Source organism: Aaosphaeria arxii, assembly GCF_010015735.1.
Source record: "Aaosphaeria arxii CBS 175.79 unplaced genomic scaffold BU24scaffold_2, whole genome shotgun sequence".
Classification (NCBI taxonomy): Eukaryota; Fungi; Ascomycota; class Dothideomycetes; order Pleosporales; genus Aaosphaeria; species Aaosphaeria arxii.
Window position 1 is genome coordinate 622,116 of NW_022983475.1, and position 121,896 is coordinate 744,011.

The following is a 121,896-nucleotide window of genomic DNA, read 5'->3' on the forward strand; positions in this document are numbered from 1 at the left end:
CTATCTTGTTCTCTGATATCGGCAAGGTGAGTTTATACTAAATTTGTTTGATTTTACAACCAAGTGACTTTGTAAGAAATTCTATGCCGACTACGGTTGGGAGCCTTTCAGTTCTTCGCACATTTCTATTCCTGGGGTTCCATCGCCATCGGTGGATCCTACAGGATTGCCAAAGGCGAAGCCGCTACATGAGGGCGATTTGGAGGAGCTTTGCAAGTTGGATGAGGCTCTGCTCCGCAAGAGCTTCCAAGCGCGGCCAAAGGGCAGTCCTACGGCTGTTGCGTTGCTGCCGGATATCGACACCATCAGGTGGCATCACGCTCGAGAGAACTTCGTAGGCACTGAACTGCATGGAAAAGCACCACAGATTAAAGGTGCGATGGTGGGATCTGAGGTAGGCAAGCGCGTGTGGTGCTATTGGACGCGAATGTGGTACAACTCAAATGCGAGCGAGGCCAAGGGGAATACTCTGCACATCCTGCGGGTGGTGATTGAGGATCAAGAGAGTCAGGCGCCCACCGAGGAGACTGTTGCGGCGTTGGCGTCACTCCTTTCGATGGCACAGCATCAGGCAGAGGAATGGAAGGCAGAGGAGGTTGAGGCATGGAATCCTAGCCCTGCGCTGGTGCAAGCTGCTCAACGACTGGACTCAAGTGCGAAACTTATCCACAGGGACAGGGAGAGCATAGCCAGCTTGATGTGGTACCCAGAGCATGAGGGGCCAATTAGTGAGAAGATTGATTGGGTTGGGAACGAGAAGTATGGTTGGTGCTGATGAATGACCGAACCGCCGGTCGAAAAAGAAATTGGTAGAACAAGAACTTCTTCATGCTTTCCAGCCAAGTGATATCAACACCCAGTATTTCCCAATCGAGAACCATGATTACTATCTGAATGACAGCCGTTCAAACAGCTTCGCTGTTGACAAACGGAATGGGAGCAGTCCTTCCTCAAACATCCAGCACAGCCAGACATATTTGATGAAAAACAGTAAAAAGACAAGTCCGTCAGCCTCCACTCAAGCGCCCTGTCAACCAAGAGCCGGACGAATCCAAAGCTCTAGCTAACGAGAGATCATCGCCACAGGAGCCGAAGCCACCTGCATAAAAGGCCTCACTCTGGGGCGCCGAGGGTATAGCTCATCAGCCGGATTGGGATCATGCAGCTGAGTTGAGGTACTCAGTGATGAGAAGTCGACTGTAGAAATGATTCTATGAAGTAAAGTCGGACTACAGAAAAAAGCTAGGAGTGTGAGGGGACGGCGCGCTCTTATACTTGATGGGGAGGGCCCGTGCTGTGTCTGTCACGTGTCTACCTTGGCGTGCAAATTTGCGAGGGCACGGCTGAGGGACTGGATGGGGTTTAGCGTGGTGGAAGAATTCTTTCGCCGATGATGCTCCGATGGCTTGTGCTACGCTTGCAGGTGGATTCCCTCAACGCAGGGCTCACTTTGTACTCTTTGTATCAAGAAGTGACTCCATCAGACTCCATCACCACCAATAACCACCTCTCACGCTCATTTCATTGCCCGTATCGTTACTCACTAGAAAGGCACAGGGCAATTGGTTACCCATACACTGCATAACAGACACAATTGTGCAAAGCATAGCTACAAGACGTCAGAACCATTCATTGTGCCATTCCGTACCATACATTTACCGTTGGTCCCAAAGGTTGACCTAATTCATCAATTGTTACTGGCCACTGGTGGGGCATGATTTTCTGACCGCGGGGTCTGCATCCATCTCCAGCATCATCATCATTGCGCCGAGTCACTACCTCCACAATAATATATCCATATTGAGCATTCGACTCATCTTTTGATCCTTCTGCAATTGAGTCACAGAATTCATCGTAACGTGATTGAGCGCGCAGAGTCCATCAATTGTCAGCACTTGCGGCAGTGTACCTAGAACCAAGGTATGCGCAACCCTTAGCCGCATTTCGGAGCTTGCAGACTCATTAAATGTTTCCCCCACTCATCTAACATCCAAAACAGTCAACACCACCATCCCAACTATTCACTACACAGTATCATACCATCCTTTTGGACTCATTCGCTTGACGATCCAATGCCTTCCCACACCCCATCTCAGCGCTACCTCAGCACCCGAGGAGGATCCTACGACGTGAGTAGTATCGACTATTGCTTCAATTAACACAACCTGACATCAACCAGCTCTCCTTCGAAGACGTCGTTCTCAAGGGTCTTGCCTCCGATGGCGGTCTCTTCATCCCCGAGGAGATTCCCACATTGCCCACCGATTGGGCATCGAAATGGCAGCATCTCTCGTTCGCTGACCTCGCATACGAAATCTTCTCTCTCTACATCTCCCCATCAGAGATCCCCTCTGCGGACTTGAAGCAAATAATAGAAAAGAGCTATTCCACCTTCCGAACCAAGGACGTCACCCCCACCGTCACCCTCGATGCGAAGAAGAACATCCACCTGCTCGAGCTCTTCCACGGACCTACATTCGCTTTCAAGGACGTTGCGCTGCAATTCTTGGGTAACTTGTTCGAGTACTTCCTCGTTCGAAGGAATCAGGGCAAGTCTGGACGTGGAAGGGAACATTTGACCGTCGTTGGCGCGACAAGTGGTGATACTGGATCCGCAGCCATCTACGGTCTGCGCGGAAAGAAGGATGTCTCCGTCTTCATCATGCACCCACACGGCAAGGTCAGCGCTATCCAGGAGGCCCAAATGACCACGGTTTTGGACGCAAACGTGCACAACTTGGCTGTGGATGGCACATTCGACGATTGCCAGGTATGATTCGACTTTCTTCGTCGATCTGTTCTCAAGACTAACGATTTCGCAGGACTTTGTCAAGGCTCTCTTTGCCGACCCGGAGATCAACAAGACTCACCGTTTGGCCGCCGTGAACTCCATCAACTGGGCCCGTATCCTCGCGCAGATCACCTACTACTTCTACTCATATTTCCAACTCATCCGCCAATCTTCCTTCCTCCCCGCCTCCACCGTGCGATTCGTCGTCCCAACTGGAAACTTCGGCGACATCCTTGCTGGTTACTTCGCAAAGCGCATGGGTCTTCCCTCGCAGAAGCTCGTCATTGCCACAAATGAGAACGATATTCTCCACCGTTTCTGGCAGACTGGAAAGTACGAGAAGAAGCCTGTGTATGGACAGGAGGCTCTGGGCGGCGAACCGGCCGATGGCGTCAAGGCACACGAAGACGGTGTCAAGGAGACGCTCAGCCCTGCAATGGACATCCTCGTTTCCTCCAACTTCGAGCGCTTGCTCTGGTTCCTCGCCTACGAGGTCTACAGCACCAACGGCGACGCCGTCTCGCAACGACGCGCCCAGGCCGGCGACCACGTAAAATCCTGGTTGAATGCGCTCAAGAGCGAGGGCGGTTTCAGCGTCGACAACAAGATCCTCGAGGCCGCCAAGGTCAGCTTCACCTCGTACCGCGTGAGCGACAAGGAGACGCTCGACACCATCGCCAACGTCTTCACCACCATCTCGCCCAACTACGTCCTCGACCCCCATTCCGCCATCGGTGTCGCCGCAGCGCTTCGATCCGCAGAGGAGCCTGACGCTCAACCGCCAAGCACACACCACATCTCCCTCTCGACCGCACATCCCGCGAAATTCAGCAACGCCGTCCAGGACGCTCTTCAGGGCGAGAAGGGATATTCGTGGGAGAAGATCGAGCCGCAGGAGTTCAAGGGCCTCGAAGACAAGCCTAGGAGAGTCAGTCACGTTAAGAAGTCCGACGGCTGGGAGGGAGTCAGGCGCGTCGTCGTCGCCGAGGTGGAGGCCGAGCTTCAGGCTGCAGAGAGTGCACAGAAGTAAAATCTTGATTCCTGTTTGATGGAGGGGACAGACATGAACGAGGTAGACACAGACGAGGTGGACACAGATGAGATGCACATGGGCTAGATGCACATGGACGAAGTTGACGGGCTATGATCCTATACGCAATGGTTTCAATGACATTGTTACGTACAGGGGGTGGTCATTGGATTTAGAATAGATAGACTCGAATGAGCTTTCCTGGCTGGGAAATGAAAAAACGTCGCTTTTCTCTTTGACACATTACTGCTTTGAGTACTATTGTGGCATCATGGGCTTCCTTCTTGTGATTGATTTTTTTTTTTTGGAATTACTTTATAGCCTCCCTGTTATTTTTTTAACAGGGGATTTAATATAAAGTATTTCTATTTATCAATCCTGAGTGTATTTTCCAACCCCAGAACAATAAAAGACAAACATAAAAAAATCGACCAAAAACTCAAAAACCCTAAAAATCTTAGCACACTTCTCCCGAATATTCCTATCGTATACAAATTACTATCACAATATCTTTCCTTTTGAAAATCTAAATGTGAGAGTGGGAGACGCATTTCTTCGATTTCTTGATATGTCGGTTCTAAGCACGGGAAAACGGTCACACGAAAAGCCACTCGATGAATTGTAGGGATCTAGTCGAGGATACAAGAATGAGCGATTGCTTGATGTTGGGATGTACGGGTTTCAGTACGTATGCATTTGCAGTGGGTCATATAGTGTAAGTTGCGAGTTGATGGAGACTCCCTACCGACGAGATAGGATAGCAGATCGACCCCTACAACCCGTGAAAGTGTGATGGAAGAGATCGGTGGTATGTCATAACACACTTCATCCATCCCGTGTAGCGCGATACCGGGCAGACAAGAGCAAGGTATGTTGAGGGCAGAGCAAGTGCAAGTGTAAACACGGATAGGGGAATCAGGATGGAAAGTTCCTAACACGTACTTTTGTATGTATATGGCGGAAACATTGGCAATGTTGGTTTATGAAGCGCTCACATCGGGTGTACATTCTTTTCGATAGAGAGCACCCGGACGCTTAGGAGTGAAGAGACGAAGGGGTAAAGGTTGGATGAAGAGGGTGTGGGAATTATATGTGAATGGATATATCATCGCTCAGTATACCATCTTTCGATGGATACCCTTGCTTCTATGTGGTATATACGAAGTGTAAAGTCTATGAGATATCGTGCACTGATGGAATAATATAGCAACGGCAGCAGGAAGCGCTTTCTATCAACAACTTTGTCTTGTTGAACAAAGCGCTCCGAAACACAACACTGTAAGGCATCTCGGGGTCGAGAGGTGTCACGAAGAGAACATGGAACGATGCGTGAACAGTCATACCGTCGAATGTAATGTTACCTTATGATTGAGATCCTCGCCTTTATATCATAGCATGAATGTGAGTCTACGAGACGAAATATGGTTGATGGGTTGACACGGTTACGGAAATCGTGATCATGTGTGAAGATACGATATTTGGAGTACGGAACGTATAGCAGGAAGAAATGTGGAGGACGAATTGATTATGATTGAAGTCCTACATTAAGAGCCAGGGTATAATTCGAGAGATCATACCCTGGCGTTAGACCCCAGAGCCCCTCTTCAAGCCATTCTTCCCCATTACCGGTTCCCCTTTCACTCTTTTTCGAGAATGCGACTTCTGCCCTATCGAAGTCGGAAAAGACACTGTAACATTCACCACCAAGACCCGTGTCTTTTTTCCTTCCCTTTCCTCCTTTCCCTTCTCTTTTTCTCCATCACATGCCAATCCAAACCCCCCCATCCTCACCAATATAAGGCCTACCCCCAATCACACCCACGCCCACGCAGAAACCCATGGAGTAAGGGATAAGAACAGGCAACCGTATTTTAGACCGCCCATCACGTCGCGGAAGCCTAGAGGAACCGATTCATGCGGACAGTCTAATTCGATCCTATCGGTTACATGCCTATCTTGGGGGAAAGCTGAGGGGGTTAGCCTGTTAGACATGCTAGGCAGCAGCAGCAGTTGTGAGGTCTGGGAATAGGGGGGTTGGGGGGTTAGTGGTTACTGTGGCGTTCGTTGATCGCTGTGATGGATCGATCGGAGGACAGTCATCGTGACGGTGCCGATCGGGTTGAATGGGGTACATGATATATCCCATGGGAATAGGGGAGGGAGGGTGAGGATGTGGGATATGTGAGGCGATTGGGGGGGTTTGTGGTGCTTGAGATGGGGGAAGATGAGTCTGTGTGAGGGCGACGGACGGTGGCGAGGTGGATTGGAGGTTGTTATTGGATGGTGTTGGGAAGAGAAGGTCGGACGTGGATTGGAGAATGTGTGACTGTGATGAGTGATGAGTGATGAGGTTTGTTGGTTGGAGGATAGGGATTAAGGGGTTTTGATCATTTGATTGATTCGTTTAACTATTGCTTCGGATGAGCAAGAGATATGGAGTATATGATACGAAATATAATTATTTGATACACGGGCATCGCAATCGAAGGTAGGTTACGATTCTTGATATTCCGTCTCGGTGACTGCGATGATCGTTAGTTGATAGAAACGAATCTAGATTACTCGAATTCTCATTGGGCCGTGATGGCGGCGTTTGAGAGGCATCAACAGAGCCTCAATGCAGCTATCAGGAATGATCCCTGGAGGCTGCCACGCAAACGACGAGAGTGCCACAATACGTGTACGTCAAGATCGGAATACAGCGCAATGACGCAAATGATGAACCTGCGCCTGCGAACGCAATCATGGTTGCCCAATCAACTTACCCGATCAGGCGTGTTCAGACGTTACTGCGACAAGTATGATATCGCATACTGCGTTGGCCCCTGAGTTGATGACTCACAGCTTCAGATAGTTATATGTGATGGCATCGTGCAGCGACGGCGACGAACAACAAACAATATTGCCTCCAGATGGCCATGGATATTGGCAGTAGTTATCTAAAGCGCGTACAATCTTTCAGGTGACGGGATCACCTGGTTAAAGTTAGAAATGTTTGAACAGATTAATGAGTGACTATTGGGAGTCAGAGCTGGAGGGGCAATTTCAGAGCGGTCAAGTCCTTGCACTCGCTTCGCTCTCGCTTGTGCTCGCATCTGTTTCGTCCGCATCGGTCGAATTGTGAGTGACAATAGTGTTCGCATGATATGTTTCGTTTACAGGTAATGGCAATGCGAGAGGCGAAGATGTTGTATCGTGGCCTTTAGGTACGGTGTGGCCGAGAAATCGAAGGCGATTCGACCACAGGACATGACCCTACTCTTTCGAGCTGGCCACTCGCGCCTGTTTCATCGTGTATTCAGCTTGGATTTGTTCGAGAAATTGAGGCGGTGCATCGCCACAGGGTGAAATATTTACTAAAAGGAGTCAATTGTGAGGTGCCATGCCGCGAGTGTGGCTGAAGACCCTGCCGAGAGCTGTGGACGGCATCCGAGTAAACGCGCTAGATGGAGGCCAAAGTCCACTGGACGACAACAACCGAATGCTTGTCGTTGTATCGGTGTATCGGTGTAGGTGTTTAGCTGTATCATTGGGATCGTGAGACTCGCAGAAGCTTGCATGACGCAGCTAGATGGCAATCGCATGCGCTGTACCATACTCAGCCACGGCTGCATCCCATCAATCCATGGCCATTGTTCGAACGTGGGCGTGTCTTCCCGGTGATGCCGCAACGCTGCAATCGATGCCATCGCATCGCTTCCCTGCGACCGGGGTCTTGTTTTCCCATGTGCGCTTAGAAAACTGTAAAACTGAATTGGGCCGCGTCACTCCTATAGGGCTGGGGCTGCCCATTGCCTGTTAGAGGCGAGACCTACGTCTACGTCTCTGTCTGTCTAGTCCCTCCGATCGCATAGCGGGTCGATGCAATCCTGTGGAAGCAAACCCGTCATTGAGAGTGAAGAGTAAGAGTCATAGCAGGCGCAGAAAATATTTCTGGCACTCGAGATAAAAAAAAGTTGATGCAAGATGAGTTGTCGCTGGTAGCGCAGGGCATATTTTTGACACTCTTTGTGTATTGTGTGCCAGTGTGCGTCGGTAGGAAGCCAAACCGTGGAGCGCCACAGGGATGAGAACAGGATACAGACAGGATACAATGCGAGTCAGGCCAATAGGGGAAGCGGAAGACGGATCCAAATATTCCAAAAAATAAAAACCGATTGTGTGCCAAGATTTCGTACAAGATTACAAGGAGCAGAGTGACGGCAGAAACAAGAACACTCTGCGTGCACTCTACGCTATGGCGACGCTATATCGACGCACTGATGTTGCCTTCATGCAGAGGGCGGCTGGTGGCGTTCCGTTTTAGCCAGTGAACGTATGCGCTCCCTGGGAATTGCTGGGACTCGCTGGGCCTTACGGTTCAGTATTCCTGCTTCCGGGCAAGGTGAGCTGTGAGCGGGAAGATCGCTTTATACCACGGTGAGGACTTGTGTGTTGTTCGCAGTCCTCCCCAGCGAATCAGCGCCGTGTTGCTGCATGATGGATGGCTGTGGACCTCTCGCCGTCCATACATACGGCCGCGGTGCTCGTCAATTACAAGTGACAAGCCCACTCGAGCAGCGAGGATAGTTTCCTCTTCCTTCGAGTGCAGAGTTGCGGTAAGTGAAATTAGACCAGCATTGATCTAATAATCCAAGCAGCATGCCTCGAGATATTGTGAGACATTATGGTGAAAAATTTTCCTCGACGCGGAGATTGCTGGGCGGCCAAACCGTCGTCCCAAGCAAGCCATGCACAGCCAAAAGGAGACAGAATGAGCCGAACGGGAGGCACTCTCTCTCGTTCGTTCGCTGAGGGCGCACATGGAGCACCGAGCGGGCAACAAAACAGAGTGCGGCTCAGCGTAACGGTGGGCAGGGCATCCCAGCAGTCAACTCAGCCAGGCGAGACGGTTGGGCGGCCGTTGACTGGACAGCGGTGCTTGCTTCTTGTATTGTGTACTCTCCAAGTACTCCGTACAAGTACGCGTTTCGGTGGAGGAATTTCTCCACTCTAATTACTCCAGGAAATTTACTTTGGTACGGTACCGTAGACTGCCCGCTTGCCCGCTTGCCGCGACGACGGTCTCTGAGGCTAGAAGGGACGCGAGGAAGGTTGCGCCGAGCTGGGAAATTCATCAGCGCCCAAAATCCTGTATCGTATCGATGCATGGATGCTGGTAACCTTACCACCAGACGGTGCTTGCGCGGGTGCGGGACGCCGAGCAGTTGATTTATTTTGATCCCTCGGTTGCCGAGAAGGGTTGGTCGCCGTGAGCTTCCACCGAAGTTACCGGCGCCGCCCACACAGACGGAATTGGGCGAAGGGAAGAGTAACCTGCCTACACCGTACAGTGACACACGGTAGAGTTCATACGAGTTTTGTTATTGGTATTGTGCCATCGAACCTACATCCTGGGTAGGACGAGTGACCGATACGCTGGAGCCACAGCCTGTTCAGCGCGCACAGCAGGAAAGGTGTGGGCCGAGTGCTGCATGTACTGTGCAAGTACACAGGACGTACAGACGGAGCACTCTGTTCGTATGGGATGTTGTCGATGAGAACCTGCAGGTTGAGGTCGTTTGATATGGTGATGTTGCTCGTCCTCCGATCGTCATTGGATCAAAAAGACTGAAAAGTGCCCGCCATGACATATCTATTGAAGAGGGGCAACAGAGCAGTTGGGAAAAGTGGACCTACGCTGCCAGCAGGGAGAATCGCTGGACACGACACGCTGTCTGCATTGTTGACAGACCCGCCCAGGACAATCATGATCATGATCATGAGCATTATCAGAAGGAAGCAAACGAGCACCGAACGCCTGCAGCTGAGACGACCTGCGTCCGTTGCAATCATTGGCAGTCCTGCATGTATGAATGTTTTATGGTGTGGTTGGCGTGCTATTGTAGGTATACTTGTATGGCTGGTAATATAGGGCCGCGATGATATTGTGACATTGTAACCAGCAGATTTGCCCGAATGTGTGTGTGGCACGGTTTCCGTCGTATTACACAGATCCACATAATATTCCTACGGCGGAAAAGGAGAAGTTTGAGAGAATCGAGGGCGGAGGTGAGAGGACGGGCGGAATCAATAGTGGAATCGAGCGTCCGTTAATTGTGATACGCTGAGATGTTGTTTTGCCCTGCCACTGCCATGGCTCCCACTGACTTTCTTCTGTGACGCTCGAACCCTCCAGACGGGACGATTGGCACTTGCTTTGTTTTGCTTTGTGAGCGAGCGGATCAGGGCCCGGGATTAAGGGTAGAATGAAGAAAAGAACATGGTAATCAACATGTGTATTTTTTGTGTTCGATTCACCTTACCCACAATCAAGATAGATAGTGAGGGCCCACTTCTTAACATCTGCGTCTATCTCTGCGTATGCGTATGCGGTATGCGTACATTGACCTAGGCAGGCAGGGAGAGAAGCCGCAATTTTGACCGTTAGGCATCAATGGTTGGCTGTGCTCTGTGTCGAAGGGAAATACGGTGACAGAGTGAGATGATCAGTAATGACTCGATTGGGATAGACAACGAAGTCACCTTCGGGAATGTACTCTGTACACAGGATGTCTGGATGGGAGTATGAGTAACCCTGATAGGTGACGTATGTACTACTCCGTGGGACAGGATGATGAGGCTGAAGTCCGACGAGGCGAAGAGGCGAAAAGGCAATGGAGATGTTGTATGGAGTCATTGTTTGTAGGGATAGAGTCAGATGTATAATATTACTCTCTTGTGTTTGTGTGTGTTGAGCAGAGCATTCGTCGGTTACGCATGAGTATCCATCTTGAGGATGATAATTAGCATACCAGGGGTGTTTGATAGGGCCGATATAGTGGATGGGTTGATGGATTGATGGATTATTGATGGATGGATCATGGGTGAATGGATGTATGGAAGGAAGAGAAGGGAGTCAGCAAATTACAGTGACCAACTACACAGCAATAGCCTAACCGAGTACGGACTAATAAGAAGGACGCTAAGATGACTAGCTGACCCGTGGAGCAGGAATGCAATCGATGGACAGGGGTAGTAGGGGTGGGAGGGGCGCTGATGGGGCCGGCCGGGGGGGCGTAATACACACATAAAGTCATGGTAATAAGGTTGGGAGGCGTGAAGAGGGAAGAAAGGGAGGTTTAGAATGATCTTCCGTTACAGTACGATGAAGTAGGGAGCTATTGAAGAGGATAAATTAAATAGCTTTTACGCAGTTTGGTGTGATCGTGGATGAGATGAAATGTGATTTGGGTTTAGGGGTGGCTCATACTGTGTGTCAAGGTGTAAGAGTCAACAGCGTGAAGAGGTGAAGAGTCAAGGATTAATGTGTGTCTACCAAGGATTACGGTCATATGATATAATACGGATTACAATACAATTGTAAGGGAGTTATAGTTGGATCGTAATAGAGTAATTTGAGAGGAGAGGCACGGTTCAGAGGGCCAAACTTCGCTTTCTGCCGTGCGCGGACGGTGGGACTCACACACTTTAGGAGCCCACCTAGTAGTAACTGGCTTTTGCCCTGGGCCATCCTGGGCTATTACGGTTACTGGGGGGGGGTGGGTGTAGGGTGTACTGACTGTGTAGGGGTAACTCCTTAGGACTGGGAAGGGGGGTTAGGGAGGGGGGACCGCCCACTGAACCTGCTTGAGGCCCTGCCTGCAGCATTCAAAACCACGCCCGCCCGCTGTCCTCTCTTTCTCGCCTCTTGAGAGCGAGCGCACACCTCGACACACACACATATCAAACCCCATTACAAACCATATTCCACCCATCACCACCACACTCTTTCGCCTCATCCAAAGGAGTTACATACTCCAGCAGTTCACGATTACCATTTCTTGCCTATTCCCATCTAGGCATTTAGGATCCTCAATTCTGGATCCTTCTAGCATCACGTCGAACCCTATTCACAAGATACCCAATGTGTAGTAGACAGAACAGCGTTTCCCTTCCCCTCTTCGCTGCTGCTCCACCACCATCTCCTTTCCTCTCCACATCTCTCCATTACCAACGACCACAATCCCACGGTTTGAAGTCGCCACGGTGAACAGGCATCGGCCTGACTTCTTTTCGTCTCCCATCTCGTCCGACTATCTCGTTGTCGTCGCTCCCACGACAACCACCCATCAATCAATCAATCAACCATTATAGCAAAACAGAAACAACCTCATAAAAACGACCATCGACCGAGTATCGACGTCGAACACACGAACGCCATGAACTACGCAAGTCAATACCAGACTCCTCCGCCGAGGTGGACCCCAGGGGATTTCCATGGCCACTCCTCCAGCAACTACCCTCCGCCACCAAACTACTACTCTCCACGATATGGCACGGCTACTCCTTCGCCCCGTGAGTCGCCCAAGGTCAGCGCCCACCACCGACGAGCTTCGCACGCCGTTCCCAATGCTGTGCCACCGCAATACTCTTCGTATGCATCGCCTCGAGGGGCCCAGTACGATGGCTTCTCGCCGCGAAACTATGCATCGCAGCAGCGTGCGCCCGACTATGTAAGTGGTGGTTTCGATTACGTTCGGCCCAGCCGGCCCCGGCGCGATACGGATGTTCCCCCTCTCAAGCGCTTCAATCGTGAGAGGAGGCACCGTCCCTCGCAGTCGCAATCGCAAAGGCGATATGTGAACAAGGTCTATTACGATGACGAATACGTCTACGAAAGTCCGCCGCCGCCATACGAACAGTACGCTCGCTACGAGGCGTACGTGGATGCTAATGGGTATTATCATCGCCAGATGCCAATCTACACGGACACAAAGAAGACCACCACCAGCAGCAGCAACAGGCGTCGCGCATCCCACTCTGGTGGATCCAAGCCCTCCCCCGAGAAGCGACAGTCCGCCGCGCGACCAAAGCCCCAGGCCACCGAAGAAGATGCGCGCCGCGCCGGTATTCCCGCTGGTTACTCGTATAAGAATTGGGACCCTACAGAAGAACCCATCGTCCTCCTAGGAAGCGTGTTCGACGCCAACTCACTTGGAAAGTGGATTTACGACTGGGCCGTCCACCACTCCGAACCCGCCTCCCCCATCTCCGAAATGGCAGGAGAGCTTTGGCTCCTGCTCATCCAGCTCGCCGGCAAGGTCAAGAGGGCTGAAGAGACGATGAAGAAGATTCGCAAGCAGGAGAGTCGCGAACTAGTAGAAGACTTCCTCGAGAGCGGTGACCGTCTGTGGGACCGCTTCTGCAAGATGCTCAAGGCATGCGAGGAGTACATGTGGAAGCTCGCCCAAAAGGAGACGGGCGAGAAGAAGCCAGCATCGCTGGGCAAGAACAGTGGCCTCGACTTCGTCGACTCCCTGTTCGGACGCGACCAGCAACTCGAGAAGCTCGAGAAGTGGATGACCGGTGCCCGCCTCTGGGGCATGCGGTTCGACGCCAACTGCGAAGACATCCTTCGCTACCCCTCTGCTTAGGGAGTTGGCCGTCACGATCATCATTATTCCCTCCTACCATCACCAACCCAACCTCATCAAACGCCATTGTTACCACTATCAGGATTTATGCCTTGGAGAACTCATCTGGGAATCGGTTTGCGCTTCCTTATTTTTGCACTTGTTCCTTGCTCTTACTGCGAGATACCCGTGCGCTTCCTGTTTGATTTTTAATTGTAATCGCTGCATTCGCTCATGGACGGTCCCAAAAAATGTACTTATAGTTCCACGACACGGGACGGATACTGCATCGTTCGGGCGGGCTAAACAGGTTTTTCCATTTGCAAATACCCCAATACCTTTCCTTTCTCTCAGTCGGATTTTCTATTTCTTTTACGGTTCAAACGGGATTCATTTCTGGTTCTGGGACAGGCTTCTCAGCGATTTTTCTTTACAACAATGGTTTTGTCTATCGGCTTGTTTCTAGATATGGGCGTATACCCTTTACATCCCATGGGGACCTCGCGGTCAAAACTAGCTTTATACCAGTTCGCTTTCATTTTATTATTATTATCATCGCTATCGCTATCGTTACCTATCTACTCAGTCTATCTAGTCGCCTATCATCGCTCAATCAATCTATATATCTAAAGTATCGCGCTCTTTGCTACCTCCAAGTGATCCACCACATACCTACTAACCAACCCACGAACAACCACCCAGACCCCCCCCAACCGGCACACCTACCAAAATCCCAAACACTAAACTCACCATTCGCCACCAATTCTTCCCCCGTCCCTCGTTCGTCGATCAAAAGAAAAAGCATTCGACGCTCTCGCTCGCCCCCCCCCCCTGCATGCAACTCCCACATGGCGAAACGTGAAACACAACGCAACTCCTCGCCGATCCCCGTCCCGTACCTCACATAACCACCTGCACATTACCTTAGGTCAGGTAGGGACATATGGGGGATGCGTATACGTCCGGACCCGGACTGGGCTGGACTTGTCTCAAACACCTAACCTCCTGCTGCACAACGATAACCATTCCTTTTTCCACTCACCTAACTATTTATTTTTTCCCTGCCGGGGGGAGGGGGCGCGGCGTGACGGTGGCGTTTTTTTTCCGCACACCAGACGGGGTAACACAGGGTGGGAATTACAATATTTGGTGCGACCACACCTACTTTCGAGGGATAGAGAGAGAGGGGAGAGGGATTTTGTCCGGCCGTCGGATTTTGGGGGTTTTCTGATAAGAGAGAGAGGGATGTGTGTGTGTGTCCAACTCCGTGGGCATACATACATAGTAACACGCGTTAAGTGACTGGTCTACGGAAAACTACCGTATAATGGGAAATCCGGAATAAGAAAGGAAAGGCAGGGATTGTGGTATCTTCTCACACACAAGAAGAAGTAAAAAAAGAAAAAGGAACCTTATCAAAGTGGAAGAAGAAATTAATTCAAAGGCAAGTGTGTAAAAAAAGAAAAAGGGAAGATTGAACAGACGTGATAGAGCGCAAAATGCTCCTCGCTGCCCGACCATTCGTGCAAGTTGAGCGAGTGAGCGGCCGGTCAGCCATACCATGGGTGGTAGGTCGTTACACCGGCGCTTAACCGCACATCACTCGCTGCGAACCACCGCTCACTCATACCCTTCGTTCGCACGCTCGGGATGATTGGGCACGCGCAGGGCTTATGTGATGGTGATATGCTCATAATCGTCATCATTCGACGAGCGAGCGAACGAACGAGGATGCCCGAATGGACTACTGTGCATGATGTATGTGTGCGTGAACCACATGCACACCCATACACATGCGAGCTATCTGATGAAATCGACGGACATAACCAACCAAATCATCTAGGCCGCGAGAGGAGGGTGGGAGGGAGGACGTGAGATGCAGCGCAATGCAGCTCCGTATGTAGAGAGCATTTAGACTCAGCCTTACGGGGCGCGCTGGAATCGCGAGCGAACAAACGAACGAACGAACGTCCGTATAGAGGTAGGTATCGGAAGTCAGCACCACGCACACCACAAACCCATCTACGTAGTTGGTGGTGGTTCAGGTGGTCATCTTTCAAGGCGGGAAGCATTATCAGATTCTACGGGAAGACGGAGAGATTTCAGAGGTTGATGACCATTTGCGCGACGCAATGCGATGCGAGGCTGACGAGGCGAGGGCGAGAGGGCAAACGGGACGTTTACCATACATTTCGTCGCGGCTGTATTGAGATGATTTGTTTCCAGCGCATATCATGTCTTGCCTTGCCTACTCTGGTACCCTCGATATCTCACAGGAGTCACGGCGCGCACGCATCTTCGCCGCAAGTAGATACTAATCGTAGGCAACCAACCGTGTGAAACATCGTCTTTTCCCATTGATCAATCAATCGCGCCGAATTCAACGATCGCATGACTCTTTTCTATCTCTGCTATCCCTCCATGGCCAGTAGTCAATCACCGTCACAACATTCGGGTAACTAACTACCTAGAAAGTTACGCGCCGGCGAGGCTGGACATGGTCCTTCGTCCGAGGCCCGCGGGCACGCCCCCTTACATGGATATCAGATATTGTGGAAATAATAAATATCATATCGGGACGGTAGGGTACCTCCAGGCAGCAGCGTTTGCCTTCCCGTCCCGTCATCTCGTCTCTTCCCAACCACCTACCCGAAGAAAAGAAAGGGGTGTGGACCGTGTGGTCACTGGTAAGTAAGAAGTAATTGAACGGAGGAATATTGGCCCATGATGGGACGGAAGGGTTTCGCATGTGAAAGAGAGAAAGAAGAATTCATTTGGACTGTGCTTTGAATGTCGCACGACTTGGTCCTGGAGGATCAAGATACTGCGTTTTTCGCATTCCTGGGAGATGGGTGTGGAATGCTGGGGTGCATTGCAGTAGCAGCAGGTACAAGAGAAGACAGGTCTACGAGAGTGGTACGAGATGGATGTGATACTAGATTTCTGGCCAGGTCGGTTCGACTTGGGTAATTGTTGCTGGTTAATGATTATGTTTTTCCAGGGAGGGATATGCAATGCTTTTGGACAGAGGAGGCTGAAAGATCATGTCTTTCACACTTGATGAGGCAAGCAAGACTGTCCCATTCTTCTCCGTTCTACTGTCCCAAACATCTCTATAGAGTAAAGGGTCCTTGATATCGCATTCCAGAGGTCGTTCCGAGGATGCGCGATGTTGGGTCAATGTCAACACGCTGTGTTACTACGGTGCCATTCTGCGAGTGTCCTTTCCCATTGTCGCGGATTCCTTCGTTCTAGGGAGTTCCTTCTTCTTTCTTTTTTTACCCTGCATATTTGCTTCGGAACATGGCGCCGATCAGAATGGACACTTGTCCCCCGATCTTCGACGGTAGGGTAATTACAATGGAAGGTAATTAAATGATTCCATGGGGATAACTATCTCGTACGCGTAGTTAGTTGAAGAGTGTCCTCATTCAATGATGGCTAAGATAGGGTACTAACCTGTTTTGTACAACCTTAACAAGTAGCTCCCGCCCGTTCCATTCGGGCTTCCACGACGGAGTATGTATAACCGAAAGAGACTAGTGCCAAATGAGGTGTAGGCTGATCCTTGCCCTGACGCCGGTTCGCACTTCGCGTTGGAACCGTTCACGCAAGTCTCCTCGCTCCCTCCACCTCCCCCCTCGCCTGCGTTACGATACGATTTGTCCTCCACCTCCACCCTTCCATCCTTCGCTCGCTTGACCTGCAACTCGGTTTTGCCGTTCATTTACGACCAATCCACATCGTCTCCAGTCGCCGGTTGTTTCGAAACGCTCAGCCATTCCCTTCCTGATTCGTCGTATCCCGCTCTGCTCTGATCTCTTCTATTCCCAGCCACCACCGCCCGCTACCACTGGTGCAGTTGGAGGATGCCATGCCATGCGAAGCCATGCCCTGCAGTGCTATGTCATGCCCATCACTTGGAGCAGTGCAGCATCATTGCTTTACCAATCACACCCGATCCATCCGCTCCGGTTCTCGCGGCTCTACCAACGACTTCCTACCCCGCCCATGACATGACACAGTTTACCCCTCCACCAACCAACTTCTGATATCATAGCCTAGCATTAGAACCTCTGGCTCGCTATCACGGGCTGTAAAGGCAGGAGGCTGGGAACAATTGGTCCTAGCCAGAGGGTCATGGGAACGTCACTCGAACGGTGACATTGGGCTGGCGTGCACCTCGCGTTCCCATCTATACGGTGGATTGCACAACATAATCGTCGTTCACATTCTTCGGTGCCGGCCGAGGGACGAATTGCAATCGATACCACTGACACGACACGGCACGACGCAGCACAAACACGGCAAACACCAATCCAGAGCGGAATGCATCACAGCGACTGTGTAAGCCAGTGGCCAATCCGGGCCGTGGCCCTACGGGTCGCAGAAACGGCCATCTCGCCTTTGGGTCATCTGAGAGAGCCCAATACAGGTCAGCTGGCCAGCCACGCAGTCAATTCGACACGCATCTTGCATCAAATCTGTTTGCCGGTTCTCTTGTCCTCCGCTTCTCTTTGCTCAGTTACTTGCTTTTTCCCGAGTCCCAGTTTTGCAAACGCAAAGAAGGTGGGCTGGCTAAGCGCTCATGGGCACCCGTCCGTCGGGATCAATATCATTTATTGGATTGAGGGCCATGATCGATAGTGCCTATGCGTGATGGGCTTGGTATGAGCCTGTAGGATGTACAGTGCTGTATGGATGTATGGGTGGAGGGGTGCATGGAGGGGCAGCTTTGCGTAGGAGTGGCTGCATGTGGGGATCAAGTTCATGCATCTATGCTAACATACTCACCACACTCGCACACCCTCGCACTCGTTCGCAAAGCCAGTGTAGTACTCGTAGTATTTCTCTGTCTCTACTCGTAGCATTGCTGTTGCTTTTGACAGAGAAATGTCTCATCACAGGTTTGTCCGTTGGCATCAACTATGGTACTGGTACTACGTCCATGGTCTGACAATCTACAACTCACAGATTCTGCTACATTTGCTGCGCTGAATACAGCCAAACATCCATGTTGATCGCCTTCTGTACCCCTCTCCCCAATGCAGCAAGGCACGTATCTTATCCCGTCAGCCGTCTTTCCTTACCCCATCTAGCAGTGTTCTGTTGTATCCGTTCTACTCCAATCAGTTAGTTCCCTTCCCTCGCTCCCTCTCGTCCCTTTCCTTCGCTGCCGTCATCCACGTGCCGCCTAAGAAACGCAATTCGTAGATCCCCGCTGTCAGTCCCCTCTTCTGCCGTAAGATAGGCGCGCTGCTCCTCCTCATTCACTCCCTCTGTAGTCCAGGAATGTGATAGCCTCGTCCAGTAGCCCGCTTTACGCTTCCCGAATTCGAAGACAATCCCGAGACTTTTCGCTGCAACACTCATCCATGGTTCATAGATTACACATACACCCATCTCTACTCACTCATGCTGAATCAGGCGTCTTGGTTCTTCCTCCGCGTTGGTACGGGAATCTAATCCATGCGGCTGGTTGCCTCTTTCCTTGCATTTTATCTCAGGCCATGGGCGCCGGACCAAACGTGTTTTTTATGTCAACTATGTGATTATTCACCATGGTCCGGACAAACCACAATACATTGTACCCTCACATCACTCGGGCACAACCTAAATCCTAAAAGGGACAAGAGTTCTAAGTTTAAAAAACATTACAATCAATCCCGAAAGTCCCAAAGGCCCCTCTACTAATATTAGGCGCACGCAGTGTAACTCAGAAGAACTGCACCTACAATAGTCACTTACAAGTCAGCCTAACATTAGCAGTCCATCAATCTACTAACAGCAAGTGAGCCTAATTTGGCTCACCTAACCTCCTATAAATGCATCATAATCTTGCTCCGTACTGCAGTAATAGACACTAAAAACCCACCAAACAAAGTAAATGTAGAAACATGCAGCTTACGTACGCGCGCGCACGCCGCCGGAGAACGAACGAACAAACATATGCACGTAAGAAAACACCACCGACAACCTAAACCTACTCGTTACCTTACGAGGTAGACACATACCTACATACATTGCTCACCCACCGTTTCCCATCCCCTGTGCCCCCCCAACAGCCTCGGCGAGGTGCTAAATAAAGAAAGAAAAGAAAGAAAGAGAAGTGAGAATAACGGGCGTTACACGACCGTTTATCGTTATCGTTATCGTTGATCCTGCCTTGCCCCTGCGAGACTAACTACGGGACGTTACAACGGCCTTGAGAGCTTCGATTTCGTGGTTTCGATTTCGGTTTCGCGGAAATCTCACGTAAAACTGCTCACCCTTCTTTTTCCACCCCCAAACCTGAGTCTGTGGCGCAGGGCGGACGAAGAGCGGGCGGAGCGGAGAGGAGAGGAAGATGGTGAAGAGAGATCGAATAGATGGTGACTATGCGAAGAAAGAAGAGAAGGCTTTGTTTCGGGGCGTGTGTATGCCTCGTTCCGTTCACGACTTCCCATTCCGGGGGGCTGTGGTGACGGCGGTGGTTACGCCGGTAATTTATCCCAACCCTCCGCTCCGCTCGCGATGTATTTTTTTCCCCTTCCGTTTCTCCAAGTAATAATGGGAGGGGGAGGTATACATTCTCCCAAGCGAGCGAATCGATACTTCCAGCGCGGTTTATTGGGCGTGGGAGTGGACATGGACGTGCATGCATGCAAGACCGTTTTTCATTTACGTTTCAATCTCTCTTCTTGGTCGGCGATTGGAGACGTTTCGCGATGGGTTAATATAGCGACGTCGACGACGGACAGGCCCAGGATATTAATTGGGTGGGTAGGTGGGTGTGTGAGAGCAATCAAACCACCCATGGTGAATGGGAACTGTTTCCCAAGACGGTGGTAAGGTTGATATACTCTCTGCGCTCAACGGCATGGATGGATGGGCAGACGTCGCGTGGACGGTAAGGGATTTTCTTCCTTCCTTTCTCTATTTGGGAAACGTAGGGTTGGGATGAGTCTTTGTGCATGGGTATCTAGTTCATGGGGGGGAAATATAATACAGGGCAATACAGTGAGGTATAGTACATTCGATGGATGTACATTTCATGTCATATCCAGAGACGGCAGTGTCCCGTCGGGACAAGGCTGGTCAAGATCATCGACGTTCCAAGCCGGCGTTGAGGGCTGTTGATCTTTGTTTGCTACTATGTAGGAATCATGTGATGGGGGGTGCGGATTTATGCATAACCGGCGTAAAGCGTAAGAAGATTACAAGATTAACGTAGGTAGATCTTGTTAAGAGCGTTAGGTTATGGTGAGGGTACAAGTCTTGAGATACTCCGACTGCAATGCATTGCACGTACTTGTATAGTAGGCCGAGGCAAGTGTTTCCAAAGATGCATATCTTTTCTTCTTCGTGGTGAACGTGCAAATTCAGGTCCAAGTTGCTCGTAAGTATATTTGACATAGTCCCAGCCGATCTATTACTCAGTGGGATATTTAGGAAAGTTGGATCGATGTGTTCTGCAGCATAGGTAATTGCGAGAGCCCCGGTACTTGGAATGAATGTGATCGGCTCGGTCTTCAAAATGAAGGTATCAATGTGAGAACTAATACATGTCTGGCACAGAATTATGTAGTCGAGTATATAGTGTATCTAGGGCATTGCTTGAAGTGACGTTGAAAGTCCGGTACGCTATGCGTAGTGTAGCCGCGCCTTGGTGGCGATCCGAGCCTTTCGCGGTATCCTCGACACCACCTTCCCCGGGCCGATCCTCTAGGCTAGTGCTGGTATGGAGCTATACTGGCATTGTGACCTTTTTGTCTCATATTGTGGGTTTGGTGCGGTCGATAGTCTACAAGGTAATCATGGGTGTGGTGTGTTTGTCGACGGCTCACGGCATGGGGCATTTTCACACTGTGAAGACTTAGATCGCCCACGGTTCGCGATTGAAAGTTTGTACGATGAAGAGTCTTATTGCATTGCTTTCTCTGAATTGAACGGGATATAGCAAAGACGATGTATCTTGGAATTTTTTATTCTAATCCGTTACTGTACTTCCCCTTCCATGATCCAATCTTTGTGGTCAATGTTTTCCAATACCGCCCTAATGTTTTTCCAGGACGCCTATGTAAGACCGAATTGGTATTTATTTGTGGGCTATGCGTCTGTCAGTATGTTCCGATAGTCTAGAGTAGAAACATGACCTACGAATGCCCTCAACGGGGACAGGCTGAATGTCGACGACTTCAGCGGCGGTCTTCTTCTTGTCCTCAACTACGTCCTTCATGAAGGGGAAGGTGAGAACTTCCTTGATACTGTAGTGGTCGGTCAAGAACATGACCAATCGGTCAATTCCGAGACCCCATCCTCCTGTCGGGGGAAGACCGTACTCCTATAGAAATGTTAGTGTATGGACTTCGATAAGAAGAGGGCAATCTTACCAATGACTGGCAGAAAGTCTCGTCAATGAGCTGGACTTCCTCGTCACCCTGGTCCTTCTGTCTGGCTTGCTCTTCGAAACGCATGCGCTGGTCGAATGGATCCTACAAACAATGCGTTAGACATCATTCCACAGTACGTAAAATCGTTCAACTTACGTTCAACTCGGTGTATGCATTGCAAATCTCCTTCTTGCAGACGAAAGCCTCGAAACGCTCGCAGAGGCCTGGCCTGTCGCGAGAGTACTTGGCAAGCGGTGACATCATTTCGGGGTGACCAAAGATGAATGTTGGGTTAATGGAAGTCTCCTCGATATATTCACCAACCTTTCCAAAATCAGTAACAAAAATCGTCTTTTGATCTTCCATCACTTACCAAGGTGTCAATCATTCTAGCGTTGGTGAGCGGTGGTGGGCAATCCACATTCATCTTCTTCAAGACACGCTTGAGGAACTCGTTTGTCTCCTGAGTGTGAAGCTGGTCATGAGGAGGGAACTTCTCGCCAGTGGCCTTCTCCAGCTCTGGCATCATATCCTTTCTGGCCCAGGGTCTTTCCCAGTTCACCTATACAAGATGAATTAGTATCGCGCTAATGAGATCGAGTCATTCGATAATTGACGTACTTCATACTCTGTTCCGTTTTGCGTCTATAAGAAGTTAGCTTAGATCCAATACACCACCCATCTGTTGAATACGTACGTGGTACTTGGTCTTGTATGTGCCAAAGATCTCATATACGAGGCCTGAGACCATCTCCTCTGTCATGTCCATCAAGTCGTACACATCAGCAAATGCCTATATACAAGTCAATTATCGTTCCATACTCAACAGTACGTAAGCCTACCATATAGAATTCGCAAGTTGTGAACTCGGGGTTATGTGTTAGATCAATACCCTCGTTACGGAACTGACGACCAATCTCGTAAACACCTACAGGGAGTCAGCAAGGTTGTGTTACAGAAGTGGCATGTTAACAGGTTGAAGTGATAGACTTACGTTCGATACCACCAACAACAAGTTCCTTGAGGAAGAGCTCAGGAGCAATTCGGAGATAAAGCTCCATGTCAAGTTCGTTGTGATGAGTCTTGAAGGGCTTGGCTGTGGCACCACCAGCAATCTTGTTCATCATCGGTGTTTGCACCTCCAAGAAGTCGCGCTCATCCAAGTACTTGCGAATATACTTGACGATCCTCGTACGGGTGAAGAAAGTGCTTCGGACAGGGTCATTCATGATAAGATCGAGGAACCTCTGCCTGTGACGCTGCTCCTGGTCCTTGAAACCGAAGTACTCGGTTGGCAACTGGTGCAGGCAGGGTGTGAGCAAGATCACCTCCTGGGCAAAGATACTGAGCTCTCCCTCTCCGCCCTTCTTGGGGTTTGTCCTTCCGGGGTATCCAACAACACCAATCCAGTCTCCTCGTCGAAGGTGGTCATGCTGGCTAGCGAAAGGGACGTCACCCTTGGCCTCTTGCGATTGGCACATGATTTGGAGCGTAATGCCCTCGGCCTTGCAGTCGTAGAAACGGAGCGCACTGTGATGTTTAGTATATGACTGACCAAGAAGGGTGCCTATACTCACTTTCCAGACGCGCGCTTGGTGATGATCCGGACACCCACGCGGATCTCCTTCTCGGGAAGAGTTTCGCCCTTCTTGAGGTGAGCGTACTCCTCGACAAAGCTTCCCAATCTTGTGTTCACATGGAACTTGTGCCTAAAATCCGTCAGACGACCCATAGATAGCCAGCTCCCATCGCGGGAAGCATCCGGAAGTGTTCACATACGGGTATGGGTTGGGCTCCTTAGAACTACACAAGTCAGCATTTGGGCTTCTATCAAGGAAGTTGGCAAACCTACGTTCGGAGCTTATTGATGGCCCTCGACCTGATCTCGAAGTATTGCTGTGAAAGTTAACATAAATTATCGTAACGTCAATTTCACAAATCGGCCATACATTGGGGTTCAAGTCCTTCTCAGACTCTTCTGCGGACTTCTCCTTGGGTCGGCTGGGAACGGCAGCACCAGACTTCTCTGCCTTCTCTGCCTTCTTGCGCTCGGCCTCCCTCTTCTTCTCGCGCCTCTTCACTGTTGCGGCGATTAGAAAAAATGGTCGCGCGACACAATTGGGAGAAATAACTAACACTCGCTCTTGGAGATACGCTCTCCAGTAACGGGGTCATCGTAGAGCTTCTCGGGAGCCGCGGCGGGCTGTTGTTCGGAATCGGCCATGTTGACAATTGGGTTTTGATTGTTCACGTTTGACTCGTCAATGAGGGGCAGGCGAAAGTGGTTCCTAAATTTCGGCGGGGGCAATGGGGGGTGACTCAATTCGGCGATTTAGTTCTTCCGCTCCGTAACAAGTAGTAGAGTCACAATTCATCGTAATATGCGGAGGAATGCTTGTCAATCTCTTTTTCTGATTCATACAATTTCTTAGGATCCTACTACTCAGATCTGAATGGTCATGTTCCTCTGCTTCGCTAACACAGTCGGGTCTGGTTGACTCACCAAACACGTCACTGAAGATGCGCTTCATACACTCACGGCTGTGTACAGTACAACTTGCCCCAAAATACTTTAGTTTCTCCTGTATGGAAATAAATAGGGTAAAAAAACCATACATTTCCGAACACTGGTACCTTTTTCTGCATGGGGTGTCTTGGAAACATAACTTCATAAGAGACCAAGACCAGCTCTGAAGAACAAAACTTTTACCACTCAGGTACCCGACAAGAATGCCAGCTCAACCAACGCCGTGGTGCTTTTATTGGCCCGTACAAGCCAAGACCTTTTGACGAGCCGAAAAGATAGATAGTCATATAGGAGTATGAGAAGATATTGCTGACCAAGAGGCCTACAGCAGGTAAAGTCAGCAGGCTGGTGGAGATCATGTGTATTGGTAATGAGTCAAGCGACCGGTTTACTGGAACCGACCCGTCCTTTCTATCTCCTTCATGCATATATGTATCGTGAAATGGTTCGATTCCGCGCTTGTAATGCCTTCTTGAGGCAATTCTGGGATGATCTTCTCTTGTCCTCCTATAATTGTAGCCCCCATCACAACAAACCCAAGAAATCACAATGCATTGCGATAAACCTTATTCCCAGCCGTGTATGATCTGTCAAGAAGACTAAATAGAACTTCACGTTGATCTGTACAGAAGTGGGTTAAACAGTAACCGACCACTTTCGCCAAGTACAGTGTAGTATCAATGTATCAGAAATCTCCACCCGCGTGTCATTAGCAGATGTTCCTTTGAGCAGCGTCGTGTACTTTGCTGCAGTTTGCACTCATTCGAGATACTTGAAAATGGTTGCTGGAATGACCAAGGCAATGCATCATGAATAAAAAATCAAACAAACTTTTTATGACTGGAGAGGCCGTACTCCAAAGATACCACGTCCTGCGTGGCATTTCGATTTGGAAGGTTCTTCACTTGCTCATAATATACATGGCCCTCATCTACGAAACTGATCTTCCTCCTGCAAATAATGGAGACTGATAGCATCAGGATCCGGGTATCGAACTTTAGAATCAGTCGGATCCCGACTAGATGCCCCGCTCTGGCCGATGAGATCTTCCTCAGTATTTCGACGAAACGCCCCAGAAGATGGATCGTGGCGCACTGCTTTGATGCTTCCGGCCCGGATCGCCCTGAAGAATATCGGATGCACAGGCAGGCAGGATGATATGAACCCGCCAACGACTTCAAGAAGGCACCAGAGAAAAAGACGACCGGCCATGTATGATTGATCCGCCTTCTTGACCATTTGCCTGGCTTCGTATAGATGCAATATACTTCCTAGGCACGCTCTGAAGGCAGTAAAGACTTAGCAGGTTATTCGAGAAGTGTTTGCATGCAGTAGAACTTACACAATTCCACCAACGAAAAGTAAGCTTATTTGAATCCTCTTAGTGACAGCTATCTTCAGTTTCCATATCCAATAGGCCGGAAGGAGTAAGATCGCAAAATCCGTGGCCATGTTTACACTGGCCGTGTATGAGTGAACAACTGGCGAGGTGATGCATTTCCCTGGGATATCGAATTCCCATGCTTTCCGGATGGGGTGGCATTGAAAGACGTCTGTGAGTAGCGAGGATATAGCAAGCGCCGTACTGATAATGAGTAGCCAGGTAAGAACTTTATACGAGGCTAGATAAGAGTGAGGAGCGAAAAATCGGCGGAGCTGGAGGATGATTGTGATCTTGATCGGTAACAAAACAAAAAGATAAAGCACTTTCGCAACATATACGTACTAGATAATAGTCAGTGTTGTAATAGGTAGGAGACAGCGAATACGGTACTCACAATAAGCAAGTCTTTGAATTGTTCAATACTCATGTTCCACTGGTGAAGTCCAGCACCGTTGATCACGGTGAATTGACATAATACTGTTAGAGCAACAAGAAATACCCAAGAGAAGATGCAGGTATCTTAGCAGGATTAGCTTAACAACGATATGATTGGAAGCAGCTTTCATACAGTCATCTATCTCGAGTTTGCGCAGAATGATTATGCGTGTAAACAACCTTATGCTGATCAAAACTGAGCACAGGGCAGCAGAAAATGCAGCATAGGCTCGTATACCGTAGCCCAGTGATCGTGGAGGGTGAGAAAAATTGGGTACTAAGCCAGGTGGGGGCGGCAGAGCAGCTTCCATAATCGCGACCGTCGGCGGTACAGCAAAGAGACACGAGAAGCAGCAATTGTCTTTGGTGTGGGGGAAACCGGGAGCATGTCCCAGGGCTGGGAGGAATTGATACTTATAAGGGCACTCGACACTCACAGGAACGCGCTTCCGGCCGATGGAACGGGCTGTAGGTTTGTAAACACCTGCAGAGGTTTCAACAGGAATTATGGGAAGCTATCTAACTTCCCGTCTGTATGCATTTGTGCTAAGCTTTTAGTTTGACGATAGTATAATTATGGCTTTTAAGCATTGCCATATTCCTCGAAGTTCTCGGTAAAAGTGAATGTGTAAGCGCAGCTACCTCGTATTAGTACGCAACCTACAGTAGCTTATCTTAGAAGCGAGGCAAGCCGTCTGCCCTGTGTCGGCAATACTCAAGCCACGAGCTCTGTACAAGTTATTACCCTCGTTCTATACGACTCGTGCTTGTTGTATTCACCGCCAATACGTTCACCAGTCTACCATCCCGCGGGGTTCCATCGTGCACAGACAGAGTGCTGGCCGACGATCTTTCAGCCCATTCGTGTTCAGGGTCTTTTAGTTGATTGAGGGTGCTTAACTTATTCTCCGTATGCACACATCCCAGATACTCCTTTTAAGGTTCTCGTTCTGAGATTATCATATTTTCGAACCTACATGCAGGCCGACTGATAAAAGAATGACGTGCAGACAGTAGTTTCTCTCTTCAGGTATGGTGCTTTTGATATGTTTCTCGCCACTCTTTGTCTGGGAACAGTATTAGCAGAATATACGTTGAGATTGACTCCAGAAGCAGATTAGTAGCTTACACATGTCCCGTGTCTGAGCAACGTACCGAAGTGCTGTCATAAAATCGAGACGGGGCCAAGGAAGTAACTTTTGTATTATTGATGCACGCCAGTTGATCTTGCCAGTGTCACTTGACTGCTATATAAAAATCATACCTACGCCTTCTTGCGCCTCCAATATGAGAGATATATTTAGGAAATATCATCCAGGCTGACTTGCTTCATCAGCGCGAGGTTATGGGAGTAATCAATACTCACGTCCACAACACAAACACCTTCGTACTCCAACGCCTCTTTCATAACGCTCTCGAGTTCCGAGGCATCACTAACGCGGAAACCTTTTGCTCCGGATGCCTCCGCAAACTTCACAAAATCCATTCCACCCAACTCAATTCCGGCGCTCCGCCCATATTTGTTGACTTCCTGAAATTCGACCATGTTGTATTTGCCATCATTCCATATGAAGTGGGTCATATTACAGCCTTGCTGTACTGCCGTGACAAGCTCCTGAGAGCTGTACATGAAGCCACCGTCGCCACTGATGCTAATCACCTTGCTGGAGCACGGTGGTGACTGGCAAAGAGAAGCTGCAATTGCCCAGGGCATAGCGACACCTAATGTCTGTTGGACATTGGAAACCAAGAAGGTCTTTGGCTTGTAAGAGTAGAAGTATCGGCACATCCAAATGTACACACTGCCAATATCGCATGCTACTGTTGTAGACTCGATCATCATCTGCTGGAGCAGCCGGATAAAGTAGAGAGGGTGGACCAAACCAGGCTTAAGGCTGGCATGCGGACTCGACTTCCAGGTATGAAGTTCGGCTAGGATAGCTTTGGCTTCGTCTTTTTCTTGTAACTTTGCCACGCTAGAAAGTTTGCTCTGGAGACTATCCAGATTCTGCGCTGGTGAGCCGATGAGTTCCAGTTTCGGTGCGTAGTAGTGGCCCCAGTCTGCAGCAGTAAAGTCGAGATGGATGATGTCAAAGTGGTTGGTAGTATTCCAAACATCCGCGTCGTACTCTGCCTGATCGTAGCCGATGGTGATAATGAGGTCCGAATGACATAAAAGCTTATCTCCAGGTTGATTGCGGAATAGACCAACCCTGCCGTAGAAAAGGTGTACAAGCTCCTTGGAAATAGCTCCAGCAGCTTGGAATGTTTCGACAACTGGCATTGGATGCACCTCAAGGAAACGGCGAACCGCTTCAACTACATCTGGCTCAACTGAGCGCATTCCTAGGAATAGAAGCGGCGCCTTAGCTGCCTGGATTCTAGAAACTGCGTCCTGAAGAGTGCTCTCTGGTGATAGACCGTATGCCGGTGGCAGAAAGGCGTTCGATGGGAATGCAGGGATTGTAGTTTTGCTCACTCCAGTGAGCATGATATCGATAGGCAGAATTACTGCTGCTGCACCTTGGGGATATGCAGTAGCAACACGGAACGCATCGAGCATGATCTCAGCGACTTGGTTCTCCACGGTGACTCCCGCTGCCTTCTTGGTGACCGGAGTGAGGAGCTCAACGGCTCGTAAGCTTTGATGTGTTTTCTTTAACATGTGTGACCGTTTGACGCTACCCACAATGGCAACCATTGGGGCGCCTTCGTCAGTCGCAGTAACCAGGCCAGTAACCAAATTGCTAGTCCCTGGGCCGGATGTCGCAATACACACTCCTGGACGGCCGGTGATTTTTCCAACTGCTCCCGCAATGAAGGCCGCATTTTGCTCATGTCGACATACGACGAGGTGTATTTCCTTGTGATCGACAAGTGCGTTGAATACGGAGTCTATCTTTGCACCAGGAACGCCAAAGACATACTTCACTCCTGCCGCAAGGAGCGAATTTATCGCAACGTCTACGGTATCGGTCGCCATTGTATCTGGAAATTCGAGTTTTCAATGGGAATGAACAAAGCTGATATGCACCAAGATAAAGGATATCATGTTGGCGACGTTAGGCGGGGTGAAATAAGATACCTTGGCTAAATGCAGACTACAAGCTTACCTACGACCCAGTCACCTTTATGGACGTACATAATGTGCCTGATTCAGCGGCCACTTTCCCAAAATTACTATTAGGTTGTCTTAGTCACTGGGGCTCGTTACGTAGGGGAGCGACTGCAAGGCCAATACCACCGTCGGAATGCCCGGAAGACCCCACTATTGGCTTAAACACGCTTCGTCGTGAGTGCTTACTGTCCCAAAAGTATGGAATCTCCAATCAGCTATCCTTCATGAGATCCTTTAGGCTCCGTTAGTAAAGGCTGTCGATGAAGGACTTCTCTATTGTTGACAACTACGTCACCGATTGTTATTTGCTGTTCTTCAAGCAGCGGTGCCATCGTTCGGGAGCTCTACCTCATACAAACCCTCTCTTCTACCCATTTTTCGATACAGCTCAATTCTTATCGGCGATTGCAAGCAGCACAAGCATGGCGCCAAATCAACTCTTTCAATATTCCATTGTCTCGGCCCTGATTGATGGCGTGGCTAATAAAGGTCTTCCGCTGTCCGATCTCATTGTCAATGGAAATTTCGGGTTGGGGACTTTCCGGCACATGGTTGGTGAAATGATCATCCTCGATGGCCTCGTTTACCAAATGAAATCCGATGGTTCGGTGCACGATATACAAAGCACAGCATACGACCAAACGATCATACCCTTTGCGATGATTACGGACTTCCAACCTACCATTACGGCCAGCGTCCACATTCAAAGCAAACAAGAGCTCGCGTCACATCTTTCGCAAATCATGGCGGATACAAGGAATCATTACCTTTCCTTCAAAATACATGGTGTCTTCAAGGCCATTACCGTGCGAACCGTCGGCGGACAGCAGACACCGCACCAGGGTCTCGCTGAGATAGGAAAGCATCAAACATCGCATTCCTTCAACGATATAGAAGGCACACTCGTGGGATTCCGGTCTCCGTCTTTCATGCAAGGTATCAGTGTCGCTGGTGATCATCTACACTTCATATCAGCCGACAAGAAGCATGGGGGGCATGTATTAGAATGTGAGGCCATCGGCGAGATCGATATTGCTGTAGCTCAGTTGTCTGATGTGCATTTACGGCTACCAACCATGGATGAAGAATATAACCAGGCTCAATTAAAGCTCGACGCCCAGGGTATCTCAACTGTAGAAGGATAGGACATAGTATCTCTTACCGTGTCAGCAAATCCAATTCAATCTGTCGCATGCGATCGCCGTAGATTCCATTAGCCGTGTCTACAAGTCGCATTCATAAATAAAAAGAAAAACGAATGTCTCTTCTTGTTACTACTGGGGTGATGAAATCCCAATGCGTTATGCGTCATTGACTGCTTCCATTGGATTAAAACATTGCTTGGGATACATAAGAGGCGATTCAAGGGCAACAGATTTGAACGTTCAATTCCTCACCTCAACGTCCAACACATAGATCTGTCCAGGTCCTTTTCGAACAATTATGTCTCGTGATACTTTTGGGTCGGATTCCTGTATACGAACAAAAATTGTCGTAATTCGGAATCTCGAGGGGATCGAAAGCTTGTTTTGTAATGGCTTGGAGTTTGAATATCAAAAACGGTCATGTCAGTCGACCTCAATTCTGGTTGAGGTGAGTCTCCACAATGCTTAATGGCTTGCAAGTTCTTTGCGTTCGTACACAGTATTCGGAGTTCTCGGCCAGCGACTTATCCTCCTGCGATTGGTGACTGAACGCCACTTTGGGTGCTGTTAAGCTTGAAGAAGAGATGGCGCCAAAGTCAGCAACCAACCGCGTGCAATCTTTATTTTCTACCGTAATGATAGCGACTGGCACACGGGTACCCAACACCACCCCAAAGCGTAGTCGGTGGCATCGCGACGCGGCTCTCTAAGCAAAATCGTGCATGGAAACGAATTCGCTCAATGGGAGGGCATTTAGCTTGAAGGACACCCTCGAACACTCAGACTCGAGTGAGCCTTGACTACTGATGAAGAGATGGGGATCTGTGTAAATCAGCTTGACTCCTGCGCGGAGATGATCGAATTTTTGACAGCCGTACCGTTTCGTGTTCAGGTCAGTTTACTAGAAGAGTAGCGGCACGTTGGACTAGATTACCGCTACAGTACTAGTCTCCGATACTTTGGACTAGTACTTTATGCTTCCATTGTGCACGTGGAAATGGCAATAATAACAATTTTTAATATAACCTGACTGTATTCTCTTTTGGCACATAGGTTTAGCCCTACAGGGCTGGTTCCATCGAGAGCACAGTACTGGGTACCCAATAGGGTCTAATACCCTGCATGGGCTCGCGTATCTCTTAGCTGATTAATGTCTCTAGGCAAGTTGGCCAGCTCTATGGAAAACTCCAGTTGATCATTGTGTAGCGCAAGTCTCATGAGGAATACGAGCTCTTTTGTCTAAAAGGTGAGACTGCAGGGTCTCTAGCCGCATCACAACCGCCGGCATAGCTGTATTGTTATCACCATCGTATGATCTTTGTTATGGACTTCTCAGTTCAGTGGTTTGACCGTGGACCGCAGCGAACGCCTGAAGGATGTAGTAGAAGGAGTCGCCTGTGCGTGAATATGTATATAAGACTCGATGGCTCATTGTAGAGCTGCTTATTCACTGTGAATTCAATCTCAGATTCGATCTCCTACATTGTCTGGTCAATATGCTGTCGACTCAAATACACAATACTCGTATGAACGCCTCCAGAAATGCTGCCCGGATGGGTAAAGCTCCAGCATTTGGCTTCATTATTTCATCAACTCCCTCATCCTCACTTGCCCGGAACCAGGCTCGTCGCAGTCTGACCCGCGCGGGATACCAACAATACCAGACAAGAACCTTCTCTTCAACACCTGCAACGCAACTTCGTGATCTTTTCCCAGTCAAGGAGACTGAGCACATTCGCACCACGAAGCCAGCATGGCCACATCACGGCTATACCTACGAAGAGATGCTTTCTGTGGTCCCTGCCCACCGAGAGCCTCGAGATGCGGGTGACTGGGCGGCCTGGAAGATTGTGCGCTTTGCTAGGTACTGCATGGACAAGGTCACAGGCATGGACCAGGAACAACAAGTCGACAAGAAGAACCCGACTACTGCTGTGGTAGCCTCAAAGCCTTTGACAGAGGCACAATGGGTAGGGCCCTTTCCTTCCTTCATTTTCCATTGAAACAATATGCGCGTCGGCCGAAGTCCATAGTGCTGACATGTGTTACCCCAGTTGATTCGCTTCATCTTCCTTGAAAGCGTCGCCGGTGTCCCTGGAATGGTTGGCGGCATGCTACGCCATCTCAACAGCCTCCGCGGGATGAAGCGGGACAACGGTTGGATCGAGACCCTTCTCGAGGAGAGCTACAATGAGCGAATGCATCTCCTAACCTTTTTGAAGATGTCCGAGCCTGGCTGGTTCATGAAGCTTGCAATCATTGGCGCACAGGGTTTCTTCTTCAATTCGCTCTTCGTTGCCTACCTCATCTCCCCGAAGATCGTGCACAGATTCGTTGGATACCTCGAGGAAGAGGCTGTGCACACTTACACTCGATGCATCAAGGAGATCGAGGACGGCGAGCTCCCCCACTGGACCGACTCCAGGTTCAAGATTCCCGAGATCGCTATCCAGGTAGGCACTTCGCATCCCCCGACTGACTTTTGAGGTGTATATATGCTTACGAAGTTGTAGTACTTCCGACTGCCAGAGGAGCACCAGAACATGAGGGATCTCATCCTCTACATCCGTGCCGATGAGGCTGTCCACCGCGGTGTCAACCACACATTGGGCAACCTCGACCAGAAGGAAGACCCCAACCCATTCGTCTCCCAATATAAGGATCGCGAGCCGCCCAAGCCCGCCCTCGTCCCAGCAGGATACGAGCGTACTGATGTCATCTAATGGACAATTGTCAACTTTCATAGCTGTGTTGGATTACTAGACTATACAGTGTGCATACAATGCCTTGGAAATGGACCATGGCCGGCCCCTTGAGCGATACCCTAAAATCTTCTTACGTACATATTGAATCTATTTTCATTCATCCTCTAAGACAATGGCTGAATTGCACAATTGGACCCTGAAATCCTTCTGCTCGTTCACCCGCATCTGCAAAGACCCTGCCTCATCACTTAGGACGCTATTGCGTAACCCCATACTCTAGTACCCGCAGCAGCAACTGCCGTCACTTCAAGAGAGGTGTAGAAGAAAGGGTCTAGACTACCAGCCTTCCCGCTCGACGGCTTCACATGTGCGCCAATTCCCCTCCTTCCTATTCTCACGATCTGTTGCACAAAAAACGTACCATATTGTACAGACGCCGTTATCCATTTGCACAATTTGGCCCATAGATTGTACCCCCCAGCGGCAGGCCACCTAAAGTCATCCATAGATAGGTACTGTGCAAACGTTCCGCGGATAGAGATTGGTGAGTAGATACCGAAGGAGTTACTTCGTGCAAGGACAAAGGATGTAGTGATGCTCAGTCAGCCTCGCCAATGTGCAGGGCTGTCGTTGGATGGGCCAGTCGCCTGGTCACATCATATGAAATCTGTTACCTAGCGAGGGTCCAGCCAGCCAGGCGGGACGACCCCATGTCCACGTGCCGTGGTGCCTTATGCCAGATTTCGGTTGAACGAAAAGGGAATAGCGTCGTTGTGGTTGTTGTTGTCGCCCAATTGGAAGCAAGGGTCCCGTTAGTAGGACTCCGGTGGGTTGGTTGTCTATGTTGTGACGGGGACCCTTCGATATTGTCCGATGCCTGGAGTATGTACGGAGTACGTACGTACAAAGTTTGTTTGCAATCCTTCTCATGACGAGATGACATTGTAAAAAACAGTTCTTCCATTTTCAGCTGTCTGATCAATACAATACTTACTCCTTACATAGGAAGTAATGTAATGAAGCCAAGACGCTTACTTATGCTACTGTTCCTGGCTCCAACAACCATGGAGCTGAAGGCAATTTCACATGTAATAGCTGCGGTAGACGCAGCACTTGTAAAGCCCAATACCTCACTCCGACTTCCTCTCACAGTGACAAATATCATTCATTTTATCGAATTGTGGCGAAACGAAGCAGATTCAGTGTCTGGATTTGAGGCTCAACACGAACTATGCTGTGATTGGCTCCTGCCTGATGCTTTTTTTAGGCCAACCAACCAATTTTTACGAAAAGGGGGTAGGTATGCTCGTATAACGTTCGACTCATACTTTTCAACGGCGATTGAGGTCTTTTATAACGAACAAGATCTTCATCTTCATCACTATCATTCGTTTGAAACCTGCGAGTGTATGATACGGAGTGCTGATAGTCTGATTCACACTTCACAACGCGCCAAACCCTGAGCTAGAGAAGATACAGACCAGCAATTCGATAGCAATGGCATCCACCGAGATGGTCGTCGACAAGGAAAAGCTCGAGTTCCAGAAACCGAAAAAGGAGGACGAGGTCGAAGAGGCCGAAGACCCCGCGGAAGAGAAGAGGAATCTGAGACAGGCGGCCTTCCTCCTCTCAGTGTACTGGATCGCCTGGGCTGTCGGCGCGACCGCAGACGTCTTGCTCATGATTATTGAACAAACGAATTCGTTCCAAGCGTTAACTCCACTGTCAGCTTGGATTTACAAGAACCGTATCGATCTCGCCATCTATAAGCAAGTGAGTGATTTGTTTTCTACTTTCTCGCGGAGGGGATCTTTCCTCGATATTTGCAGCTATTGAGACTAATAACGATTACAGATCGACCCGTACGTGTACGTGAGCCCTAAGATTCTCGTAAGCACAGGCGGCACCGGTCTCGCAACCTGCGCGCTGATGCAATTCGCACTCATGGGCAAGGTGCGCGCCTCCGACCTCAGCCTCGCGCTCACGTACGTCTGGATGGGGCTGTTCATGCTTGGTGCCGACTGGCTGGGGGCGACTGGCCGGGAAGCCGTCGTCCTGGCCTTGCCGCTGAGCTGGCTCTCTATGACGACGATCTTGCTGGCCCTGCAGAGCGTCAAGTACGATCTGAGTTACTCGAGCATCGGATTGGATTTCGCTCCGTGGACAGTAGCTGTGATTAGGTACCTGTCTACAGCATTTTTTCTCCTGGCTAATTGGTATACTTTTGAGACTGGAGGCGGTTTCATTGTTTCGCTTGTGTTGTGGGAGAGTATTAGATTTGTGTATGCTAAGCTTTGAAAAAAGCTTCTGTTTGGACCGTTCGGCGCTGGCTGTGTTAGCACTGGCTGATTGCGCATAGAGGTTGATCTTTATTTAATTGCATCGATTACAGGAAGGGTATATAGATTACAAGACAAAGCAAATACACTGCACCCCGTTTAGCTCTACGAACAAAGAGCCAAAAGGTCCAGTCGGCCCCAATCATTGTACTTGGGTAACCAACCATTGCCACCTCGTGCCTTGCCTTCGACTGGCTCTTCATCGCCGCCAGGTTTGACACAACCCATAGCAGACACAGCAATGCTGCCAGTAGGATGCACCAACGTCCCTGCCACCGGCGCGTTGCCCACCGAAAGCACCTCATCTGGTTGTAATGCTCCATGGCCCAGATGCGGGTTCTTCCAGACCGCAACCGTGCCATTCATACTGCCAGCCCAGACTTCATGAGAACCGTCGCCGCTCGACCAGACATCCAGCCCAAGCTTCTGGTTCGTCATAGCGCCCCTGCCAACGCAATACCGCAGCCCAACTGCAAAGTTCCGGACGTCGTATACGAAGATCGAATCGCTCATCCGCTCGGCGATGTACAAGTACTTCCCGCAGGGACTCCACTTGAGTTCCGTGACGCCGGTGCCCATCCTCTTCCACGGCTCGGCGGTAGTGTCCAGGTTCCGCGGCAATGCAAAGTTGGTGATGCATTCTCCTAGCCCCTCCGCACCGTACAAGGCGACGTGTCTCGTTCGAGTGCCAGCGGCCAGCATGCCCGTGGCGGACGATATCGAAAGCGCGGTGACTTCGCCTTTGTAGCCGTGCCCTCCGGCTTTGAGTTTCCGGGTCGGGATGGTCTTTATCTCCGAGATCGGTTTATCTTGGTAGTTGACGTCGAAGATGGAGATCGCGTTCTTGTGGCCGGCGAGGAAGTGTGTCGCATCCCGCGTGAAAGTCAGACTGAGTGGTGCGATGACTGCTTCTGTAGAGTGGTAGATCAATTTGTAATTCGCGAGCTTGGTGGATGCGTCAATTGGCTTTGATGACGATGCATCATGTTTCGATTCTCCATTGTTCGAATAGTCCCATAGGACGTTGTGCAGGGTGATGTACTGGTCGCGGCGGCTCAGGAGCACTGTTGCCGACTGCATGTCGCTGAGACTGAAATACGGATTGACAGCAAATGCGCGAATCGGGTCTGCGGATGTGAACCTCGAATATGGCTTCAGCTGGCGGGTTCCCGGCTCCTCGAGGATGTCTTCGTCGATCACATATGTGCTAAATGCGCGGCTGTAATCTGTGGTGAAAATGCAGGTCCCGTCTGGTGAAAGTTGGGTTTCTTGGATACAGCTCACGTACGGAGATGAGCTTTCTATCGAGCTTGCATCTGATTCGCTTTCACTATCGTCTCCGTCGTCTCTATTGTCGCTATCGCTATCTGAAGTATTGCTGTCTTCCTCATCGCAGCTTTCAACGTAAGCATACCTTCGAGTAGTTGGAATGTCACGTTTCGAAGAATCGCCATCAGAAGCATTGCTGTCTTCCTCGTCGCAACTTTCAACGTAAGCATACCTTTGAGTCGCTGGAATTTCACGTTTCGAAGAATCGCCATCTTCCCCAGATCCTTTTTGGCTCCCGATCTCCTTCTCTTCCTCTTGATCCATCTCTTGATCTTCATCATTGGAGGACCCAAGCTCATTCGTGTTGCCTGGCACCACACACGTGCTCGCCAGCACTCGGAATTTCAATCCTGGAAAAGCCATAGTTAGCCAAAATTCAAGTATCCAACATTTCCAACCATAAACCAGCAAGACCTAAAACCACGCGGTGTCGTTACGGAGGGGAAGAAGTGATCGACAAACAGCAACGTTTCGCGCGTCTCTGAAAGCTTCGACCAGAACAAGCGCTGCGCCGTTTCTTTTCGTCGTCATAGGGCTGAAAACCCGCACAGACCCACTCATATCCGATAGCTTTCCCACCCACCCAAAAAGTTCCCCGACATCGCGGGCGTGAGTGCACATGCGACCTTCTCTCTCTACACCTGCTCTGTCTTCAACCTCGCCCCGCCAATTGCACGTCAAACGCCATGCAGCATGTCCTGGAGCCGCAGAGAGGACGCGCGTGGGTCGAGTCGCCGTACCTGCGGTCCTTAATCGTACGTCGAATTCCATCTTGCCTCAATTGAGCTCGCGGACTCATAGCTCTCCATCCAAACCACCAAGCTCCAAATCCCCCCAACAACCCTCTCTCCCTCATTCCAAAGCCCCAAGCTAACCTCCCCCCCTCAGGCCGGAGGCCTCGCCGGCACGACCGTCGACCTCTCCCTCTTCCCCCTCGACACTCTGAAAACGCGCCTCCAGTCCTCCGCAGGCTTCGCATCATCGGGCGGCTTCTCCGGCATATACCGCGGCGTCGGGTCCGCCGTGATCGGGTCCGCCCCCGGCGCCGCCCTCTTCTTCATCACGTACGACTCGATCAAGCGGCACTTCATCACGCCGGCGCCGCGGACGCTGCGCAACGCGGAGGGGCGGCCGTACGTGGGCGGCGCGGGGGTGGACAAGGGCCGCGAGGCGGGCGTGCACATGCTGGCGGCGAGTATGGGGGAGGTGGCGGCGTGTGCGGTGCGTGTGCCGACGGAGGTGGTGAAGCAGCGTGCGCAGGCGAGACAGCATAATTCGTCGGCCGAGGCGCTGTGGCATATTTTGGATCAGAGGCGGGGGAAGGGGTATGTGCATGTTTGGAGGGAGCTGTATAGAGGGTGGAGTATTACGATTATGAGGGAGGTGCCGTTTACGGTTATTCAGTTTCCGCTGTGGGAGGCGTTGAAGAGGTGGAGGGTTGATGGGACGGGGAGGGAGAATGTGTCGGGGTTGGAGGGGGGGTTGTTGGGGAGCGTTGCTGGGGCGGTCGCGGCGGGGATTACGACGCCGTTGGATGTGTTGAAGACGCGGATGATGCTTGCGAAGGAGCGCCAGCCGATGTTCACGATGTTGAGTGCGATTTTGAAGGAGAGCGGGCCGAGGGCGTTCTTCGCTGGTATAGGTCCGCGAGTTGGGTGGATCAGTGTGGGCGGTGCAATCTTTTTGGGGAGCTATCAATGGGCGAGTAATGCATTGGGAGGACTACGAGAGGTATGATGATCTGCCGGAAGGACGGCCGTACGTGAAAGAAGAAGAGGACGATGATATTGTGTGGCCATTTTACACTATCATCGATGTACTATAACGCAACACCTTTCCACCACCCAACTGATTGTATAATAGCAGTGGGAATAGAAGAGACGACATGGGTATGTGCAAGGCATCTATGTACAGGACATAAACAAATGCAGCGATTCAACAATAAGGAACTAAATGCTGCCTTCTGCAAAGAGACTCGCGAATCCTTTGAACTTCCGCTGCCTGCCTAGACCGCGGGCTTTCCTTCCGCTGCGCCTCTGGAGCTCTGCTGGCTACTTCGTCCAGCTTCGGATGACGTCTTGCTTTCGGATCCTGCTGTACTGCCAGGGGCAGGAGGGGCGATGACAGAGGCTGGCCGTTGTTTGATTTCCTTGCGGCCATTCGCCTTGTAATAAAGCAGGACATCATTGCCTCCTCGCCAGATATGAGCTCGAATACTAGCCAAGGTCATGGTAGGGGTGAGTAGCTATATTGGTGTCAGCGAAAATGTCTCTCGGGCGACATCATACCAGGATACTCACTTGATTGTTACAGTAGAGCTCCAAGTACTCCTCAGGTTTAAGCACTTCTTCATCTTGGGCAGGCGGGGGTTCGATACGTTCTGCAACGTAGGAAAGAATCTTGCGAGCACGCAACATGCGATTCGCATTGAGGCGATTATTGCTGTGAGCCGTAGCGTTAGCGCGCACGACTTTGTCGTTGGGGATTATTAGGGGGATGTACCCGTCGGATGCTATACTCGGGAGCTCGTTCTGCCATGGCTCGAGAACAAAACTGACTTTGACGATGTCCTTGAGAGGTATTTGATTCTGCAAGCAATGGTTAGCACCAATTCTCAAGGGGTGTAGTGGGCCTGCGTACTCGGAGCAAAACGTCTGCCAGCCAGACTGGAGCGGCTTTCTCAATTAGGTCAGCTTGCTGACCCAAGGAACCAACTTTGCCCTCGAAGAGATCTGCAACACCACCAGAATCGGGTCGATCCTCCTGGATGAGAATGGTTGTCGACGCCGGCGGTTTGATAACTGGGGTTTCGTTTGGCAGACTAGGCGCGATAGCAGTGCCGACCGTTGTAGCTCCCAGGCTGAGCTGTTCCTCGTAACCTTGGCGAATCTTTTGAAGAGCACCCCAAAAGTTGTCCTCGAAGGCTTTCTCGTCTGTCTTGCTGGATCTCGAATCACTGTCTTCGGCTTTCTCGTCGACAGCAGCCGGTTTAGCAACCTCAGGGGCGGCAGTGGTGGCACCAAACTTCTTCATGTTGAGAGACATGTTGAATTTCTTCGAAAACAACCCTTTGCTCTTCTTGGTCGTGGGCGTTTCCTCTGAAGGAGATGGCGCTGCTGCCTCTGCCGCGGATTCTGATGACGTTTCCGTGGAAGCGGCTGTCTTACCATTGCCATTGACGTTGGGTGCTGCGGAAAAGTAATCTCCACTAGTTCTGGCATTTTGACTCTGTTGTGTCTTGGACTTCTCTAGGTTCGAGCCTTCCTCACTCGTTGGTGTAAGAAGGGCATTCAGAGGTTGAGTGCCATGGCCAGCACTTGTAGGTAGTCCGGGGGTTGCGAGTCCGATAGCCATTCCCGGAGTAGTAGGCATTTGGAAGCCGTTGTTCGCACGAATTGTGGAGCCAGAAGTTGGGCCAGAAGTAACGTCACCCCAGCCATTGATTCGGGTCTCCGGGATTTGAATACTAGATGGGGGTTCTGCACGTGTATTATTTGCTTTCTCTTCTATTATCTTGTTGCGGAAGTCTTCGTCTCTCTTGATCTCTTCGTCTATGAGATTCGAAAACAAGTACCGCAAGATCCATTTTCCGAGATTTACTAGTCAATGTCAGCATCTTTCGAGATCTAGGAACCTCGATACACAATACGATGTGATCACGAGGATTTCGAGGCCACGTACTTCGTTGATCTTCCCGGAACTCAATTTGCTCCTCGAGCTCGAGCTCGTCGGCGTACATTTCGGCATCGAAGCAGTAGTTCTCCTCCAGTACGCATGTCAAACTTCCCGTTCTTGTGTCCACGCCGCACCAATGTGAAACAGTCTCGCGAGTGTTTACTTCGGGGACAACATCTTCAAGGTGTCGCTTGCCAAATGATTTAACGGGAACGCACTGGAATTTATTAGTCATGATTGCACGCGACATGCAAGAAACAACTTACCTGGACAAGGTCCCAGAGCATGACCTCACCAGCGGTATCTAGAGTTAAAACTCTTCTCCGGTCATTGAGAAGAACGTGTTTGATCAATCCATTCTGGCCCTCGATCGAGAAATCAGGAAGGTCCCGGCAGGGAACTACGACGCCTGCATCTGCTTCTGTGAGCACCTCAGACGGCTTCCGTGCGCTTGCGACAGAGTACACAGTCGAGGCCTCTGGATCCTTGGCGAAAAGTTGGGGGAATGGTGCCGTGTTTGACATTCGCAATAACGCTTTGAATGGAATTTTCGGCGTTGTTCCAGTGGTAGGAGGGCTTGCTGCTGGAGGGGAAGGATAGCGAGACCTGTTGGCGGACACACTGGACCTGTGCCATCTGTAGGACTCTGGTAGATCGACTTCTGCGGCAGTTTCGACGTCGCTCCATCGATTGATACTGGAACTCGAAGTTGCCGTCCATACATAATCGCCAGCCTGGATTACATTGTTCACGCCCTCGTGCTCTTGACATACTGCAACGGACACTCCCTCGTCCATCTCAACACAATTGCGCACGTCGCTTTTTGCGACGATACCGGAGCGGTCCGAGGAGTAGAAAACGGATAGTTGGGGGTGGTCCGAATGTAGAGACCAGACACTGTCGTTGTGCATCGTCAGGGTGTGCATGCATCTTCCCGCTGTCATGGACCACACCTTGACGGTCTGGTCGGAAGAAGCGGTCATGATGGTATCTCCATCCTGGGTGATCAGTACGTCCCGCACGTTGTCTGTATGTCCGACGAATTTGGTGATGCGCTTGCCTGTTCGCGAGTCCCACACACGCACGATGCTCTCCGGTCCACCACTTGCAATGATGGAAGGTGTAGCTGCAAGAGCGTAAACGGATCCCTTGGCGGTGGTCTCGTCCTCTCCTACAGCTATTTGGAGCTTCTGCCCAGCTCCATTAAGATCCCATAGGCAAATCTTATGATCCAATCCTCCAGAAGCCACCCAGTTCTCGTGTAGACCAGGAGATGCTACGCGCTTGACATAGTCTGTGTGCAGGCCTATAGTCTGGGGGGGCAGGACGTCTTCGGCTGCGGGTCGCCATATTTTTACGGTGATATCTGAGGATGCCGAGACAAGAGCTTGATTGCTCTGCGCAAGGACGATGTCATTGATCCAATGAGTATGGGCTTGAACTTGCTGGCGAAATTGCGTCGGAGGTGGCTTGTAGTCGGGTGCGCTGCTGTCGGCGAATGGGTCTCGTTCGTCGGTTTTGGAGCTTAGGTCTAGATGCAAGTCCCATGTACACACCACGCCATCTCGACCTCCCGAATAGCTATCACCCAGTCAGCGATCGTGTTAGTCAACACCATTGACGACCCTTCCTTACAGTATGGAGTTGATAGGGTCTACGGCCAACCCATTGACGCCCAGTCGATGTCCGCCGGCAGAATTCGCGAGTGGGAGGACTATACGGCGAGCACCATGGTCAGTCTTTCGGAGCCGGAAGAATAGTAGCAACAAGAACACATCAATGCGAAAGCAATGAAGGAATAAGGATAGAGAGGTACGAACCGTATGAGATACGCTTTCGCGCGTTGCGCCCCATGGCACTTCAATCAGCAGCAGCTGTACATGCGGCGCGCGGAGATATTGGGGGCGGGGAATGGAGCAGGACGCGGGGGAGGGATCGAGGTCGATGCGCAAGGGAGGAAGGGAGGTGAGCGGGTGTCGGGGAAGGTGGACGGAAAATTGAGAGATGAATAGCTTCTTGATTTGAGGTTGAGTCGAGTACACGGAGCAGTGGTTGGTATGTCAATGGAAGTTGAAGGGAAAGGGAAGAGGAGAGGAAGGGGAGGGAAGTTGTCGGTTCTGAGCCGAAGTCCCCTGCACTGCGTAACTAGACGGTACGGAGTAATTAGTAGAAGTACAAGTACAAATAGAAGTACCAGTAGGAATAGGCGTAGGCCATCCACAGTTCACACAGTCCACATACGAAGAGTCCACGCCATACTATCTACGACTACCAAAGGTACAGGTACGAGTAGTCGTCCTCCAGTCGTCCACCATTCGTCCCCCAACCGAGTGAATCAGTCCAGAATCACCCGCAGTCGATAGTCTATTGAACGGCCCACGGCCCACAGACGCGGACTCGGTCGCTTAAACAGCTAACAACTACACGGGACTCCCTTGTATTCGTACTCGACATGACGCACTCCTCGCCGGCCAGCCAGGCTGCCAGAATGATCACCAATTCGTGGTCGCTACTCCGTGCTCTATCCATATGTCAATATTGTATTTACCTGAAGGGAAGCAGAAATACCGCCATTCTGGACGATAACCTTTTCTCCTCCTTGGAGCAATATCATCCTTGACGACACACCAACATAAGCAAACTACGTCACAACCAACCACCGCTGCATCCTGGCCTCAGGCATCCACCCGTCCATCTTTACTCCTCGTAACTATTGTACTTGTAAACCTGTCTTGCAGAAATAAGCAAGCATGACCCCATCGTGCCCATCTCTCCTCTCCACCCTATTGCATCCCGTGAACGTCCTATCCGCTGTGTGCACGCCATAAGACAAGCTAAACGCCCAAACGCCAAAAAACTGCTGTGCAGCAGTTCTCCCGACTTCTTGGAATAACGTGGGCCCCACGTTTTCTTCGCTGCTCGCCCTGCTTGCCCTGCCTGCTCCCTCGTGGGGATGGGGGGGAGGGGGCCAGAGATGGGGCCAGCCTCGAGAGTGGTGGTCTCCTGGTATGGGGCCTGCCCTACCCTACCCTACCCTACATACTCCGTACATACTCTGTACAAAAACCCAAGATACCCCTCTCCGAAAGAAGCAGGGTTTCGGTAGTTACCTACTTTCTACGGTTGACAGCTGGCAAGGGGACGGAGCAAACCTTCGTTGTGCTCTCTGTGCAACCCAATCCGTGTCGTGATCCTTGCCTTGTCCCCCCGCTTTCTCAGGCAGCTTGTCTCGTCCCATCATAGTGGACGGAGGGACGTGTGACCAACATTCTTCCAGTACGTACGGAGTAACTACGGAGCATGTATGTACAGTACACTGCCTAAGCGCCTGTATTTCCAATAAGGGCAGCTCGAAAGTCAAGATCACGCGTGTAGGTGCGGGTTCAGCTCCGACAGAGGGAATCTCGTACATAGGTAGTTAGCACACATAAATCTCTCATTTGGTTAAAGAGTATTATCCTAGAATGGTTTCGATACACATTGTCCCTCTGCCTCCAGCCGGGCTCCAACTCAAGGAGACGCAATTTTTAATATCATCATACAGAGTACACCTAGTTGCGCCGTGTCCCATGCAAAAATGGTGCAGTTGCAGATGTTGAGGGAAAAAAAGGAAAATAGAGCCTGCTAATCCTGCGGCTCATGCAATGTGGTCTTTATACAATATCTGAAAAAACAAAGGAACCTAAACGTAGATAGTCGACGGATTTTGACTATGAAACCCCGTTGATGGGATCCTGAAGGTTGTCCAGCTCTTCCTTTCGCGCCCGATACAGTTCCTGGGCTTCTCGCTCCCTTCGGCTCACGAAGGCGACCTCGTCGCGTAGACCTTCCAGGCGCCTGCTGATTGCCGTCTGCTGTGCGTACTGCATCGTCCTGCCCGAGTCCACCTCTATTCGTGCCTTTTCGAGCGCAGCAGATGCGTCGAGGATTTTCTGCTTGAGGAGGGTGGATCGTTTTTGGTATCCGCCGAAGTGCAAAGTAAGCCTTTTAGCGATCTTGTTGGCTTGCTCGGCAGTCTCGGTCATCCTGTCTTCGGCGTTGTCGAATGCCTCCAACATAAGTTGATGTTCGTCGATTTCATCTTCCTCGTATCCGCCCAGGCCAGGAAGTATCGAGTTCCCATGTAGATTCGTCCAGGCACGGTCCACCTCAGATTCCCAAGTAGTCTTCTGTTGTTTGCTAATGACCGAGACCTCGAGGGCAAGTTCCATCCGAGCGTTTCTTAACGCCTCGTCGCTATATTTTACGATCGGTTGCACCTGCCCGTGGACCTTTCCGCCTCCGAATTTATGAAGATCGTTGGTGATGAGGAGTGCCATCTCGGTTTCAACCGCTCGTTCAACCGGGTCTTCAATGGCCAGTGCCCTCTTCATCAAGGCATCAATGTCCACCATGGATGGTCTGGGGAGGAATCGTTGTATGACCTGTGTTTGCCTGCCGAATTCCGCCCGCTCTGCTGCTTGTTGCAGCTCTCGATTTCGTCGGTCTCGCTCTCCAGCATCTTCCTCAATCACCTCAACAGCCTTTCCTTCCTCTTGCTCCTCGGGAAGCTCGAATTCCCAGTCGGTCTCCTTGGGTTTAGGTAGCGATGCGAGCTTGCCACGGAGATTCTGACGCGAAGCATTCTCCCTCAATTTGATGTCGCGTGGAGTCTGTCCGACAAGCTGCATTTCACCAGCATCGTTTAGACGTAGATTGTCCCGAGGAGTTCGCATGGGGGTGGCGCCAGGCCCTTGATGCTGGGGAGTTGCGCCCACACCATTAGCTTGTCGGTACGGGGTGGCCATAGGGTTCGGTGTCACGATTTGATGCCTCAAGCCAGAACCAGGCAACGCAGGGGGCCCGTCGTCCTCTTGGAGATCTGGGTTATCACCCCCAAGTAATGCTGATTGGGTCTCCGTCCTCAATCGTGCGTTCCGCACCTCATTCGCGATTGTGTCCTCCTCCTTTGGTGCCATCGGTGTGCGGATCGGGGTATTCTGGACAATGCCTGAGTAGCTACCCACTAGTCCTTGCGTAGCCATGTTGTCACTGCCAATGCCACCAATGGCACGTTCGCCTGCCATGCCCATCTTAACAATGTCCTCTAACTCCGCCTCTCCAACTTGTGGGCTGGGCAAAACTAGAGCCCGCCGTTTGCTGCTCTGTTCAGCTTCACGTATCCGTTGAGCTTGCGCAGCCTTCGCATATGATGCTGCCAGACCCCCAGATTTGTCGTTGTCCTTCTTTCGCTTCGAGTCCCCTCCTTCTTCTTGCTGGTCGGCCTTCCTTTTGTTGGCAAGCTGCTGCTTTCGTGGGTCGAAAGCTGCCCGTTGGCGTTCGTTTTGTTCAAGTTCATCCAATGTATCAAAGAAACCTGCAGGAACTTCTTTCTCGAGCGGTACGTCGGCGTTGTAATCAATGTGGTTGCCTTTCTTCGGTGCGATTTTGGTGTTGATGCCTGCTGCTTTCAGCTCACGACGCTTCTGGAGTTGCGCAAGTCGTCGAGATTCTTCCAATTGCCTTTCACGAGCCTTTCTTTTTGCCTGCGTTCGTGTTAGTTAAATTTCGCGCTTAAAGATTTAGAATTTAATGCCAACATACCTTCTTGCCGCTGACGTTCGCCAATCTTGCTCGGGCTTCTGAAAGCATCTCCTTATCTTCCTCATCCATATCGATTGCATCGGGTCTGGCTGGCCTGCTTTCCGCGTATGCATCAACTTCTCCTGAGCGCAGGCGACGAACATCTTCCGCTGTAGGCGCTGCAGCTTCTCCACCATCAGGTCCTGCCAGTCCAAGATCCCCGCTCTCCCGCGCCTCCTGCTCGTCCAACAGCTTTTGGTATCGTTCGAGACATTGTGTTGCGGTTCGTCCAACGATCGGCGCAATCGTTCTCCATTGCGTGGGTAAGAGTTTTGCCATCGTCAGGAGCTTCTCATCGTCCTCCCTCGACCACTCCGTCTTCTTGATCGATGGATCTAACCATTCGCTCCATCGCGCTTTGCATTGTTTCGCAGTTTTCTTCGCGATGAGCGATGCGCAACGCGCCCATTGATTTAACCCATACTTCGAGATGGCGGCCTTGAGAACCTCGTCCTCGACGTTCGACCACTGTCCAGCCTTGGTTACGACCATGGTGATTCGGATCGCGGGAAGGCTATTGGGTTGAGCGGAATACTAGAGAATCGAGCTCTCTAGAAAGTTGGAGGGCGAACCGAATGAAGGGCGCGTTGTTGTCGACGTTGGAACAAGGAGATGGCGAAGTTCGACAATTCTCGTGAAAGTCTTAGCGCGTGATTAGATAAGCTGCACCACGACGCGTGCAGGTCACCTTGACGTAGCTACCATTGACAAGCTCTACTTAAACCGCACAACTTGATCCACAATTGCAGGATGGTAATGATATTTGAAGAATACAGTCATCTGCACTATGTTTAAACCAAGGTGCTATCTGCGTCAAATTCACTTCCAGGAAAGAAGTCGTAATCCTGGTAAGAGATGTCTACACCCTATCAACCACCTGCGATACTCGTCAAACACGACTGAAGGCGTTATGAAATCTTCTTCGAGACATGTAAAAGTATGCATGGTTTCTTTCCACGAGTTATCACTCGGTAGCTGTAGTTTACTCACGTTTGTAGCCTACGGATACCAAAATAAATGCCACAGAGAAAACACCAACCAAAAAGAAGACACAATCGGAATTAGATAAAGAGCTAGAGCTGAAGATGAAGGGTCTCGCAGGTGATGGTGGCGAGGCTGGCGTCGAACTGGAGGATGGCCAGCCAGTCTCCATGAAACGTAGCGTGCGCAACAATATGTTCAGATACATTTGAACTATGTAAGCCATCCGGAAAGCCGACACGTCTGTCCGCCACGTGTTATTCACGACGCTCCTGTTCAAAAGGAAGAGCCTAGCCTCAATTGTAATTATTCAATGACGGACGCTCATCGAGTCGACCAAGCGCAAGTATCAGTGTATATGAGCGTAGAAGAGTTTGATCAAAGAACTGAGAGCTAGTATTGGGGTATCAATAAGAGAAGATATTTAAAACGGGCCGCAAATCACGATCAATATCACAACTCCAACACCTCCTCCTCGGAGAGACCTTGCTGCTCTCGCGTTGATGGACCATCAAAGTCAGCCGCTCTTGCAATTTCTGCGTTCTCCATCCGGAACGCCAGTTCCGCTGCGCCATTCGCAGCCAAAAGAGCACTGTCAATTCCGTCATTTGCCTCCAAAAGCGACGACGCATCGAAGTGGAGTGAGCGCCACAATGCTCTCTTTATCAATCCGTGGTATTCACATCTATGGGCGTGGTCACCCAATAAGATAATCTTGCTTGGTATGATTCTGAGTGGAGTGACCACATCGTTGATAACAGACTCGATTTGGGCCAATTGCTCGGTTCTCACGCTCTGGTCGATGGCGAGGCTCCACCATCCGAGATTTGGTTCCGTGATATACACATTGGGTCGCATGCGGTTCAAGGCCTGCATTGGATGTAGCACGGCGCTGAATGAAGAGTTGTCGAAGTTGAGGAATAACACATGCTCCAACTGCATTGTCGATTCTTCTTTCTTACATTCCGAAATGTTATGGAATGACGCGCAGAGCCCATGGCCCATGCCGGCATATGCTCCGGTTGTCTCGTAGTATGGTGAGATTCCATTTGGTGATGACCAGACGAGTCCCGCGTATCTGAGCGCATCGCGCAGGTCGTCTTCCTCCATGACTGCCAATACCGGCATAACAGGATAAACGTATTTAACCTCTTGCCTGAGCTTGGCTTCAACCACATTCTTGACGTCGCTGAGGAGTGTAGCAAATCGCTTCACGGCTACTGTCGCTGCTCGCCCTTGGGCTTTATTCGCAAATCTTTGCGCGTCCTCCATCGTGCAAAGGATCGCCTGAGACTCAGACTCACTTCTCCTAGTTAGCGCACTGAATGGGTGTTCGGGGTGGAGATGCCTACCAATTCCGCCTAAGGGAAAAGTCTGACCAGAAGGCCATTTGATCGACATATTGTGCGTTTCCTTTGACCTAAGCAAATGTCAGTGTTGTTGGATCTGCGAAGAGGAAGGACGATCGTACCCTTGCCAAGGTCTCAATCGTGCCATTTTTGTGCCGAAGAGTGGCGATGGCATATGATGAAGTCAAGTGAAGTCCTATCGCGGGAGCGATTCCAGTCTTTCCTGGTTTCAAGACATCTTGATGATCGGATAGCACAGGAACGAAAGCACTGGTGAAAGGTAATACTGCAGTTGCTGCGAAAAGTCTCATGATTGGTGTTGTTGTAGAAAAAGAGTGAAAGAGCAATGCAGATTACGACAAGACGAGTAGTTATAAAGGAAAGAAAGAAAACGTTGTCTCGTAACTCCAGGATCAATCCCTTCTTCCTTATAACTACGATGAGGCACGAAAGTCCGACGTGCTGTGCCCCTCCAGTACCGCCCTCGAGTTTATATACGACAGGGGCTCTGCGTTTCCAGGCGCCTAATGCCAGTATGTTGGCGGCGCAAGGGGTGAAACCGACCAATGCCATCTCTGCCAAGACAAGACACGGATGTTTCGGTGTACATATATTGTCCGCAATACCTACATCCATGGGAACCTCTTTGATCGATTTCAACTGGTACCTTTGCAATTGGCTCTTTTCGCAAATCAGACGCATCTCTTTGAACTATTCAGTTTGGAACATATGAACGTCAAAGACTACGCCGCATGCAACAATGCAAAATGAGATAGGTCTACAGCTGATGCTGCCCCAGCGTGTCTGAGTCTTACGCTACTAGATACGAGTAAAAATAAACACTTGGCAGGATGAGAACTCAGTGCGGACACCGATCAGATCCTGATATGGGAATTTGTCGCTAAAGAGTGGTCTTACGAGTAGGCGGCGTTCGTTGCGCGACCTCTGACACTACCTCCAAATTCAACCTGCCTGCCTGCCCCTTGAGGCTCATCGATGGCCAATCTGCACGTCTACAGTCATGATCAATAATGGTCGCGTCTTTGTCCAGAAAAGAAAGACAGCAAGTAATACTGCGTGGCTAGCAGATCATTTCCCACAGCGATTTGAGTGTAGCGGAATTAAATACTTTTAACAGATGCTGACATTTCTTACTCATGGCCCTGAAATTATGCCGATTACTTATGCTACATTGGTGAACAGCATTTCTATCTCTTCTCCACATCTCTACGTTTCACCGTGTCGTTCTCGAATTCAAGCCCAGCATTCAGCCTTACAGCGCCATAAACACTGCTGCTGTCAAGCTTTCGGCCTCGTTCCACGCCATACTCCCGGGCTTTCTCCATCGCTCGCATACTCAATTCGCCAACCTCCAAAGTCATGTCGTTATCCCGAGCAATACCCAAGCCGTGCCCGACATCTTTTATCCCGAGATCTAGATCTGAATAAGGGCCTTCGCCCTGCGCGGGAAAGTATACGCCTTGGGTCATTCGTTTACTCACTCCACCAGCATACGCACCAAAGTTCTGCTCGATCAACGACTCCAGCACCGAAGTAGAAAGCCCCGATTTCTCTGCTAATGTGTGCGCCTCTGAAACTAGATACATCATCCCAGCTGTCAAAAAGTTCGATGTGGTTTTCAAGAGAAGTGCCTTTGATGGATCGGTCCCAACACGGATGACTGAGCGTGCCAGCACACCTTGGAGATAGGGAGTGATGGCCTCAACGGCTGAGTCTTGTCCAGCAACAGCCACAAGGAGTTGACCAGCCTCGGCCACAGGTTTCGCGCCGAATACAGGTGCTGCGACGTAGGAATGATCTGCTGAAAGAACCTGTTCTGATAGTGAGGCCGATGTATCGGGATGTACTGTGGTGGTGTCGACAATGATTTTGGGCGATGTTAAGTCGCTAGCAAGAATGTCATTGATAACGCTCTTCGCGACTTCGTCATTGCTGACCTACAGAGCATTGTTAGACTCGAACGGTAACGGGATTGATGACCAGGTAATACCGAAATGAAGATAATATCGCATTCATTTGTCAATTTCGCAATTGAATCCCCTGGTACACCGCCGATTTCCTTCAGTGCCTCACCTCGTGATATAGTTCGATTGAAGTATCTTAGAGGAGCGGCTTCATTCTCATTCAAGTGTTTTTGAATGTTCGTGGCCATTGCGAGGCCCATCGATCCGAGACCTATCCATCCGAGACGTGAAGCATTCTGTGCCGACATATTTACGATATTGAATGAAATACAATTGGCGTAATTTGATCTTTAAAATGTATATGAACAGTTGACAACGAAATGAATCATCTCTTCACTACATGCAGGCTCACCCATCAGCGCTAAATCAAGCGGGACTAGGCTGAGTGAGGAAATAGCGGATAGTAACGGAATCAATCAATAAATAAATTCGCTTCCTACGCCAAGTATTGTTGTATAAGTTTAGAATGCGTCTCTTCTTTTATATGAATTGAAAGACTACGTCTGAGATATGCTACTTGAGAACGAAGGTGCGAAGATTACCATCAATGCGTATTGTCCCACAAACTCCGAACTGTTACTCCAGATATCCACTCTCCTTGCGTCGAATCACTCTTTATAGTGTATCCAACCTTCTTAACTTCCCCAGCCAGAAGCCAGAAAGCATTTGCTTCGAAGTTCAATGTAACACCTGCCGGATGGTCAAGCCAAACCCACGCAGCAACACCTTTTGAAGCCTGGATAATAAATTGGGAGGTGCCGGAGTCGTGGCTTAACTCAAGACCTGGATCGACCATGTATGCACTGCGAAGTCGCGCTGGATGGAACCAATTCGTGTGCTTGAAGGTCTGAGGCTCGTTGTGGTTTGGTAAAGTACCTTGTGCGGTGACATCCATTCTGAGAATGGCCTTCGACGGCGAATGCCCTCCTAGCATGCGAGAGACATTTCCATTGAAGACCATGGTACCATTGATTGCATTTACCTCGACAGTGCTGGGATAGGATAGTTGGATATACAGTGGTGTGCCGGACCAGTCGTACCAATTCAGTGCAACCGATGCGGAGATGGTAGACCATAAGTCAGAAATCACCCAGACCTCCAGTTCTTTATCGTCCGGCCAATAGAAAGGAGCAATTATCACAGGCTGATAGGCTTCTTTTGCAACGTAGTGTAAGGCTTTCCATCTACCATCGTATTCGATGCCTGCCCATGTCGGTGCTTGCCATTGATCCTCGAGTTGCCAGTATAGGGAGCCCAGATTCCTTTCTTCGAGGGCACTCCCTCGTCTGTAGTATTGTATTTGCGATCTATAGTAATCGGCCTGGAAGATCTGAGAGGTATGGCACCATGCAGAAAAGTTTGCAAGTTGATCTTGCTTATCAGGAATTGGATACCAGTTCTTTATGGCTTGAGCCATCTCTTGGATGCCTTTTCGTCCATTAGTAGGGTCCTTTTTGGGCCCGCCCACAGGATAGTGATGGTTTCTTAGGGCTATCGTTTCGGATTCGAAGAAGATATCAGTCGAATCAACCGCTTGTTGCCAGGTCTGTACCGAAGGCATCGAGTGATACCCAAATTCGTTGGCGAATCGTCCTACCGGATATGTATCATAATTAAAAGCATCGGCCGAGTTGTAATGGTAGTGGTCTATTGTGTTAGCGCGGGTAATAGCTCATCTTTTGCATATGCTCACCAGTATCGCCATAAATTTCATCCTTTGTCATGTTGTAGTATCTCTCAGTGATCGGCTGTGGACGAGAGAAGTCAAGTTTAAGCCATCCGTTCGTCGTGCTTGAAGGGGAGTATGATATACTTCGTGAGTTGCCGAAAAGAACTGGTACTATAGTGTCCAGGAAGAGCGTTTCATACTCGGCGAGGTACCGTTCATACTTTTCTGGAGCCGCCATCTTGACAGCTCGTAGCTCAAGGTTCTCGAGTTCATTCCCTCCAGCCCAAAACGCTAAGGATGGGTGATGGTTGACTCGTCGTACCTGATATCTAACCTCTTCTCGCACGTTGTCTAGAAATTCCTTGTCCACTGGGTACAGGGCATCTCCAAACTCGAACTCAGACCAAAGTAGGATGCCCATCTCGTCAGCCAGGTCGAACATGAAATCTGGTGAGTAGGCGCCGGACGACCACACACGAAGCATGTTTTGGTTCCCATCTACGACGCTTTCGAACAGCTGGCGAATTCGCTTTTCGGTTACAGTTGGCCAGAATGGATCTGGAGGGATGAAATCTGGGAACGGTCAGTCCTTACAATTATCTAGCAGTATATGCTCTTCGCGATGTACAATATAAATGAGGTATTAAGCTCCCGTGGTCCCGACTTACTAGAGCCCTTAGCATAGAATTCGTGGCCGTTCACCTCAAAGTGCCAATTGTTTCCAGGTGCGATACCTAGACTAAGTTGCTCTCTACTGATCGGCAGCTCGTTGAGGACGATTGTTCGAAATCCTACTCTTTTGATGACTGTTGCTAACTGCGACTCTTGCGAATCTATAATGTTGATCGTCATGTTATAGAGCTTTTGAGGACCAAGGCCGACTGGCCACCATAATTCTACAGCATCTTTAGAAACCGAAGCACTGCCGTTGATTGTTGTACTATCCACAGTGACATTGAACAAAGGCCCGCTCACCACCTTTATCCCATTTGCATCCGTAATGTCGAATCTTAGAGCTGTGTCGCTAGATAGCCCTACATCGGTCCCTAGGTAGTCTATACTAACCTTGACGACCCAATCGTTTGATTGATTCGGCGGGATCAGGTTCCATTGATCCACACGATGAACGTCAATGAGAGTGTTTCGAACATAAAGGTCCTTGTCATTTAGTTGAACAATGTACGCTGGTTGCCACGGTCCAGCTGGGGCGAAGGCCGGACCCCAATCCCATCCAAAATCGTTCTGCTCTTTACGAATGAAATGGCGATTTGGCAGTTCAAACAACCCTTGAACGCCCCCGGGCCATGCTACGGACGTTATGAGTGAAGCCCAAGACGAATTTGATTAACTTACTTTCTTGACCCGGTAGGCTGGCAATGGCATTAGCGATATTGGGGGCACTTCCAAAATTCAAACTCAATACTGGTTCTTTACAGGTGGCTAGTATCGTGCTGACATCAAAGTTGTACTGCCGGAATTGATTGTTCGTTGACGCGACGTGCTTTCCACAGAACTCAACGCTCGTAAATGTATCAAGGCCGTTGAATACAAGCCATGTCGCATCGGCGCTTGGATCTCTATGGCTCATCAGCAGAAGCTTTGGAGTCTAAGGTATCAGCTTACAAATTCGGGATACCGGTTGAAGTGTAAGTCCAGTTGGCTTCTGCAACCCAACGCAGGTTGAAGTCATTCAAACCGTAGAGAGGATCCTCAATTATCTGTTCACTGATTAGCAGACTTTGTTATCACAATCATTTCAGCATACCCACCCCTGCTGCACGTAAATCGAGATGAGCCTGGGATGGAAAGCCTGCTGGCACAGAGATATTGCTATAGTTAGGACTGGTCAATGTCCAGGAGATCGAGCCCAGGTCAAGGACTCCGAGGGACATTGCGCTAGGCACTGCTGATGCTGCCAACACAGCTTGCCAGCTCCTTCGAGCCATGAGAACGATTGGAGCTGGGGCCTCAAGACCAACGAAAAACTGGCTGCAAGTCCATATTATGGACACCGCAATGGTTGTTCCAAAGCACAGCTTTTGAGACATTTGCGCACAAGGTCTGTACTACGTACTTCCCTCGAGAATTCCGATGCAGGAATAGAGCATTCCTTGCGCGGTAAAAGGGGGCTTGAGCGGCGCTATCCCTAGGAGCCCTTCCTCATGAAGGAAGTAATGTCTATAAGTTGAGTGATTATTGCATACATATCATTCCGTAGAAGGCTGCGTTTGATGATAGAAGTGTGGAGTAGTGGGGTAATGCGGGCGAGTGATCTACATCATGATCCGGCTAGTCTGTCTGGGACGTCGATATATTCTGCCACATTACACAAGCAAACGTCTTGAACGCAATGGTGTATAAGTCATTAAGCAAGAATAAGGAGTCCTTCATAGTTTTGTGGGCTAAAACTATGTCTTAGCAGTCTGTTCACTTTGACCATCCCATTGACCATCAGTAACACAATTCGGTTCGTCGTATGCTTCCAGTGACCAGCGCATGGGCATTGTTCAGTTTGGTATGCCTCTCTCAGGTAGGATCAGTCCCTCCAGGTTTTGATCCTTCTTCATTAGAATTCGGCCACCTCTTAGTAACCACTTTTGCCTTTCACAATACCGAAACATGGGCCACCCTTTTCAAACATTTTCCGAAGGTCTGTTGCTATCGCATCGGGGCGCTCCCATGCAGCGAAATGGCCGCCTCTCTCATTGACACTTTCATAAACGACCGGACCTTCAGAGTTATTAGCCCAACTTCGAATCATAATCAGAAAACCTATAACCATCACACTCACCCAAAGTGTGTCCCCAAAGTCGAGGCACAACGCTTAACTCCTTGGGAAAATGCGCCAACCCCAATTTCACTCTGCCCACCCACTCCGTAGCTCTATTGCGATCTGGTATCTTTTCTGTCGGATTGTGCATTGCCTCGTAGTAGATTCGAACGTGTGCATTGGGACCCGCGGTACTAAACCAGTAGATACTTATCCAAGTCAAGATCTCCTCGTCAGTCCAGGGATAATCATCTGTCCAATCGTGTAATTTCTCATATATCCACGCGAGTAAAGCTACAGGAGAGTCCGCGAAGGCATATGCCAGTGTCTGTGGTTTTGTAGTCTGGAGCTGGCGGTACGCCTGCCCTTCTTCCAGAAACCACTGGCTACGCTCGATCCCCTGCTTTTCGCGTTCGGTGTACGGCGTCACAGAGTGTTGAAGCGCGAGGGCGGGGTGTGAAGTAAACGATGGCGGACTCGCGCGGATCATGTTGATATGCGATGCTAAACATGACTCTGGATACAAGATTCCTATAGCTCGAGTGATCCAGAAGCCCCAGTCGCCGCCCTGTGTGACGTAGTTGTCATAGCCCAAGGAGTGCATCAAGTTGTTGCATGTTTCCGCATACTGACTTAAGGCAAATCCAGGTTTCGTAACACGTTCACTGAATCCAAAGTTTGGAAGTGATGGAGCTACAACGTGAAAAGCTGGTCCTCCATCCTTGCCCTCTAGAAGAGGTAGTATCTTTGTGACCTCGATGAAAGAGCCAGGCCCTGTAACCGTCAGTCTTTTTGTATCTCATATTCCATGTCTAGGCAACATATGCAAGAGTACAACAAACTACTTACACCCATGAACAAACAGCAACGGCACCGCGCCATCAACCTCACTCCTCCGATGCACAAAATGCAGATCGATCTCCCCAAACCCACTCACATCCACCTTCGTCCTAAAGTTCGGCAATTCGTTCAACTTGGTCTCTGCTTTCCGCCAGTCAAAGCTGTCCTTCCAGTACGTTGCCAGGCGTTTGATATCTGATAAAGGCGCCCCGTAAGCCCATTGGTCGGCAGCATCTAGTTCGTCGGGGAAGTCTGCGGCTGCGAGTTTCTGGTGGAGGTGCTTTATTTGGGATTTTGGAACGTTGATTTTGTATGGTGTTGGATCAGACATTTTTTGATGCTAGGAGAAAGGTCCAGGTATGTTGGACAGGTGAAATTTGTAATTGTAACTTTTATTTATTGCATGTCATGAAGAGATGTTCGTGGAAATTGATCTAATGTTGCTTTTTAGGGTAGGATTATGAATCTTTGGAGTGGTAGTTTACCCCTCACGTAGACTAATCATAAGCACATGGACACGCCCTTCGACGACATGAAGATATAAGTTGACGTCATTCCCATCACGCAATGTTCGATGCGCGGCAATACGCGGAATACTGTCGCCAAATTATCTCAGCGTTGAAGAAGTTGATATCAAATGTCAAGGAAAGACTATCTTGTTAGGGCGTAATGATGTTCTGTTGCCTTTCGCGACTTTGATGTGGTTTGGCATGGCGGTTGACTGCACAAATGTATGTCTTTCACACTTCTAAGGTCTAATCATCAAATAATAGTCTGATACTTCCAGACTTTTCAGGATGGTCATTGAATACAGATTATCCACTATTTCCCGCAATCAATACAAGGGGAAAAGATTCCAGTTACACCAAATCTAAAGCACGGCAGCTATGCCCTCCAAGCTTGCCAACCAGCAGATATCGCGGATCCAGAAACATTCCCGCAACGCCAATTAGTTTCCATGATAGCACCCAATACTTATATAAATACAAAATTGTCGAATCCAAGTATGTCCCAACCTGTGGATACAAAATCAACTGTTTTCTGCTCATTTTATTGATCGTCAATGGTCCAGAAACGGTCCTCTACTGTGTACCATTCCCACTGACAGGCGTGAACCGAAATCTGTCTGGCGTAGGCGATTGCTTTTTAGTTGGAGGGCTCAAATTCTGTGGCTTCGCGCTTGGAGAAAGTGCCTTTATTGGAGGTAGGACTGGCGTTACGGACATGTTGTGGCTGGAGATTGGACGAGCACCGTCATGCTTTTCCGGAGCAGGAATAGGGGCAGGGAGCATTTGTGCAGGCTGCTGTGATGGCGATGGTGCAATATGTAGGGGCGCAGGAGCCGGCGAAGACATGTGAGCGGGCGGTGGCGGTGAACTATTCTTTGTGGGCGAGAAGGAAGGACGTTGGGCGGAGCTCGGTGGGAAAGAGGAATGGGGACTGTTCATGAAGTTGTAAGTGTTCGGGATGCCGTTTGTTGGCCGTGGCGAAGGTGCGGGAGAATTTTTGATAGGCGATTGATATGTGGTTGCCGGCCCTGCTGAAGAAGCTGGCCGGTTGAAACTGTTTCCAAGAGGAGTGTGGTGCAATGACTGTGCCGTACTCCATGGATTACCGTTTGGCAAGGGGAAAGACCTATTCGCAAACGGACTCGAAGGTTTGTGCGGTGGTGGAGACGACGCGATCGCACCATTGCTTACAGCGTATCCGTTGCTAGGTTGATGGGCGGAGACAGGTCGAAATGCTGCTGGGGATGGACTGTCTAATGGACGTTTAGAAGGCGACCCATATGCGGCCTCTGATCTCTCGATGCCAGGAGGGCCGAGTGCTTGACCACGAGGGGAAAGGCTAGGGCCACTGAATAAGGGCTGCGCGATCTGTGTCGGAATCGGCGAGGTCTGTGTCGGTGGAATTCTAACAGGCTCTGAGTTTTGACCAAGATTTTTCGAAGGGGTGCCATTGAACACGGCCGTACGATTGGCGCTGGGTGAGTTAGAGTTTAAGCGTAACTTCAGCGGTGGTAATTTGGGCTGTTTGGCCTCTTCTTCCTTTCGTTTGCAGTTTTTACAAACGAAGTGGAAGTCATCGCTGGCTGCCCTCTTCTCAGATATCCCATGGCACTTGCTGTGTTGCCAGACATTGCACCTCTCGCACTCGATACTATGAGTACCATCATCCTACCATATGTCAGTAGCTGAACAGGGCCCTGCATTCGTCGTACGTACATATTTATCTCCACCTGCACCGCAGACTTCGCAGTCGAAGAACCACTCCTCGTCCTTAAGTCTCTGAAGCTCCTCAAGCTCTTTCTGACGGCGCCTCATCTCTTTCACAAGATGTCTCTCGGACATGCGTCCTTCACTAGCTTCATCGCCTAGTTTCTCGCTATCTTCTTTCATTTTGCGTAGCTCTTCTTCATGCAGTATGCGCTTCGCTTCGCGTTCACGTATGCGCTGTTCCCTTGTGAGCCTTCGGGAAATACTCTCCTATAAGATGTTAGCTAGTCCCTCATGGCATGGAGGTGTCAACGCGTACTTCTTCTCGCAATCTCTCTTTCTCCTGTTCTGCCTTTGCCATTGCCAAGTCGGCCAACCGCTTTCGCTCCGCTTCTTCCTCTTCCTCTTGTTGCTTCATTTTCTCCTGCTTGCCTGCCAGTCTACTTGAGCGCTTCGCGGTTGCTAATTTGAGTTCCACTTCACGCTCTTTAGCCCTCCGAGCCTCCTGTCGTGCGCGTTCTTCTTCCAATTCTTCTAGCACAGGTATGACATCATTTTGTAAGCTCTGGTACAGGTCTTTCTCGTCTGGATCTTTGCTCTTGCGTATCCCGTTCATGTAGTTGCGATAGTCCTCCAGCGTGATGCACAGACATTCCCATTTAGCACCTCCGAGACCATCGTCTTCTGCCGGTGTTTCCTCCTTTTTCTCTTCTTCTTCCTCCACCTCTTCCTCTTCCTCCTCATCTGTGATCAACCCATCCGACTCATTGTTTGCTGCCTTCAGCCGTTTGCTGACTCGCGTAGATCTTGTGGGTCGCGGTCTGGGTTTCGCTTTCTTAGGCTTCGCTTTTGTTTTAGTCGGAGGTGGTGGTGGTGGTGGTGGTGGGGCATCAGTGCATCTATAGAGGCGATTGTCGTCAAGCACATACAACGTGCGACCTTGCGCATCCCATCCTTGGGGCTCAATGCGCTAGTGAATGTGTTAGCTGTAAATCACGGTGCTGAGTTTGGCGACTCGTACCCATCCTGTTTGCTCTCTTTCATCAATGAAAAGCCTCTCTCGTATCGTATTCGGGTTGTTGAGTGTCCAGACTGATAGTTGTTGAAGCACGCGGATCCTTGTGAAAACATCCAAGTCGTTGAATTTCTTGGGCTCTTCCTCATCACCGAAGGGATTTAGGTGAGGCGCTTTGGCAAGATATTGGCGTCGCGTATAATCATTGAATATCTCTGGTCTGTGCTAAATGTCAGTGTCCACTTCTGCTAACCAAGGATATATGCCATACGTGAGCCCTTTGAATGACGACACATGTTTCAGTAGCGCAAGTCCGATCGCGGGCAGCCTTTCCGATGGTTCGGGCCTGAGGCATTCGTGTTCGAGGACCTAAAGGATGTTCAGTACTTCTTCTATTGTGCGTACGGGTAGCGCATGACCAGGTCGCATTGGCGCAAAACGGAGCCTTACTTCGATGTCAAAGTCTTTGTCGATTTTGAGCACATCGCCGAATAGGTGTATGTATTGTGCTAGGTTCGCGAACTGCCACATGTTCCGAAGCCTCTCCAGTAATGTAGATGTAGGTTCTGCGGATGGCTCCTCCGCTTCCATCTCCGCCCGTCCTCGCTTTCTTGAGACCATAGCGCGCGAGCGTGCCGGCGACGGCAACAGTGACGGCGACGCGTTTGGAACTTAGAGGAGTGATTGGTATATAGTGAATAAGGTTGAGAAGAATAATGGAAGTGTACGGGATCAAAGAGGCCCGTAACCTCCGAGTGGATTCTGGCTGTGAGGTACGTTTGGTGATGGGGAGACTTATGGACGTATGCGATGACCGCAGTGAAGTCAAGTCGCGTAGAGGAATGAATTTGGTCTGGGTCGCGCTAGAAGCGGCTATACCGTTTACGGATGTAATCTTGTAAGTATTCCTAACCCGATTTAAGACATACCACTCCTATCTCTCCCGCGGCTACGACATGTTGACGATGATACCTGAATGATAATACATTCTGGAATTGGCTGCAAGGAAAACTTGCATTTGCAATTGCCTGGCATATCCCTATCTTTGCTCAAACGACCACTTGTGTCCTTTGTCAACTTGTTTAGACGCAAACGTTCTTCTTCTCAAGGAGAACAGTTATTTCTTGCAAACATCGTAGCAATCGCCATTCTTTCATCGATCTACTGTGGGGTTCATGGCCCTGAGATAATTACTAGCGTCCATAGATTCTGCTCCACGTGAGTAATGTGGTGATGAAGTGATCGGTTCGCAGTCGGACATCTCAATAGGCCGTCTCGCTGAAGCAAAAGGGAAGTTACTTTGATGAGACAGGTATTAGCATGATATACATGCCCAACCTGTCCAATAGAAATGGCGCGTATCAACGTTGTAAAGGGAACAGCGGCAGTGGAAGTTTCAGCGACTCCTGATGTAAGTCATTTGCGCAAGCGCGTATAAAGGGACCAAGTTCCAGTATGACTCGTCACATGTGTCGAGTTACTATAGATAATAGGAGCCTTCTGAGTTTCATACTCCGAGCCGAAACCATGATGCTAACGGCTTCTGGCTTACCTACAAATGTACATAGATTGCACAGGCTTCGACAGATCAGACTCATCAAAATACCGGAATGCGGCAGTGGACAGATAATGATCTGCTATGGGAAAAGATGTTTCCTAACTATCTATCGACGCATTCCTCCTAGCTGCAGATGTCGGGAAGAACGGTATGGGCGAACGAATGAGATCATCGTAGATTTCTCGTTCTTGTCTGAAGAGGTCAACGTACTTCCGCACACTAAACAAGGATAGATTCTTGATGTAGATTAGCAGTGTACGAAAAGGGTCTGTTCCACGACAGACGGGTAAATAGCGGAGGCGCAGTTGAATGGCAGTTGAGTGTGGCTGAATGAGTATTGAGCGATTAGCAGCTAAAAATAATAAGCCTCTATTACTGTCTACGGGCTCGAGCTGTCGTCCCTGGCAGCTTGGCAGCTTGCCCGGGGACGCGCATTACGGAGACCTCAATCGCTCATAATCATACCTACACTTTCTCTCTGACCGTTGCCGATATTCCTACTCTTGAATCTTGAGTCCACCGACCAAAGACATCGCTACTCGCCTTCGTACCATACAAGTCACCACATTCCATCGCATCTCCCATATCCTTACTCTTCCAGCATTTGCGACCCCGGATGCCGTTGCGCTGATACACCAAGAGCTGAAGACGCCGGCTCCAGATGAAGAGCCTACACCAGGGTGCCCTCGATACTAATGTCCTCATCCGATCCTAACCATGGCCGAGGAAGCAACTTCCAATCCATACCCCTTCGGAATCTCAACCGACCGCCAGATGGCCACGTTGACGGACATGATATACCTGGGGAGGCGCAGCGCTCGCACAGGCGGACACTCAGCGACAGAGGGAGGAACTTGCTGAGACAAACCGAGTCGATCGCGACAGGAAATCACTGGAATCCCGAATATGCGCCCATCGCAGAGGTATCACCAAGCCCGACGAGGGGGAGGGGGGAACATCGTCCAAATATCGACACCTCATACTCGACGTCGCGCGGAGGCGCAGCGCCCCACGAAGATGGAGGATATAGTCCACTGGAGGATGCTGGGGCATTTCAAGCCGCAATAGGTTTCTCTGGAATGGGTTTTCAAGGCGAAACATCCCCGCCAATGCCAAGCTCATACCCTCGTGAACCATCATACGGACAGTACAGCGATCCCTACACCTCGCGCGATACCGATGACCATGGATACTACGCTGGAGGCCCCTCGTATGACGACACGGCGAGATTGACAGATGTGCGGAATTTGCAACCGATGGGTGGAGCTGGGGGGGCGACCCCTCATCAAGACCGTTCGAGCTTCCAGAGCGTGCATTTTCTCAGCCCAAACGCAGTCGGTTCTGGAGATGCTGGTCATCTAGAAGCTGCTGCTGGCAGTCGTGGAAGTTCGGCGAGTCGTAAACGGTCGCTCTCGCCTGGGGATGTGTCTCCGCTACATCGGGCAGGAACCATTGTTCGGAACATGTCGCAGAGAGTCGTCAATATCAGCCATGACCCCGAGGTCGCTGAAACCACCATGCGCCGAAAATCTTCATTACATCATGCTCGTCTTCAGGGACCGCCCTCGTTTCCCGTCCTACCAGAAACCGTCGACGATGGTCCATCTGCTCCGCTGTCTCCTTTAGAGAAGCCTCCATCACCAACGTTCCCGAAACAGCAACCCCCCGCGCCTCGACGGTATTCGCCGCAAAATCCCCTCCGAGGCAATACGCTGGGCATCTTCCCTCCTGACAGCAAAATCCGACTCAAGCTCTGTGATCTGCTCGTCCATCCCGCCACCGAGCCCATACTCCTAATATTAATTATCATCCAGACCGTTCTGTTAGCTGTCGATGGCAGCCACAGCGTCTTCGATGAGAAACATAAGCGCTCAGCAAAATGGGGCGATTCCAAGATTGACTGGGCTCTCCTCGGACTTTTCGTAATTTATTCAATCGAAATTGTAATTCGCGTCATAGTATCTGGATTCATTGTGAATCCAGTCGAATACAGTACCATCAATCGACAAGTCGGCTTGAGAGAAGCCGTCTTGAGCAAAGGTCGTAAATTCTTCACGCCCCACCGACAACCATCACAAAAACATGCAAACACAACCTTCAATCCACAGCAACCGTCCATAATTCGATCGTTTACTACGGCCCAAATCAACCCCGACGTCGGTCCTGGAGATTCTCAACAGCAGCAAAGGTTTCGACTTGCACACAGGGCCTATCTGCGTCACTCATTCAACAGAACAGATTTCCTTGCTGTCATAGCCTTCTGGATTTCATTTTTAATGGGAATTTTTGGTGAGGCAGGCAATAAGCATGTTTACATTTTCCGAATGTTGAGCTGTTTGCGCATCATACGTCTACTAAACCTTACGAGCGGTACATCGGTAAGCTAATGCGTATGCCCTTCACACGCACATGAGAAGCTGACTAGGTTCAGGTGATATTGCGTAGTTTGAAAAAGGCTGCTCCGCTGCTAGTCAATGTCGCCTTCCTAATATCCTTTTTCTGGCTATTGTTCGCCATCGTTGGTATTCAAAGCTTCAAGTCAAGTCTAAGACGCACTTGCGTGTGGCAAGCCCCCCCAAACAGTGGAGATGAGGATTTTGATACTGGCCAATTCTGCGGCGGACATCTCGATCCCGTGACTGGTGCTCCTCAACCCTACATTGCAACACTGGGACCGAAACAGAGTGTCCGCAAGGGGTTTCTATGTCCCAGAGGTTCGCTTTGTATTGAGAGCGAAAACCCTTTCAATGACACACAAAGCTTCGATAACATTTTCAACTCCTTGGAGCTCGTGTTTGTTATCATGTCTTCGAATACTTGGTCAGACCTGCTTTACTACATTGCGGACAGCGACTATCTAATAGGTGCACTCTATTTCGCGGTTGGCATACTTATTTTAAGTTTATGGCTGATATCGCTCCTGATCGCCGTTATCACCTCCTCTTTTCAAATCATCCGTGAGGAGAGCAAAAAGAGTGCATTCACGGGCGAAGAGATCGTTGAAGAAGAGACCGAAGGACTCCCAGAGCACCGTGTGAGCAAACTCAAACGGTTCTACGATAAGACTTCCTGGCTGTGGGTATTAGTCATTGCCTATGGACTAATATGTCAATGCCTTCGCAGTGCCACGATGAGCGATTGGCGACGCGACTTCATCAATGTATCCGAGACTGGTGTCACCTTGATACTCTTCGGGGAGATCATCATCCGCTTTATAGTCGACTGGAGACATTTCTTCCAAAGCAAGCGAAATATTACAGATCTCATAATCGCAATTGTTACAGCGGTCATCCAGCTTCCTGCTGTTAAGAACGCGCGTGGTGGAGAACCATACGCTTGGTTGACCGTTTTCCAAATCATTCGAATTTATCGAGTTGTCTTGGCTGTGCCGATGACACGCGACCTTATTGTAAGTCAAAGCCCCCTTCCGTCATCGCTACTGGACTAATTGTCTACAGATGATAGTTTTGGGTAACGTTAGCGGTCTCCTGAACCTCATTCTTTTCGTGTTTTTGATGACCTTCCTTGCATCCATATTCGCCTCTCAACTTTTCCGAGGGATTCTCCCACAAGAGTCTGACGGCGAGACCTTGCCAACCTCGTTCTTCACGATCTACAACTCATTCCTCGGCATGTACCAGATTCTGTCCAGTGAGGGGTGGACTAGTATCATGTACGAAATCACTAGTCACCAGAGAGAGTTGAACACCGCTTGGATTGGAGCAATGTTCTGCATACTTTGGTTTATTCTCGCCAACTTCATTGTCCTCAACATGTTTATCGCCGTCATCCAAGAAAATTTTGACGTTTCGGAGGACGAAAAGCGGCTACAGCAGGTCAAGGCCTTCCTACAGAAGAAAGAGCAAGCCATGAGCTCATCCTATGGCAACCTCTCCCTCTCCTCAATCTTTAAGCTTGGGCAGGCTAATCGAAAAGACCCTTTGGACTATGGCTCGGCTGCAGCGGAGATGTTACTCAAGGATGCAGTAGTTCGGGATTTCCTGGACGAAAATGATGGAAGCGCAAGTCCACACGAAGACGAACCGCAGCCGGGTATTCGACCAGCTCCTACGATTGTTGGTTCAGGAGCCCTTTCAACCTTTTGGCAGCGCCTAGTGCGAAGAATCAGCAATCGTGAACCGAATCCCTTCTATGCGCCTCTGGACTTCGGCCGCGCGTACGAAGATCTTGACCCAAGACGGATGGCGAAAGAGGTGGTCAATGCAACGGAGAAGCGAAAGAAGGCTCAAAGAGAATACTTACGGAAACACCCCAAGTACAACGTGTCACTGTTTATATTTGGCCCCCATAATCCCATTCGAAGGGTTTGCCAGAGAATCGTTGGTCCTGGACGAGGAAATGATCGAATTGAAGGCGTTGCGCCTTCAGTACCGGTTTGGTACGCCTTCTCAGCATTCATATACGCTTCGATCATAGCCATGGTTCTACTGGCCTGTGTGACAACTCCACTTTACCAGAGGACCTACTTCATGGAGCATGAGTTCAGTGTCAAGAACTGGTTCGTGTTCACAGACATGGGCTTCGCCGTCTTGTTCACCATCGAGGCACTCATCAAAGTCGTTGCCGATGGGTTCTTCTGGACTCCCAACGCTTACTTCCGCGGGTCTTGGGGGTTTATCGACGGTGTCGTGCTCATTACACTTTGGGTCAATGTCGCTACGTCTCTGGTTAATGAAGGGCAGATCACGCGTACAGTCGGCGCGTTCAAGGCACTCAGAGCTCTCCGACTTCTCAATGTTAGCGACAGTGCCCGCGATCACTTCCATTCCGTTGTCGTTCGTGGAGGCTGGAAAGTCATATCGGCTGCCTTCGTCTCCATTAGTTTGTTGATTCCATTCGCCATATACGGGTTGAATCTATTCGTCGGGCGATTTCAAACCTGCAACGACGGCGATTCTAGTATCGTCAATTTGCACGACTGCGTGAACGAGTATGAGAGCTCGCCATTCAATTGGGATGTCCTGGCTCCCCGTCAGGCTGCCAATCCGAACTACGACTTCGACAACTTCGGCGACTCGCTTTTCATTCTCTTCCAAATTGTATCCCAAGAGGGATGGACAGGTGTCATGTGGGACTCCCAGCGCATAACTGGTGTCTTTACCCAGCCAGAAGACTTTGCTTCCCAGGGAAATGCCGTGTTCTTCATCATATTCAACTTGCTTGGTGCTGTGTTCGTCTTGACACTTTTTGTCTCGGTTTTTATGCGCAATTACACTGAGCTTACTGGTGTTGCCTTCCTTACTACTGATCAACGCTCATGGCTCGAGCTCCGAAAGTTACTTAGGCAAGTATCACCGTCGAAGCGGCCTTCATCAACAAAACAGAGAGAAACTTGGGAGGAGTGGTGCTATCGGCGTGCAGTTCGCAAGTCTGGTCGCTGGCAGAGATTCATCACCGGCCTACTGATTCTCCATCTACTTTTACTTTGTCTTGAGTGGTACCCTGGCAGCGAAATCTGGGATCAGATCAGGGGTGAGTAAAGTTTCCATCTTGATATACGCAAATATACTAAACCCCAGTATAGACTATATCTTTATCGTGTTTACCGTCATCTTCATCGCCAACATAATAATCCGCATTATCGGTCTGTCATGGCACCGATTCCGCAAGAGCTCCTGGGACATGTTTTCGATCTTCGCAGTCTCGGGAACATTGGTCACCTCAATCCTTCTACTTGCTGAACTTCGACAGCGTGTTTTTATTACACTCAATAAGCTGTTCCTCGTATCTATCGCCTTGCTCTTGATTCCAAGGAACAACTCACTTGACCAACTTTTCAAGACCGCGGCAGCTAGTCTAGCAGCGATCTCGAATCTACTCGCGACATGGTTTGTGCTATTCCTTGTCTATGCGATAGCCCTTACGCAAACGTTCGGCTTGACACGCTTTGGCCCCAATGAGTCTGGCAACGTCAACTTCCGAACCGTTCCCAAAGCCCTCATTCTCTTATTCCGATGTAGTGTCGGCGAAGGCTGGAATGATATCATGGAAGACTTTGCAACTGTCGATAAGCCGTTCTGTACAGAAGGCAGCAAGTACTTCGAAAGCGATTGTGGCAGCCCAGAGTGGGCACGAGCGCTTTTCATATCTTGGAACATATTGAGCATGTACATCTTCGTCAACTTGTTCGTCTCCTTGATTTACGAGAGTTTCAGTTACGTTTACCAGCGAAGCAGCGGCTTGTCCGTAATCAGCCGCGAGGAAATCCGCCGATTTAAGCAAGCTTGGGCGGAGTTCGATCCTAATGGAACCGGCTATATCACGAGGGAAGCATTCCCAAGGTTGCTTGGAGTAAGTCAAGGAGTCAAAGAGTATCTATGTATCACGATGGGACTGACTGAAATAGGAACTCTCTGGCATATTTGAGATGCGTATTTATGACGGTGATTTCACGGTTGGCAGACTACTCGAGGACTGCAGTGTCATGCCAAAGCGAACTTCGGCGCTGCCGGTCCAAGGTCGCGAAGAGATGCCCGAGATAGACCTCCAGAAGTTGAACCAGCGGCTAGCAGAGCTTCCCGTACACGAGATCCGACGACGACGACTACGCATGAACACATTCTACGAAGAGGTGCTAGTCTCCAGCGATCCAGACAGAGGAATAGCATTTACCTCTCTCCTAATGATCTTAGCTCACCACAAAGTTATCAATGATAACAAGAGTCTCAGGTATGCAGACAAATACTTGAGCATGGTTTTTCGAAGACTTTATTAACGCATTGCACAGACTCGAAGAATTCTTGCGCCGACGAGCGCGTCTACAGCGCGTGGAAGAAGCAGTCCGACGAAACGTTGTTGTAGGGTTCTTCGATACTCTCTACTGGTCACGTAAATTCCGGCGTGCGGTGGAGCATAAGAAGTCTGGACGCATGACGGCCGTCCCACAATTCACGGTCCCAGAGATTTTCGTGGATGACGAGGACATCACAGACGCGCAACGTGGACAGCACTCTGCAAGCGGGAGTCCGCTCTTCTCGCCAGTGGACCTCCAGCCAATGGATAATGCGCCATGGCGTGCCTCAGGCAGTGAGGTACGGGCGCCATCACCACCAGCAGACATGACGCTACGAAGCCGTGCCAATTCAATACAAACCACACCACAGCACTCGCCAACACGACCATCGCCTTTGACAGGGCCGCTTTCTGCAAACAGAGGGTCCCCGCAAGGATCTCCCTTCTCTCCACCTGCGGACGGCGAATGGCAATTCGCATCTGCTTTAAGTCGACCTCCCAGTCCACTTGAAGTTGATCCGGGTCCAGCAAATCGCAGCAGGCAAAACAGTGCTGTCAGTGCAGCAGATGTTTTGGAAGTGCTAGACAATTCTGCCTGGGGTGAGAGTATCCGTAGGAGTTTCACACACCGGCGTTCTGGTGGACGATGAGCATGAGAGAAGGAGTCCTTGTTTGAATGGGTTGCTCTCTGGGGCGGAGCAGTCTAGTCCCAATCTGGCGATGCTGATGTTTCAAACGCGTGAAAAGAGCATGGCAATACGACGGAACGAAGAAGGAAAAGTGCAGGGCCGCTGAAAGGGTCCAAAGAAGCGATGCAGGGGAAAGATACAAGCGACACACAGTCGCATTGATGTCTGAAATTGGGCAGGAGACACGACGGAGGCGCGATCAAACAGACATCGAGTGCGGTAGGGATGATCCAGGGCATCACACTCTCACACACACAGCTGGACAGGAGCGCATCCGGGCAAGTCTTGCCCATTATTGTCCGATTTTTATGTACAAAGTTCATTCACACGTACTTTACGTGTATCACGATTAACGGCACTTGCATGGAGGGGAGGGGAACATGGAGGGGCGGGTGGTTATAAATGGAAATGGTGGGAGGGATGTATATAGTCTTCTTTTGTTGAGGGTTTTGGGTAAACCACACCTCGTTCACACGTGCATAGCGACGGCGCTCGGGGACGTTGGCCTCGATGAAGGAATTTCGAATTTTTGGCATTTATGTGATAGAGATTAGAAAAACAAAAGATACAATATTTGTCGATGATGATGACGATGATGATGAGGGTGATGATTCCTGCATACGTGGGCTTGCGTGCGTGTACCGACACGTTGAATCAATCGGACGTGTACGGAGCACATAGTAGCTGTACAGTAGTGGCTGGCTAAGGTACAACCACAGCGCGCAAGGCGTAACTATTTAGTTCATTTACTACGTTGCACGCCGTTGACTAGATAGTTACTGAGTACGGAGTACATTGGACATTTTTAGTAACTACCTACACTAGCCCTTCGGAGAGCAGACAGAAACGCGTCTAATGGTCGTTCTCCTCCGACTTGCGATCGCGTGCGCTGCGCTGCGCGAAGGCGTTTGTTGAGGCCATGGCGTCTGTTGAATCCTTGGGTGTGCTGTCACAGAAGGGAGAGAGGGAGGAGGAGAGGCAAGGCATGGAGTGGCTGCAATGGCATGACATGACAAAGGTAGCATAGCAACGCTTCATAGCTCGCCTGCCTTTGATCTAATCACTGAACAGGACGTACACGGTACACCTATTAGATAATACATAGCAACTCACTGGAAGAGTAGGATATTGGGCGTGGATATGGACATGGACATGGACATGGACAAGGGTGCGGACACAGTTAAGGAGTCGATGGTGAAACTCGGCTGCGCATCAGGTCCATTCTGACACTTTTACTCCGGCCGTGACGGCATCTCCTGGTCTGGGTCTGGGAGTCTGGGAGTCTGGACGAGACGAGCGACCACACCAAAAGTCATGAACCGTTTTTTGCCTCTGCAGTAGTCCGATCTTTCTTGTTGCAAGTCTTGCAGCGATTGAGACAGTTGAGACACTCAAGACCTCTCTCCGTGTATGATGATGATGCCGATGATACTTTTTGTTTCCCCCTCTTTTTGTCTCTCCAGACTCCTGTGAGTACGCCTGCCTGCCTGCACACGTCGTCTGTTGCACGCACGCCTCCTCTCCGAAAGGGCATCTGTTTCGCTTCCTGTAGGCGTCCGTTGGTCACTAGGTTGTGATGCTGTTGAGAAGTACTGGTATCCATGATACACACGTAGGCTATAGACCATTCACTCTATGAGTCCATTTGTCGCCTTTGCTCCTATTCCTATTCCTGTTCCTGTTCCCATTCCTACGATTAAATGCAAAATGCCTACCTTTTACTCAATGCCTATTCCTTTTCCTTCTTCCTGTTCCTTTGTGCATTATTGATTTGCAAGGGTTTGGAACACTGGCACATTGGCGACCCTCGTATCCAACCGCAATAATGTGATGTTCCCATACAGTGTGGGAGACGGGGAGTCAGGCTCTTTGCTTGTTTCCGCTCGTCGATCATACATCCAGCAAGCCCCTCTCTGCCCTAACTGGTTTCGTTACTCTCAATGTGCCAACGGCCTCTTTTCCGACCAGGATCCTGGTGGGTCATGGCTTCAGATGGTTCAGCCCACGGACTCCCTCAATCCCTCAAGGCACATCCCTCATCCCAGGTCCTATCTATCCCATCCCATATTACATTACACTTTCGTTCCGCCCTTAAACACTCGTCATTCTTCTCTCCCGCACTTGCTTTTATTAAACTACCTCCTTGCCTTCGTTTCTCCCTCTTTATTCCTGTCTCTCGATTTTTACCACTCCACGACATCCATTCTTACTTTCTAAGTCAATTCGTCTTCTTACCAACACCAAGGTTCGAAGACTTAAACAGACTCTCTCTTCCGTGTTGAAATATACAAGGAAGCTGGTACCATTTCCTCAACCACTGGCTGGATTGCTCTATTGCTTCTGCGAAGCTTACTGTTTGCGTCACCTGTCGTGTCACTGCGCCCGCCCTCGCTCACTCCAGGGTCCACTTGCATAAACCGTGCTACTTACCACCTACTCCGTACTGCTGTTTATCTTCGACGTCGTCTTTCCAATTGACGATCTCTAACTCACTCCAACGGACTCCATTCACTCCTACCTAAACAAGTAAATACCGCGGTGCGGACGTCTTGACGACCAACTTTACCCAAAGCCACCAACCTCGCTCGTCGATATCAACCTCAACCCTTCCATTAATCTTCAACATTCACTTCGATCCACCCTACTCAATCGAAAAGATGTCTTCTCCCGTCCGCCAGAACCGCTTCCAATCATTCACTCCCCTCCGCACTGGAACCCACTCTCTCCGCCGCCTCAAGACTGCCTTCTCGCCCACCCGCTCGGCGCGTTCCATCTCCCCAAGCTCATCCACCGGCACCACTTCCCCGTTGACCAGGACGGCATCTCCCCACTCCCACCGCTCCGTCTCCAGCAACGGCAGCATCCGTGAGCTTCTGATGCTCCGAAGGAAGCCCAGCGTCCTCGACGCCGAGATGGAGGAGGAGAAGCACCTCTTCAGCAACGAGCTCGAGATGCTCGAACCCCGTCCCATCGTCACAGGTCACGTCGAAGTCGGCATCTTCGAGGTGCTCGGAGGAAACCGCTAAAGCAACCCTCCTGTTCTTGTTGCTAGACCATCAGAATGATTTCAATGAAGCTACTTGAAGGCGTTTTGTTTGTTTATTCACGAGGGTGATTTTTGAAGGGATGATATGTGAGACACTAATTAGACCTTGCCTCTGTCGTGTGGAATCTCACTGGCGCATATTGGATATTTCCTTTTTACTTGTCGTCGTCGTCGTTGGTGGTGACAGCTTTTCAAAGTGTACATTCTATTCTTTTTTGAGAGGGATTGGTTGCTCGCCGGGCCAACAAGTCTGTTGAGCAACCTTTCTCTTCTCACCCTTTTTATTTGGAAGGACATCGGGTTGTAGTTGACAATTTGGATGGAAATTTGGACAACATATACCCGGAACGGTTTGATGGATGGAAACGTTGGATATGGATTTTTCTGTCTTTTTTTTTCCTTCCAAACTCTACACACACATTATGAGGAGGGAGCCTACTCAAAGGGCTCTCGAACGACTTTCCTTAATACCACGCTTTTTCCATCTCCTCTATGATCATAGAATTCAAACAATTTCGTACTCTCTCCGAACTGCTTTGCAACATTGACATGCGACTTGTGCATACATGATTCTAGATTTCCTCTCCTTCGCATTAGGATAATCACCAAGTAAGAAGAACCACTCCCCTCCCCTTAGCAGAGATGAGACAGGGGCCGCATACCACCTGGCCCACGCACACACACGCACACATGCATGTGCATACATACCCGTCCGATGCTTCCGATCCCGCCTCCAAGCTGTCGCATATGCCACGCCCGCCGCCCATCATCACGTCCACCCAAGGCCACCCCAACACGCATTGCATGCATCCCCCCAGCTCATCAATATGTCGAAAAGAGAGGGGGCACAGGAACGCGCTTCCAAAATGCTTCCATGATTCTATCAATTCTCAAACACACCTACACACAGACAGAAGATTTTCATCTGCCATTGTAAAAATAGAAAAAGAGAAGAGGGAGAAGATGGATCTACGGCGCCCCCCGTCCCCATGTCCACGTACTTGGAAGTTGCATTCTTGTAATACATACAGCCTTACGATCAGTTGGTATGTATTTCTTGTGTATCGTGCGCCTCGAGATCTGAAGGTACCTGGCTGTCTATCTGTTTGAGGGCGATGCATGTCCGCCATGTTGCGATGTACATGCGGCTTGGCGGGTGTTGGTGATTCGTCGGGATGTCCGATGGTCGAGCAAGTCATCCGGGCGTAGGACTCCAACTTTCAGCGTGTGAGAGGGAGATGAAGGTATGGGGATGGGGATTGTTGGTGGTGGCTCTGCGATTTTGCTGCGGAGATTTCGATGGTGAGGAGTGGGGAGTGGGATTCTTTTGTCGCAGGGTTGAGAAAATGGTCAAGTTGTGATGCTATTTGTTGATATGTAGATAATTACCGACACCATCTGATGGGCGAGGGTGTAGATTACGCATGAATATTTTATGGTCCTAACTATCGATCATTTATTTAATTACCTTTTTTGAATGCAGAAATCTTTTATTTTCCTATCTTCCTTTGCCACTCCCTTTTTCGACGCTGTTCGCTTCACCATCATCTGATGACCCAAGTAGGTAATTAAGGATTACCATTATAAGTAATACCTACTGGCTTATTCCCCAACTTCGTCAGGTCCCGTCAGATAAGCTCGTATCATCCCTTCAATATCAAACACTGACATTCCCCTCATCTTGAAATGCTTCTCTAACATCAACTCATTGCCCTATTCTCCTTTCCTCGAACCTATTCGCCTCGTGCAACAATCGTGAGGATAATCGAAGAAAAAAAGTCCGAACAACAAATTGAGCCTCTGCACAGTTATTTGGCTTACCCACGAACCTTTCATATCGTTCCGCAGTCAGGTTTCCTTATTCTTGGTAGTTAATCACCAATTTGCCGGAGAGCCCGATGCTTGGACATGTCCGTCCGTCCACACCACGGAGTTTTTAACACACAGGTAATTGCCTTCCTACTATGTCTTGTGGGGCCTACCCATACGGTCGGACTTTTACCAGAAATGTCTTGGGTACTGTATGCCCTCTAGAGCCTAGCATCTCTCTACCGTGTACCTCCAGCAAACGGGCTGAGCAAAATTACCACCATCTCCACCCGTGAAGCGCAATTTCACACCTCTCTCTGCCAGGCGATGACCGCACGCAATCGAGATCCCAAGGAAACCAACAATCGCAATCGAAATGACGATAGGATTGTACGGCTGGGGTGCGATAAGATGGCAGGACCCTACCGACAGGCAACGGCGCGCGCGGTTGTTTGAGATTGAATAGGCGGATAATTACCGAGTTGATTGGAGGGGGGTGTTGGTATTGGTATTGGAGTTGGCTTTGGTGGGTGGTGCCGTGTTTAATTTGGGACACTACTGGGGATGAAGGAAGGAAGAGTTGGTGTTGGACTTTGGTGATGTATACCTTTGTATGTGGTATACAGTGGTATACTGCAATCGGTAATTGAAGACTATTGGATATACACACCGTGGTGGTTTGCAGAGCCCATTGGTGGAGATCGTGGGACTTGTCTCGTGTTCGCTAACCACACTACCGGCCGCACTGGCGATGGATGTCTTAGGCTGTGCACTAAAAAACATAGACGAAGTTGCCGATACACACAGACAGATGAAAACGAAGCCTATCTGATATCAGGAATATGCTTCTTCATGACCTCAATGCAGTGAAATTCAATTGAACTGGGTATATATATCATATAATTTGTCGTCTGTTTATGTAAGCTCGCTTGGCTCAGTGGTAGAGCGTATCACTAGTAGTCGCCCAAGACATGATAAGGTCATCAGTTCGATTCTGATAGTGAGCAAGCTTCACTCCTTTTTTTGGCTGTTTTTTTGCCCCCTTGAATGGGGATGTTGAAATCGAGACGCGCTGCATGTAGTCACCCACGCTCACGGTGAGTAGGTGCTTGTGCAAAAGACCGGTTCCGGCCCATTCACCTTTGACTGGATGATTTGATAGAGTAGCAATTCGCACTGCGGTGTTTATATTTTTCAATCGAGTGTGTGAACTGCGATACAAAGGCGAAAGAAGAAACACACACACTGAGAAAGTAGAGAAAAACATCTAAGGGGATGTAGATGATGTATATAAATGATGATTTATGCCTTCTAATCCAGTTCTTCTTGAACTAGTCTTCATTTAATCGTAACTGTAAAGGGCGTACCGCTTCTGACAACTCTTCTGACATTTTCGTCCGGATAATTTGTTTCGGTTTTACAATGTTAATTCAATCATTCTCCTCGAGCGAGGTTAGCACGTGCGGACTGGCAGTGGCACGATTTCCGACTCCGGTGTCGTCGGTATCGATCCTGGCGTCGAAGACAATGATGATGAAGGACTCGTCACTCTTTCGCTAAAGTAGTCCAGCGACGAGTTCGTACTGGGGGTTGGGCTTAAGGAATACAACGTCTCGTAGTCAGGAGCCAGCTCCATAGAATGTTCCCTTGCTCGGTATAGGGGTAGTGGTTCGACGTCCAATTCGTTCTCATCCACCGGACGCATAGTCAACGCTAGATCTTCCGGTGACATTCTGGGTAAAATTTCCAGCCCATGCGTCGATCGAATGGTGAATCTCTGCTCTTCTCCCTCTAATTTGAGCCCAACCGTCAAAATCATGCTGTACCGTCGACTGATCGTGTAAGTCTTGAACGTGGGGACACACTCTGCGTCGTCCACGAGTTTGAAATTCGACGTCATAGCTGTCGGTGTGTCGAAAGGTATTGGCTTGTTGATATTGTGCCTTGAGATGCAGGTCACAGTTCGTGAGATTGTGTCTTCCGGCTGTGTCCACGGATTACCACAGATGGCGACCGTGTGTGTTGCAATGGACACATTCAGCGAGTCCAGTATAACCTGCGGTCGCTCCAGATTGCTCGCGTTGTAGAGAGCGATACTGAGCGGAATGTGCTGACCAGGTGCCACCTTCTCTGGGAAATAGAGTGTGGGAACGATTCGTGGGTGCCGTCCATTGCTTTTATACTTTCGGCCGACCTTCGAGAATACCTTTTCCACGCCCTTTGCCGAATCTTTCTCGGGTTTCCAGATCTGGTTGTACAAAACCCTTGACATCACTCTAGCCTCCCGAACCAGGCCCGGTGTGGGGGCAGGCTGATAATAGATATGCTGCGTGACTTTGTAGGGACCGTGAATGCCGGAGTCGACAAGCCGTGCCTGGACGTAGTAGGAAACCGTTGCTTTACCACCAGGTGAATTGGTACGCACGCTGATGGAAGGGGGGAGGCAATGTGGCTCCTTTTGGAATTTGGATCCGCGACTCCATTTCGAGACCCTGCGCTCAGTGATCTCCGGAAATGCGAAGTCGAATGTCCATGAGTGTTTGCGAGCGGGAAGTTCAGTCGATTCTACCAGAGTCTTCTCGATGCTGAAAAGTCGAACCTGTTCCTCAAAGTTGCGGTTCGATAGCGACGAGTCCCGGTTTGAGCTGTCGTAATGAGGCCGCGTTGTCTTCGTAATGCAAGCACCAGCGAAGTGAACCTTCAATTCCTTGATGTATTCCTTCTTCTCCAAAACCAAAAAGGCTCTGCCTGTTACCCGATCGCCCTGGCGATAGATCTTGGAACCATCGCCATCTACAAGAATTCGAAGATTTGGAGACTGCGCCATAGTGAACCCAGCTGGAGATCAGAAATGCAGGGTCTCACCCAAGACTATAACATGTTTCCATTTGAACCCTAGCCCCCGATGCAGCGGCATTTTTAGGTACACTTCTATCGCCGCACCTGGAACGGCTGGAGGAGGAGAATGTTTGCCGGGGTACAATCAGCGCCAAGCAACGTGGGATTTGGTGGCATGCTTTGAGGAAGGTGAGAGGCTATACGAGGTCTTGGTAGCGGCCTAGAAGTTAGGAGAATTGCTTACATCCAATATATAGGAAGTGTCCAGGACGCCCGCATTATGTTCGCGGCGTTGCTACCACATGTGATAAGGATAAAGCCTGAGGAAGCTTGATCAAGCTCAGGTCCTCGTCACATTAGATTACGAGATATTTTCTAGCGGGCACCCAGAGGTTGACGGCTCATGGTGCTATTAGAAGTAGTGCCGTGAGTTGCCAGCCGTGTTGTCCTCATCCAGTAGTGTCTTTCGCATGCTCGGCAACAGCATCGCCATTGTTGTCAATACTGTCGAGTAGACTATTATTTCCTCTTTGAAACACGTCCAGAGTGCCACCGGGACGGGATTTGACTATCAGGGTCAATATCTGAACAAGCTGAGATGGTGGTGGAGCCAAGATTTTGCCCTTGGCTAGGGGAGTCTGGACTTCAGTCCGCTCAAGGTTCGACTGCATGTAGGCGGCGTTGTTCACTTTGTATTCTGCAGCTGTATTGTGGATTGAAGGTTATTTCTTTCTTTTTCGAGAATGCAGCTGTGCTGAGTAAATTCCCATGGATTGCACTTCGTGCAGTACGAAGAAACCCTACCTTATCCTTGGGACGTATGCCAAAGGTTTAAGCGGGGGGTTATCGAGTAGATAGTGGGATGGGACCCAGCCCAAGGTGAGGGGAGACATAACTGGATCCCCCAGCCGGGGTAATATCTCAGGTACCCACATTGCAACCCGGGCTCTTGGACTCTGGAGAAGATCCCGTCTCCAAATGGGCATATGTCCAATTGGCCATAAAACGCTTCATTCGGGCGCATTTCCGTGCACCATCAGGAAGACGGCGTTTGCCAGTGCCTGTATAGGAGCATCGTAGCGACATGTCACTCCTGAATCCTGATATTTGCTTTATGTCGAACCACCCTGTAGCCGAATAGGTAGCTGAGAGTTTGCGAGCAACACGTTTGGATAGCTGGCGGCTTGTTCACCAACTCAGGCCGCACAGATCTTCCTTCAATCCCTACGTCGGGCCGACGTTCCTCTGTTGTTAAGTGTGAAAGCTTGAAGATACCACTGAGCGCTAAAGACCTGAGGTACCAAACAACGCAACGTATGGACAGCGTTTATAATAGTCTGAGAGATGTTTCCGGGCTTTGAGCCGTATCGCCGGGTGCCGATAACGGTAATTCACCATGGGTTGTAGACTTCAAATGTAGTCATTTGGCGAGTCGACTTTATAACGATTGCATTACATTCAAGGCTTAGCAGTGCTTAGGAATGCAACTCTGCTTGACCAGCAACGACGTTCGAAGGGATAAATCTGTTCGTGTGAGGAGATAATTGCTGAACACAGGCTGAAAACTATAGGTGTAATTATCGTGTGAAGTCGGCTTGAACATTTTCGTGAGCATGCACTTAGCCACGCGGCCAGACAATTACTCGTAACTACCATCAAGACTTGGAACTGACGCCTCGTTTTTATACTTTATGGGGTGGGGGTACTGTGTGAGAGAGGAGGCAGCTTTGCCGTAGTTGCAGCACACATGGAGGGCTGCAAGCCCATACGGAATACAAAGCGACAACCGAACGTATGCAGGCCAATGCGGAAGCCACGAGCAGCTCAGAGCAATTGTACGATGAATGTTGTTTTGTACCACCTAATCATGACCGCAACGAAAGAAATGCATCATCGAACATCAACATGGAGAATGTCTTCAGTGTATGGTGTCCGGCGAAGAGTTATTGCGGGGTGAGTGACAATGAATAGGTGCGCGACATGTCTTGGCGACTAATCGCGTCGCGTACTTGGTTTTGCGACAATTATCTATGTTCCGCAATTCTTCCACCGCTTGCATTGGCTTCTGACCAGCACTGTCACTCTACCAGTAAATACGCCCTATTTGCCTTCTATTTGTTCTGCAGGTCTCGAAACCTCACAATGCCTCCTAAAAAATCCAATGCGTCCGCATCAGCTCCTGAAGAGCCAACAAAACCTGCTGTAGCGGCATCGAAGGAGGATGGCATAAGCGTAGAGGTATGTACGAAGATGCGGTCTTGCTAGCAATTTAACATACTTACCAATACAGGATCTCAACCTCCCCAAATCTGCCATTCAACGTCTTGCAAAAGGTGTTCTCCCCCCAAGCACACAGATTCAGAAGGATGCATTATTGGCAATGTCCAAGAGCGCTACAGTATTCGTCAATTACCTTACCTCACAGTACGTAACTCTGATTGCGATTCATCCGCATATCTGTATCGGAACTTCTCAATCTCACATCAGATAAAGCGCAGCCGAGAATGCCACACGAAATGGTAAAAAGACCGTAATGCCGAAGGATATATTTGAAGCAATGCAAGAACTAGAACTCGAAGCTTTCCTCCCCCGACTCGAGGCTGAGGTGAACAAGTTCACCGCCATTCAAGCCGATAAGCGCAATTCATACCGGAAGAAAGTCCGCGATGACAAGAAGGACCCGAAGGACGGGGAGGAAGCACAGCCTCGAGCAACAGGGAACAAGGACAATGAAGATTCACCCCCGACGAAGCGCGTGCGACGGTCGAGTATGGACAACGGAGAGCATGCTATGGGCTCGGACGAAGAAGGCGATGCTGGTGAGACTGTGGACGAAGCGGAGCAGGATGATGACGAGGTGGAAGATGACGAAGTTGATGAAGAGCCTGCAGAGGAAGGGTTGACGGAAGATCTTTTAGAAGAGCGGGCGGTTGAACCCTCAGATGATGATATGGCTGATGGAGACGAAAGTGATTGAGATCACACCCAAATGAGGTCGGACTTGACATTTCAAAGTTCATCATAGCATTGATTGGCGTTTAGGAGAAGCATGGAACAGGTCACTATATCCCAGGGGGCTCCCATCATTCATTTCATCATAGAGAACAAATACGTCGCCACCAAAGCTTAAGGCGAAACACATTGCCCATTCAGATGCACACATAGTTTAGGCATTCCTACTTTCTTCCTCCAGTCTTGAGTGGAATGTCCTACCGTTATGCTCTTTCCTGACTTGGACATTTCGGGGACCCGTTACAGTTCAGCAGTCTCCACATTTGCTCATGTAGCATGTTCCATAAGTATAGCCGGGCAACCACTTTACCCTAGGCTTGCTCATCGTCGTCTCGCTGGTATGGATGCGTCCAGTGGGTCTCCGTACCGAGCTATGATATGTTTAAGGATGCTATCCACCTGATAACCATTATCTTGACTCACTTTTTATCATTCCACCTTTGTCAAGGATGGTATCTAGCGCTCTCAGCTCCTCCTCCCTCGCTCTGGAATTCTTCCAATCCCAGCCTGGTTGGTCTTCCTGCTTCACCCACTGATATCCTGTGTCTGGATCGATGTGTACTTGGTCTCCTGTCGCCGAAGGAGCAGCGCTCGAGTGGACCCGTTTCCCATTTGCATTCAGATTCGAAGGTGTGGCTGAGAAAGCCGCAGGAAGATTTCCTTCGAGGGGTAAATTGGCGGGGCCTTGTGAATCTGGGGGTGAGAGCTCGGAGTCGCGGCCAGCCAGTGCGCTGGCAGTATTTCGCGGAGTACTCGGTCCATCCTGTTCGTCGGGGAACATATTGTCATCATCCTCGATAGCTTCAAGCTCCGGGGAGGAGTGCATGGTGGAATCACCGTCGATGTCTGATCATATCAGCTTGTCGTCAACCGTGCCCAGGACGTAGGATACGATGTCGCGGACCGGCGCTTGTATTGAGGCAGGAGGGAGATATACCTGACATTTTCCTTTCCCGTCTCAATATATCTATTGCGACCTATAGAAGGTGAATTGGTAGATAGTCGTCTACGGGTGATCCACGCCAATGTCCAGGTCGCAACATTGATATCTACCTGGTGAGTGACGCCAGCGCTTTGACCTCCGGCGGCGGCCTCCAGCATAGCGCCCGCACCCGCATCAAGTTTAGGCGAGCTGCCGACCCTGGCACCGGGTCCGCCTCCCCTCAATTTATGAATCTACTACCTTCACACACATCTCACTCTTCTCTCCTCCATTTAAGAAGCGCACCTCTACCACTACACATATTCTAAGCCGAGCTCAACACTGTAAAACTTTTCAATGCCTAACCCTAGTGCTGTCCCTGACGCGTGGGACGAAGATTGGGAGACGCTTGCAGACGTAATACCGCCCATTTCCACTATATCATCGCCTCTGGGAAACTAACTTGTAGCAGAAGCCAGAGACAGAGAACACAAAACCGAGCGGTGTTTTGCTTCTTACCAAAGCAGAGCGGAAAGCTAAGCATGCCGAGCAGAATAGGGCAGTGTGGGAGTCGGCGTAATGATCTGCCTTTGCTGTGACGATTGCGATCAAGTGAATTAACTTGTAACCAGCGAAAACCCGGAGCCCATGCTGTTCCTACAGGCTCGCGATAATGGGCCGGTACAATCTTCATTCAAGCCAAATGTTACTGTTCTCAGCCGTAAACCACCCCCGAGGGTTCTCGTACGAAACGACGGAAGTGCTGCCATGGCGGGGTTGACGCTTGACGATGACGACGACAGTGAGGAGGAGCGAAGGAAACATGCTGAACAATCATATGCGGAAAGGAAAGCACGTGCTGAGAAGGAGAGGGAAGAGAAGATACGGAAATATGCAGAGGCTCGTGAGAAAATCTTTGGGTCGCCAGCGCCCAGCTCGGGCGAATCGCGGGGCGCGTCTCCCAGTAAATCATCGCGGGGGAGGACGCGAGGAAGAGGAGGAAGGGACGGCTCATTGAGATCAAGTGCTGAGCAATCTCCTGTGCGACCTGCGCCTTCGGGCAAACAACTTTACGAGCCGTCCTATTCACCAAAGCCAACTTCGACCTTCGTTCAAAAGCGGGAATCCAATACCAGCCGGTCAAGCCCCTCAAACGGAGTGCAACAGCCAATCCGAGAGCCACGAGGGCCTTCAGGCAGAGGGTTTGCGCCCAGAGGGAGGTCTACTAAGTCGACACCTTGAAACCTTCCAATATGCGATGCTCGAGCATCGTGATACCCTACGCATTCCACCACCTCTAACATCCATTGGAATACCAAGCCATGGTAAAGCCAAAATTCGGGATCAGGCGAGGCCAACGGCGTTCAGACGCGTATTCGGGCGCGCCATTGTTCCGGTATGAGCTCATTCCAACCCCCTGAAAGTTATGCATCAAAGGCCGAACGCTCCAATGCTCATTAAGGAATGATTCCCGGGCCGATTCAGCAACCGGGCCAGCCTTGAACCGCCATTTTGTTCTTCCGGGCTGTATCATTCGTCAAAAGGCACCTTTTCATGGGACGAAGTGTTGTAAAATTGAGGCAATACAACATGACAACCCCAGGAGCAAGCGACCACACCCTCTAAGTCTCTCCAGCATCCTTCAACCAGATATCCATGATCTTCACACGAAGGCTCGTGTAGCAACACTTGTCGTGCAGGGCATGTCCACACAGTATACTAATGACGCATCGGCCTCAAAGCTTAGCCACTCTGGACGCATCTATCCCATTCATATTGTGATTAAGCTTGCCGAAGCCGGCAGATTGTATATCAAAGTCATGTTAGTTATGAAGTGGGCGGTAATAGTACTGGTACAGTGCGGCCTTGACCTAGGTAATAGACAGACATAGCTTCTGACTGATAATTTCTCGAATGCTTCCAAATCTTGCTTGAACACATAGCCAACAAACCGAGTCTGCGGGTTACAATGATGGAATTGACTGTATCCATAAGGGACCACCGCCATTTCAGAATACCGGGTTCCTGGTATCAACAAGACGCTTGGCACAAAGGAGTTGCAATGCGCGCCTTACACTTCAGAAAACGCGTACTTTCGAGGATCTGATCTGCATGCCTATGTTTTCGTCAATTGAATCCGAATGTCGTAACTTCTAGACCTAAAAGTCGAAGTTTGTCCTGCAATTACCATTTCTTACCTATCTAGACCATCCCCATGCCCCTCTGGCAATCGGAATGCGGGATGACCAGAAACTTCCGGTTCTGTTCCTTACTTTGGATATCCCTCGGACCAATTCTACGTGAACAGTCCGCACCTTGCAAGTTCTGGTGACGATTGAAGTTTGGTTTGATGTTACATGGGAGGACATCTCAATCATTCATATAGTCTCCTGCCCTCGCGAGAAAAATCAAATCTTCAACCGCCTCTTCAGTCACTCATTAAAACACGTTCTTTACGCAATCTTTCGGTCTTTACTTGCCTTCTTGTTCTCAAGTTATTCCATCATGATGGACTCAACCAAAGCACTCGCCATACTGGCCTTTGGTGCCAGTGCTGCGGCGCTTCCACAGAGTCGACCATCTCTGCCTATTGCTGTACCTGCTCCACCTGCTCCCCCGCCTGGATTTGATGCTGGTACCACCATTGCCGTTGGTGGGTTTCTCAAATGGTTCAAACATTGTAAGATTGCTAAGACCCTGCAGGCGTGCCTCTTATATCAGTCTCTGTTGGTGGAGAGCTTGCCGTTGCGACTCCAACCTTACCACCAGTAGATCTTTCTTTGCCTCCGGTCGGCTTGCCTCCAATCCCGGTTCCGATTCCTTCGATCCCCCGTCCAGATCTTCCAGTGATTGATTTGCCTGGGTTGCCCGTCATTTCTCCTCCAGACGTCGGCATTCCTGCTATCGGGCTTCCAGATGTAAAGACTGATCATTCGCATTCGTATCATCATCAGCTAAAACGTTCTTGCAGATTTCGATCCCCGCAATCGGATTACCACCTCTCCCCGGACGACCAACTCTGACTCCTCCATCTCCCCCAAGTCTGCCGGGCTGGCCTCCTCTGTCTCCACCAAGTCTCCCTGGCTTGCCTCCTCTGTCTCCTCCAAGTCTCCCAGGTTTGCCTCCCGTTTCTCCCCCGAGCTTGCCTGGCTTACCTCCTGTTTCTCCCCCGAGCGTACCTGGCTTGCCTCCTGTTTCTCCGCCAAGCCTACCTGAATTGCCTCCTATCTCCACCCCGAGTTTGCCTGGCTGGCCTACTATCTCTCTTCCCACGGGACTGCCCAGTATTCCTTTGCCGGATCTACCGGGTGTGCCTGATCTGCCTGACCTTCCCGGTCTGCCTGTTCTTCCTGGCTTCCCTGATCTTCCTGGTCCTCCTGATCTGCCAGACCTGCCAGATCTGCCATCTTGGCCATTGTCTCCCCCAAGTCCCCCAAGTCCCCCATCACTTCCTCCTATCGGTATTCCGGACATCGACGTTGATGTTGAGCTGCCTGTTGGCCCTCCAAAGGTCCCATCTACACCTGGTCTCCCATCTCTGCCACCTGCTCCTGGTCTCCCATCTCTCCCACCTGCTCCAGGTGTCCCAAGTGTCCCAAGTATCCCTCTTCCAGCTACGCCTGAACTCCCTGGTGCGGACGCTGCTTGCAAGTTGGGCAACGCCGTTCTATCAGCTTTCGTCGCTATCTTCGTCAAGGGCCTCAGCTCCTTTGGCATCGGAAATGTCCCTAGCGTTTCGACCCCAGCATTCCCTCCTATTCCTATCATCCCAGTAGCTCCAGCCTTGCCTGCACCTCCAGCCGTCCCCGCGGCTCCTGCCATACCCCGCGTTGCCATCCCTCTATAGGTCGTTGGTACAAGGATATGACACAATGATAGAGTGATCTAGCATCTACACGGAACTGTTTTCAAGAATCTTGGTTCAGAAGGCGCATTTACAGTTCTGTCCCGGAAGTTACAGGGGTTTCGGTTATTACTTGCATACTTATGGTTTTTTGACTTGGTGTCAACAGGGAAAATTGAATTATTTCAAATGGACTTCAATTACATGTGAAGTGCGTGATTGTATACTTGGAGTGACAGCGATGATGGTTGAAATACAGCAGTATATGGCGAAGTCCATACAATATGTGGTAGATTTCCTGCCTTTAGCAGAGAATATGGAACCGGCACGCCAGTTCTCCTTCAGGTGCTGTCTGCAGCTCATCAACACTGCAAGTGGAACGAAATGCATCAAATTAATCGAAGATGATTGATTCATACAATTGATGCCCTTTGATGTCACCATTCGAGCAAGCTCTCTATTTATTATCTCCATTTCCGATTTCTGGCTGTCTCCATTCTTAGTCACGCTTTATTTTGAACCGAAATCGTGCATTTCCCTTTGCTCTTCACAAATGCTAACATTTCGGCTACTATAGTTATAGATAGGGAAGGCAGACTGGATGGCTAACCTTCCGAGAAGGTATATGTTCAGCCGATCTGGTTTGATTGTGACTGCCAAACGCTCCTCGTGTAGTCTAATACGATGCGGTATTAAGCATAAAGAAATGCCATCAACAAACCAATTAGGCAGTCGGACGTCAAGGAAGGACCTCACCGGCGAGCGAGGTCTCGAAAAGCCACCTCCCATGCATTGCACACACTGATTATGTCGTCCGACGTGTTCAAGACAGAGTATGGACTACACCGCGGTCCTAAAAGCGATACGGTAGGCTACGATTCCACTCGGACTTCTCACGAAGCCACTTGACACCAATGTCGCTTACCCAAGAGACACCATAACGGGCAGTTTCTTTTCGTTCAGAACAAACATCCATAAGATTCGTCACCCATTGCCACGGCCTGGTGTCACCGTAGCCGAGTATCTAACACCTTGACAAACTCTCAAAAGCAAGTAAGTAGTGATATGTTAGGGCAAAAGAAGAGGCTTTCAATTGTTATACCTCTCTAGTGTCTGAGTAAGGGGGGAAGATCTATACACTGACGATTGATATAATACAACCCATTCTTTGATGGTCGACAACAAGTTGCACGAGTTTGTATGTACCTTTACGTTACGTCAGATGAATTATCCAATCACGAGAGGTGTTCCAGCAGTGCAAAGGTCTCAAGTACACGACTATAAAGTATATGTATAATGACAAAAGCATTCATCTCGCTCTCTGGTGGAATCAAAAGTCAAACCCCGTCAACAAGACAAAGTACATATCTAAAATCTTGAATATAATAGCATCTCTTTATGCTAGCCAATACAAAATAGGCAGTACGTATTCCAGTCGTTACACAACCGATCTCTGGTCCCACCGTTTAGGCGACGTGCCGAACCGTACCTACCTTCGTCGACCGACATATATGGTCGAATAGAATGACTTTCATTGCACGCATGAGTGTACATGCAATGTATACGCTTCCTTTCATCATCTCTATTGCAATCCACATACAAGTCACAAGCGTTCCGGTACATCTACCAAGGCTTATGATGTTATACGAGCTTCTTCCAAGGAGAAACAACAAGAAAAACCCGGACACCAGGTCCACAAGTAGTCAAAGGACTAATCTCGAAATTGCCCTCTTTCGCGAACGTGCAGAAGCAAAGTTTGTATTCTCCTTTCTGGATGCCGCGGAATAGGGAATACCGATTTCGTGCGAGGAATGTAGGAACCTTGCTGCTCAATTGCGAGATGCTTTGAATGGGTCGACCGCATGATCGATTTGTCAAGCGATTGCTGTACGAGATCGAACTTGGGTATTTGTGCTGTAGCCAAAGTATGTTAGTCCATACTAGCATGTACAGTCGAGCGTGCCACGCTTTTGACGACGGCGCCGACTGGTGATTCACAGGTACCTATCAAGTCCTTGGGATCGGATTACGGCCGTGTTGATCGAAGAGAAGACATCTACAACAGCCTGGCTCCCCGATGAAATGGCAAAGCTCAATCCATGCTACAGGACATCCCCAAGTACTCCGAACCCAGTTCATCCAGATTCTTACAAATCAGACGTCCAATGTCCCTGAATCCATCTCTCGCACTTCGTGGCCGCATACAGGTGTCGCCATTGGAGCCTGATCGTTCGCTTTTTACTCTGAAATTACGCCATTCAAAGTATCCTACAGGATTAGCCATGCATTCCGCTCCTATAAACTCTAGACCCGAGCTTTGATTGAAAGAATGCGGGGAATTGATCCGCCCCATCTCCTTGCGGTGAGTACACAGCAAGGGGTCCTACAGAATTCCAATACTGATGTTACCTTGGTACGAAGTACAATATTCTTTTCGCGCATTTCATTCCATCTTGTGAGGAGGTTTGAATGGAGTCAGATCATGATGCCTTTGGTAGATAAAAGTATCTCAGTCTGCGCTTTCATTTCCAGTGTCTGTTCAGTGTCCTTCCGGATTATCTGCCTTCGACGACTTATTGAACTTTACTTTGTCTCGACGACTTGACGAGGTGAAAAGCCTAGTCAATACTTTCCTTAATATTTCCGTACGAGACTCACGCTCATTCTAATTTCGATACCATGGCCCCGGTTAACTTTGGATATGTTCTCCTTTGGAGTGTCTCTCTTTCATCCGTAGTGGCCCGTCCAAACGGCAACAGCAACCAGGCAAAGCGACAGCTTTTGGGCTCTGCTGTACCTTCAGGTGTGCCTTCACCCTCCCCATTACCATCCATCTCTATCTCGGCATCTATCCCAGCTAGCGCCGCGATTCCATCCGCTTCTGGTGAGCTTGATCCTACTCCTTGTGTGGATTGTTCGCTGATCCGTGTCTAGCTGCCGCCGGAGGCCTTCTTGGAGGCCTTCCACTCCTAGGTGGCGTCACTGGCTCTCTTCCTGTTGTTGGGAGTGCGATTGGAGGCTCTTCTAGTCCTCTCGGCGCTGTAACTGGCGCCACAGGAAGTCTTCCCGTCGTCGGAGGTGTTCTTGGAGGCGCTTCCAATCCCCTCGGTGCTGTAACTGGCGTCACAAACAGTCTGCCTATCGTCGGCGCTGGGTCCAGCCCGCTCGGTGCCGTTACTGGTGCCACGAGCAGTCTTCCCGTCGTTGGAGGTGTACTTGGAGGAGTCTCCAACCCTCTCGGTGCAGTGACTGGCGTTGCAGGTAGTCTCCCCGTCGTTGGAGGCGTAGTCGGAGGGGCCTCCAACCCTCTCGGCGCAGTGACTGGCGTTACAGGTAGTCTTCCCGTCGTTGGAGGTGTGCTCGGGGGCGCCACCAGCGGAAACCCGTTGGGAGCCGTCACCGGCGCAGCATCTGGCGTCGTCAACACGGCAACGGGGGCGCTCGGCTCCGTTCCTGTTGTCGGTGGTGTTGCCAACACTGCTTTGAACACCGTCACTGGTGCAACTGGCAGCTTGCCCGTAGTTGGAGGCATCCTAGGTGGTGCTGCCCCTGCTGCTCCTGCTGTTGCTGCTCCCTCAGCTGTGCCCAACCTCAGCCCTGCTCCTCTCACCGGTGTTAGTATCCTGATCAACATGATGAATCGATGCTGATGTGTTTAGATCCCCGGAACCGACCCCGTCGGAGCTTTCTCTATCAGCGTGATCGCTACCTTGCTTTCCTTGTTGAAGAAGGACCCCCTTTCTCTCTTTGCTCCTGCTCGTCCTATCCCTGCTCTCGTCAGGCGTGATGCTCCCGAGCTTGCAGAGCGTGACATGGAGGACCGTATGCTTGCTAAGCGTCAGCTTCCCGGTCTTTCTCTTCCCGGCCTTCCCTCTCTCTCCAGCGGTCTTCCAGGCGTCGGCGTTGGTGGACTTCCTTCTAGCGGCATCCCAGGTACGTGCTCTGATGATTGATGACTAGACACGATGACTGACCATTCTGAAGGAGTCAGCCCTGATCTGGCCTACCTTGTTGGCTCCATCGCCAAGAACATTGCCATCCCAGGAGGCAACGGTCTCGGTAGCGTCACCGGCTCCATCCTCTCCGTCCTCAACGGCATTGTCCCCAACTTCCTCTTCCAGCTCCCCGTTGTCCAAGACTCCGTCGCTACCTTCGGTGTTCTCCAGCTTCTTTCTTCTATCAACCCGGCCAAATTCTCTACATTGGTCGGCCTAAACAGCCTCACTGCTCTCAGCCAGGCTGCTAGCACCATCCCCGCTGGTGACCTTGCCTTCATTAAGGGCCTCCCCGTCGTCAACGACCCGAGCAACCTCATCAGCACCATCACGGGTTTCACCGACAACATCTTGAGCCTTCCCGGTAACGTCGCCAACTTGAAGGCCAGTGTTGCCGTCCTCTCCCTCAAGCACTTGGGATTGTCCGTCGCTGGGCTCGGCTAGATCATTGCATCAAGCAATTGACACTCATAAGACGTGAAACCCAATGACGGACCCCAGGGATTTTGCCCATGGAACTCCTCACATGTTTCATGCACCAGGTGGTGAATAGCAACAATGACGGGAGAGATTCGAATTTTCGTGCTTCTTAGCTTGTGCTTCTAGTAACTGTGTTGATGTAGTCACAGGCACAAAGCAATATGTTCCGTAGTTGAGTTAGTTTCATTCGGCTTTTCGAAGATGTAAACAAATGAAAATATGTGTGCATTGGTGGAATACCTAATCCCGTTCTTTCAGGAAAACCATGTGATACCGTGACCTCTGTCCGCTGGTGTAGTTGGAGTGGATCCTATGATGGCTGGAAATGTTACGATTAGCATTTCAAAACAGTCATCACCTGCTGTATTCTGACTGATGTATCACAGCCACTGCAAATAGTCAGGGATTAGCTCAGCATATATCGTTCCCAGACGCAGTTCCGAGAAAAATGTGGTTATTCAGACTGGAAAAAAATGTAGCGCCCTACCATGGGCAAATTAGACGCCTTTAAAATTTCCCAAAAACACGACCCGTAACTTATGAAGCACTATCTCCAAAGGTAGTGGCAAATTGGGAAACAACTATGTACAAAGCAGTTTTTTTTAATGGACCGACCAAAAAGGCCACGGGATCTCAATGATCCGGTGCAGCATAAATGTCGATCCGCAGACTCAACGAGAGGAAATCTAGCACTTGAGGGCGAACTTGGGCTTGCGGTCGGCGGTCATGGCGCCCCAGGTGGTCTCGTCGGCGACCTTTCCGTTGTCGCCGATGGAGGAGGGCTTCCAGGGCTCGTCGAAGGCCTCGAAGTAGAAGGCGTTGAAGCCCCAGTCGAGGAGGGAGCAGAAGCCGTTCTTCCAGAACTGCTCGGCGTTCTTGGTTCCGCCCTTGGCGTCGTCGTAGTCGGTGCCAACTAGGATGAAGTTAGTGATTTGGTGGTTCGTGTAGCATTTAGGATAGTGAGGTGAGATACGTACCAGCAGTGGGCCATCCGGTCTCGCCGTTCCAGATCTCGGGGGCCTTGTCGTGGCCGCCGGCAATCTTCTCAATGTGGGTGACGGCCTGGAACATGTCGTCGAGGTAGACGTGAGTGGCATTGCTGATGTCGTCACCCTGCCAGAAAGCGAAAGCGTTGATGAGGATGATGTCGGCGGTGCCGATGATGGGGTCGGCGGTTCCGTCGGCGTACTTGTTCCAGCTGTCGGCGGTGCCGACCTTGATGTTGCCGCCCAACTCCTTCTTGACCTGCGAGATCTTGTCCTTGAGCTCGCTGCCGGTGAAGTTGCCTCGGTAGAGGGTCTCGGAGCCGACGGTGACGGCGTAGATGGAGTCGGAGTAGGACTTGACTACGCCCTTGATGGCATTGAGGTCGTTGTTGAAGGATTCTTCGACATCGGGCCTGTTAATTGAGATCGAATTAGTCTATGCAATACAAATGCGTCATTTGTTCGGGTTTTGCCCTGACGTACCAGATTCCGAGCATGACCTTGAAACCCTTCTTCTTTGCAGCAGGAAGAACAGTCTTAGCGAAGTCGCAGTCGTTGGCGGCATATCCTCGAACGATCTTAGCAACGGAGGCCTGGGAGATGGCATCGAAATCGGCCTCGTAATCGGACTGCTTCTTGCAGTCATCGTTGGGCATTTTCGTGCCCAGGGCGAAGCCCATGGTACCGGCGGCAGATACGATGGCGGGTGCAGCAGCGAGTGCCGTCGCGGCAATAGTCGAGAAACGCATGTTGAGTTGTTGAATGTGATTTATACGGAAAGTTGGATTAAGGAGTATGGCCTATGGTGGCTGTCGGTGTTTGCGGTAGGACGCGTGAAGTTGGGTGTTCTTATAAGAACAAATGAGTGACTGGTAGAAGAAACCAATGGATAGAGAATGACACAGCGAAGGAATGACTGTACACACAGAAGTGCAATGAAGAGGGAGAGTGTGGAGTGAGGTTCAACTACTTTGACGACTGATGTTCGAAGGAGAACGACAAGGGTTCTCCATCCACTAAACCGGTTGTGGTATGTTTGACCCGGCCAAGCGGACAAGCCAATCAACGGCCGCTTGTGCCTGGTCCAGTCCGCGGGAAAGGGGCACGATGTTTGGAACCAAGCTCCTCAAGGAGGTTTGGTAAATGCTTATTATCGATGTCGCTTTCCAGCACGTGGAAGCCACAAAATGCTTTTACGTCGACATGGTACCAACTACCAAGTATCAATCAGAAGCTGAATTGCACACATTTAGCGCAGCGTGTTTCCATGCCGGATACCTTGGATGAAGGTATCGATCACTATGTAGGACAATGTGTGATATCAAGCGTTAGAAATATCAGTTACTTTTTATTTCTAGTAATGTCTTGAGGAAACAGACGCTCTAATTCCTGGATCATCTCGAATGCACAGAAGGTGGTCCATTCGCACTCAGCCTCAGCGGGTGCGCCTCAGTATTCAGCACAAACTCATCCAAGCTAATCAAATCCGGATCCGCAAAGCACAAATAAAAATACTTCAACGTCTCCGCCATCCAAAAGCTCTCCATATAATCCGTCTTCTTGCTATTCAAAACCGTAACATCATCGATCGCCGCATTCGCAAGCGGCGTATCCGTCGCCTTAGCCACCGCCTCAAACATCTCCCACGCTATCTCGCGGAATGCCTCATCGCCCGTGATGCGCCACAGCACGAAGATGGACTCGATGGCTTCGGGGCGGAGGATGTAGCGCGGGTCTTTAGCTGTCGTGAAGCCCTTCGGGAGGTGCGGTTTATTTTCGGGGCGCTTCTTGCGTCCAGCTTCCCAGACCTCTTCGTCCCAGGTGCAAGCGGACTGGTCGGGGCAGATGATCATGTTGTAGCGCTCCGGCATGATGCCCGTGGGCATCGACTTGTATGCGTATGCACAGCCGCGGGCTAACTTTGCGCCCGTCTCGACGTACGATTCGTTTTGGAAAAGGCGGCCGCCGAGAGCGAAGAGTCCGCCGATGAAACAGGACAGGTGCTCGCTCTCTGGATCGAGACGAGGACCGCTGTCCAGGACGTCGCAGTTTCCTGATATAAGGATGTCTTCGTTGTTCGGGACCATGGGTCGGAAGAATAGATGCTTTGAGGCAGTGTCCATGAACGTTTTCGACATCGTCTCGTATTTCGCAGATGAGGGATCCTCTGATCCCAGCAGTGCGTGCGCTTTAGGTAGATATTCGTACAAAGAATCTGCGTTGCCGGCGATGGTGAATTGATAGCCAGACACGACATTTTTGTCTCGCATTGACACCATCATTGGCCACATTCCCGGCAGCAAAGTCTCGTTCTGGTGTTTATGGAAGACATCCATGACTTGTGATACTGCAGCATAGTACTTCGAATCACCGGTGATCTGGCTCAGCCTGCTGAACTCAAGGGTGATGGTACCAGGACTTGCGGAGACGACTGACGATTCGACTTGAAGTCCACCACCCAGCTTCGCTTCTTCGAAAGAAATGAAGTCCACCGGCATGCCATTCGGCGTATTAAACCCAGCATAAAGCAAATCTCCAACCTCAATTGCCTTCCTCTTCAAAACCTCGCTCCCACTCAAATCATACGCCGCAAGCAGCCCTCCAAGGTACCGAATACAAGTCTCGAACGTATTCACCCGTGCGGACGTACTCTCCCCGAAATCAATCGTCGCCACCGCAGCCACCGCCTTATGAAACTCCTCCCTCATCCCCATCATCCACAGCGTATCCAAACTATCCACGAGCGTCGCCGCCCAGCCCGAGAACTGATCCACATACTCCCCGGAGATAGGCTTCAACGCATCCTTCATCCACGCATGCTTCTTATAGCTCCCCCAGCTCTTCTCAAACACCTTCTTCACCGCTAACCGCCTCTGCTCCTGCACCGCCGCCTTCGCCTTCGAGTCCTTCCAGAACCGGTGCTGGATGCGTGGCCGCTTCGCGACGGGCGGGGGGATCTTCGGCGTGAGAGGCGGAGGGTACGTGAACTCGACTGTGTTCCATGCGAATGAGCTTTTCGTGGCGGTTATGGGCGCCCCCGGAGCGTTCATGTATCGCGCCAGTGCCGCGGTGTTCTGCTCGCCGTCGCGCGGCTCATGGTGGATGTATGTCGTCGGCTCGTCGGGGAGGACGTAGTAGAGGAATACGATTAGGACGGCGCATACGGCGACGTGGCGGACGCGGAGCCGAGGCATGAGTGCGTGCTCATTAAAGCTTGGGTTTTATGAGGTGGACATGTGGTTATCGCGGGGACGAGGGAAGAGGGACTGGTGATATGCGCTCGTGAATGAGCTCGGTTCTGTGGCCTGAGGAATGGGGTGTAATGTCGATGTTGGCGCTCGGGCTCGTTTGTCTGCAATTGCTCTGCGGTGCTGCGTCGGAACACGATGTGTGAATTGAAGAAGAATATCTCTTTGTGGGACTGTTAGGTGTACAATGCTAATAGAGATATATATGTCAAGGTCGAGGTACGGGGTTTGCGATAGTTAACTCCCCGCGTCGGGAACGCAGCCCTGGCAACGGCGCGTTTCATGAACGAACACGATGTGGCGATTAGTCACCGAATGATACTAGTCAGAAAATCAATTACACAGTAAGTTAGTGACTTCAGCATGTTGTGAAACATAAGAAAGTATATTCTTTACAAATATCCAGAAAACATCGCCGAAGTTGTGCAATTCAAGAGGCGCCAGGGTCATTGCCGTGAACCATGGATGCTATGCTGCTCTGCCGCCGCGGCCGCTAAAAACGCCTCCAAAGCGGCACAGGGACCCGCGATGCCGACCAGATTCGTTCGGTCTTGTACATTTTATATATCCGCAATCGGATCCTCCTTAGCAATTTTCATCACAGAAGAGAGCATTGGGAAGTGGTTATAAGTAGACATTAAGTAAATTCTTTTTGTTAGTGGGTATGCGAAACCGATGCTAAGTCTAATGCAAATATGCTTGCAGGTATCTCAAGAAAAAACCAGGAAAGTTCCCACCCTGTGGACCAGTTCAAACGCTAATACTCATATGAAAGATGTGATGCAATGTGATGATCGGCCGTTTTTGTGCGAAGGCCTAACCTTTGATGCCAGGTATTCGGAGCTGGTAATGCTCTCTTCTAATTCCTAAAGCTCTCCCTCGTGTTCACACGATCAATCGCGTAAGGGTTATCAGGGAACTCTGCGCCCCTCGCCGATCGGGATGATCTTGTTGTCCGCACACTCCTTGCACTTCGGCCGGTGCGGACTTTGGTGAGATCGTTGCTGGCTTCGTTGCCGGTCTTGATCTCCTCGAAGCGAGGTTTCTCGACCTCCTCGCCTACGCTGCTCGTGGTCTCCTCGGCATGAGCGGCCTGGTCCACGGAGGCGGTGCGGGAGCTATCCTCAGATGCTGCTGCGGCGGCGGCTTGTCGTGCGGCCATTTGTCCGCGGATACGCTCCATGAAGGCGTCGGCTTGGGCCGCGTACTTGCACTTCTGGCGGATGGCACCGCCGTACTTGTAGAAGAGGAAGGGGAAGGGTAAGCAGGCGAGGGCGAGGAAGGCGGGGATGGTGGATGCCCAGTGGATTCCAAGGTTCTGGTACATTTGGATGGTGAACAAGGGGAAAGCTGCACCGAAAAGCGAACGGATGATACCGTTAGCGGCCAAGACGGAGGCGGCGAAGATCGTGTAGGCGTCGATCAGGTAGTTCATGATACTCAAGAAGATCAAGACCATGCCGAATCCGAATGGGATGGCAGCCGCCACGCTAGCTTGCCATGGGAAATCGGGGTAGTTGGTCCAGGCGAACCAGAAGAGACCAACGGGCAGAACAATGCCTCCGAGAATGGCCTGGGGCAAGCGGTCCTCTGGAGTTGCGAATCCCCTGGGAGAGTTCTCGACGCACTTGGCGTAACGCCTGTTGTCGTAGAGAATCGTGTAGGCAAGGGCGCCAACCATTCCAATAGCAACGCCAATGAAAGGCAAGCCACCGACACCCTCGTTCCAGCCGCGACCTACACGATAGACAATGGGGAAAGCGCCGAAAAGCATGTAAAGGGTTCCGTAGATGATAGCCTAAATGATTGGTCAGTGATATTGTACGTGAGGCACTCAATTAATCCCAAACTTACCATGTAGATGCTGAGCAAGAAAACGATAGGCTCGCGGAAGAGAAGAATCCAAGGCCTCTTCAAGCCAGTGGAGAATGCCTCTCCCAAAGTGACCTTGCCCTGGTCGATATCGGTCTGCGATCGGTAGACCTTGCCGGTCAATTTGGAGAGAGCCTGTGCTCGCTTCCTGAGAAGAACGGGTGGGTAGGTCTCGGGGACCATAAGAACTGCAGCGAAGAAGACAACGCCGGAGAAGATTGCCATGAGGCCTTCAACCCATCGCCATCCCTCGGTCATGCCCAAGAAACCACCAACGATTGGTCCGAGAACAGGACCCATGAACGGTGCAACACTGAAGAAGCTCATAGCCTTGCCACGCTCCTTTGCCGAGAAAAGATCCGCAACGACGCCACCAGCGTTGGTGAGAGGGCTTGATCCAAAGGAGCCGCCGAGGAATCGCATGATGAGGAGGGTCCAGATGTTCTGAGAGCCAGCGGCTCCAGCGTTGAATGCCATGAAAGCGCCGAATGTGCCGAAGAAGACGACCTGGCGGCCGTACAACTCACTGAATGGTGCCCACAATAATGGCTGGTTCGAGTCAGTACAAGCGGCAAAAAACAATTTCTCTTGGGAATTGACTACTTACACCTAGAGCGAAACCGACGACGAATAGGGAAATTCCTCCAGTGCACAGCAATTGAGATGCATTGAACTCAACCATTATTTGTTGGATTCCTGGTTTTGAAGTCAGTACAGATAGCTATGTAACAGTTCTCGGCGAGTCATACCTCCAGCAAATGCAGACGAACAGAACGAAACGCAGAGAGTAGCCACGGCCATGTTAATGCACATGACCCACTTCTTCGAGCTCTTCCATGTCATGGGATTCCGGGGATCATTGTCCATCCATTCGACAACGTATGGGTCCTCATCTGTGCCAGAGCCTTGGTAATCCCAGTTCACGATCTCGTGTGTGAGAACGCCCTGGTCAGTGAGCAGAGTCCAGTATCTGATTTTGTCGTGAACCGATCCGGACTCGAGGTCCTTGATTTCTTTCTCCACCATCTTTGCGGGTTGTGGCTGTCGGCCGGGAATAACGAGAGTTGTGGCGTCCAAACGGTGATAATGCCGATCGAGTGATGTAATGATAGCGCGAACCAGATCTCAGGGAACTGACTCGGAACTTCGACCTGTGTGAAGTAGCAAGGACGCTGGGAGTGTATCTGCCCTTGGCTTTTTGGTGGAACGTAAACACAAAGATCGTCAACGGTGAAGGGGGGACGTCACATCAAATATGAGAGGGCACGCAATGACACCATCATGCTGGGTTGGCAACCGACCAATTTCTTCTCATCGAGGAGCCACAAATGTTCGGCCGAGCCTTTGGCACATATTCCACCCAAGCGCCCTATCGAAAGCAGTAAGGGATTGTGTTAGGGCCAAGAATGTCGCCCAACAGCCAATCTCCTTGCCCGCGCAAGGCATAGCACTCCCGTTAAACTGGAGCCTGACTGGGATGGCAAGGGTGGAATCGCACGAGGCGTTCCGGCGTGGCTTTCCAACTTGAAGTCTTGAAGGATCTGAGAGATATCGAAGTCTGACACCTTACCCCTTCCGGAAACTGCCTCGGTACATCTCTTACAGAAAAAATGGTTCAAAGGCGAAAGGGCGGACGGTCGGACATTTGGTAAGATGGACTTTTGCACTTTTTTCTCTTCAATTGCAGGCGAATGAAGAAAAAAGTGTTCTTCCTTTCCAAACTAATCCCCCGATGCTTATGTATCGGACTTGAATGTGCAAATCAGTCATCAACAACTAAGGAACATATACGTACCACTACGGCCTTGACGCAGACATTTCTCTCCTAGCCTTATGCTAATTCCTTTCGCTATACTTACCTCCACTGTAGAAAATCACCATACATATAGATACAATACGATATGTACCTCCATACACACGCATGATGCCCAGATGTGCATGTTTCTTTTCTTATCTTTACACGCACGACAAACGGTGCTATTAAAATAAGGGGGGCACCGAGTCGTCGGGACTCGGACGCACTTGGAAATGCTTCGCCATGGGCCAAAGACCCGTTGCAGCATAGGAGCTGATCACCCGATATCGCGGGTCTACCCATTTACAGATGTAGCGCCTCCGAACGACTAAGGCGCGTTGTGGGTCAGGGAATTTTTCTAGACGCTGCCACCGAGTCGCGACTCATGTAAGTTGCTGAGGGCAAGCTACCTTAGGTAGAGGTAACTATCCCACGAACAGTGCTTGTGGCGACGGGAGATTGGATCTGTGGCAAGGGTGCGGTTGCTCGTTCGACTGTTTGGCTAGATGCTTGATGGCCTTCGTCGGTGCTCATTTGACTCCGTTCTACCGTGTGGAATGACTGCAACGGTGGATCGGAGCCTCCGAACTGGTTGTTAATGTTACGTCTTCGTCAGTCGACTGACTAGTTGACGTGGACGGTGGTACCATTTGCACATGCAAATGTTATCTGATCTGAAGCACCTTGCTGGATATCCATCTCCTCTTGAATAAGAGACGATTCAGCGCCAGCAATTACTATACATGCCGTGGTCATTTTCTATATTCTCGGTCAACTTCATCTCTGGCTAATTGATATCATTGACGATGTATAACGATAGTGCAAACCTAGTGTCCTACGGTCAACATTTAATCTCCCATGCCCCCACATCTATATTAACAACAACATGCCAACTTAAGTCCAACCTACACTCTAGCCCCCTTCCCCCTCTTCTCCAGATATACAACAACCCAATCGTCTATCCACCGAATAACATACCTATAATGCCAGTATCCGTGGTAGGGGTAGTAGACAATCATCGATAGCTCACATCAGGGGTTTTGTGATGGGTGTGAATCATTTCGAATACATTTTCACAAATTTGATCTGATAATTTTCAACTTTATTTTGGTTTGTTTATCTCTTTACTTATTTCTTCCCATTCTGGGTATATGTCATGTTGTAGCAAACATGACGGGTTCTCTGACTTGATATGCATCCTAATATCGAGAGCTTTTTCTCCTCCTTAAAATCTATCCAAAACATCATCATCGTTAAGATCGTGAGATTAATTCAATTTCAACTTTTCCTTCTCTCCACTTCGTTTTCTGCTTTACTCGTTGCTGGGGTAGATGACCTTCTCAGTAGGCAAGTACTCCTCCTTGATAGACCTCAAGTTGACGAATCGGGAGAGCAAGTTCGCGCTGCCAGCCTTGTCGTTGGTTCCGCTAGCACGCGATCCGCCGAAGGGCTGCTGTCCGACGACGGCGCCAGTGCACTTGCAGTTGATGTAGAAGTTGCCAGCCGCATCCCTGAGCTTGTCCTCCGCGAAGCGGATGGTCTCGCGGTCGAGCGCGAAGACGGCACCGGTGAGCGCGTACTCAGAAGTGGAGTCGATCTGCTCGCACATCTTCTCGAAGGCGTCAGCGGGGGCGTCGTCGTAGACATAGGTGACGAGGATGGGGCCGAAGAGCTCGCGGGAGAGGAGCGGGTGGTTGGGGTTGGTGGTCTGGTAGATGGTGGGGTGGATGTAGTAGCCCTTGCTGCTGTCGTAGGTTCCGCCGACGAGCAGCTTGAGTTCGCTGTCGTTCTTGGCCTCGTCGATGACGCCGGAGAGCTTCTTGAAGCTGGCCTCGTGGATTACGGGGCCGATGAAGTTGGTGAAGTCGGAGGGGTCGCCAATCTTGAGGGCCTGCGTCTCCGACACGATCTTCTCCTTGAACTCGGGCCAGATGGACTTGGGCACGTAGAGGCGCGAGCAGGCGCTGCACTTCTGGCCTTGGAACTCGAAGGCTCCGCGGACGGTCTGGATGGCGGCGTTGTTGACGTCGGCGCTCTTGTGGATGAGATGGAAATTCTTGCCACCGGTCTCTCCCACGATGCGTGGGTAGCTCTGGTAGGTTCCCTCGGTGATGCCATTGGCGATTTGGCCGTAGAGCGATCGGAAAACTGCGGTGCTGCCGGTGTAGTGCAGGGCAGCGAATTGACGGTGAGACAGAACCTCCCGTGTGACCTCGACTGCGTCACCCGGAGTGAACTGTATCACGTTGGGGGGAAGACCAGTCTCGACGAGGATCTTGTAGATCAGCCAGTTCGAGGCGATGGCGGCAGGCGATGGCTTCCACACTACAACGTTACCCATCAGGGCTGGTGCCACGGGCAGGTTTCCGCCGATAGCTGTGAAGTTGAAAGGGCTGATAGCGTACACGAAACCTTCTAGAGGCCTATACTCAACGCGGCTATTGATAGTCAGTACTCTTGATCCTTCAACTCTCGGAGAACTCCAATGCTTACTTCCAGACGCCAGGCGAATTGTGAACTGGCTGGTGACCATAAGTCTCCTCGGCGTACTTGACGTTGAATCTCAAGAAATCACACAGCTCAGCCGCGGCGTCGATCTCTGCCTGCCAGGCGTTCTTTCCTTGTCCCACCATGGTCGTAGCCATGATCTCGTAGCGGTACTTTGTGGAAATGAGGTCGGCGGCCTTCAAGAAGACGGCTGCGCGGTCGGCGAATGGAAGCTTCTCCCATGATTTCTTAGCTTCGAGAGCAGAGGCGATGGCGTCCTTGACATCTTTGGCATTGGCGTTGGAGTACTTTGCGACTACGTCTGCGTGTGATGAGGGGTCGTGCTGGGTGAGGATGGAGCTGTTTGTGACCTGTACAGATTAGAACGAGATTCTAACGATGTTGAATGTGGATGTCGTACGTGTTGACCTCCGATTGCCAGAGGCACTTCGACGGGGATTTGCTTCTTCAAGGTGGCGATGGCGCTCTGGAGTTTCTGGCGATCGACTGATCCCTTTGTGTAGTGTTGCTATTCAAGTCAGTTGAAGGCCTCCAGACATCATCATAAGGATTGTACACACGTTAGGCTCATTGTTGATTGTGGGAACCTTGAAGTTCGCAATCGTTGCTGCATTCCTCTTGCAGGTAGCTCGAGAGCGAGGAACAGCGGAAGAGAGGGAGCTCAAAGGCCTGGAGGATCGGGACAACGGTGTGAGAGTCTTTGAGGACGCCATTGTGACTATGTGACACTCTGTGGAATGGAATTTCTAGAGATATCTGGACGATTTATCTGCCTGTGTACGCTGCAGTTATGTAGTCGTGTAGCATGATGATGAAATAACGAAGCTGTGGTTCAAAGCCGACGCAAGCCGCAGGTCTGGCTCGTACAAGTGCGTCTCGAAAGCGGGGTGACCGCTATCGGACATGGCCATACGATGCCATCAGCGTCTAAATGGACCTGGGGAACTTTTCTTTTTTCCAATCCACTTCGATGCCAGAGCATTTCGGGCTAGAGGTTTGCCTGGAATAGAAAGGCTTCGTATTTGGTTCTATGCTGGAGCTCCTCTCTCATCCGCGACAATGCGAAATCACAAGATTTGGCGACACACTTGCACAAAAAAATCATGCGGCTCTTACTCTCTAACCATTCTTTGGCTGCGAGAGTACTCCGTAGTATGGTGCACGTATTCCAAAATTTCAAATTCATTTCCAATGAGTGGTATTGGGGATCTTAGCCCACTGTATCAACTATCAAATTCTCCATAAACACCTAAACCATGCAGTTTTGAAGGGTACTCATAGCGACTTGTCATGTGTTCGTCCTCACGTCTCCATAGCGTCTACAGCACCGGCATCGTCGTCTCCCCAGAGACCGTCCAGCTTGAACTCAGCAGCCCATTCCCGGACAATCTCCTTCTGGTCACCTACGAGGCCACTGGATGTCGTGGAGCTACGTGGAGCAGGTTGGGCAGGTTGGGCAACATGCTTTGGTGGATCGGTCCATCCCTGTATCCTGCCGTCTCGCCAATCGGTAATGACAGTCTGTGCCGCACTGTGGATGTTGGGGACGCCACCCTTCCCCAGACGGCCTCGCTTCCTTGCAACCTGAACCAAAAAGTCGGTAGTAGTGTCTCCTTGAATGGTATGTAGAGGGGGAAGGTCGTAGACAGTGACGAGCTTGGCGAATAGCTCGGGAGAGGTTGATAGCCTCTTGATCAGCAGAGTGACGGCTGGGACAGGGTCGTCAATCTCCTTGGGTGGGATGGCATTGAGGAGAATCAGCCTGGCCTTCTCTTCGATCTTGGAAGCCTTTGTGTCCTCTGCCGAGCTGGGGAAGACGATACCGGGGGAATCGAGGAGCTTGAGCTTGTTGTCAAGCTTGACCTCGCGCAAGCCGGTCGTCACACCTGCCTCTGCACCCGTAGGGCATGCTGCACCTCGCCTTCCCATTCGAGAAGTAAGGGCATTGATGACAGAGGATTTACCAACATTGGGATAACCAATGATTCCGACCTTGATAGAACGCTTCAGCTGCTTTGCTTCTGCGTACGTCTTCAAGGCTTTGAAAAGCGCTTCCGAGGTTCCCTTGATAGAAAGCTCCTTGTGGTCGAAAGTCTTCGCATTCGGTGCAGGCTTGGAGGCACGGAGCGGTAATGTAGGGAACGATCGTCGCAAGTGGGTGAGCCATGCCTTCAAGACTGTAGGCGGAACAAGATCGATCTTGTTCAGGACGAAGATCATCCTCTTGTTTCCTCCATCGCTCGCCATGACCATCTGTTCAACCTCCTTGGATCTTGTGCCCTCGGGGTCGCGGGCATCCAAGACATAGAGAACAACATCCGATGCATCGACAACCTCCTTGTAAACCTTATCGAAGGCCCGTCTTGACGAGTCCTTGCGGACCGCGGCAGCAGTTGTGTAGTCGTCCTCCTCGTCAAACACCTCGAAATCGTCCTCCTCTTCATCGTCGTCATCCATACCATGATCCTTCTTCTCGTACTCCGCCGCGCGCGCCTGGGCCGAAGCAACAAGCGCAGCCATCGGATTCGAGTCGTCCTACACCGCATCAATTAGCCCACAAACCCCACCCAGTCGGCTCTCAAGAAAACTAACCACCTGCATATCATCATCCTCATCCCCATCCATATCCCCCAACTCCACATCCTCATCCTCATCCAACGCACCCCCATCCTCCCTGGCCGCTAACCTCTGCGCCCTCTGCGCCTCCCGCCTCTTCGCCTGCTCCTCCTCCTTCACCCTCCGCGACTCCTCGATCTCCGCGAGAATCCTGTCCTTGTACGGGAAGAGGTTGGGGATGCCCGGGTCCTTCTTCACCTTGGACCGCCATTCCGGGTTCTTCTTCGCCTCCTTCTTCGCCTTGCGCTGCTTCGCGGCGGAGGCCTTTTCGATCTTGTGGCGTAGGCGCACGGGTACGCGCTTGGATTTGGGCTCTGTTGCGAGGTGTGTTGGTCAGTTTTCTGGATATCTTCCTGTATACAAAAAAAACCAAATCCCACAGGCACGCAGGAGGAACTGTGGGGAGAAATTCGAATTAGTGACTTACTTCCGATCTTCATAGCGACGACAACTCAATTACTCTTTCGTCGCAAAAAGAAAACAAAGAAATTCCCTACGAAATGTATCGTTGGGTTGTTGATACTTTCCGCAACGGCTCGCATAACACTAAGGAAAAAAATTCCCCCAAAACCCTCTGCGCCAAGATTTCGAGAAAAGGCGGCAGGGGCACAGGGCGGTGGGAGGCGGCAGAACGTTCACCATCTCATCTCACCGCCGTCTGGTCCGATTATGCTTGTCCACGTGTTTTAGCTTGCTTTGCTTGCTTTGGTGAGGTGAGGTGAGCGTAACTACCTCGGACGGTGTACTGTGTAGATAGAGAGTTGCAATATAAAATCGAACTTTTGTTACGACGTTGGTGTCACCGTGACTTCCTCCCCTCGCTATCTATAAAAAAACATCTACAAAAGCTACGATTCAAGAATAATGAAAGTAAATTCCTTACATCTTAAACCCCCCCCTTCTTCCTTGTAAAAATCAACATAAGCATATCTACCCAGTATTTTACTCTTATTCAAAGCCACCCCGCACACACAACACACATCTCACGACCCGTTTTCCATATCGGGTAACTCCGCCAACAACGCAGAGCGGATATGCCCATTTAGGAAATACGCCTCGGGTCAAACTTAACTTCAACGTTTTTCCTTTCGCGTTTCGTGAATCTTTTGCTTTCTCTCCTGTAAATCACCGGGCCTTTCGACATCGGAATTTTGAGAAGATAAGAGAAAAGTAAGGAAGAGAAAGAGAAGGAAAGGTTCTAACGACGCATCTATCGATATCCACGGCATCAAACGACGAACAATTGACGACACCAAACGAACGACGACAACCCCTCCAAACCAGGAATCCAGAACCGGGAACCAGAACCAGGAACCAGAACCACAACCGATACCAGGAACCACCAACAAAACCACCAAGGATTTTATCACCAAGATTTAAAGCCCAAACAGCAAAGCAGAACGCAAAATGACAGTCCCAGAGCACAGCTTCGCCGCGCCCGCGCAGACGGTGACTTGCAATGGCTTGGTGAGTTTCTCCCGGCGTCACTACCACTGTGCGCTACGACTACATCATCTTGGGGGCCTTACGACTTTCCTGTCTGATCTTCCTTGTGAGGTGTGAAGGGGAGCAAGAGAAATTTTGAGGGGTATCAGGGTATGCAGATGTGCTAACGCAGTGGGCTATGCGTAGCTTTTCGACATGGACGGAACGATTATCGATTCCACCGAGGCGGTGGTTAAGAATTGGCAGAAGTGAGTTTTCTGTTTCTTTATTTTTGGGTTTTGAATTTTGTGTTTTGAGAGGGGAGGTCGATACTTTTGGATTTGGAGAGGATGGGAAATATGGCTTTTCTTGCGGGGTCTTTGTTGTGGGGGAGAAGAAGATGTATGAATGATTCTATGAGGAGAGAAGAGGGGCGTTGGAGGGGATGTTATTTCATGTCACCGATTTTGATATCTCGCTTTTTCTTTGTTACCTTGGACAAATCTTCACGATGCCCACAGCAAAACTCGACCACAAACTAACATCATTCACCCGAGCACAGGATAGGCCGAGAAATCGGCGTCGACGCAGACGTGATCCTCGCAACCTCCCACGGCCGCCGCTCCATCGACGTGCTCGCCATGTACGAGCCGAAGCTGGCCAACTGGGACTACATCAGCCGGGTGGAAGCCCTCATCCCGACCGAATACGGGGCCGACGCCGTCGAGATCCCCGGGTCGCGCGCCTTCCTGGACGACATCGATCGGAGGTCGTTGCCATGGTGCATCGTGACGTCCGGGACGAGGCCTTTGGTTAGCGGATGGTGAGTTTGGACTTGTATTGTTTTTGTTTCACGATGTCCCCCTTCCCCCCCGTCGTTTGTTTTAAAGCCGGTTAGGCGAAGTGCTCTTTATTGACGGAGGCGGGGACGCGAACTAGGCTGGATGTTTTGAAACTCGCACATCCTAAAAATCTTGTGACGGCCGAGGAGTAAGTGATATCGCCCCATCCCATTCCCATCCCATCCCGATTCGATCCCCATGCGCATGGCCATCGACCACCCGCGAGATGCACCAAACGTCTCAAACCACCTCCGTTTCGAAGCTAACGCAGCCAACCCAAGCGTCGAACACGGCAAGCCAGATCCGGCATGCTACCTCCTAGGGCGAACCAAGCTCGAGCTGGCGCAGGAGAACCCCTCGGTCGTCGTCTTTGAGGATGCTCCCGCGGGCGTGCGCTCTGGCAAGGCCGCTGGGTTCAGAGTCGTAGCGCTGGCGACGACGCACAAGATCGAGCAGTTGGTCGACGCCGGCGCAGACTGGATCGTCCGCGACATGAGGAGCGTGAGGCTGAAGTCTTGGAACAAAGGGACCGGAGAAGCTGAGTTGGAAATCGTGGACGCTTTGCTATTATGTGATACGACTTGATTCAGATTTGTGATTTGATCTGCATTGGTTTTTTGCGTTTGTATTCCCCCATTCAAGTAGCATGATTAGAGAGGTAGATGATCAGGTCATTTTCGAGCTAGATGAATCGGAATACGCATTGTCGTGATAGAGTGCTCTGTGAAACTCGGCTGCATCTGCGACTCAAAGCGTGGTGACAACTGCGTGTATGCAAGACGCCGTGCATGCGAAGTGCCCAGGCACGAACCGAACCGGAAACTCGCCCTTTTTTCTCTCTGGAGGCGGTTTATTCTGAGATTGGTCCATCGACATGTCGTCATACAAATCAATCTTAGCTTGCAGATGGGCGCATGTCGATTCAATGTCAACATGCTGTTAAACAAAGACAACCGGCGGCCGCTTGACAATCATTGGCAGGTTCAAAGACATTTTTTCTTTTAACAGAATGGGTGCGTTGCATCGCATGAGTCCGCCCGCCTGCCTACCCCCTATGCAGACAAGGCGACACCGAGAATGATTCCATTTTCTAGAACCGTTGCACGTTGCCGCGGCGTGGACTAACGTTTTTCTTGGAATGAGGAAACAGTATGCCGGGAGGCAGGTATGAACCTCCTTACATTGCAGCGCACTCGCATCGCCTGGCTGGTGTGACAAGGCGGAACGACTCAGGTTCACTCGGGTAAGAACAGAAAACAAAAAGTAAATGCGCGCGGAGCCAGTGTCTGAAGCGATGGTTGCTTGAGGTGGTGGAGGACGCTTGTTAGTGTTGTCTGGATAGTATGTAGAAGGGGAGTGCGCATGACAAGAGGCTGTGCTCCCTTGCTGGTGCTACCAGTTCCCTTCCCACTGGGTGATTCGTGAACCACTGAATTTCTTGCCTTCGGCCAAAAAAGCTGGCGGCGCAGCCAATGGAAGGCGACGGGGGAGGGGGAAACGGTGATGTAGGCCAGAGCCAGCTAGACCCAAGGGGCCAGCGTCTCGCCCGATGTGTTCAGGTGCGAACTTTGTGGAGCCAGACCAAGACTGCTTTTGAGTTGCTCCAGTTGCACCAAAGCCGAACGGGATGGGCTGCTGCAAGGTACGGTGTTCCAATCGATAGAATACGGCCTACCCGCCTTCCGAAGAGACGAACGAGGAGCGCATCGTTCCCCTTGGCCGTGCAGTTGGATATGTGGGCGCTGTGGAGAGCATCTCCGTCACACGAAAATGCCCATCAGGTCCCAAAGAGGTCACTATGGTGCCATGAGGTTTTCGCTCCATCGGCGACCAGACGAGAGGCTATGCCAAAGGCAGTCAGCAGCAGTGCCCGTCTACGTGCATTGGCGGCAGCATATCATCAATGAGGGCGAGAGAATGGGAATGGCGGCTGGGTAGATTCGACATGGGTGAGTGAGTACAGATGGAATGTGAACAATGAGAGGGCAGGAAGCGTGTGCTGAACAGACAAGGGGGATGAGTGCTGGCGCGCGCACTCTCCACAAGATAGACTACAACGCAGACGCTGGCAGTACAATGTGTATCATAGACTCCACCTTTGGTAGTACTATGTGATGGCCCACGCTTTGTTGCAAACGCACATGCTCGCTCGCAACTGTGAGAGGTGGAATGGGGAGACATACAGCCCCGAAGGGAAAAGGAGGCCTGTACGGAGCATCTTGTGCGAGTTCAAAGCGGTCAGGTCTGCAGAGGGGCGAGAGTGATGTATGCTAGTGGGTAGGTTGGTATGTACGTACAGCACACAGGCGTACGTCGTGGGCGATTGGGTGTATATCCAGCGTGTAGTGCAGCATACATGCTCCGTACAGCAACGAGAGCTATGCGGAGCATTTGCTGTAGTCTGCAGATACGTAACTGTACAGCCAGCGTACAGTGGACGTCTTCCATGCGCGCATCTCCCGGCAAGTCATGACGAATAGGCATGACGGATGAACCTGCAAAAGGTCCGCGCATTTGTTCTGCATTGCAGGTGCACAGTGCAGCGGCAGCAAGACAGTATGGCGTTAGGCGGCGAGGAATACTTGTAGAAAGGGACAGTGCTGGGGAGAGTGCCGCTCAAAGATGCTTTCTCCTCCTCCACAGTAGTGGAGTCGATCAGCCGCGACGTCCGAAGGTGAGCCAATTGGAGGACGATATGAGAGACCGGAGGGCCTCTACATGGCCGCCCACCCCCCGCCGCAGATGCCAGCCTCGGGCCCCTTCAGCAGCGGGACCGCCAGCGCCGCCCTCCCAGCGAGCGTGGCGTGACGGCGCTGCAGCCAGCTCTGTCGGGGAGAAAAAGAGAAAAAGGGAAAGGGAAGGGAAGAGCAAAGGAAAGAAAACGGAAGGGTATGGGTTTGGGATCAATCATCAGGGTATGGATCAGGGTAAGGCCCGTAAGGGTACGGGGACTAAGGATGAGTTGGGTTGGGTGACACGCTCAGGTCTGTGTGTTGCTGCATAGCCGAACGTCTTCCTTCCTTCTCGTTACAATCAGGGTTCAGGATATGAGTTTGATCCCACTTCAACCATGTCTGCGATTGTAGTCAAGCCATGTCGAGACAAACACCAGTTCCAATTCAAGTTCAATTCAAGCCTGGGGTCCGAACAACATTTTGCTGCATCGTCGGCGTAGGAGAGTGGCAGTGACGAGCATGGCCATGGTTCTGGGTCCTGGTCATAGGCATGGTACTCTGCGAATCCCCTGTATTTGATGGGGGTTATTTTGGGGAGCGGCAACTGGGATTCAGGGCCCTCTATCCCGCATAGGCCCGAGTTGATGCCGGAGTTAAGTGGATGGCGAGAGTTGTTGTAACCATGTGAGCGATGAGTGTCAGCGTGAGCAGAGGGATTCTGGTAATTAATTGGTGAGCAGGCAGTGAATGACATCGAATGTACGAAGGTACGGATGCATGTATGTGTGTAGGTGATGATTAGCAGGTGTGTGCCTGGTGTGGTTGTGTATGTATGTCTAAGAAGTGCCTAGGGGCTGTTCCTTCAGGGCGGGATCGTTAGTGAGCGGCGTACTGCCTAGGCTCCGTGGACTCCGTATGATGCTCGCCGGTCTGTTGGTGTCTGGATGTCTGGACGTCTGGATGTCGTGAGAGAGTGTGTGAGTCCGCGGGGCGCAAGTAGGTTAGGTGTAAGTGAAGGTTTAGAAAGAAAGAAAAAAAGGTGTGGGTGTTTGTGGTGAGAGTTGTGTGGGAGGTTGTAAATGGTTGTGTGTGTGAAAGTGGCTTAGAGTCTGAGATGCAGCCCAGCCGACCCACGATCCCCGTCACCTTACAGACCTTACAGCAGCATCATACGGCGTATACAGTGTCTTTTCCGCACGCACTTTAGTTACGGAGGGGAATACCCATGACTAAATGCAACTACGGATATGTACAGCTCCAACTCCAACTTCTTCAAGGGTTATTACTACGTATCTAGTAATTGTTTATACCTAGGTACTTGTTGGTATGGAGTACTCCATGTACCAATGCTAGGCAGGTACGAACCGTGTTACTTCCTATATAGGTCCGTTCAATTATAGTCGGTGCTGCAACAACAACAATCAAGTGGAGAGTTACTCCGTACGTTCCTAGGTACAGTACGTATGAATGTACACGGTATGTGTCGGAGAAAGGGGATTCTTTTCTGTTCGACCGACCTCAAAACTCAAACCTTGACGTGACCTGATCTGAATCAAATGGGTGAGAGTGCCTGGGTCCGTTCTTTGGGGATCTCTTGGGGCTCTTCAGGGTCGTCCATTCAGATGGGAGACTTTGGTAGACTTGCAGCCTTTCGGAATTGCGGACACCCAAGACAAGACAGGACAAGACAAGACAAGTCGCTCGCCGCGGGCCGTCACCCTCCTCGTCATGTCTCCCTCCACTGGGTAAGTGATGTTGTATTGTAGACTTAGTTGAGTGGTTGGTGAGTTGCAACCTCGTCCCAAGACTCTGCTAAACCTCCTGAACCAGCTGTTACTGTTACCATTACCAGGTAACTACACGGTACTGGTACTTGAGTCTTGTACATACACAGTTACAACAACTGCAGTTAGTTACAAGTAAACTGACTAACCTACACAGTGCCAGTAGAGGGACTAGACTTAAAATAGACTAAAGTACAGACTTACAGTACCCACCCTAACCCTAATCCTCCAACCATTCGCCCAATCACTCGCCCAGTCAGTCACCCACATCCACCACACCCACACCCACACACCCAATCGCTCCTTCCCCTCCCACCCACCACCCACCATCCATCACACAGTTTCCCCCGAACCCCCCTCTCGTCTCTCTCGTCTCTCTCTCTCTGTCCCAACCCGTCCTCTGCTTTTTCTTTTCTTTCTTTCCCTCTCTGCTGGGCTCTCTGGTTTTGTTATAATTCTCGTGCCTCTCTTTCGGTGTCTGACGGGTGTGATTCTGCTCTGTGCGTGAACTTAACTGTTGAGTGACTGACTGGTCTGGAGTGAGTTGCTCTACACAGTACCTTAATTATCAACATACCCTATCCATATCTATGGTTGTCGGCTATTCCATCCATCCCAACTACTCTGAGAGCCATCGATTCTGTACCCAGTACTCAGTACTTCCACTTCCCCCAAAAAGAACTCCAGATCCAGAGTCCACGATACCCCCAAATATTTTGCATATAGATCGACTCGCTCCTTCCATCCTCCTTTCTCTCCTCCTCGTACAAGACAATTCTGCCTCCGTACAGCGCCAAAAATCTCCAACTATTCCCCCACTTATCTTTCATCTTTACTCCCTCCTCTATTGAGTACTGCGTACTCCTTATTCTTCCAAGGTTCCAATCACAAAGTTCTAATCACAACCACCACCTCCTGTGGTTGTAGTGTAGTTCTAGTACGGAGTACCTACGACTACTCTGTACCAACGAGGTACGAAGAATACTAGACTACAGACTACCACCTCCCTCCCGCGCCGCCTCTCGCCTCGTCTCTCCAGTCACCAGTGGTGGCTTTGTCCGTCCGTCCCCATCCACTCCAGTTGAACCTCTTCCTTTCGTTACTGACCTACCTACGCAGGCCGCCTCTTACACAACCCTAACCCTACCCTGCCCTACCCTTCCCTACCCTTCCCTTCACTACCCTTACCCTACTTGTACCCTACCCTTCCCCTACACCCGCCTACAGAACCAGGCCCTGCAACTGCCCTACCCTGCAGTGCCTGCGCTCTTAGTCGTGCCTTCCGCTCTCTGTCTCTCTACTCCGTACCTGCCATCTAAACTACTTACTCTGGCTTATCCACCCACCCTTCCTTCCACTCCTCTCTCTCGTCTCTTCTCTCCCTCTCCATCTCAACCACCTTCTTGCTTCAACCTCCTTCCTCCGCCTCAAAAAATTACACCTCTTATCCTCCACCACACTCGCTTTTTCGTTTCGTCCTTTTCCAGTATTCTTTTCCACTCTTCGCTACCTTTTATCACTCTCGCTTCCTTATTCTCTCGCTTTTGCCATTACTACCACCACCAACACACCTTCCATCGCTTTGCACGCCCCTTGATGGGCTGACCTGTCACTCGTTAATCTCCCGCAAATCCCCCTCCGACCCATATCGCAATCTCCCAATCTCGTCACCACGACTCCGCTTCCCGCTGTCTTCGAATATTCATTTCCCCTCTATCGCCTGCCGTCCCGCTTCTTATTATTCTTCACACGGCCCTCGATTATCTGGACCCTGGTCGCGTCGTCGCTTGTCAACGTCCTTCTGTCAACCTCCCTCCAGGTTCAATCTCCCCCGTGCGCCGCCGCTCCTACCCATCATCCTCTGAATCCCAACACCGATCGACAATCTCCAGACGGATTGAGGTCAACCATTCCCCCGTCGCGCTGCCAGCTCGTGGCACGTCTATAATGGACCCTTTTGGATCGAGAAAGATGCACGTCTTCCCAAACAATGGAGATTCCCTCTCCCAACTACCTCAATCGCAGCAGACAGGCGCACCTAAACTCGGAGCTGGCGTTCCACCAAAACAACATCCCAATGGCGGAGACGTCAAGCCTCGCCTCACAAAGGAGCAGCATGATATCCTCGAAGCTCACTTCCAGCAGCAACACAAGCCTAGTACCAACACCAAAAAAGGGTTCGCCGAAACTCTGGGTGTTCCTCTAGACAAGATCAACGTAAGTATCCTATTCCCACTCCCTGACCGGGTCTGACATGTTGTGATGTGTACTCCTATATCTACATGCATACTGACTGCTGCAATAGAACTGGTTTCAGAATCGCAGAGCAAAGGTCAAACAGGATATTAAGAAACAGATGAATTCGTACAACATGACTATGGGAATTTATGGCCCACCACAGGACCTCATGGTCGGATCCCAATTCGTCTCTACTACAGATCAACAACAATCCCAGCCATCCCATCATCATTCGCAGTCCCTAAGCCAGGACTTCTTCCCCACCGTTCCCACCAATGCAGACGTCAGCCCAACATGCCACCCGGTTCAGAATACGGAAGGCCCGTCAGCCAACCTGGATCTGGGATCTCAAATGGCCTTGCACCCACCCTTCGATATGAATACCCTCCGATCCATCAACGAGGCCGGTCGAACCGAGTTTGACCCGGGAACAGTGATGCAGTCGTTCATGGCCGCGACAGCGGGTGCATCCTTCATGCAAAATCAGGCAGTTTCCCACCCACAACAGGAACCCGAATTCACCTTCGACCCAAGTAGCCTTAATTCAGGTCTTACATTTTCCACGTCAAACGGCCTCGATAATGGGGCGGCGCCAACTCAGGACTCGTTCAGTGGATTTCCCGATTTCAGTACATATCAGTTCTCGACCCTCACTGCGCCTCAGGCTTCGAATCCAATGGAGCATCAACTCAGTGCTGGTGAGGTTTCCTCGGAGCACTCTCCATTCTCCGGTTCGCAAGCCGCTCAGCCGACGAGTGAACCGATTGACTCGTCGATAAGTTCGATAGCGTCAATGTATTCTGGTTGGATAGGAGACAAGGCCTCCAAATTCTCTACCACAAATGATGATGATGACGGCTTGGATACCCCTTACAACCTACCGCAAGCGTCTGTCTCCGACCATGGGTTGAACTTCTGGGGTCATGGATTCCCGCGCACAGGCATGTATCAACATGGCAATGCTTCCGCCCAAGCCGTTCTGTCCTCTCCGCAGCAACACGACCGACAATCCAGCGCTGGTGCTGTTGACTTCGAAAACCCGTTGTTTTTCAGCGACGATGCATTCTCGAGGCGGAATTCCTCCGCATCGAACCTTGCTACTAACATCGAGGCTATCAACATCCAGAACTCCCACACTCCTGATGGCTTCAAGCACCCCAATCCACCCTCGACCATAGCCGCCCGCAGGCAGAAGCGACCAACGGCGCTGAACTCCAGCACATTGCGCAGCTCTTCCTACAGTGGCAGCATGCCATCACCCAGTGCCAACGCTGAGCATACGCTTCGCAGGATCCGATCTTCTGGCATCGGGAACGCGTCTGGTCGCGTGCAGAAGTCTACTCCCGGCTCGGCGCAGCGCTCACCCATGACTTCGACTTTTGCAGAGGCCGCCGCGTCGCCCAAGTTCGCACGTGCCTTCTCAGCGTCCAGTGCGGCCACCCAATCGCAAGGTGGAAGTCTGGCTCCTCCGACCCCTTTGACACCAAATGGGTTCCCACATTGGCAGTCGAACGCCGTGATAAGGAACTCATCTTCTGTCCCCGAGCATAGCAGCCCCGAGAGCCTCGGCGTCAATCGGTCCACAGGGCCCCTGTCAGCTGGCCTGTTTTCCAGCGGAGCTTCGCCGCCTTGCACCCCGCTGGAAGTCGGACTGGTAAACCAGGCCACCCTTGCCAGCGAAGAACTTTACCGAGATACGCCTCCGCAATCTGCACCAGCCACCCAGCAGACGTTCCAACGAAATCCATACATGTATCCGCCGCAGATGAGGAGTGGGTTCCACTCGACTACGGATCTCACCATCGCTCAGCCCAAGCCATCGCACTTCAGACGGCCATCGCTGCCGGGTGGTGGTCACCCCCAACTGGATGCGTCGCAAATGCAATATTCGATGCAGTTCAATGACATGTACGACCAGAAGTACATGGACATGTCTATGAATGGCATTCACCACAATGTTCCTTTTGCGCCCCCGGCGGTCATGCCCGAGTTTCTTGTGCATGAGTATCTCCCTCCCACGGGAATGGGCCCTGGTCAGATGATGCGACGCACGACCGAGCCCCAACCAAAAAGCTACATCTTCGCAAATCAAGGGCCTGGTGACTTCAGGTCATGATGACTGGCCGTTGGCGAGGATAGAAAAAAATGTTTGGTACCGCTGCTCCTGCTTGTCTCCTCTCTCTACGTAACGATCTATCTGGTTTTGGGTATACCCGGTCTCGTTTCCCCGAGAATTATTGTTTGGTCCCCTTTGGTTTTTCAGTCATTTTCATATCTCGACATTGCATCCACAACATTAGCACGGATTCGAGACAAAACTGAGCGATCGATCCGTCTACCTGCTTTCGGTGCCGGCGTTTTTGATAGCGATGGAGTTTTTTACTTGATTTTCACGACAAATGCGCGACGCATTTCCACCCTCTTAATTCTAATTCATCTCGCCTGTTCTTCAGGTTGAGCTCATGGCATGGGCGCGGCAAAATGTAGGAAGTCCACATGGTTTTTGTTTTTTTTTGGATGGTTCATAGGAGACGATGCTTCCTCCTATTCCCATTTCGTATCTGTCCTTTCCTTAATCCCAGCGATGCACCTGTCACGTTTGTACGTTTTCACCTGAACTGCGCCTTTTATCTGAGGTTGGCTGCGACAGGATTCCTTGTACGTTTTCGCCTGAACTGCGCCTTCCATCTGAGGTTGGCTGCGACAGGCTTCCTTGTAACGTTCTTTTATTTCCCCCCCTTCAGCGGATACATGTTGTTCAAGGCGAATAAGGAATTGCTTTCAGGTTTCTCCTATTTTTTGGAACAAGAAACCTCCTAGAGCTGTTCCCATCCGAGAACGAATGGCAATCTGGAAAGATTGTTGTATGTAGGATCAAAGAGGGAGTCGAATCAATAGGCACATGTTTGCTTAACTCTCCATCTGTCTGTCCGTCTGTCCGTCTGTCCGTCTGTCCGTCTGTCTACGTGAACCATGGCATCGATCCCACCCCCTGCATGCGTGAACAATCACACACTTAAATTGTAAAGTATAGGAATTCCTCGAGAACCCCAAAGGAAAACGTCATCTTTGAAAGCAATCCATATCACTCACACAAAAAGAAACCCACACGGCGAGAAAAGTCCACAACCCCTACGACCTGCACCTCTCCTCCACACCTCTCGAACAGCCAAACCATCACTGCACCCCAAAGCCCCCCCCCCCCCCCCCCCCCCCCCCCCCCATCCCAACAAACACATCTCACACCCAATCACCACCCCTCCGTCCGCCGTCCCGCCATCACCACATAACCATGCTCACCAACTGCAACATTTTCCATCCGCACCTCCGGTGTCTGTTTTGGTTGAGCTCGGAGGTCGGAGGTCGGAGGTGTGGTTCGTAGAACTTGGTTTTGGGAAGATGTGTCTAAGGGGGATGGGGGGGGTGTGTGAGGAGAAGGGCATCGGGGGGACGGGTTATCCGCGTGCTTGGGATGGTAATGTTGCAAAGGGTTCCATGTGTGTGGTAGTGGGCGTTGTAGAGGGAAGTGAAGACGTCACGGACACATTCACATTGGACATACTAGATACCAGTTCATTTCATTTCATTCTCATTTCATTCCAGGCGTGAAGATATGGTTCTGGAAGGTTACTCACGATCCCAGCATCTAGTACTCCAACCCCCTCCCATCCTCGCCCCCCAACCTCAACAGCCCCTTCTCCCCAAGAACCTCCGTGATCCTCCTTACTGCCTCCTCGACGCTCACCTCCGCGCTCTTGATCACGACCTCCGGGTTCTCAGGCTCCTCGTACGGCGCGCTGATGCCCGTGAACTCGGGGATCTTGCCCTCGCGCGCCTTCTTGTAGAGACCCTTCGGGTCGCGCTTCTCGGCTTCGGCGAGCGGGATGTCGACGAAGACTTCGATGAAGGGGAGGGGCTCGTCTTCGGTGGTAGAGGAGGAGGTGTGGAGGTCGCGGGCGATGGCGCGGTCCGCCCGGTAGGGGGATATGAAGGATGTTATGGCGATTGTGGAGGAGTCGGCGAAGAGCTTTGCGACCTGTTGTTGTTGTTGTTTTTGTTAGAGGTTTGTTTGATGTGCTGAGGGGTTTGGGGTGGGTGTGGGTGGTGATGTTGTTTCCAAATGACGTGCTATGGTGACAGTTGTGGGGATGGGGGTAGAGGGGGGGTGATGCCATTTGCGCGTGCATTGGGTGGATGGATGTCTGCGAGATTCCGCCGCGATTGCGTCTCATCGTAGATAGAATGGTCGAAGGAATTGTGCACTGCGAAATGCAACTCTTTCAAACCCCCCACCCCATGGAAAAAGCAATTCACCCACCAACAAGCCAAACGTGCAAAAGAAAAGAGAAAAGCAAAACCATGCAAAAAGGGGAAAAGGAATCAATCATCCGTACCTCAGCGATTCGCCTGATGTTCTCATTCCTGTCCTTCTCGGAGAACCCCAGGTCCTTGTTGAGCCCGAAGCGGACGTTGTCGCCGTCGAGGCGGTAGGCCGCGAGGCCAAGATGCAGCAGGTGCTGCTCGAGCGCCGTCGCGATGGTCGACTTGCCCGACGCGGAGAGGCCTGTGAACCAGATGGTGAAGCCCCGCTGCTTGCGCAGGGTGTTGCGCTCGCTGCGGGAGAGGGACGGGTGCCAGGTGATGTTGCTTTTTTGGGCGTTAGTATGGGATGATTATGGTGGGGAGGGGAGTCGTTGAGGGGCGTACGTTGACATTGTGTGTGGATTTGTTTGTTGGGACGTGATGAGGGAATGAATGACTTGAAGAAGTTGGAAGGTCAAATTGAGTATTCCAATTGACAGAGAATGGAAAGGTTTGTATAGTTATTTGGTACTTGGGTTTATGTAAACAGATGGGGGGATCAAGTGGTTTGTATGTGTATATGAAATTCTGTTAGCTTGAATGACGTGCTCATCTCCACTGGCTATCCTACTCTTCCTTCCGGTTCGTCTCGTCTAGTTCCCCCCCCGCTAGCAGATCCCGCATAACTTAGCTTAGGTACACTTGTACTCGTAACTGTATGGATGATCCCCCCACCACCGTATACGAGTGACATCCGCTCCTGAAGGATTAATCTTGTTCCGTCTCCGATGCCACTACAACTACTTGTGACCATCTCGTACCTGGTGCCTGAACATCGTCTTTGCAAAATGTGACCGCAGCCACGTATGATGTCGTGTATCCCGTTGAGACAGCTTCCCATAGGCCAGTGATCAATTGACCCAACGGTAGAGTGGTGCGTTGGAGCAGCCCAATGTATCATCGGGAATTAAGTCTATCGCATCGAGTTGCCTTTCTGCGTCTTCCTTTGCAACATTTCTAGTGCATAGACCAACACATTACGAGCTTTGATTTGTTCACGCTCATGTTGAGACCTACGTAACTGCAAAGGAACACGGTTAAGTCTGGTTCTTTCGACCGACAATTGTAGGAAAACCTTGGCAGAAAAGTTGACATTGGAGGTGTCTCATTCACATTTCCACTCGAGCAAGCATCGTCACTTTCAAACCCTTAGGACCAGTACCACGGAACAGAAAAAGATATGTCAAGTCCCGACGTCCACATCGTAGCACCGACAGCACCGCACAGCCATACCATCATTCTCCTCCACGGCCGCGGCAGCAACGCCCGCGAATTCGCCTCCGAGTTCTTCGAAAGCCAGGATCGTGAAGGGCGCTTTCTGACCGACATCTTCCCCAGCTTCAAATGGGTGTTCCCCTGCGCCGGGATACGGCCCGCCGCCACGGAACAGGAAGACATGCACCAGTGGTTCGACATGGCATCTGTGCGGGACCCGCACCACCGGCCTGAGATCCAGCTGCAGGGTCTGCGCGAGAGTGTGCCGTCCATCTGGGACGTTGCGAGCAAAGAGGCGGAGGAGGTCGGTGGGTACGAGAAGGTGTTTCTTGGGGGGATTAGTCAGGGCTGCGCGGTTGCTGTCGTTGCGTTGCTCGCCGAGGGGAAGCGGTTCGCCGGGTTCGTTGGCATTTCAAGCTGGCTTCCATTTCCTCGGGCCGCATCGAATGCAGACTTTGGGCGTTGGGTGCAGCAGGAGCTGTGTCTTACTTTGACGGGTGATCCTCGAGACTCCCAATTTGGGGCCGCGGTTCAAGTGCCAATGTTGCTTGAGCATGCAGAGGATGATGAGGTCGTGCCAGTGGGGAATGGGAGGGAACTCCGTGATGAACTGAGCAGGTTGGGCATCAAGGTGGAGTGGCAAGAATATGCAGACGGGGGACACTGGGTCAATGAGCCGAAGGGTATCGACGACATGGTGGGTTTCATACAGAAGCATAGCAGCTGATACGTACGTTCGATGAGTCTCGGCTACCTACCCATGGTCGGGACGATGCAGTCCACTGAATCTCCACAGCCGAACATGATCCTGACGACGTCATTTTGAAGGTTCCATAGTCTACCAACTCCATCCTGCTTGGTTGCCAGCGCACTGTCCATTCGTCTGCCGGCCAAGATTTGCCACCAAGGGTACCATTTCTTTACGACTTCGTCACTTGCCGTGTAAAATCGGGCATCCCGCAGCCTGTCTCAGATCCACTGTTCTAAGACACTCCTACAATTCATAACAGCTATACTGTCCTAAAGAAAACCGTAGCAATGAGTTAACATAGCTCTGAGTTAACATCGAGCACACCCCGCCCTTCCTACCCTTCTGCCTAACAAACCGACAATCCGTCTAAATCAACGAACCCGTCATGCTCATCATACATTACATCAACCACAATCCCCCCAGCCCAACCATACCTTTCACGAACTCCCCATCAAACCAAATCAGTCAACACTACCCGCCTCCCCAAATCCACCCACACAGAAACCCCAAGCAATCCCCCCTGCATCCTTGCTAGCCTTCCGTTCCATCCCCCAAATCCGAATCCGAACTAAACTACACCAGGCCAAAACGCCAAGGCGGATTTGCAGGCTGGTTTAAGGCTGCCCGGATAAGGTTGTGCCTCGTATTCGTTCCGTTCGCTGTGCCGTGCGTGACCCTAAAGCGCGGTTACAGCATACTTTCGCTTGGTGGAGGGATGGACGGTGGGATGGTGTGATTCTGCTTTTGGGGGATTGGGAGGAAGGGGAGTTGTGATGGGCTGGAATGCGAAGTTGAGGTTGTCAGGTTCTGTGTTGCAGTATGTGATACTGTTTTCCGCAGGTGGTTCGTGTGTGAGGTAGTTTATCGTGATGTAGTTCCTCAGGCTGCCAGCTCTCTTTGATGGACTGGTATGCCTTAGTACTGGTTGCTGTAATTTCTTGATACTTGTGTATTTACGTTACTTAGGGATGAGGGAACAGCTTTGACAGTACGAGTAGGCTATAAGCGTTCATACATAAATTTTGTTTAGGCATCTTATTCTCCTAAAGTTCGGAATGCGGAACAAGATCAATCCAACTTTCAAGCCGTTCTGATCGCCCGAAAAGCATCCAAATCCGATTGCCACATGCTTGCTTACAAGTTTCCATTCACCAGAGGACCAGCATTGGAGTCGCCTTGTTTACTGCCTGATTTCTACTGTCCAGCCCTGCTGGTTTGGATCCAAGAAGGCTTCTGTTGGGCTAATCCCTTGCTTGTTTGCATCACACCTTATACTTGAGCAATAAACCTCCCACGTTTTTTTGCCGGTGCTGTGAATTGTAGCTTCCACAAGAAGTATATCATGAAGATCGTTGGCGTCTTTCGAAACACTGAAGTGAGACAACGCGAAGTTTGTACAAGACAACCCGTAACCAAGTAGACATGCTGGTTCATATACCGTCATACTCGATAACGTCAGATGAGAGAAGAGGAACCAGCAATATTAGACTGAGGGCGCAATATATGCAGTGTGCGGTACCACCGTAAAGGATCACCAGGAAGACCTTATGTCAAACTTCTGTCAAGATTGAACAAAAAACAAGGGGTGTGTTCAAATCAGGCTTACTGCTGTAGGATCGCTCGCTCTCAAAGCGGGTGTGCTTGTTTCTTAGGTGTTTTGTTAGACAAGCTGGCCGCCATGATGGGTTGGAATAAGGACGACGTGTTGACGATCACTGATAAGAATCAATATCGGTGAGTGGAAAGAAGAGTTCCTGAGGATGAGCTTGGAAGGGGACCTTTAAGAAATGAGTTTGCTCGTAAAGGTGGTCAAGACGACCACGTGCTACCCCAGACGTACGTTGCAGACTAGTGCCCATTCCCCGGATTCTGGGGTACAGGAAGGCATTCACGTCCCACCGTTGCTAACATCAAGAGGAGAAAATAGCGAAAAGTGATGACGCCATAATCTTTGCATTTTATGGAGCCATTATTCGTGGAGATTTTCGTGGCCATCATCCTACGATGATCATGCTCTGGATTGTCGCCAGAACCGAGTCGTTACCGTAGCCGCAGCCACAGTTACAGCCGTAGCCACAATTTTAGCCGTAGCCACAGCTACAACCGCAATCATAATTGCTGATATACGATGACTCCTAGAATTATGGAAAGCCTATTATTGAGTATTGTCGTTTATAACTATCCTCGTGTTTAAATTGCATCAAACGTCCGTACTTTATATAGTTGATCAAATATTTCTATGTTTTCAAAGGAATTCACTGAACCCTATCTCCATAGCAGCTTCCTGCCCGTTAGATTCTCTTCAAACACCTTCCATTCTCGGAGCAGGTGCGATCGCATTGCAAGTACAGACTTTTGATATTGATACTATTCTCAATCTCCCGGTGTGAATACAACCAATGGACATAGTGCAGTATGCAACGTCACTGTCTCTTACGCACGTCCCGGCCTAGATGACGCCGTCAATGTGGAGACGAGCCTCATCAGTCGAAATACAAAGATTACGTGTATTAATTGGGCGAGAGGATTAAGTAGATCGTCGAACTTCCCTACCATCAATAAAAAGAACAAAGTGAATGTACTTTATGTATTCAGCTACACTCCGTATGATTCTTGGGTATAATTGAAGTGGTTTCTTAAGCACTGTACTCATAAGCCCAAAAAATGGCACAAGTAAGAGCTTATTTGTACCTGTTAGATATTCGGGTATATGATGAGATATAGACACATATATATACAGTAGAGTGCCTCGTAAATCCATCGACTTCCCTGTTGGCCTACTTTTCGAGATTGTCAATTGTAAAAGTAGCTAATTCCCCAGACGCCGCTAGACCCACCCCCGCTCCTCCCCTTTCCCGGCCCCCGCCCTCTAGCCTGACACTGACATTGTTCCTTAACATCCAATCTCGTCCCTCTTGTAAGTAAGATACGGAGTAAATACCCCAACCACTTTTTGTTTGAATTTGATATTGTACCACGTACACATGGACATAATTACAGAGGCACCAGACCACCCTTCTCATACATCGGCACCCAAAGACCGACAAAATGGAACCCGAAAACGAGCTAGCTTCGCATGTGTTCCTTGTCGATCTCGTAAGGTGCGGTGCGATGTAATGCAGATGGGGGCCCCTTGCACAAATTGCAGGTTAGACAAACTTGACTGCACCGTTCGGCGCAGAAATCGAAAAAGGTGGACTTACTCCCTTGGTACCTTCAAGTTCGGGGTTTTGATGGCTAATCTGTGAATGTAGGCATGGCATTTCTGTGATGAACCCATCATCATTGCGCATAATCATTCCTGGCGTGGATGATGCCCCAAGCTGCAATCAAAGCAACAGTGTGCAGGAAGAGGGAGTGCTTGCCAGCAGTTGCGATGAGCATACTGCTCAGCAAAGGGCGCGTTCGCCTGCCGTCTTACAGCTTGATGGATCCAGCCCTAGTACTAGCCAAAACACTGCTCTCCTGGATGACTGCGAAGCTGCCAACATTGAAGAGTCCTGTGAGGAACGGCCGGCCCCCTTTGCCAGGTTTCCCATCGGTATTTCGAACAATGCCTTCACTATCTACTCTTATTATCCATTCATTCATTGCGGCAGCATTCACAAATTGCACCCGGATGATGTCTGCTACCTGGATCAACGAGGATGTTTTCGTGTTCCGTCCCAGGCCATCTTGGACGAGTTCGTCCAGGAATATTTCCTACACGTTCACCCAGTACTTCCAATCTTAGACGAGGGTGAATTTTGGAAATCATACAATCAGACATCTGAATCCTCCTCCAATGAAAGCAATAATAGAATTCCTCTGTTCCTTTTCCAGGCGATTCTTTTTGCAGGCTGCAGTGTAGGTCAAAGGGTGTAGTCTTACAGTTGGAGGGCGAGCTGACAAGCAAATGAAACTCATAGTTCTTGCCTCTGCCCATGGTACAAAGCATGGGCTTTGAGAGCATCCAAGCTGCACGGGCAGCCTTCTACAGCCGCGCTAAGGTCAGCTTCTATTCCAGTGTTTCGATGCTACAACTGACATATCTCCTCCACCTAGGCCCTTTTCGATCTCGATACTTGCCGCGATGCGATCTCCTCGTCACACTGCGCTCTGCTCTTAACCTATTATACTAGTGCCGCCGATGCAACAGTAAATTCGTACTGGGTTAATGTTGCCGTTCACTACGCAAGGCAAGCAGGCGCGCACTCCGACATTCATGAGTCGGACGTATCCCCAGCGCGTCGCAACATCCTCAAACGTCTTTGGTGGGGCTGCATATGCCGGGATCGTACTATATCCCTTGGACTTCGCCGGCCCCTCCAGATTATCATCGATTCTTCCAAGACACAATACCCAATGTTAACAGAGGATGACTTTGAAAGTGATATTCGAAGATCAAAAGTATATGACTCGAATACTAAACAAATATTAGTAAGGGTCTTCATCGCTCAGTGTGAGCTCTTATTGCTCCTATCGGATATCTTGGATATCTCATCTGCACGAAAGACCACTGTGCCACCACTGGACGCCAACCATAAAATACAGAAATTGAGGGAATCGATGTCAAATCTTGATTCGTGGTACAAGCAGATGCATAACACCTTTCTCTACGCCTACATGATCCCCGATAGACGCAAATCCTTGACGTTATACATCAGTATCATTCACATTTATTATTAGTAAGTCCAACGACGCACACTATCTCCAACACAACTGAATCATGTAGTTCTGCCAAGATCGCAGCTTGTAATTGCGCATTGTCCTTGTCAATGGCATCGTCATCGCAGGAGGAAACTGGGTACGATGTTGGGGGAGATTCTACTGAGTCAGAGCTCGAGTCTGCGCTGCATGGCAACACTGAAGCCCTAGAAAGTGTTTTGCAAATGGGATTAGCGAAGTACCTCCCAGTAACGATGTAAGTCGGTGTCGGACTAAAAAGAGTGAAGCTAATTGATTGACAGTACTGCGTTAATTGCACTGCCACTTGCATGGTCCTATCGCAGATTGTTTGCCGTACCAAGGCCTTTCCGGGATGAAAGAAGGAAACAAGATTTGAAATTATACATTGCTGTCATGAATGAGCTGAGGGTTCGTTACCAAGGTGCAGAGGAGCTGTTGGAATACATTCGAACGGCGATCAATTACGAGAATGATCCTAGACGACTACACGGATCCGGAGACTTCATGGCTCACATGGATGAAGAAATTACCACGCAGCAAGCTGCCGAGATAGCAGGTTCGAAAGCGATCGAAATTGCAAGGCATCATTCACGAAAAGACGTAAGGCTTGCTGTCATCGTAAATATTTGCTTAGCAAAGGGAACATTTCCACAGGAAGCAGATATGCCAGGGTCGCTCCAACTAATCCATTCCTCTGTGCACATGAATCTCAACAAGAGCCAGGGTACCAACCAGAAACTCAACAAGATGGGAGAGACTCAGAGGCGGATTACCCAAAAATCCGAGGCTAGTGCCGAAATGGAGGCGAATGATTCACATAGAAACGAAGAGGATCCGCTACTACCTCGTTTTCGCAAATATGGCTCGACCTTCGAAGAGACTCCTTCAGCTGGTACCTGGGACTTGCGACCATTTCCATTCCCTGTGTCTTCCGCTTCGTTCTCTTCTCACGAGGAAATCGACTCGGGTTTCGATTTCAACTCTTCCGCCGCAGACTTCCTACCATACATGGATCTCTTGCAGGAATTTGTTGCTCCTTAAAAAATCGATCGAGAGTATACAGCAAGTTCCTTGATAAATATATTTTGTTGAAAGCACCATGCTATATTGAACCTCACTATCTAGTTCACCTGCCACGGTTGCTCGGGGTTGACGTTTAATCATAACATATCAGAACAAATCGGTAACTGCGCCTTCAGAGGCGTCACTAACAAGACGCACCTATTTCCCGGATATTCCTCTCTTTACCGGATGGCATTGCGGCTTCCACGTC

The 121,896-nt window shown here is 50.4% G+C and overlaps 40 protein-coding genes and 1 non-coding gene across 41 annotated transcripts in view; 20 read left to right on the plus strand and 21 right to left on the minus strand.

The window, feature by feature from the left end:
* Positions 1-812, plus strand: part of BU24DRAFT_104107 (uncharacterized protein) — a 1,556-nt gene extending 744 nt beyond the window's left edge. The window contains exons 1-2 of the mRNA XM_033520730.1: positions 1-26; positions 77-812. The exon at positions 1-26 is cut by the window's left edge and continues 744 nt beyond it. Of these exons, the coding sequence (XP_033387081.1) occupies positions 1-26; positions 77-775 (725 nt within the window). The 3' untranslated portion in view covers positions 776-812. The remainder of the gene's footprint in view (positions 27-76) is intronic.
* Positions 813-2,072: 1,260 nt separating this feature from the next.
* BU24DRAFT_341460 (threonine synthase-like protein) lies at positions 2,073-3,821 on the plus strand (the record flags this gene model as incomplete). Its single annotated transcript, XM_033523275.1, has 3 exons — positions 2,073-2,129; positions 2,180-2,770; positions 2,823-3,821. The coding sequence occupies 3 exons, from the start codon at positions 2,073-2,075 to the stop codon at positions 3,819-3,821; spliced, it is 1,647 nt and encodes a 548-aa protein (XP_033387082.1).
* Positions 3,822-8,659: 4,838 nt separating this feature from the next.
* BU24DRAFT_405502 (uncharacterized protein) lies at positions 8,660-9,590 on the minus strand (the record flags this gene model as incomplete). The annotated part of the gene is made up of 4 exons (XM_033525703.1): positions 8,660-9,137; positions 9,212-9,291; positions 9,324-9,365; positions 9,501-9,590. 4 exons carry the CDS (start codon positions 9,588-9,590, stop codon positions 8,660-8,662), a joined length of 690 nt encoding a protein of 229 aa, XP_033387083.1.
* A 1,972-nt stretch (positions 9,591-11,562) lies between these two features.
* BU24DRAFT_418293 (uncharacterized protein) lies at positions 11,563-13,691 on the plus strand. Its single transcript, XM_033526946.1, has one exon. The coding sequence runs from the start codon at positions 12,023-12,025 to the stop codon at positions 13,235-13,237; it is 1,215 nt and encodes a 404-aa protein (XP_033387084.1). The 5' UTR covers positions 11,563-12,022; the 3' UTR covers positions 13,238-13,691.
* A 6,280-nt stretch (positions 13,692-19,971) lies between these two features.
* On the plus strand, positions 19,972-20,394 carry BU24DRAFT_104316 (uncharacterized protein). Its single transcript, XM_033520733.1, has one exon. It carries the CDS (start codon positions 20,084-20,086, stop codon positions 20,333-20,335), a length of 252 nt encoding a protein of 83 aa, XP_033387085.1. The 5' UTR covers positions 19,972-20,083; the 3' UTR covers positions 20,336-20,394.
* Positions 20,395-21,100: 706 nt separating this feature from the next.
* On the minus strand, positions 21,101-23,981 carry BU24DRAFT_104385 (lysyl-tRNA synthetase). The gene is made up of 13 exons (XM_033520734.1): positions 23,725-23,981; positions 23,538-23,668; positions 23,441-23,484; positions 23,368-23,391; positions 23,166-23,297; positions 22,583-23,118; positions 22,431-22,516; positions 22,286-22,381; positions 22,210-22,233; positions 21,962-22,150; positions 21,745-21,912; positions 21,589-21,690; positions 21,101-21,539 (listed from the first exon to the last, which is right to left on the minus strand). Exons 1-13 carry the CDS (start codon positions 23,810-23,812, stop codon positions 21,294-21,296), a joined length of 1,866 nt encoding a protein of 621 aa, XP_033387086.1. The 5' UTR covers positions 23,813-23,981; the 3' UTR covers positions 21,101-21,293.
* Positions 23,982-25,034: 1,053 nt separating this feature from the next.
* On the minus strand, positions 25,035-26,535 carry BU24DRAFT_488821 (uncharacterized protein). The gene is made up of 4 exons (XM_033533576.1): positions 26,068-26,535; positions 25,894-26,018; positions 25,458-25,840; positions 25,035-25,397 (listed from the first exon to the last, which is right to left on the minus strand). The coding sequence occupies exons 1-4, from the start codon at positions 26,243-26,245 to the stop codon at positions 25,043-25,045; spliced, it is 1,041 nt and encodes a 346-aa protein (XP_033387087.1). The 5' UTR covers positions 26,246-26,535; the 3' UTR covers positions 25,035-25,042.
* A 204-nt stretch (positions 26,536-26,739) lies between these two features.
* On the minus strand, positions 26,740-29,061 carry BU24DRAFT_104452 (acetolactate synthase). The gene has a single exon (XM_033520735.1). The coding sequence runs from the start codon at positions 28,915-28,917 to the stop codon at positions 27,235-27,237; it is 1,683 nt and encodes a 560-aa protein (XP_033387088.1). The 5' UTR covers positions 28,918-29,061; the 3' UTR covers positions 26,740-27,234.
* Positions 29,062-29,178: 117 nt separating this feature from the next.
* BU24DRAFT_418300 (uncharacterized protein) lies at positions 29,179-30,617 on the plus strand. The gene has a single exon (XM_033526947.1). It carries the CDS (start codon positions 29,313-29,315, stop codon positions 30,195-30,197), a length of 885 nt encoding a protein of 294 aa, XP_033387089.1. The 5' UTR covers positions 29,179-29,312; the 3' UTR covers positions 30,198-30,617.
* Positions 30,618-31,750: 1,133 nt separating this feature from the next.
* BU24DRAFT_340679 (alternative oxidase) lies at positions 31,751-32,920 on the plus strand (the record flags this gene model as incomplete). The annotated part of the gene is made up of 3 exons (XM_033523237.1): positions 31,751-32,167; positions 32,252-32,650; positions 32,711-32,920. The coding sequence occupies 3 exons, from the start codon at positions 31,751-31,753 to the stop codon at positions 32,918-32,920; spliced, it is 1,026 nt and encodes a 341-aa protein (XP_033387090.1).
* Positions 32,921-34,230: 1,310 nt separating this feature from the next.
* BU24DRAFT_447388 (uncharacterized protein) lies at positions 34,231-35,216 on the plus strand. Its single transcript, XM_033530818.1, has 2 exons — positions 34,231-34,675; positions 34,757-35,216. Exons 1-2 carry the CDS (start codon positions 34,400-34,402, stop codon positions 35,198-35,200), a joined length of 720 nt encoding a protein of 239 aa, XP_033387091.1. The 5' UTR covers positions 34,231-34,399; the 3' UTR covers positions 35,201-35,216.
* Positions 35,217-35,269: 53 nt separating this feature from the next.
* BU24DRAFT_418303 (uncharacterized protein) lies at positions 35,270-36,874 on the minus strand. Its single transcript, XM_033526948.1, has 2 exons — positions 36,743-36,874; positions 35,270-36,637 (listed from the first exon to the last, which is right to left on the minus strand). The coding sequence occupies exons 1-2, from the start codon at positions 36,832-36,834 to the stop codon at positions 35,347-35,349; spliced, it is 1,383 nt and encodes a 460-aa protein (XP_033387092.1). The 5' UTR covers positions 36,835-36,874; the 3' UTR covers positions 35,270-35,346.
* A 306-nt stretch (positions 36,875-37,180) lies between these two features.
* On the plus strand, positions 37,181-38,510 carry BU24DRAFT_385420 (mitochondrial carrier). Its single transcript, XM_033524876.1, has 2 exons — positions 37,181-37,325; positions 37,459-38,510. Exons 1-2 carry the CDS (start codon positions 37,257-37,259, stop codon positions 38,305-38,307), a joined length of 918 nt encoding a protein of 305 aa, XP_033387093.1. The 5' UTR covers positions 37,181-37,256; the 3' UTR covers positions 38,308-38,510.
* A 342-nt stretch (positions 38,511-38,852) lies between these two features.
* Positions 38,853-42,099, minus strand: BU24DRAFT_405511 (WD repeat protein-like protein; the record flags this gene model as incomplete). The annotated part of the gene is made up of 6 exons (XM_033525704.1): positions 38,853-39,158; positions 39,211-40,169; positions 40,252-40,462; positions 40,512-41,826; positions 41,881-41,959; positions 42,066-42,099. The coding sequence occupies 6 exons, from the start codon at positions 42,097-42,099 to the stop codon at positions 38,853-38,855; spliced, it is 2,904 nt and encodes a 967-aa protein (XP_033387094.1).
* A 1,566-nt stretch (positions 42,100-43,665) lies between these two features.
* On the minus strand, positions 43,666-46,463 carry BU24DRAFT_385426 (uncharacterized protein). The gene is made up of 2 exons (XM_033524877.1): positions 45,829-46,463; positions 43,666-45,770 (listed from the first exon to the last, which is right to left on the minus strand). Exons 1-2 carry the CDS (start codon positions 46,357-46,359, stop codon positions 43,956-43,958), a joined length of 2,346 nt encoding a protein of 781 aa, XP_033387095.1. The 5' UTR covers positions 46,360-46,463; the 3' UTR covers positions 43,666-43,955.
* A 115-nt stretch (positions 46,464-46,578) lies between these two features.
* Positions 46,579-47,181, plus strand: BU24DRAFT_104599 (uncharacterized protein). The gene is made up of 2 exons (XM_033520736.1): positions 46,579-46,804; positions 46,866-47,181. The coding sequence occupies exons 1-2, from the start codon at positions 46,655-46,657 to the stop codon at positions 47,058-47,060; spliced, it is 345 nt and encodes a 114-aa protein (XP_033387096.1). The 5' UTR covers positions 46,579-46,654; the 3' UTR covers positions 47,061-47,181.
* Positions 47,182-47,245: 64 nt separating this feature from the next.
* On the minus strand, positions 47,246-48,653 carry BU24DRAFT_418307 (uncharacterized protein). Its single transcript, XM_033526949.1, has 3 exons — positions 48,320-48,653; positions 48,201-48,268; positions 47,246-48,151 (listed from the first exon to the last, which is right to left on the minus strand). Exons 1-3 carry the CDS (start codon positions 48,506-48,508, stop codon positions 47,302-47,304), a joined length of 1,107 nt encoding a protein of 368 aa, XP_033387097.1. The 5' UTR covers positions 48,509-48,653; the 3' UTR covers positions 47,246-47,301.
* Positions 48,654-49,335: 682 nt separating this feature from the next.
* BU24DRAFT_385430 (NAD(P)-binding protein) lies at positions 49,336-50,478 on the minus strand. Its single transcript, XM_033524878.1, has 2 exons — positions 50,209-50,478; positions 49,336-50,155 (listed from the first exon to the last, which is right to left on the minus strand). The coding sequence occupies exons 1-2, from the start codon at positions 50,428-50,430 to the stop codon at positions 49,406-49,408; spliced, it is 972 nt and encodes a 323-aa protein (XP_033387098.1). The 5' UTR covers positions 50,431-50,478; the 3' UTR covers positions 49,336-49,405.
* A 248-nt stretch (positions 50,479-50,726) lies between these two features.
* On the minus strand, positions 50,727-53,797 carry BU24DRAFT_341276 (glycoside hydrolase family 2 protein; the record flags this gene model as incomplete). The annotated part of the gene is made up of 6 exons (XM_033523266.1): positions 50,727-51,829; positions 51,876-52,424; positions 52,520-53,158; positions 53,205-53,428; positions 53,475-53,569; positions 53,621-53,797. The coding sequence occupies 6 exons, from the start codon at positions 53,795-53,797 to the stop codon at positions 50,727-50,729; spliced, it is 2,787 nt and encodes a 928-aa protein (XP_033387099.1).
* A 436-nt stretch (positions 53,798-54,233) lies between these two features.
* Positions 54,234-55,921, minus strand: BU24DRAFT_447396 (alpha/beta-hydrolase). Its single transcript, XM_033530819.1, has 3 exons — positions 55,471-55,921; positions 54,643-55,395; positions 54,234-54,581 (listed from the first exon to the last, which is right to left on the minus strand). The coding sequence occupies exons 1-3, from the start codon at positions 55,790-55,792 to the stop codon at positions 54,436-54,438; spliced, it is 1,221 nt and encodes a 406-aa protein (XP_033387100.1). The 5' UTR covers positions 55,793-55,921; the 3' UTR covers positions 54,234-54,435.
* A 303-nt stretch (positions 55,922-56,224) lies between these two features.
* Positions 56,225-59,502, minus strand: BU24DRAFT_418311 (uncharacterized protein). The gene is made up of 6 exons (XM_033526950.1): positions 59,143-59,502; positions 58,964-59,061; positions 58,699-58,912; positions 57,997-58,647; positions 57,687-57,947; positions 56,225-57,638 (listed from the first exon to the last, which is right to left on the minus strand). Exons 1-6 carry the CDS (start codon positions 59,281-59,283, stop codon positions 56,544-56,546), a joined length of 2,460 nt encoding a protein of 819 aa, XP_033387101.1. The 5' UTR covers positions 59,284-59,502; the 3' UTR covers positions 56,225-56,543.
* A 1,151-nt stretch (positions 59,503-60,653) lies between these two features.
* On the plus strand, positions 60,654-68,065 carry BU24DRAFT_418312 (uncharacterized protein). The gene is made up of 6 exons (XM_033526951.1): positions 60,654-62,628; positions 62,682-63,659; positions 63,709-65,743; positions 65,796-66,562; positions 66,618-66,940; positions 66,999-68,065. The coding sequence occupies exons 1-6, from the start codon at positions 60,946-60,948 to the stop codon at positions 67,651-67,653; spliced, it is 6,441 nt and encodes a 2,146-aa protein (XP_033387102.1). The 5' UTR covers positions 60,654-60,945; the 3' UTR covers positions 67,654-68,065.
* A 2,097-nt stretch (positions 68,066-70,162) lies between these two features.
* On the plus strand, positions 70,163-70,778 carry BU24DRAFT_104726 (uncharacterized protein). The gene has a single exon (XM_033520737.1). The coding sequence runs from the start codon at positions 70,350-70,352 to the stop codon at positions 70,716-70,718; it is 369 nt and encodes a 122-aa protein (XP_033387103.1). The 5' UTR covers positions 70,163-70,349; the 3' UTR covers positions 70,719-70,778.
* A 2,612-nt stretch (positions 70,779-73,390) lies between these two features.
* On the minus strand, positions 73,391-73,907 carry BU24DRAFT_104734 (uncharacterized protein). The gene has a single exon (XM_033520739.1). It carries the CDS (start codon positions 73,812-73,814, stop codon positions 73,482-73,484), a length of 333 nt encoding a protein of 110 aa, XP_033387104.1. The 5' UTR covers positions 73,815-73,907; the 3' UTR covers positions 73,391-73,481.
* On the plus strand, positions 73,471-73,554 carry BU24DRAFT_t6. Its single transcript has one exon. It is a non-coding gene; the product is annotated as a tRNA-Thr (tRNA).
* Positions 73,908-75,702, minus strand: BU24DRAFT_104733 (uncharacterized protein). Its single transcript, XM_033520738.1, has 2 exons — positions 75,630-75,702; positions 73,908-75,582 (listed from the first exon to the last, which is right to left on the minus strand). Exon 2 carries the CDS (start codon positions 75,372-75,374, stop codon positions 74,001-74,003), a length of 1,374 nt encoding a protein of 457 aa, XP_033387105.1. The 5' UTR covers positions 75,375-75,582; positions 75,630-75,702; the 3' UTR covers positions 73,908-74,000.
* A 1,825-nt stretch (positions 75,703-77,527) lies between these two features.
* Positions 77,528-78,362, plus strand: BU24DRAFT_458504 (histone-fold-containing protein; the record flags this gene model as incomplete). The annotated part of the gene is made up of 3 exons (XM_033531641.1): positions 77,528-77,623; positions 77,676-77,809; positions 77,879-78,362. The coding sequence occupies 3 exons, from the start codon at positions 77,528-77,530 to the stop codon at positions 78,360-78,362; spliced, it is 714 nt and encodes a 237-aa protein (XP_033387106.1).
* Positions 78,363-78,395: 33 nt separating this feature from the next.
* Positions 78,396-79,459, minus strand: BU24DRAFT_447401 (uncharacterized protein). The gene is made up of 3 exons (XM_033530820.1): positions 79,335-79,459; positions 78,821-79,243; positions 78,396-78,768 (listed from the first exon to the last, which is right to left on the minus strand). The coding sequence occupies exons 1-3, from the start codon at positions 79,339-79,341 to the stop codon at positions 78,719-78,721; spliced, it is 480 nt and encodes a 159-aa protein (XP_033387107.1). The 5' UTR covers positions 79,342-79,459; the 3' UTR covers positions 78,396-78,718.
* A 160-nt stretch (positions 79,460-79,619) lies between these two features.
* BU24DRAFT_104792 (uncharacterized protein) lies at positions 79,620-80,612 on the plus strand. The gene is made up of 3 exons (XM_033520740.1): positions 79,620-79,736; positions 79,792-79,895; positions 79,952-80,612. The coding sequence occupies exons 1-3, from the start codon at positions 79,677-79,679 to the stop codon at positions 80,559-80,561; spliced, it is 774 nt and encodes a 257-aa protein (XP_033387108.1). The 5' UTR covers positions 79,620-79,676; the 3' UTR covers positions 80,562-80,612.
* A 1,212-nt stretch (positions 80,613-81,824) lies between these two features.
* On the plus strand, positions 81,825-83,166 carry BU24DRAFT_488840 (uncharacterized protein; the record flags this gene model as incomplete). The annotated part of the gene is made up of 3 exons (XM_033533577.1): positions 81,825-81,972; positions 82,023-82,237; positions 82,291-83,166. The coding sequence occupies 3 exons, from the start codon at positions 81,825-81,827 to the stop codon at positions 83,164-83,166; spliced, it is 1,239 nt and encodes a 412-aa protein (XP_033387109.1).
* Positions 83,167-85,842: 2,676 nt separating this feature from the next.
* On the plus strand, positions 85,843-87,602 carry BU24DRAFT_447404 (uncharacterized protein; the record flags this gene model as incomplete). The annotated part of the gene is made up of 4 exons (XM_033530821.1): positions 85,843-86,047; positions 86,098-86,777; positions 86,823-87,096; positions 87,148-87,602. 4 exons carry the CDS (start codon positions 85,843-85,845, stop codon positions 87,600-87,602), a joined length of 1,614 nt encoding a protein of 537 aa, XP_033387110.1.
* A 722-nt stretch (positions 87,603-88,324) lies between these two features.
* Positions 88,325-89,373, minus strand: BU24DRAFT_341997 (glycoside hydrolase family 17 protein; the record flags this gene model as incomplete). Its single annotated transcript, XM_033523297.1, has 3 exons — positions 88,325-88,551; positions 88,616-89,037; positions 89,108-89,373. 3 exons carry the CDS (start codon positions 89,371-89,373, stop codon positions 88,325-88,327), a joined length of 915 nt encoding a protein of 304 aa, XP_033387111.1.
* Positions 89,374-89,954: 581 nt separating this feature from the next.
* Positions 89,955-92,280, minus strand: BU24DRAFT_418319 (glycoside hydrolase family 47 protein). The gene has a single exon (XM_033526952.1). The coding sequence runs from the start codon at positions 91,816-91,818 to the stop codon at positions 90,019-90,021; it is 1,800 nt and encodes a 599-aa protein (XP_033387112.1). The 5' UTR covers positions 91,819-92,280; the 3' UTR covers positions 89,955-90,018.
* A 451-nt stretch (positions 92,281-92,731) lies between these two features.
* On the minus strand, positions 92,732-94,770 carry BU24DRAFT_342089 (MFS multidrug transporter-like protein; the record flags this gene model as incomplete). Its single annotated transcript, XM_033523303.1, has 4 exons — positions 92,732-93,670; positions 93,727-94,293; positions 94,352-94,440; positions 94,494-94,770. 4 exons carry the CDS (start codon positions 94,768-94,770, stop codon positions 92,732-92,734), a joined length of 1,872 nt encoding a protein of 623 aa, XP_033387113.1.
* Positions 94,771-96,622: 1,852 nt separating this feature from the next.
* BU24DRAFT_418321 (delta 1-pyrroline-5-carboxylate dehydrogenase-like protein) lies at positions 96,623-98,885 on the minus strand. Its single transcript, XM_033526953.1, has 4 exons — positions 98,608-98,885; positions 98,448-98,555; positions 98,033-98,397; positions 96,623-97,977 (listed from the first exon to the last, which is right to left on the minus strand). Exons 1-4 carry the CDS (start codon positions 98,758-98,760, stop codon positions 96,852-96,854), a joined length of 1,752 nt encoding a protein of 583 aa, XP_033387114.1. The 5' UTR covers positions 98,761-98,885; the 3' UTR covers positions 96,623-96,851.
* A 323-nt stretch (positions 98,886-99,208) lies between these two features.
* Positions 99,209-101,203, minus strand: BU24DRAFT_364036 (nucleolar GTP-binding protein 2). Its single transcript, XM_033524227.1, has 3 exons — positions 101,091-101,203; positions 100,640-100,977; positions 99,209-100,582 (listed from the first exon to the last, which is right to left on the minus strand). Exons 1-3 carry the CDS (start codon positions 101,101-101,103, stop codon positions 99,350-99,352), a joined length of 1,584 nt encoding a protein of 527 aa, XP_033387115.1. The 5' UTR covers positions 101,104-101,203; the 3' UTR covers positions 99,209-99,349.
* A 778-nt stretch (positions 101,204-101,981) lies between these two features.
* BU24DRAFT_104902 (HAD-like protein) lies at positions 101,982-103,558 on the plus strand. The gene is made up of 5 exons (XM_033520741.1): positions 101,982-102,130; positions 102,296-102,357; positions 102,651-102,911; positions 103,028-103,078; positions 103,212-103,558. The coding sequence occupies exons 1-5, from the start codon at positions 102,071-102,073 to the stop codon at positions 103,513-103,515; spliced, it is 738 nt and encodes a 245-aa protein (XP_033387116.1). The 5' UTR covers positions 101,982-102,070; the 3' UTR covers positions 103,516-103,558.
* Positions 103,559-109,336: 5,778 nt separating this feature from the next.
* BU24DRAFT_405533 (uncharacterized protein) lies at positions 109,337-111,743 on the plus strand (the record flags this gene model as incomplete). Its single annotated transcript, XM_033525705.1, has 2 exons — positions 109,337-109,606; positions 109,695-111,743. 2 exons carry the CDS (start codon positions 109,337-109,339, stop codon positions 111,741-111,743), a joined length of 2,319 nt encoding a protein of 772 aa, XP_033387117.1.
* Positions 111,744-112,854: 1,111 nt separating this feature from the next.
* On the minus strand, positions 112,855-114,637 carry BU24DRAFT_418330 (adenylylsulfate kinase). The gene is made up of 3 exons (XM_033526954.1): positions 114,335-114,637; positions 114,022-114,274; positions 112,855-113,663 (listed from the first exon to the last, which is right to left on the minus strand). Exons 1-3 carry the CDS (start codon positions 114,340-114,342, stop codon positions 113,274-113,276), a joined length of 651 nt encoding a protein of 216 aa, XP_033387118.1. The 5' UTR covers positions 114,343-114,637; the 3' UTR covers positions 112,855-113,273.
* Positions 114,638-115,169: 532 nt separating this feature from the next.
* BU24DRAFT_458518 (alpha/beta-hydrolase) lies at positions 115,170-115,931 on the plus strand (the record flags this gene model as incomplete). Its single annotated transcript, XM_033531642.1, has 1 exon — positions 115,170-115,931. One exon carries the CDS (start codon positions 115,170-115,172, stop codon positions 115,929-115,931), a length of 762 nt encoding a protein of 253 aa, XP_033387119.1.
* A 3,072-nt stretch (positions 115,932-119,003) lies between these two features.
* On the plus strand, positions 119,004-121,664 carry BU24DRAFT_488852 (uncharacterized protein; the record flags this gene model as incomplete). Its single annotated transcript, XM_033533578.1, has 7 exons — positions 119,004-119,056; positions 119,210-119,801; positions 119,864-119,944; positions 120,000-120,324; positions 120,376-120,622; positions 120,670-120,858; positions 120,905-121,664. The coding sequence occupies 7 exons, from the start codon at positions 119,004-119,006 to the stop codon at positions 121,662-121,664; spliced, it is 2,247 nt and encodes a 748-aa protein (XP_033387120.1).
* Between the last annotated feature and the right edge of the window lie 232 nt (positions 121,665-121,896).

What these genes read in the sequence shown, in the direction of transcription:
- BU24DRAFT_418293 (XM_033526946.1), top strand. Translation starts at nt 12,023, where the DNA reads ATGAACTACGCAAGTCAATACCAGACTCCTCCGCCGAGGTGGACCCCA.
- BU24DRAFT_104316 (XM_033520733.1), top strand. Translation starts at nt 20,084, where the DNA reads ATGGGCAGACGTCGCGTGGACGGTAAGGGATTTTCTTCCTTCCTTTCT.
- BU24DRAFT_104385 (XM_033520734.1), bottom strand. Translation starts at nt 23,812, where the DNA reads ATGGCCGATTCCGAACAACAGCCCGCCGCGGCTCCCGAGAAGCTCTAC. An exon ending in GCCATCAATAAGCTCCGAAC is followed by an intron (nt 23,392 to 23,440) that starts GTAGGTTTGCCA and finishes TGACTTGTGTAG; the next exon opens with TTCTAAGGAGCCCAACCCAT. An exon ending in CTAGAATGATTGACACCTTG is followed by an intron (nt 21,913 to 21,961) that starts GTAAGTGATGGA and finishes GATTTTGGAAAG; the next exon opens with GTTGGTGAATATATCGAGGA.
- BU24DRAFT_488821 (XM_033533576.1), bottom strand. Translation starts at nt 26,245, where the DNA reads ATGGAAGCTGCTCTGCCGCCCCCACCTGGCTTAGTACCCAATTTTTCT. An exon ending in CAAACTCGAGATAGATGACT is followed by an intron (nt 26,019 to 26,067) that starts GTATGAAAGCTG and finishes AATCCTGCTAAG; the next exon opens with ATACCTGCATCTTCTCTTGG. An exon ending in AATTCAAAGACTTGCTTATT is followed by an intron (nt 25,841 to 25,893) that starts GTGAGTACCGTA and finishes ACTATTATCTAG; the next exon opens with TACGTATATGTTGCGAAAGT.
- BU24DRAFT_104452 (XM_033520735.1), bottom strand. Translation starts at nt 28,917, where the DNA reads ATGGCGACCGATACCGTAGACGTTGCGATAAATTCGCTCCTTGCGGCA.
- BU24DRAFT_418300 (XM_033526947.1), top strand. Translation starts at nt 29,313, where the DNA reads ATGAAGGACTTCTCTATTGTTGACAACTACGTCACCGATTGTTATTTG.
- BU24DRAFT_447388 (XM_033530818.1), top strand. Translation starts at nt 34,400, where the DNA reads ATGGCATCCACCGAGATGGTCGTCGACAAGGAAAAGCTCGAGTTCCAG. An exon ending in ATCTCGCCATCTATAAGCAA is followed by an intron (nt 34,676 to 34,756) that starts GTGAGTGATTTG and finishes TAACGATTACAG; the next exon opens with ATCGACCCGTACGTGTACGT.
- BU24DRAFT_418303 (XM_033526948.1), bottom strand. Translation starts at nt 36,834, where the DNA reads ATGGATCAAGAGGAAGAGAAGGAGATCGGGAGCCAAAAAGGATCTGGG. An exon ending in GAAATTCCAGCGACTCAAAG is followed by an intron (nt 36,638 to 36,742) that starts GTATGCTTACGT and finishes TTACGTTGAAAG; the next exon opens with CTGCGATGAGGAAGACAGCA.
- BU24DRAFT_385420 (XM_033524876.1), top strand. Translation starts at nt 37,257, where the DNA reads ATGCAGCATGTCCTGGAGCCGCAGAGAGGACGCGCGTGGGTCGAGTCG. An exon ending in CGTACCTGCGGTCCTTAATC is followed by an intron (nt 37,326 to 37,458) that starts GTACGTCGAATT and finishes TCCCCCCCTCAG; the next exon opens with GCCGGAGGCCTCGCCGGCAC.
- BU24DRAFT_385426 (XM_033524877.1), bottom strand. Translation starts at nt 46,359, where the DNA reads ATGGTCGTAACCAAGGCTGGACAGTGGTCGAACGTCGAGGACGAGGTT. An exon ending in CGAACGTCAGCGGCAAGAAG is followed by an intron (nt 45,771 to 45,828) that starts GTATGTTGGCAT and finishes ACACGAACGCAG; the next exon opens with GCAAAAAGAAAGGCTCGTGA.
- BU24DRAFT_104599 (XM_033520736.1), top strand. Translation starts at nt 46,655, where the DNA reads ATGTTTAAACCAAGGTGCTATCTGCGTCAAATTCACTTCCAGGAAAGA. An exon ending in CTTCTTCGAGACATGTAAAA is followed by an intron (nt 46,805 to 46,865) that starts GTATGCATGGTT and finishes TCACGTTTGTAG; the next exon opens with CCTACGGATACCAAAATAAA.
- BU24DRAFT_418307 (XM_033526949.1), bottom strand. Translation starts at nt 48,508, where the DNA reads ATGAGACTTTTCGCAGCAACTGCAGTATTACCTTTCACCAGTGCTTTC. An exon ending in CGATTGAGACCTTGGCAAGG is followed by an intron (nt 48,269 to 48,319) that starts GTACGATCGTCC and finishes ACATTTGCTTAG; the next exon opens with GTCAAAGGAAACGCACAATA. An exon ending in TTTTCCCTTAGGCGGAATTG is followed by an intron (nt 48,152 to 48,200) that starts GTAGGCATCTCC and finishes AACTAGGAGAAG; the next exon opens with TGAGTCTGAGTCTCAGGCGA.
- BU24DRAFT_385430 (XM_033524878.1), bottom strand. Translation starts at nt 50,430, where the DNA reads ATGTCGGCACAGAATGCTTCACGTCTCGGATGGATAGGTCTCGGATCG. An exon ending in GCGATATTATCTTCATTTCG is followed by an intron (nt 50,156 to 50,208) that starts GTATTACCTGGT and finishes AATGCTCTGTAG; the next exon opens with GTCAGCAATGACGAAGTCGC.
- BU24DRAFT_447396 (XM_033530819.1), bottom strand. Translation starts at nt 55,792, where the DNA reads ATGTCTGATCCAACACCATACAAAATCAACGTTCCAAAATCCCAAATA. An exon ending in GTTGCTGTTTGTTCATGGGT is followed by an intron (nt 55,396 to 55,470) that starts GTAAGTAGTTTG and finishes TGACGGTTACAG; the next exon opens with GGCCTGGCTCTTTCATCGAG. An exon ending in ACTTTGGGGACACACTTTGG is followed by an intron (nt 54,582 to 54,642) that starts GTGAGTGTGATG and finishes ATAACTCTGAAG; the next exon opens with GTCCGGTCGTTTATGAAAGT.
- BU24DRAFT_418311 (XM_033526950.1), bottom strand. Translation starts at nt 59,283, where the DNA reads ATGGAAGCGGAGGAGCCATCCGCAGAACCTACATCTACATTACTGGAG. An exon ending in TCGTCATTCAAAGGGCTCAC is followed by an intron (nt 58,913 to 58,963) that starts GTATGGCATATA and finishes CATTTAGCACAG; the next exon opens with ACCAGAGATATTCAATGATT. An exon ending in AAGAGAGATTGCGAGAAGAA is followed by an intron (nt 57,948 to 57,996) that starts GTACGCGTTGAC and finishes AACATCTTATAG; the next exon opens with GAGAGTATTTCCCGAAGGCT.
- BU24DRAFT_418312 (XM_033526951.1), top strand. Translation starts at nt 60,946, where the DNA reads ATGTCCTCATCCGATCCTAACCATGGCCGAGGAAGCAACTTCCAATCC. An exon ending in ACCTTACGAGCGGTACATCG is followed by an intron (nt 62,629 to 62,681) that starts GTAAGCTAATGC and finishes GACTAGGTTCAG; the next exon opens with GTGATATTGCGTAGTTTGAA. An exon ending in AATCTGGGATCAGATCAGGG is followed by an intron (nt 65,744 to 65,795) that starts GTGAGTAAAGTT and finishes ACCCCAGTATAG; the next exon opens with ACTATATCTTTATCGTGTTT.
- BU24DRAFT_104726 (XM_033520737.1), top strand. Translation starts at nt 70,350, where the DNA reads ATGTCTTCTCCCGTCCGCCAGAACCGCTTCCAATCATTCACTCCCCTC.
- BU24DRAFT_104734 (XM_033520739.1), bottom strand. Translation starts at nt 73,814, where the DNA reads ATGTTTTTCTCTACTTTCTCAGTGTGTGTGTTTCTTCTTTCGCCTTTG.
- BU24DRAFT_104733 (XM_033520738.1), bottom strand. Translation starts at nt 75,374, where the DNA reads ATGGCGCAGTCTCCAAATCTTCGAATTCTTGTAGATGGCGATGGTTCC.
- BU24DRAFT_447401 (XM_033530820.1), bottom strand. An exon ending in CAAAGGTGGAATGATAAAAA is followed by an intron (nt 78,769 to 78,820) that starts GTGAGTCAAGAT and finishes AACATATCATAG; the next exon opens with CTCGGTACGGAGACCCACTG.
- BU24DRAFT_104792 (XM_033520740.1), top strand. Translation starts at nt 79,677, where the DNA reads ATGCCTAACCCTAGTGCTGTCCCTGACGCGTGGGACGAAGATTGGGAG. An exon ending in ATTGGGAGACGCTTGCAGAC is followed by an intron (nt 79,737 to 79,791) that starts GTAATACCGCCC and finishes AACTTGTAGCAG; the next exon opens with AAGCCAGAGACAGAGAACAC. An exon ending in AGGGCAGTGTGGGAGTCGGC is followed by an intron (nt 79,896 to 79,951) that starts GTAATGATCTGC and finishes ACTTGTAACCAG; the next exon opens with CGAAAACCCGGAGCCCATGC.
- BU24DRAFT_418319 (XM_033526952.1), bottom strand. Translation starts at nt 91,818, where the DNA reads ATGCCTCGGCTCCGCGTCCGCCACGTCGCCGTATGCGCCGTCCTAATC.
- BU24DRAFT_418321 (XM_033526953.1), bottom strand. Translation starts at nt 98,760, where the DNA reads ATGGCGTCCTCAAAGACTCTCACACCGTTGTCCCGATCCTCCAGGCCT. An exon ending in CAATCAACAATGAGCCTAAC is followed by an intron (nt 98,556 to 98,607) that starts GTGTGTACAATC and finishes TGACTTGAATAG; the next exon opens with CAACACTACACAAAGGGATC. An exon ending in TGGCAATCGGAGGTCAACAC is followed by an intron (nt 98,398 to 98,447) that starts GTACGACATCCA and finishes TAATCTGTACAG; the next exon opens with GTCACAAACAGCTCCATCCT.
- BU24DRAFT_364036 (XM_033524227.1), bottom strand. An exon ending in AGGATGATGATATGCAGGTG is followed by an intron (nt 100,583 to 100,639) that starts GTTAGTTTTCTT and finishes GATGCGGTGTAG; the next exon opens with GACGACTCGAATCCGATGGC.
- BU24DRAFT_104902 (XM_033520741.1), top strand. Translation starts at nt 102,071, where the DNA reads ATGACAGTCCCAGAGCACAGCTTCGCCGCGCCCGCGCAGACGGTGACT. An exon ending in AGGCCTTTGGTTAGCGGATG is followed by an intron (nt 102,912 to 103,027) that starts GTGAGTTTGGAC and finishes GACGCGAACTAG; the next exon opens with GCTGGATGTTTTGAAACTCG. An exon ending in AATCTTGTGACGGCCGAGGA is followed by an intron (nt 103,079 to 103,211) that starts GTAAGTGATATC and finishes AGCCAACCCAAG; the next exon opens with CGTCGAACACGGCAAGCCAG.
- BU24DRAFT_418330 (XM_033526954.1), bottom strand. An exon ending in ACATCAGGCGAATCGCTGAG is followed by an intron (nt 113,664 to 114,021) that starts GTACGGATGATT and finishes CAACAACAACAG; the next exon opens with GTCGCAAAGCTCTTCGCCGA.